Source organism: Salvia hispanica, chromosome 5, assembly GCF_029641045.1.
Source record: "Salvia hispanica isolate PSC_SH4W2 chromosome 5, Shi_PSC_v1, whole genome shotgun sequence".
Lineage (NCBI taxonomy): Eukaryota > Viridiplantae > Streptophyta > Magnoliopsida > Lamiales > Lamiaceae > Salvia > Salvia hispanica.
This window is the reverse complement of record NC_142696.1, coordinates 28,561,581-28,704,473: the sequence shown is the minus strand read 5'-3', so window position 1 is coordinate 28,704,473 and position 142,893 is coordinate 28,561,581. Positions and strand designations below refer to the sequence as shown.

Here is a 142,893-nt window from a genome sequence, read left to right as displayed (position 1 = left end):
TATATATATATATATATATATATATAACATTGATATTAGTTATTAGGTATTACTGTAAATTAGTTAGTATTTGATCACATATATGTATATATATATATATATGATTGTGATCAAATGAGATTTTTTATGCTAATTGAGAAATGAGATGCAGTATCAGCCACTCATTTTCATTAAATGAGTGGTCCAGATTTTTCCACATGGAAAATATCTTTAGATTAATTAATTATGAAAGGAAAGAATGGTAATATCATGGTAAATTTTATTCAATAAATATTTTTTTTAATTTTAAATTTTAATTTTTTATTAATTTTTTTTAATATTTTTTAAAAAAAATTTTATTTTTTTTTAAAAAAATTATTTTTATTTTTCAACTACATATACAATTCATGTCAACTACACACATATAATGTCAACTATGTGTACAATCCATGTCAACATATAATGTCAACTATGTGTACAATCCATGTCAACCACACACACAATTCATGTCAACTACACACATATAATGTCAACTATGTGTACAATCCATGTCAACTACATATACAATTCATGTTAACTACACAATATAATGTCAACTACATGTGCAATTCATATCAAATAGTATTTATTGAATAAAGTTGTTGACATTTGATGTGTAGTTGACATGAATTGTATATGTAGTTGAAAAAAAAATTTTAAAAATAAAAAAAAAAAGAAAAAAAGAAAAAAAAAATTAAAAAAATTTTAAAAGCTAAAAAAAAATTAAAAAAATTTTAAAAAAAATAAATAAAAATAATTAATAAATTTACAATTATGCCCCTCTGTTGACATAAACTACATGTTGACATTTCACAAATATTCTGGATGAGTGGCTGAGATTGCATCTCAATTCTCAATTAGGTTGATAAATCTCAACCTAACAAGACCCTATATATATATATATATATATGGGTGCGTTAAAATGACAACACTCTTAAAATGACACTGTGACACTACGCTAGACTGCAATATTATAAACGCTAGACTGCAATATCCAATACGCTGGACTGCAATCTATAGATTGCAGTCCAGCGTATTGGATATTGCAGGCGGGAAAAATTGCAGTCTAGCGTTTATAATATTGCAGTCCGCGAAAATTTACCCTTGAACAATTTTTATGATTGCCACATGGCAGCTGCTTATTCGTCCATGTGTACAAATGATTGGCTAGGATTGGTGGTATGGTGTTACCTTAAGAGGTCTTGTCATTTTAACACAATCCTATATTTATATATATATATATATATAGGGGTGCACTAGGGTGCCACCATAGATAGGATAACACCATACCACCAATATAGTCCGTTAGATCTCGTTTATGGACGCCTAGGATTAAGTTTCGTGAAAAAACACAGGTTTGCAGTGTACTGTATTAGATATTGCAGTCGTGGTAAACTGCAATATTGTTTTGGTAAGACTGCAATATTCAATGAACAGCACTGCAATCTGGTAACGTAAAATTAGAAATTTCCTATTTTACCCCTCCGTATTTTTACACGTGGCAGCATGACAAGCACACGATTTTCAGATCCAATGGCCTAAAATGGTGGTATGGTGTTACAATAAAGAGGGTTGTCATCTTAATACATCCTATATACATATATATATATATATATATATATATATATATATATATATATATAGATCAATTGCTAACTCATCATTTAATTGCTAACTATAACTAATTTAAGGCCACATGATTTTAAAAAACGTGTGGTCTACAATTTGACACGTGTAATTTCCGTTTATATTAATTAAATCGAAAAAAATTAAAAAAAAAACGTCAAATTAGGGTTTTGGATGAAAATGTCAATATAGTGTTTCGAAAATATCAACACAATGCTTTGAGAATGTCAACACAAATTTAGGATTGACATTGTATATGCTTTATATTGACATATTATCTTAGCTGTATTGACATTAGCCTGTGTACGAAAAATACGAAAATTCTAGATTTTTTTTTTCAAATTTTGACGTTGGAACATATGCATGTAGTATATCGTTGGAATCCTTATAAAACTATCTTTAATTTGATATATGTTATATGAATTTAAAGTTTTGGGATTTCTTTTAAAAGTTAGTTATAACTAACTTGACATTAATACCCCTATTGATTTTTATTGGAATTAATCCTATAGCCTTATTGACGTTTTTTGTTAATCGTATTGATATTTTGTGGTTAATGATCTAGGCCTTTAATTTGAATATCTAATGGCTATTATTGAGTTGTAGTTAGCAATTAAGCATTGAGTTAACAATATAACACTCCCCTATATATATATATATATATATATATATATATATATATAGATAGAATTGTGATCAATGTCGAACCAATTTTAAAGACCGAACTAGAGACCAAATCTGGGCCATTAGATCTAGTTCTTTTGATGAGATGTGTTGCTGTGAAAAAATTTTCGGCTTCATTACAAGCCCATTTTACTTCATTATATAGGTTTATTACTTCATTCTGTACGTAATACCTTGAAACTACAACATGTTTTTACTTGCTTCCAATAGGTTTTGAAATGATTCAACATATGATTCATTCAAATTCATTGACGTGGGTTTTTGCTTGATTAACATTTAAAAATGCAATTTATTCAAGTGAGTTTATTACTTCATTCAGAAACGTTATTACTTCATTGGATAAGATTTTTACTTCATTCCCGTAGGACTTCAAATGTTTCTACACATACTTCATTCCAATAATTTATTACATTATTCCATGTGTTTATTAAACCATATTAGCGTCATGGCGTTGGTGATAGATATTGTAGAGAGAAAGAACGGCACGCGACGGCGAAACCACATTTACGTACTGGAATGAAGTAAAAACCTACTAGAATGAAGTAATATATTCTGGAACGAAGTTAAATCTTCGTAACATGTTAGTATGACTTATTTACCTTCAGATGAATTAAAATAGGCTCGTGATGAAGGCAAAAATAATTTATAAATTTCTGTATCTTATCCATAAAAAACTAGATCTAAAAGCCCTAATTTGGTAGGGTTCGGTGATTCGGTCTTTAAGAGTGGATTTGTGGATAATGAGACTCTCTATATATATATATATATATACATGATTTAGAAGCTTAGCTTCTAAGATACTTTAACATCAATAATTTTAACTTCGTACCAGATGTTGTTTCATCAAGAAGATGCCCCAAACAATTATTCAACCGCCAAAATCAATTACAAACTGCTTGCGTTCAAAACTTGTTGGAAGCTATGAAATCTGAATATGACAACCATATAATTACATCATTAAATTAGTTGATTTAATGTAAATGAACCAGGCCTAAATGCATATGTTTGGCAGAATAATACCTGAACGCCTTTCACTTGCATCTGCTGTATAAGTTCATGAAAACACATGCAGTGCAAGAAAAAAAAATTAATTTTATGTATCATTCTAACAAGGCAAAAGAAACTCAAGAACATGAAAGAAATCTACTAACCATTTCCGTGCATAGTTAAAGGAGCACTCCTATTTTTTTTGAATTACAATCATAAAAAATATACAAGTACATAAATACCTCATAGTACATTAAACTAATACATATATCTAACCTAAAGAATGAAATAAATAATAAGCATGGTTATAATTTAAAGGTTTTTTAACTTCAAGAACGAATGAATTGTGACATCCCTATATAATTCTACATAATCTTTATATGTGTGCATTATGTGTATCAGACTATTAAAAAAATGGTAATTTAAGTGTGTAATGCTGCACTGTCTAAATATTGTAAAGCATATAAGTACATGAAAATATTTTAATGTGTACGCATGGAATAAGGATACAAATAGAATTCTTGTTATTAATTAATAAATACTACAGTGACTTATTGACTATGTAAATATGTTATGCAATTATTAAAAAGAAAATAAAATGAAGGAAACCTGTCAACTATTTAGGCTAACAACGTGTAATTTTTAAATAAAATAAATGACAAGTGTTCTTCTTATATCATTTGTGGTTGCATATATATCACATAGCTGACCGACTATAAAAGAGTAGAGGAAAAATATGTGTAGCGTTTTTTTTAGGAGAAGCAAATAAATGAGTTATATTAGTAGATTTCGCCGAGAGCATAGAGAAAGAAAAAAAAGAACAAAGATTGAGAATTATAGAGCAGGAGATGAAATTAGGAGCATGATTGAACTATCAGTCGTAATCAGGTGTGTATAAATCACACTTTTAATTTTACATATTTTACGTGATTGATTGCTATGTGTTAAATTGAAGTGAATATTTGAATTATATGATGTGAGCTTGAAATGGTTATGTGTTATTTGATATTGATGGTGTACTAAATGTGATTTGTGCAATGGATATGTTTATCTATAGTATTGGAGTTAATTGATTTAATATATGGATATGAAATTGGTGCAATGGATATGTTTGATGTATGGTATTGGGATCATTCGAATCATGGGATTAAAGAGGATATGTGACTGTCTTGCTCTGGATCTGATATACAATGGCAATGGACCTACGGGTCATATACAATGGCAATGGACCTACGGGTCATATACAATGATAATAGACCTACGGGTCAATACAAAGAGCAAAGAGGGGCCTTCGTGGAAAGGTCAAAATGCAAAGAGGGGCATTCGTGGAAAGGTCAAATCAAATAGGGGCCTTCGTGGAAAGGCCAAATAATTAAAAGGGACCTGCAGGTCGTATACAATGGAAATCCCGGACAGATGCCAGGCTTGATTAGTCATATAATATTAAAAAGGATCATAAAGCATATGCATATGAATATGAAAGTGTTTATGATATTTATTGTTTCTAGTTATATATATTTATAGTTAAAAGAATATGCTTGATATTTCTATGACGTGAAATTAAAGGTGAAATTTATATACACCGAGTTGTGGCTCATATAAACCACTAATATTTTTCAGGAAAAGATATCGCTGATGTTTTGGTTGATATGAGTTTTAGAAACTCCACGTGTTATCAGGGTTGGCGGCTGACGCATTATAGCAACCTTCTCCTCCTTATCATTTTGCATGTAGACCAATGTATAATATATAGAGTGGAGAGAGAGTCTCAATACAATTCAAAATGTTTTGAAATATGAAACAGATTTATGTTGATGTTTGAGTTTATATTGTATGGATGTTTTATGAATTTTACATGTAGGTTAATTGCTTAAAAATTTCATATTTATATAATTAGAATATACGATAAAGGGGTTGGTTGGGGTGTGACATGAATTTAATTTAAAAGTCTTGTAGTTACTTCAACTTAATAAAAAGGAGTAAGTATTTTCAAAAGATACTATTATTCTAAAAAGGAGTAAGTATTTTAAAAAGATACTATTATTCCTTATAAATTGTTTGAAGCAATAAAGCATTTCATGTCTAGCCTGTCACATAATTCCACTCCTACAAATTATTTTTAAAACATAAAAGTACAAGTAGAATGGTTTCACGATTGAGAAGCCCTTTATGCCATAACTACGAAGATGGTATCCTTTATGCCACAACTACGAAGATGGTATCTGCTACTACCACGAAACTCTTAGTTCATTATGCCATGAAAAAGTCATATAACTTTGCTTACCTGGTGGTAACGGCGGTGGTTATTGATCGCGAGCGGACGACGGCAACGGCTGGACTAGCGAACGGCGGCGGCTGGAGCGGCGAACGACGGCACAGGGAGAATTCGCACAAGAGTAATAGAATGAAATGTGTAAGTTGTGCCCTAATTAATTTAATTTTAATTGAGTCCTAAAACTGTGGCGGAACATAAACCGCCACTATAGCAGTGGCGGAAAATCCGCAACTAAATTTAATTTTTATAATATATTGTATATTTTATTGAATAAATTATTCATAGTGGCGGAATTAATCCGCCACAACTGTGGACAAATTAAAATCCGCCACTGATCCATGGGAATTCCGCCACTAACATTTCCTGCGGAAAATCCGCCATTATTCCGCCAGTATTACTGGCGGAATATTTCCGCCACGAATTGGCATTTTTTTGTAGCGAGTTCGATTATATGTTCTATTAGCCAAACCTTCATGTTCTCGAAAAACAACAAGAGTTTTATTTTCATGTTTTACACCCAGTACTCACAAATACGTCATCTCCAAATCAACTGGCATTAATAGGTCTAAAAAAGTAACATAAAAAATCGTATCTTTCTCAACACTATACTCCAACTACACATGTCTTTTAAATCATTTTAATTGAAAACTTTTCTTAAAGACATGACCATTTCGTTGGCAAGGTACCATAGATAGATAGATAGATATATATATATATATATATATATAGGGAGATGATCAAAACAAGTATGAGTTTAAATCCAGAAATGCAGCCCAAATCTTGGCCCTAGGATTAGATGATCTAATGGTCAATAATTAACCCAAAACACGGAAGGTCATAATTAAGTAGTTTTAGGTCATATTATAAGATTTGGGTTTATGTCATGTTAAGATCATTTTAGGTCATGCTTTGTTAGCATGACCTAAAAATAAACTAACTATGACCTAAAAATGTCTTACGTATGACCGTGTTCTGCATTTCTGTATTTAAATCTGGTGTTCATAGATCAAAACCCTATATATATATATATATATATATATATATATAGAGAGAGAGAGAGAGAGAGAGAGGGATGTACTAATATACTAATTAATTTTAAAGTGCTAACGTACATCCAATCACGTGCTGCCACGTGGCACGAAAAATGCAATATTATATACAGAAAAATGCAATATGAATTTCGACAGATTGCATTTTTTATTGTTGAGTTTTGCATTTTCGATATTGACTGTTTAATTTGCATTTTATATCTATACGGATTGCATTTATATATATATATATATATTATATATATATATATAGGGGAGCACTAGGGCGCATCCTTAATTAGAGTGCTAACGTACATCCAACCACGTGTTGCCATGTGGCACAAAAAATGCAATAATGTATATATAAAAATGCAATACACATTTGTGAAGTTGTTCATGCATTTCTGCAGATTGCATTTTAGTTATAGGAAAATTGCATTTTTTATTGTTAAGTTTTGCATTTTCACATAAATTGCATTTTATACTGTTAAGTTTTGCGTTTGCACATATATAAATGCAATCCGTATAGATATAAAATGCAAATTAAACAGTCAATATCGAAAATGCAAAACTCAACAATAAAAAATGCAATCTTCATATAACAAAAATGCAATCTGTCGAAATTCATATTGCATTTTTCTGTATATAATATTGCATTTTCGTGCCACATCTAATTAAGGATGCGCCCTAGTGCTCCCCTACATATATATATATATATATATATATATATATATATATATATATATATATATATGTAGGGGAGCACTAGGGCGCATCCTTAATTAAAGTGCTAACGTACATCCAATCACGTGTTGCCACGTGGCACGAAAAATGCAATAATGTATATATAAAAATGCAATACACATTTGTGAAGTTGTTCATGCATTTCCGCATATTGCATTTTAGTTATAGGAAAATTGCATTTTTTTATTGTTAAGTTTTGCATTTTCACATAAATTGCATTTTATACTGTTAAGTTTTGCATTTGCACATATATAAATGCAATCCGTATAGATATAAAATGCAAATTAAACAGTCAATATCGAAAATGCAAAACTCAACAATAAAAAATGCAATCTTCATATAACAAAAATGCAATCTGTCGAAATTCATATTGCATTTTTCTGTATATAATATATATATAGGGGTGCGTTAGGCTCCTTTTCACCCTAAGTGTCCTATTTCCTTCTTAATCTCAGCCCTTGGATCCTTGAATTGGATGGTTGTGATCAATGCATTATTAGTCTATAATATTGCATTATTAGAATGAAAATGTGCATTATTAGTCTATAATGTTGCATTATTAGCCGCTGTGCATTATTAGAATGAAAATATGCATTATTAAATGACACGTGGCATTAATCTAACCGTCAGATGACAAAATCGTGGGGCTAGGATTAAGAAGGAAAAATGACAAAAGATATGAAAAGGAATACATCCCTATATATATATATATATATAGGGAGATGATCAAAACAAGTATGTGTTTAAATGCAGCCCAAATCTTGGCCCTAGGATTAGATGATCTAATGGTCAATAATTAACCCAAAACACGGAAGGTCATAATTAAGTAGTTTTAGGTCATATTATAAGATTTGGGTTTATGTCATGTTAAGATCATTTTAGGTCATGCTTTGTTAGCATGACCTAAAAATAAACTAACTATGACCTAAAAATGTCTTACGTATGACCGTGTTCTGATTTCTGTATTTAAATCTGGTCTTCATAGATCAAAACCCTATATATATATATATATATATATATATATATATATATATATATATAGGGGAGCATTAAGCTCCTTTTAACCTTTAAGATACTATTTCCTTCTTAATCACTTCCATTAGATTAGAGTAGTGGACTGTCAAGATTAGATTTATGAATTTAATCCCGTATTGCATTATGAGTAGTATTCTGTGCATTATGAGGTTATAATAGTAAAAATGTAATGTCTGGAAAAGTTTCAAAACAGAAGGTCCGATAATTAAGCGGGCTTTTCATAGACCTTCCAACTTCTTACTCTCTCTCATTCTATCACGTCAAACCACGATCAAAACAACTTCTCTCCCTTTTCAAACCCATTCAAACCCTAGCCGCCGCCGACAACTAGTCTCTCATTCGATTCTCACTGTGAAAATCGACCATGGGTGGACGATTGCGAGTCTCAAAGTTCCGATTTTAGTTCGCGGGCGTCGTCGGACAACAATTCATCTCCGATTTTCATAAAGGGTAAGCTTATAAAGTCGCGATTTTTAGTTTGATTTCTTTGAAAAAATGTGGAACTGTGAGCATTAGAAGATGGGTTATGAATATTTGGATGTTTATTGTTGGTTTCTGAATTGTATTTGGTTTGATGTTAGTTTTTTGGGTTGAATTCGTCCTGAATTTGTCGATTTTGCTTTAGGTTTGGGTATAGGTTGTATGTTTGTTGGTTCCGTAGATGAATGAGCTATCGTTCTGTGTAAAATATAAAATGGTTTCTGTTGTTGTTGTGTTTGTTAGCGTTGGGATGTCGAAAAGAGGTCGCCCATACAAAAGTCAGCCGACGCAGTCCGAAGGTGAGAATGCTGCGCCATTTTAACACTCTGCAAGTTTCTTGTCTTCCATTTTGGTGCATTATTCAGTTTTTTTTGTGCATTTGTATCATTATTATTAGCATTATAAGTTTATTATATCTCTGTTCAATTGTTGCTTGAAGTGTTGTCCTTTGTTGTCACATTATTATGCACATATGCTACATTATTTGGTTGAAAATGAACATTATTTGTTCATTGTGTTTACGGATAATAATATGTACATTGGTTACATTGAAACAGTTTCAATTATGTACATTATTTGGTTAATAATATGCATTATTTAGTTGAAAATGTACATTATTAAGTAATGGTGTGTACGTTTTTAAGTATAAGCTAAACTGTACTATTTCTAAGTTTGAATCTTTGTATTAGTTACCCAATTTGTAACAGTAAATATTTGCATTATTAAGTTCATATTATGCATTATTATGCTGATATTATGCATTACATACTAGACATTTTACATTATTGAGAAAAGGTGTCTATCTATGCATCGGATAAATTGATTTTTATGCATTATTTACTCATTTGTTAACATTAATGTGCAAAATTTTGTGCATTACAGAAAACTCATGGAATACATGTCTCTTTCTTTTTTTTGGTCAGCAAGTAAGCAGCGTCGCGTTGATTTTGATGAAGCAGTAGATGATGTAATTCTAATTGTATTAGCCCAGAAGCTTCGGCATAGATTATCGGAGGACAAAGCAGAGACCAGTACATCCCGTAAAGAGTGGATAGGATGTATGGGGTGGAGAAGTATGGGGAGTGATCGTATGGATACTTTATGGATATGATGTTTTTTTGGGATTGGAACACTGTTTTTTTTTTGTTTTTTTTTTTTTTTGTTTTGATAGCTTAATGTTGGAAGTGATAATATCAAACTTGTTGGTTAGCTAGTTGTGAACAATTTCAAGTTTTATGAACTTGTGCAAATTAAGCTTCAATTGTGGAGAACATTCTGATATAACGAACACTACACATAAAAATAAAACAACATGCATATCAGAATTTATAGTCATTATATGCCATAAATCATACATTACGGAAAAGAATGAATGCATTATACACTGATATTCGTACATTACATAAATCGTGAAATACAATACAGCAGGCCCTATTAGAAAATAAAGTCTGAAATCTTTTGATGGAGAAAATCAAGCTACTTACCATAGCTAAATTAAATGTGAAAGACAATAAAACCCTTTTCGATTATTTTAATGAATATAATTTAATTAATCAGGCCCTATTTTGGGCCATTAGATCTTGCAAATGGATGGACAAGATTAAAAAGGAAAAAGAACAAAATATGGGAAAAGTATATGAATACATCCCTATATATATATATATATATGGGAGCATTAGGGTCCTTTTGCCCCCTAAGTGTCTATTTCCTTCTTAATCTCATCCACTAGATTGAGGGAATGGATGGACTAGATTAAATTGGGTAAACTGATCCCGTGTTGCATTATTTGTACTAATATGTGCATTATAAGGGTATAAGAGTAAAAGCATATTGGCTGTAACACGTTTCAAAACGGAAGGTCCTATAATTAAGCGTGATTTTCTGAAACCTTTCATCTACCCCCTCTCTCTCTCTCATTATATCCCATCAACCCCATTCTCCACCGTTTCTAAACTGGCGAAAACCCAAGCCGCCGCTCTAACCCCCGATTTTCACCCTTTCTCGCCGCAAAAAGCATCGTAGGTCGCCGATTCAGAGGTTTGAAGTACCGATTTCTAGTTTCGTGCACGGTAATTGATTGTCTGACCGATTTTTGTTTCTAAAGGTGGGTTTTTAAAGTTCCGATTTTTGGGTAAAAACACTTGTTAGCGTCGGTTTTTAACAATTTCTGGACCGTAGTCATCGATTGACTTCGTTCTTCGAATAATGCACGAATTTTATGGATCAATTTTTCTGAAAAAAAAATGAAATCGTATGCGTGTGAACTAGGGTTCGTTCAATTAGTTAATTTTATAGTTTATTGCTGAGTTGTTTGTGGTAAATGCCCGATTGGTTTCTGGATATTGTCGAGTTTTTTCGGGTTTTTTTTGTTTCTGGCAATTTTTGAATTTTTGTTCAGTGTGTGGTTGATTCTTTCCATTATTGACGATTGGTTGATTATTGTGTAATATCTTAGATTTTGGTCTAACTGGATGTAGGAATTCAACTGATTTCGTTGCTGTGCACTACAAAATATCGATATTAATGCAAGGCTATTAGTCGATAATGCACATTAACAAAGTAATAGAATAATGGTATACATAAATGGATTAATGCACAGAATATCATTATTAATGCAAGGCTATTAATCGATAATGCACATTAACAAAGTAATGGAATAATGGTATAAATAAAGGGAGTAATGCACAAAATATCATTATTAATGCAATGCTATTATTCAAAAATGCACATTAACAAAGTAATGGATTAATGGAGTAAATAAATGGAGTAATGCACAGAATATCAGTATTACTGCAATGCTATAATTCGATAATGCACATTAACAAAGTAATGAAATAATGGTATAAATAAAGGGAGTAATGCACAAAATATCACTATTAATGCAATGCTATTATTCGAAAATGCACATTAACAAAGTAATGGATTAATGGAGTAAATAAATGGAGTAATGCACAGAATATCAGTATTACTGCAATGCTATAATTCGATAATGCACATTAACAAAGTAATGGAATAATGGTATAAATAAAGGGAATAATGCACAGATCCGTCGAATTAATCTACAGACAGTTAAGTCATGCTGTGGAGTAATGTACATATTCATTCCATATAATGTACGTTTACAGATTAGTAGTGCAAGGATATTATTCGATAATGCACATTAACTATCGAAAAATGCAAATTTATTATGCATAAAATGTTCACGGAACTAGAAATAATAAAACTAGGACAACGAAACATATAATAAGACTGAATACAAGACGAAAACTAATTTTTTAGGTACAAAACATTTTATGCATAATAAATTTATCGTGCATTCACATCGTCTTCCTCGTTCGACCTCTTGCTGCCCTCCCTATTGCATACGACAGAATACCAAGTAGTAACACCGTCCGCCGCCTTTCTTATTCCTTGTTTGCGCGTATCAAAACCAACATCGCGGGCATACACATCATAAAACGCAAAAGCAAAATCTAGGGATTGGAACTTCTGACCAACCACAGGCTTCAATTGTGGAGAACATTCAGGTATAACAAACACTATAAACAAAACAAAAGAAAAAAACATATCAAAATTTATTTCCATTATATGATATCAACCATACATTAAATATAAGAAAGAATACATTATACATTACTACGTAATCATTATTTACATCCAGAAATACAACACAACAGCCTAAGCAAAAAACGTGTATTAGGGTTGTCCACCAATGATTGCTAAAACCTAGAGGATTAAAATAAACTAATACGTATTCAAACACAAGTATACGAACTAATTGAATAGTATCATTTGGTTTATACCGAGAACGAACACTACACATAAAACCAAAACAAAAAGTATATCAGAATTTATTTTCATTATATGATATCAACCATACATTACATATAAGAAAGAATGCAGTACACATTATTATTCGTACATTATATAAGTCCAGAATTACAACACAGCAGCCGAGAAAACAAAATAAACACTAAACCCTAATACATGAGACTTGTCGCCTAAGCAACATACTAAACCACATCCACCACTTACTGCGAAAGCCTACTCGATTTCTACATTACTAACTGCAAATCACAAAATAGGTAGTTCATGAAATTAAGTGAAACAACTAAACAATGCATATTGCCAAATTCTTCAACGATCAATTACTCCAACAAATCGGTATTTCAATTAACAACTCGGATTAGTAATCAATGACATGCAAGAATTTAATTACCTTCTTCTATTGATGAGAAAAAACGAAATCAATGATCTAGTGCTCGGAAATTTTTCGCTGTTTAACAACTCGGAATAATCGGTATTTTTCGGTAAGAAATAAAAACGTGTGTTCTTCGATTCATAAAAACAGACAAGAATTGAGGAATGAGAATTTCTTCAATGGAGAAGTGGCGCTGAAATTTTCGAGAAAGAAGAAAGATGGAAGAGTATAAGCGTGGAAAATAAACGCTGATATCTTTGATGGAGATAATCAAGGTAATTACCATAACAAACTACTTTGTGTATACCCATTTTGACCTTTTTGAATTATTAAAATATTTTAATTAAACACATGTGGCATGATTTAGGGCCATCAGATCTTAATAATGTAGGGCTAAGATTAAGAAGGAAAAAGAAAAATTAATATGAAAAGGATATAAATACATCCCTATATATATATATATATATATAGAGTTGTGATCAATGTCGAACCCTTTTTAAAGACCGAACTAGAGACCAAATTTGGGCCACTCATTTTTCTTTATCTTATGATTATGATTAATTTAGAATTAATTTAATATTTTATTAAATAAAAACGTTTTTAATATATTTTTTTAAAAAAAAATTAAATTTTTTTTTTTAAATTTTTTTTTTTAGAATTTTTTTTATTCGATAAAAACTTGCTGGAGTAAATAATGAACTATATTCACTACATAATGAACTAAATGAATGTATGTTATGAAGTAATTTTTCGCATTCATTATATACTGAATTTACTTCAACTGAAAGATAATTATGTCATAACACATTATGAAGTAATAAAATAATAAAATGAAGTAATAAACTAATGAAATGAAGTAGTAAACTAATGAAATGAAGTAATAACATAACTGAATGAAGTAATAAACTAACGGAATGAAGTAATGGCATGACTGAATGAAGTAATAAACTAACGGAATGAAGTACTAAATTAATAGAATGAAGTAATAACATGATTGAATGAAGTGATAAACTAACAGAATGAAGTAATAACCATAAACCCAACTGAAAGATAATTACGTCATAACACATTATGAAGTAATAAACTAATAAAATGAAGTAATAACATGACTGAATGAAGTAATAAACTAACGGAATGAAGTACTCCCTCCGTCCCATAAAAGATGTCACACTTTCCTTTTTAGTTTGTCCCACAAAAGATGTCCTATTTCCCTTTTTAGTAAAAGTTCTCTCTCACATGAATATAAAAATTATATTTTCTCTCTCCATTTAACACACAAAACAAAACCTCCTAAAATCCTGTGCCGTCCCACAAGTGTGACATCTTTTGTGGGACGGAGGGAGTAATAAACTAACAGAATGAAGTAATAGCATAAATAAATGAAGTAATAAACTAACGGAATGAAGTAATAGCACGACTGAATGAAGTAATAAGCTCATAACAATAACATGACTGAATGAAGTAATAAACTAACGGAATGAAGTAATAACATGACTGAATGAAGTAATAAACTAACGGAATGAAGTAATAACCCTAAACCCAACTGAAAGATAATTATGCCATAACACATTATGAAGTAATAAACTAATGGAATAAAGTAATAGCATGACTGAATGAAGTAATAAACTAACGGAATGAAGTAATAAACTAATAGAATGAAGTAATAGCATGAATAAATGAAGTAATAGCATGACTGAATGAAGTAATAAGTTCATTACATTCATTTAGTTCATTATGTAGTGAATATAGTTCATTATTTACTCCAGCAAGTTTTTATCGAATAAAAAAAATAAAAAAAAACTAAAAAAAATTTAAAAAATTTAAAAAATTTTAAAAAAAATTAAAAAAAAATTAAAAAAAAAACGTTTTCATTTAATAAAATATTAAATTAATTGTAAATTAATCATAACCATAAGATTAAGAAAAATGAGTGGCCCTAATTTGGTCTCTAGTTCGGTCTTTAAGGGTGGATTTGTGGTTAATAGGACTATATATATATATATATATATATATATATATATAGGGATGTATTCAAATCCTTTTCGTTTCTTTTGTCCTTTTTCCTTCTTAATCCCAACCTCACTATTTTGTCATCTGACGGTTAGATTAATGTCACGTGTCATTTAATAATGCACATTTTCATTCTAATAATGCACAGCGGCTAATAATGCAACATTATAGACTAATAATGCACATTTTCATTCTAATAATGCACATCGGCTAATAATGCAACATTATAGACTAATAATGCATTGATCACAACCATCCAATTCAAGGATCCAAGGACTGAGATTAAGAAGGAAATAAGACACTTAGGGTGCAAAGGAGCCTAACGCAACCCTATATATATATATATATATATATATATATATAGGGGAGCACTAGGGTGCCCCCTTATTTAGATTGCTAATATACATCTTATTTCAACCCTTGGATCATATTTTAAATGGCTCTGATTGATTTCCAGAAGCAGAGGACGGATTGCATTTTCGGGTTGTAAATATTGCTTGTCAGGGGTAGTTTTGTCACTGCGCATCAATTAAATTTAGAGAAGATTTGAATATCCTTTAATTTAGCGCGGAAACGGTTTGTGACTCTCTCTCTCCCTACTCCCACCATTACTCTCCCCACCAACGCAAATCACATCCAAATCCATAGCAGATTTCATCTGTGGAAACCCTAGGCGGCGATTTCATCAGTGGAAAACCCTAGACAGACGGCGAGTTCATCCTAGTATTTTGGCGCTTTCACGACTATAGGTGAGTCGTGTTGAAGGTCAGTTTTCTGCGACTGGAGTAGTTTTTTTAGGCATCCCGATTTTGTAGTTGTTTTGAAGGAATTTCTCAATTTCTCATAGAGATAATTTCATTTTTTTATGGAGATACTTGCTTGTTTTGTGTTCGATTTTTGTTTTATTCTGGAGAGTTTCTAGCCTAATTTTCTACTCGATTGTTGAAGTTTGTCTTGAGAAGCATTCACGCTCATTTTAATCAACTTGTTGAACTTGTTGAGTCGTGTTTTGGTAAGGATTTCTGATTGACTTTAATTGATTATTCATGAGGTTACGCAGTGTATGTTTTAATTAGATTCTCATATGATTTTTGCACTAAATGGAATTAGATTCATGGAATTGATGATATTTTAGTAGATTCCAATATAGTTTGTGATTTTATGATTCTTCTATTTGCATTTTAGGTAATGATAGTATTGCTTGTTAAGTAAATGGTTTTTGTAGTGTATGTTTTATTTAGAATCTGATATGGTATGAGTTTCTAGTTTTGATTCTTCCTCAAAACTATTAAATTATTAATAGTGCTATAGAATGCATTTTTTGTTTCGCTTAATTGCTTGTGTTTGAATTAGTTTCTGCAGTGTATTATTATTGTCTCGTATGAGGTTCCGAGACGGATTAATGTGTAAGGGGTTTCATCTATGTGCTACTATTATTGTTGTGTGAAATCTGAAATTGATTAATGTTAATATGTAACTAGATATAATGTTCACAAGTTTGTGCAGCAAATTGAATTTTGTGATTGAATTACTTTGTTATTAATAGACAGAAATGCAATTTTGTGATTGAATTACTCTGTAATTAATAGACAGAAATGCTGTAGATGAAATTTTGTGATTGAAGTAATGCACGACGATTTGCTTGATTCAATTTTGCCTGTGCAATTTATGTAGTTATTGATTTGTCTCTAATGAGTGGACTAGTGTTTTTCCTTTAATGATATATAGTTGTAATGGGAAGCAAAAGGAAGGCAACTAGAGATCTAGAGGAGGTTAATAAAGATCGAACTGGATCTGATAGCGAAGAAACACCTGAGGGTAATGGTGAAGAAGGTATCTGCATAATAGACGATTTCTGTTTTCTCTTTTTAAATTTGCGGGATCTGCATTTCGAAAGTGCATGTTATTCCTATATGAATTGCATTTCTTTGATGTTGCTTCATATTGTGTAATTTGTTTATCATTCATACAAGAAGGAGCTATATTGCATATTATGCATAATAAAATTGCATGTCTGACAGCTTGATGTTGCATATGTAGTTTGTCAAAATAATATTTGCAACTTATGTGTAATGAAGCTGCATGTTTTCCTGATATGTAGTGCACTTCTGTTCTGGCACTATATATTATGAAATTTGGTTGCCATTTGTATAGGAGGTTGCTATATTGCATACTAATGATAATTAAATTGCATGTTTGTCAGTTGGAGGTGTACATCCTTTATTATTGCGTTTTACTTAACTTCAATTTGCATTTGTTATTTTTTAACGAACATTGATGATGTTTATATCAGGCGTATTGTCCGAAATTGGAGAGAGAGATACTATGCTTTTTAGAGGACATCCCAAATCTATGTACAAGATTGTAAGGGCATTAAATGCCAAGCAAAAGAAGGCCGTTGTTGAGATGGGGTTCAGTGCCCTACTTAATTTTAACCTGAATTACCTTCCTGGAAAACTGTGTTACTGGCTGGCAACCAATTTCAAGCCCCTACCTAGTAAGCTACCAACGTTTGAGGGGAGTGGAGTACATGTTGATGAAAATGACGTGCATCTTACTTTAGGATTTCCTAAAGGGAGTGTGAAGATTGCTAGGGAGAAAATGCAGAACAATGCTACTCTAATGATTTACATTGCTACAAAATTGAAGAGGAGTAGGTTTAGAGTGAAGCTTGAGCACATTGAGGCACTCGTGCTGGCTGAGGTTGAAGGTGGAGTTTTTTTTAAGAAGTTGTTTCTTCTGCTCGTAGAGTATTGTTTCATTGAAGCACCAGCGGATGGGTTCTTTAGGCCAAAAATATTGAATTTCATAGATGATGTCTCAAATGTACACAACTACGACTGGTGTGGATACGTTTTGTCTGTTCTATTTCAAGCGAATGACAAGTGGCTGAATTCAACAGGACGGTACTACACAGGACCCATTCTGTTTCTCTTGGTAAGGTCAAACAATTGATATCTCCACAGACATTTCTTATTCAATAGTTCATGATAGTTTAATTGTGTTTTTCTTAATCAGGGTTGTTATGTTGATCGGATGATCATCGGCAGGAGGATTGTGGAACGTCGTTTCCCAACTATCAGCACTTGGACAATGGAGTTGATGAAGAAAAGGCAGGACGTTGAACAAAATGCTGGGGGCTTTGGACGTGGGTTTTACGTTGACCGTATGGTAAAAGAAGATGTAGACAGAGACAAAGCTTTGTTGAGAAACATAGAGCAGACAATTCTATGTGAAGAAGAATGCAATAACATACCAGAAGTATCACTGGATGGAACGGACAACATGAGCGACGTTATATCGCTAAGTAAAGCCATTGAAGATGTATACAACGCTGGATGTGTGATGGCACTAGGTATTACAGTCTTTGTTGATAAGCTTAAGGTTGTACCATCAAGCATACGTGCTTTGCAATGCTTTAAGGTGGCTGCAAGAACAGGTTGTTCACTCGTGGGATTAACTAGGACAGATCAGCCGTTGGAAAGAGAGGAGGCAGTTGCCACGCTCACTCAAGCTATGACTGATGAGCCATTTCACAATCCTGAGTGGCTGCAAGCTTTGGAGACAATGATGAAAGCGATTGATAAAAAAATAGAGTTTGATAACTATCAGCCAAATTGGGATCTATTTGGAGACTACGAGAACAATGAGGTAAAAAGAATTATGAAATATGCAATAATGTCTTCTACAAAATGCAATATATGGTTCACTAATATGCGTTTTTACTGATGTTGATATGCTTTTTGTATCGAAGGGTACAAGCAACAAAGGGGGTACTTTTAATATGAGTGAGGCAGTAGATGAAACAAACAATGACACAACTGGAAATGCAAATGACACTCAGATTGTCTCTTCTCATCAGGTTACAGGGGTTGAAATTGAGTTCCATTGTTATTACCTCTATGTAACATTGTTGCCAACATTGAAATATTTTTTTTGGAGAACTTGTAGAATGCCCGGCCTGAAGAATCAAACACCAAATCCAAAGAAAAAGATAATGGTGGAAACACAGCTGCTTCAAAGAGTAAGACAGCTTCAGACATCCTACTAAATGCAGGCATTGTGTCTACGGGTATCCCTACATCAAAGGTAGGATATGCAGACACATAGTTTCTGACAGTTAATATTTATAAGGTTAAAATGCAATGTCATTAGAATATGATGCAAGGTCTTTTGAATATTGTAGACCGTACCTGATGCATCCAAAACAAAAGCATCTTCTGTTGAAATAGATTTGGATAGGGGAAAGCACAAAGCAAGTAAACTGAGTCTTAGTAGAAGAGATAGAGAAGGGGGAGCATCCAATATTTCAAAAGGAAAGGGTCATGCACAGGATACTAATGCCACTGAAAAGGGAAATAATACTGCGAGTGCTTCTGAACATATTCTCATTTCAGAAAGAAAACAGGTTAGACATGCGGTTCATGGATAGAATAAATGCAATTATTAGAAGTACTTATATGCTTTCTTCTCCCTATACAAATGCTAGGCTGCAGTGAATACTGTCTACATGAGGAACCGATCGAAGCAAAAGATGAGTGCAGCATTGTGCTCTCCTTTTAATGTGCGTGCTATTAAAATGTCGTACAGGCTATCAAATGACGAGAAGGAGGTTAACTATTGGTTGTTGACTACGAAAGAAACTGCATCGTAACTTTCTGCATCTTGGTATTTGTTTATTAAATTTATGTAATAAATTATAATTATTTTTGAACAACATGCTTGTTATGCACAGGGATATGGTTGTTTACAACTATAACGGTATGTCACTAACGCACACTCAACTCCTATCGATGCTGCCATACTCCAGAGTTGATGAAGGTGTTGTGAATGGGTGGAGTGCGTGCTTAAATTACAATGAAAAGTACAAGTCTCCCGAATCTCCTTATCGGCTGTTCCTGAGTACATTCCCAAGTGTAAGTATAGGTTATTTATACATACTTGGTTTTTGCATTTCTGGGCCTTTATATATTGTTCTTATTGGCAGAGTCATATCGTTCTTGCTCAGCATTCGGAATGGAATGAGGATGAAGCAATGAGTGTATTTGAGGAGAGGGTGTTGGACGAGGTTAAATACATAGACAAGTTCAAATGGGAAAACTACAATCTGGTAATAGTTGTATAAAATGCAATGTTTACATGTTTAAAATGCAATTTGTTACATGTTAACAATGCAATTTATGAGTCGAAGTAATGCAGTAACAAATACTTGACTTTTCTGCCAGGTTTTTTTCCCAATTCGTGCAGGGTACCTCTATTACGTTGTATGTTTTGATTTTTTGAAAAAATCTGTGAAGATTTTAGACAACATAATTTCTGGAGAGGATATTAGAACGAGATATGGCATCGTGGTTGAAAAGCTGGTATGTTTATGACACAATTTGCTATAGGTTTAAAGTGAAATATCATATTATGATGCAAGCACTAATTCAATTCTTATAGAGGGTAAATGTTTTGTTTCTGGTTGGCAGATTTTGTGTTTTATACATTTATGGAGAAGTGTCATTGTGTAAGCTATGGACGTATGCTTGGACGAGCTAAAACAGAGCTGCTTCCCGTGAAGTGGATGATAAAAGGCATCACCTCTGACTGTGGTGTGTTTGCTATGCGACACATGGAGACATATATGGGGAATAAGGCCAATGAATGGAAGTGTGACCTCACTAGTAAGCCGTCGAAGTCATTCCAGTTGCTTCGTGCCAAATTCTGTCAAGCATTGGTTTACAGCAATGAAAACACTGCCCACAGCAACATTATGAGGACAGCCACAAGTCACTTTGAGCAGGCGCGAAATAAGGGACACATTGATGTTGAGAAGATGGTTTGGGAATATCCGAAACCATCTTGAATATAGAATGGCATGGTTTTTGGAGAATGAAAAATACATTCTTTTATTTTGACGAATATTACATGAGTGATTGTTTCTGAAATGTTGAATGAAACTATGATGATGGTTTGAGACAGTCATTGACGTTGAGTTCATAGTTGTTGTGGTTTTTATTTTGCATATGTTGTCATTTGGTATAATTCAAAAATGCAGGCGTTGCGCTGCAAAGGAACATTCGTTGCCCAGACTATATTAAAAATATATATACTCCAGTCATGGTGCATTCTCAAGCGTTGTAGATTGTCTCAATAAGCAATCCACGATGAATAGCCAAAATACTACCATATTAATAAACAAGACAATCGTACGAATCATAGTGCGTTGTAATGGGTAAGACAATGCTTATAAAAGCATAATACTTGCAATTAACTACGGTCAAATGAACAGGCATGCTTCAGGAGGGGTTTTTTCAGTAGAGATATTTTTTAATTGCACCCAAAAATACGTTGGAATATTGAGCTGGGAAATGCAATATGTTTAATACAAAAATGCAATATACAAAACAATAAAATGCAAAAAAACGAGCATAAAAAATCAGTCACTGAAATAGTAAATGAATGGAACACAGTATCCAAAAATGAACACATATCTCTTAGCAGTACAAGAAATGTTGAAATATAGAAATAGTGGAAGAAATGACTAATGCCTAGGTTGTTTCCATGTTTTTACGGCAATTCCTAGAGTCATGGTGACCCAATTCACGACATTTCCCGCACCTACGCTTGGGTTTGCTTGCAAGCACCACTGCCTTCTCTTTTGCAGACACCAAACGACTTGCCGAGTCGCTGCATGAACCTTTGGTCTGCACCACATTTGGTGGCTGAACTTCAACTAAAGCCGGTCTTTCAATGGAATAAAAATCTTCAACCGTGTTCCCATTCTCACCAACTGACATATTAGGGGAGTCACTTTCCTTCTTTCGATCATACTCAAGCATTCCAGCTGAAAATGAAGTAATCTTGTCAATGTCACCTTCATATTTCTGAATCAAACCATAGAAAATGCGATAAGCTTTATTCTTTGCAAGCTGCTTCACATTTACTGGAGCGTCTAACTCTTTTCCCAAATTTCCATGGACAGCCTTACCTAAAGCAAACTTCAACCACCTCCCATTGTAGTACTTCTCTGGGATAACATTAACAAACCTATTCTTGAAAACGAGAAATACATGACTGCATAGAAAACCCTCCCTCACATATAATTTGCATGAACAAGAATACGATTCGTCACTTCTCAGGTATGTTACGACCCATGATTTTCCATAAATATCCTTTATAGTGTAGATCTCTGAGAAATCATCTTTTAATACTCCATCTGTACTGCTCTCGAAAAATGCAGCCACCATCTCTCTTTGTACTGTTTTGAACATATGGTCAGTATACATAGTGGAGGCGTGTTTCTCCATCGCCATTTTTGTGGAAAAGGGGGGAGTAATGGTTGAATCAACATAATCCAACTTGGAGCTAGCATTTCTTTGTGCAGCCAATGCATGATCAAAACTCATTATGAATTCAACGAGATTCGAACGGGGCCTTGTGAAAGTTTTGTAGAAACTGTTCTCACTCTCAGAAACAGATGTAGTCTGAATCAACGAGCCCATTGGAAAATCTCTGAAATATGCAGGGACCCACATCTTCCGATTCTCGAACATATTGATAAACCAGTCTACATCAACCAGCCCATAACGTTCCATTATCCCCATCCAAGTCTCTTCAAATTCAACAGGCTCGATTAACTCAGACCAGACACAAGCCCTGATCTCTTTCTTAAGATCTTCATTTTCAAGTGTTTTCTTTGGAACTTTGTCCGTGAGCTTTAGCATGATATGCCACATGCACCATCTATGCTTCGTATCAACCAACACGGTCCGAATTGCTGCTCTCATACCTCGATCTTGATCCGTCACAATCATCTTTGGTGCTGGACCCATAGCTTCAACAAAATTTTTGAACAACCATGAATATGATTCAGTACTCTCATCGGATAGCAAAGCAGCTGTAAACGTGACTGGTTTCCCATGGTTATCCTTACCGGTGAAAGGAGAAAAGATCATGCAATACCTGGATCCAAAATAAAAAATGCAAACAAGTATCAAGAAACATGCGATAACCAATGCACAAAACTGCAATCTGACTGTTGTAAAATTGTTATAAAGCAATATCTAAGAAGCCAATGTGTAGTATGGGAATTATAAACTGTAAGAAATTAAAAAAGGAATGAACATTTTAAAGCAGAAACAATGCAACTTCTGTTCATGTACAGAAACAATGCAACTTCTGTTCATGTACAATGCAATAACTATGGTATAAAATAACAAAAGATTACCTATTAGTATTGTATGTGGAGTCGAACGAGACAACATCACCGTACATGTGATAGTTTCGTTTAGATTCTGCATCACACCAGAAAAGTGATTTTAACTCGTTTTCAGAACCTAGCTGATATTGATAACTGAACCCCTCACACGCCTCCTTCCTCCTACGCATTTCATCTAGCAACATCTGTGCATCAGAACCTTCCACATATGATTTGAGACCATGAACATAATTCCTAAGCTCTGTTAATGTGATTCCAACAGTGTCATAACCTCCCAAAAACTCATTGAGAAATTTGAAGGTCATTGTGGGACTGATATTAGCTTTCGTGCAATCCCATATGAATTTCCTATGCACCTCGTCCAGTTTACGATTTAAATGCATCCATCGTCGAAGAGGAAGCTCAATCAGACTGTGGTTGTGTACATCCACAAACTCATGCACAACATACCCAACAAAACTACCCTCAAAAACGTACTTGAGAGACACTCTAGCCTTGCAACCGCACCTCTTAGATGTACGTCTACGCTTGGTAATGAATCCTTCACGAGCGTGAATCTGATCTATTTCAATTCCCTTCTTCACCCCTTGCCTATTGCACACTAGATATTGCCAAGTAACCAATTCACGTGAAGCTTTGTTTCCATGTTTTCGTGTGTCAAAACCTGTTGCGCGTGCATACGCATCATAGAATGAAATGCCTTCATCTAAGGTATTGAAGTTCTTACCAACAATGGGTATAAGTTCAGCGGAACATAGTGGCACACATGAAACTGATTCAAACAAAAAAAGCAAAGCCTAAGCATGTGACAAATATTAAGCTGAAATGCAATATATAATTCACAAAATTGCAATATGTATTTATAAAAAATGCAATCTGGTACTGTTAATTGGTAACATATAATATAATGTGGCAATACAAATACATTGAATAAATGGTGAAAAATGCACGGAAAAGCAAAGCAAATTAAGAATTGTACACCTTGTAGTCCTGCATCCGGATAATTATAAACGAGTTATTTCCAATTTCAGAGACTAAATCAGCAACATCAATAAAAGTGCAGCTACATCTCACCATCATGATAGACTAATTGAAATTCAAATGGAAAACAACATCAATACCAATACATGATCGACAACAGGAGAAAAATTGGATGCTCAATACTCAATAGAAAACAAATTCATCATTGACTAATTGAAATCAAACACTACCGATTGCATTCTTAAAAGAGAAAATCAGCAACTCAACATTAAAGGGGAAGTAATATGTCACCTTCTGGGAAATTACTCCACTCCAAATCAGGATTTACATTCTCCATTGAAATATGATGTCAAACACTCCAAAATCGGCAGAATTTGGGAAGGAGAAGACAACGCTGGGACTGGAAGATTTCATGAAATCGGACGTCATATTAGCTTGAAATAGAATAGGAATTTAGCATGATCTCAGCAATGGAGTAACCGCTGCAATTCATACTCCCCAATTTGCCCTTTCACGCTATTTTTACTTTTATTTTCTTCAATCCCAGCTGCCATGTGGCAGAATAGGATCCATCAGATTCTCATATCTAATGGTTGATAATAGAAGTACATTGTAACTTAATATTTAGTTAGCATATTAGCACTCCCCTATATATATATATATATATATATATATATATATATGATGATCAAAATAAGAATGCATTTAAATTCAGAAATGCAGCCCAAATCTTGGCCCTAGGATTAGATGATCTAATGGTCAATAATTAACTCAAAACACGGAAGGTCATAATTAAGTAGTTTTAGGTCATATTATAAGATTTGGGTTTATGTCATATTAAGATCATTTTAGGTCATGCTTTGTTAGCATGACCTAAAAATAAACTAACTATGACCTAAACATGCCCTACGTATGACTTTGTTCTACGTTTTTGTATTTAAATCTGGTCTTTATAGATCAAAACCTTATATATATATTCTCTTCGAATGTGAATATGTGATCCCTAACTTGGATATCATAATTAGGAATAGGTTCTTGTAACCCTGGTAATTACTTATGTTTTTTGCATTATATTCAACACTTGAAACATAAATCCTTTCTTGGTTCACAATAAAAATCAGAATAGAAAAACTACTATACTTCCTCTCTCCGTTCCATTAGAAATAAAACATTTATTTTTTAGCACGAGATTGTATTTAGTGTTGTTTTATGAGTTAATGAGAAGATAATAAAGTAAGAGAAATAAAGAAAAACGATATTGTTTCAATCGTAGGAAGCGCTTCATTTTTAATGAGACAATTCAAAAAGGAAAACTTTTTATTTTTAATGAGTCAGATTAAATATTTAAAGTAAGGAGAATAATGTAAGATAAAATAAACTAAAAAAAATACTCCATCGTCCACGAAAAATAGACAAGTTTTGCCATTTTGATCGGTCCATAAAAAATAGATTAAATTCAAAAATAAAAATTTCCAACCAATACTAACCCTACGTATCATTCTAAATATGGTCACCACAATCCCACTGACACTCATTTAACTATAGTTTTCCACCCTCTCTTTTAATTCTCCTATCTCTCTTTTATTTAACCAACTCGTGTCATTCATAATTTTATTTATATTTTCTGTATCATATCTCTTGCATAAAGCAAATAAAAAATGTTCAATATAAACATAAGTGGGTTGTTGATGGAGTAGTATCTTCATTGTCCCCTACCTACCCTTCTCTTCCCGGCGGCCATTGACCCCAACTCTGAATCATAGTAGCCATCTCACTCCCTCAAATCTCCTCAATAATCTCTCACCTTTCTTAATTCCACACCAATGGCTTCCCCTCAAGAATCCTCTGCCCTCCTTTCCACCTCCAGCCCCAGGAAAACCGCCGCTTCCACACTCGTATTCATCTCCCTCGCCGTCACCACCGCCGTCGCCCTCTCCGCCGCCGCCGCATTCTCCTTCCTCTTCTTCTCCTCCTCTTCATCTCTCACCCCCCATTCCACCGCCGCCCTCTCCTCCCGGCCCCTCTCCAAGCTCAAACACCCCGTCGTCCTAATCATCTCCTCCGATGGCTTCCGCTTCGGCTACCAATTCAAAACCGATCTCCCCAACATCAATCGCCTCATCCGCAACGGCACCGAAGCCGAGCTCGGCCTAATTCCGGTCTTCCCAACCCTAACTTTCCCCAATCACTACTCCATCGTCACCGGATTGTACCCTCCCTACCACGGCATCATCAACAATTACTTCACCGATCCAATCGACGGCGCCAATTTCAACATGGGCAGCCACCAGCCCAAGTGGTGGCTGGGCGAGCCCCTCTGGGAGACCGTCTCCAATCACGGATTGAAAGCCTCCACCTATTTCTGGCCCGGCTCTGAGGTACACAAGGGATCCTGGAATTGCCCCATCAATTACTGTATGCCTTACAATGAATCTGTTCCATTTGAAGAAAGAGTTGATACAGTTCTTAGCTACTTCGATTTGCCTAGTGAACAAATTCCCTCGTTTATGACCTTATATTTCGAGGATCCGGACCATCAGGGCCACCAGTACGGCCCTGATGATGTCCGGATTACTAATGCTGTTGTTGAGATTGATGCATTGATGGGTAGATTGATTCGTGGAATGGAGGAAAGAGGAGTTTTTCAGGATGTGAATATAATCTTGCTAGGTGATCATGGTATGGCTGGCACTTGTGACAAAAGAGTCATAGCTCTAGATGATCTTGCTGAATGGGTTAAAATCCCGAAAGAATGGGTGCAGTCTTACACTCCGCTGCTGTCAATCCGCCCGCCTCCTGGCTACTCCACGAGCGATATTGTTGCTAAAATGAACGAGGGGTTGGAGTCGGGTAAAGTGGGGAATGGTGAGTTCTTGAGAGTTTATCTCAAGGAGGATTTGCCTAGCAGGCTGCATTACTCGGATAGTTATAGGATTCCGCCTATAGTGGGATTGGTCGGGGAGGGGTTCACAGTGAAGCAGACAAGATCAAATGGGCAGGAGTGCGGTGGAGCTCATGGATACGACAATGCATTCTTCTCGATGAGGACGATTTTCATTGCTCATGGGCCGCGATTTGCGAGGGGGAGGAAAGTGCCATCTTTTGAGAATGTGCAGATATATAACATGGTTACTAGAATCTTGAAAATTGATGGAGCTTCCAATAATGGGTCAGTGTCATTTGCAGACACTGTTGTTTTGCCTAATCACTCAAACTAGCCATCAAATTTGGAGTGGTGAGTGCAATTGACAAGGTAACTACACTGGTATTTGCAAGTTCATGTAGTTATCAAGTGTTTGTTGTATGATTAAGTGGATAATGGTGTTGGTTTTTATCATATTTATGTGCTTCTTCTGCACTGTCTCTTGAATATTCGACTGATCCTTGTGGCCGTTTTTCATTAGAGGCTAGCTGCAAAGCTAACATCCAGTATTAATTTTATGGAAATTAGTAGTGTTTTTTACGTTGTGCATTAACTTTTCTTTTCCAATACTAATTAAGTTGAAGTGGCGATATAATAAGCCTTGTACTTGTTGATTTTAGTGGATAACAACTAAGTACCTAATATGGATGAAACTACAGAGTGGACTACGAAAATAGAGTGGACTACCAAAATTAAAATATACTTCCTACGTCACTCCAGTTAAAAATGAAACGTTTTCCTTTTTAGATTGTTCCAATAAAAATGAAATGTTTCCTAAAATAGAAACAATTCTATCTCTACTTTTTCTTTTCTCTGACTTTACTCTCTTTTCATTAACTCACAAAGCAATACTGCATAAAATCTCATGCCGAAAACCAAATGTTGCATATTTATTGGGACATGGGAGTACTAATGAAAGCTTTTTTATTATAAAAAATGTCAAATAGGATTATAATATACTAAGCCACCATTTCTTGGTTTGCCCAACAAACTTGGCTCTGCCCATGAAAACTTGGCCACCACAATGGTGGCCCTCCGGGTCACCAACTAAAATTATTTTCTTAACATTTTTTGTTATATTTTAATTTTAGCTAGAATTAAAATTATTGGAGTATAATAAATAATACTCCCTCCGTCTCAAGATATTAGAGCCCTTTTTTTTTGGTACAGGAATTTAGGAGATAGTGTAAAGTGGTGTAAATGGAGTTGATAGTAAAGTAAATTTTTACTATAAATAGAAATGTCTCAAATATGTTGGGACACCCCAAAAAGGAATAAGGGTCTAATATCTTGGGACGGAGGGAGTAATAATCTAAATTAATTTTAAAAATTTTGACAATTACAAGTAATATATTAATTGAAAATTCGAATTTTAATTATTTCCATAATTAGGGTGTGAATTGAAATCACAATCTTTAATTAAAAAGTTGACTAATTTAATAGGGATTTAGTTTTAAGAGATGATTTGTTTCCTAATTAATGCTAAATTAATTTTTTGAAAATTGCTCTCTCTTTCTCCACTTCATCTTCTCCAAAATGCTAAAATTAACACAAACTGAAGGAAAAAAAAATTGAAATAATGGCCTGGGCCGCGGCTCTCGGCCCGTGCAGTGGCGAGCTGCGCCTCGCGCCCAAGGGCCTCGGCCTGGCTGAGCTCGGCTCTCTCTCGTCCACCCCCCTGGGCCGACTCCATCTCTCGCCTCGGTAGTGGGGGCCGCACCTGGACCGACTCCGGGCCAAGGGCCGCGGCCCTCCCACTGTGGACACTCTAAGGAAATAACTACTTAAATGCATAACTAAAGAACAAAACACGAAGATCTCTATAAGAGAGTTTTAGTTCACTATAAATGTGTTTTAATTCATAACATGGATTTGAAAACACGAAGGAAGCCAAAACGTTATTATAATGAGGAATTAGGATTTAGTTCACTAAAATGACGTTTAGTTCATAACACAGATTTGAAAACACGGAGTGAACCAAAAGATGTAATTATAGTGAATTCTGTGTTTTCAAAATCCATCCAATCCCATCTTTCTATATTTTGAAGTAATTGTTGAGATTTAGTCTTTAGTTATGCATTTATTATCTCATTATATGGATATATATTGGGTCCTACTAAAATATTATCACTAACTAAATGCTAGGAGTGGCAAATCATTCGTGTTGGATCGTTATCGTGTCGACACGACTCAATAAGGATAAATACGAACAAGACCCGCTAAGAAAATCTCAAATACGAACACGAACACGAACACGACCTGCTACCCTCAAACCCGAACCCTACACAAAACCATTAAGGACACGAACCATCTTGGGTTAACACGACACGATAATGACACTATAACTATACAACTTGAAAACACGGTAAAAAAATAATAACAACAAGATAACAACTACTCATTATTTAAAAATTATAAAACCTTGAATCTGATAAGGAACTTAGAGTGTCCACTATAGGAGAGTCGCGGCTCGTGGCTCGCTCGTGGCTCGGCTGCGGCTCCCTATAGTGAGAGCCACAGAAGGCCGCGGCGGGTGGGCGCGCCGCGCGCCCATGGGAGAGCCACGACGGCGGCTCTTGGGCGAGAGCCGAGGCTCCCTATAGTGGCGGCCGAGAGCCGCGGCTCAAGCCAATTTTGAATTTTTTTTAATAATTTCAAAAATTATTTATAAATACCTCATTCCACATATTTTCACCTCACACACATTTTTAATATTTTTAAAAGTTGTTTATAAATTTTTATTTTTTTTATTAAATTATACATTTTTTTATAATTATTATAGTCCGATAATTTTTATTCTACTTAAATTAAAATACCTCAAAAAATGAAAAAAATTAATATTTGGTGGCTTGGGCTTGTCCACTATAGTGTAAAAAGTTTTTTGGTGGCCCGACCAAGTTTTGTGACTTGGCTCGGCCAACTATAGTGGACACCCTTAAAATCTAATTACACAATCTAGTTTGATGAATAATAAGATTAATAGATTTCATACTTCATAGCAACAAAATCCAACACGAACACGACACGAAATTTAGGTATTTAAAATAATATTAAAAATCAATAATATTATAATATAATTTCTTAACGGGTAACACGAACACGACACGAAATTTTTGTGTTCTTAACGTGTTGACCGATAAAGACACGAACTCAATAAGCTTTGACTCAAACCCATTAATTCCGTGCGGTTATTGTGTCGTGCCAAAAATTGTCAGCCCTATTTAATGGATAAAGACACTTTCTCTCTTTTAATTTATTCTCTTCTCCATTTAACACAATAAATATTTTTTTAATTTTTGAACTGAAAAGAAGATGGAATGAGTGGAGCAGTTGATATTAGCAAAGATTTAGTTATCATTTTATGGATCCCTATGTATAGCTATAAAATCATATGATAACCGACATCAATAATACTCTAGTGGCTACAATTAATCCCTCGTTTTATGTGGAGACCTGACCTTTGAAAACTTTTATAGACTCAGAAGACATATGTTATGAGTTGAATACATGAATTTTATGTTATAATCTTCGAGATATCGTAAGATGTTAAAGAAAGATTAAGTTGTGATCATGTGAAAATCAAGACAAGCTATGTAAGAAACATGGTTGTGTTCTTTTGTTTTGAGAAACATATTAGAATACAAATTGTTTTGAATATCCATTTGTGAAAGAATAATCCCAAAATGAGGATTGTAATGTTCGGTTCACAGATATGAAAGTCTGATCGATATAAAACAATCAAATGATAATCTATTATAAGTAAAGATGAGATACATCATACTATCTCCGTTCCTGAAAATTTGTCTCATTTCACTTTTTATTATTTTTGGTAGTGGACCTCATATTCTATTAACTCATTCATACTCACATTTTATTATAAAACTAATACATAAAAGTAGGATCCATAATCCACTAACTTTTTCAACTCACTTTCTATTACATTTTTTAAAACCCGTGTCAGGATTTTGGGGGACGGAGGTAGTACATGCAAGACTTCATGCATTGCCAATGTCTTCCAAATGGTCTTCCTCCAATGAAAGAGAAATAGAGAAATTTATTCAAAGAATATAAGTATTTAGAAAATATCATATAAATTAATTCAAAGAATATAAATATTTAGAAAATATCATATCCAGATTTGAAGAATCCAATCAAATCCTAAAAGGGACTTTTATTAAGATTTACTTGAGAAAGTAATAAATGCATGGATTTAAAAATATCCGTAGAGTGTCAACAAATCTTTAAGGCATTAAATATTATCCAAATTGAGAGGTTAATTAAATGCTACTAATGATTCCCAGGAAAAATCAAATCTCTCAAAATATTTTCTTACATAATACTCCCTCCGTCCCACATTTGGAGTCACTTATTGTTATGGGTCGGGTTTTAAGAAAAAGTTGAAGTATATAATAAATGAAGTGAGATGGTGAAATGTGTAATAAATGAAGTGAGAAGGTGGAGTGTGTAATAAATGAAGTGAGATGGTAGAGTTGGTTGAACGTGGGTCCCTTTTGACTTTTGATTTTTGTTTTGGTTTATTTTAATGTAGATAATGACATTTTGATGTATTTTGATGAAGAATGGGGTAAAATTGTATGACCAAATATGGAAAATTCTAAAAGTGACTCTTAAATTGGGACGGACTTTTATGGCAAAAAGTGACTCTTAATCTGGGACGGAGGGAGTACTACAAAGAAGCAAAAGGAGAAACATGTGTATTTAATGCATACTATCATTTTACAGATTTGGAAATCCTAAATGATTTAGGTTAGCAGAGCATATCAAAGAAAAGATTTTGCCAGGCATCAAGCTAAGCTATTTGACAAAAGGGTCAGCAATTTTGTTATAATATTATATATTTCTTCTATAAAAATAGTCTTTCTTTTTTGTTTTGAAATGTCCCAAAAGATTAGTCACATTCTACTTTTGGCGAAATTTTTCTCTTTAATAAGGTTGGTCTCATTTTTCACTAACAATATCTCAATTACTTTTTCTTTCCGTCTTTCTCATACTTTACTAATTTTGCTTTAAAATTCATGTTGTCCCTATATTATGGGACAGATGGAGTAGATAATAGTATTTACAAACACCAACACTTTCATTAGCCCACCACCAAAACATTAAACCTTTCAAGCATTTCAAATTATCAACTGAATGAGAAGAGGTGCAAACAATTGGAGAATTAGGCCAACAATCTTTTCTCCACTTTTGATGTGAATTCTCCAATTATTTTTTTTAAAATTACATGCATCATTTACAAAAAATAAAAAAAAAAACTTTGAGCCTGGTCCAAAGCACCTATTGGTGCAAGATACAATCAAATGATAACTACTAAACATAGAGATATACAATAATAGAAATGTGATCAAATGAAAACTCTAAATATTGTACAAACTCAAAATTATGATCTGGACCATTGAAAAATGTCAATAGATCACAAAAGAGCATCAACAAGAAAATGTCAATAGAATTTCAACGTAGTCAATGATTGATGTTATGTTGATATTGTGTTGATACTGTGTTGACATTAAAATCTTGAAATTTTACACTGTGTTAATATTGTATTGAAACTGTGTTGAAATTGTGTTGAGGAGTTTTGAGTTTATACAATATATAAGTTTGCATTTTATCACTACCCTACAATAATAATACCAAAGCATGTCCAATTTCACCAAATTAATGAAATACTAGTCATATAATTTCAAAATGTACATGTTAAGCAACAAAGTGGTGGAGTAAATGCTATTAAGAAAAGACATTGGATTCAGTCAAATTAAGACTCTTGGTTCATGTTTCCATTCATGGAATTGCGTTCAATTGCTTCCATTGTGCATCTTAAAAGTTTCAAGTCTACTGTTTCAAGACTCATATATTGAAATTTGTACGAACAACTACTCGAGTCTTCATGATCGGTATTTCTTGTTCTAATTAAGTACCACCAATTGATGGCCATGAGTTGCTACCAATGTTTGATCTTAATTTACCTATTTATTTTCTCCACTTCTTATACCTTTACTCATACTCCCTCCGTCCCAGTATAGGAGTGCAATTTAGGTAGGGCACGGATTTTATGAAATTGTTGGAGTGTGTAATAAATGAAGTGAGGTAATGGTTGTTGGAATGTGTAATAGTTGAAGTGAGGTAGTAGAAAGTGGGACCCTTTTGACTTTTTGAATATTTATGATTTTGTTTTGTTTTATTTTTATGAAAGTAATGACATTTGAGTGTAAATTTGATCAACAATGAGGTTAAATTTTATGTCCAAATATGGTAAATTCTAAATGAGACTCTTAAACTAGGACGAACGGAAATGACAAAACAGGACTCTTAAACTGGGATGGAGGGAGTAGTTCCCTATATTATGCTATCCTTAGCAAATGCGATAGTCACAATGTGGTTTCAGAGAGCTTCTTTTCTGCTCTGAACGTGAGAGTCTCCTTTTACCTACCAGTGTAGGTTTGTTCCACTAGACTATTTAATTAGCCAACTTAACACTCCACTTATCTCGCTCAACGAGGAAAAAGTTAACTTGTTCTTTTGTAAAATACAAATAAGAAGTTTTTTAAAGTTTGTAAGGTAAAGATAACTCGTTCAATTGTTTTAAGTAAACAATTGAATGTATGAAGCTTTAAATAAAGAGTTGATATGTCTTTAGTGACTAAAAATATGGGCATTCTATTTATGGAAAATTAGCCCAATATAGTCCCCTATACATTAAGTTATTTATAACTTATACCACCATCAAATTATTAATAATAATGTAGATAACACTATCCACTAGCACTACTTTAACTATCATTCTCATCTCTCTTACTTTGCCAATTTTTTCTTAATTCTCGTGATATATCATCCGCCCATATTTTTGTGCGACGGAGGAAGTACGATATAAGATACGTGTAACATATGAAAATTATGACAATATAAGTTTGATACCTGATAGGGCTCATTTCAAGCATGGTTTAATGGTGGTTAACATACTAAATGGGGTGTTGATGTTAGAAATAGTGGAAGATTAACCGTGCAGGAATTGGAAAACAACGAAGTGGTAGTGTGCAGTGATCGAGTGGCGCAAGAAGCAAAAAAAATGACCAAGAATTGAGGCAAACTGATCAAGGGAGCAAGATGACCATACCAAGTAGTTGTGCGAACTGATCAGGAGAGCGGAGCATGCTGAGTAGCTGTGCAAACTAATCAAGGCGAAAGGATGAGTCAGATGAGAGAGAAAGAAAGAATGCCCTTTTCAGCAAGGGACTTTAATGCCAAATCAGGAGGATCTTTCCCTAGGGATTGGTGCCCAAGCCGTCCTATAAATAGAAGAAGAAATGTAGAAGAAATCATCATCTCTCGCCTACACACTTTCACACACCACAGAGTTAGCATGGAGCAAGGAGGTTAACAGCATCTGGAATCGGAGTTCTAACACAGCAACACTATCTTCTTCCTCGTCTTGGAAGAAGAGAGCCTAGTTTAGAAAGAAACCTTTGTTCGTTCGTGTTTTCTTAAGTTCTGAAGGGGTTGATACATTTGTTCGCTTTGTTTTTAGTTTGTTTTTTGTGATGGAATCCATTGTTAGTTTTAAGTTTTTCTCAGTTAGATCGCAATTTCAAGTTTGTTAACGTTCTATCTTTAAATTTGAAGTTCGATTGTTGTGTGAGTTTGAATTGTTGGAGTTTTGTTCAATGAAATGGAGTTTGTGATGGATGCTGGTTTAGATCTGGAATTTCCAGAGTTGGATTTGTTCTGATCATGTCCGTTCTTGTTTGATTGTCGCTGATTGTTTAGATATGGTTTCGTAATGTTCTGATCATTGTTAGTTGTTTTGGATTTAGTCGTTCTTAGTTAGATTTACGTCGATCTGAGTTTTACATACGCCAATTTGCATGAAATTAGAATAGGTACTGTTGATCTGTTTTTTTTTTAACTCCGTTCAATTTGCATGCATCTAATTCTGATTTGATTGATTTCCTATTTTATGTTTGACGCTCTGTTCAGATCTGCAGTAGTTGCTTAGCTAGTCTATTTTGGTTGTTTGGAGAAGAAGAAGATTGTAGTTAGTTAGTATAGCAGTCTCTGTCACCTTTTCATTTGTTTCAGCTTTATTTGAATGTCATTGGTCCCGTTTTACTTTATGCAGTGTACCTTCAAGTTGCCGAGTTTAGTTGATCAATTGGAAGCGGAAATGGAATCGTCAATCTAAGCCGAGTTTAATTTAAGTTGATCAGTCCAATAAAGTAAACTTAACTCACTTTCAAAGCCTGGCAACAGCCAATTCCCAAATATCACAAACACAAGTCAAGACATCTTCCTTTTTGTGGGATTCGTACTTCCATTTACTAGGTCTTGAAAGCAGTTTTCATTCTGATTTAGCGCACTCGACGAAAGATAGATTGTCTAGAAATTGTCATGACCTGTTGGTCAGTATCTTCTTGATCAGTTTGCATTACTTTCTATTGCTAAATTGCGTGAACACACAAACAAAACAAAGTCATTCAATACCTATATACTATTACTATAATTTAAAAAGTAAATAAGCTAAAGTGATCAATTGATATTATTATTATGGTGGCATGTGAGACGCATAACTAAAAATAAACATATTATAGGAGTAGTACTTAGAAGAAATGTGTTGGATTGAACTGAAGACTTTTATCAATTAATTTCATTATTAATAAATATGAAAATAGAAAAACTGATGTGATGTTTTGGAGTATAATTCGTAATAGGGAGTATATTTTCATTTTTATAAAATATTTTTTTAATTGTTTATAAAATTGAAAGGTTGCTAAATTCATCAATTATATTCAACTAATTTAACTAATACGTAGTATATATATTTTTAAAGTGTATTTTGATAGGATGAAATACATTATTTAATCATCTATTTGAGGTTAAAGATCTTGATATTCACCACGCCGCATATAAAACTATATTTTATTCATTTTTGGAGAAAATGACAAAAATTCTAAATTTGTATAGTTAGAAAATTTATACCTCCAAGTATAACATGCTCTATAAAAATTACTCCTCAGTTCATAAAAAATAGTCTTAATTATGGACGATATTAGTTTTAATGAAAAATTGATAATAAGATAAAAAAAGAAATAAGTAGGTAAAATAAGATAGATGATAGAAAATGTGGATAAAATATGAGAGCGAAACTTTCTATTTTTAGAAGTGATACTACTTTTTTGTGGACATCTCAAAATGAAACTATTTTTCGTGGACGGAAGGAATATGTAGAAATGAAACAAAACATGATTCTTTTAAACTCATAATGAGACGCACTGTAAATTTAAAATTGCATATAATTTATATCAAATATGTATTTTGGTTGGTAAAATACTATTCCCTCCATCCCATAAGAGTATGCATTTTTGGTCGTGCATGAGTTTTAACTTTTAATGCACAAATGATAAAGTAAGAGGGAAGTAGAAAGAAAAAGTAATTAAAGTATTGTTAGTAGATAATAGAAAGAGTTTTCAAAATTGGAAAGTGCATACGCTTATGGGTAAGAAAAAAAGGAAAGAGTGCATACTCTTGTAAGACTGAGGGAGTACTATTTTGTAACTCACACCACTTAATTATTACTCTCTCCCTCCCATTTAAGATGACACTTTCTTTTTAGTTTCTCATCGAGATGACATTTTTATATTTGGTAAATTTTTCTCTGTCAAATAAATATATCCAATCACTTTTTTTATACGTTCAATTAAATATTCAACTCTCTTTTTCACTCTTCCTTTTAATACTTAAACAATTCAACTCACTATTTCTCTCTGTAATCAATCGTAATAATTAATCTCCTAAAATCTCGTGTGAACCAAAAATTATGAATATTCGGCGGGATGGATTACGCCGCTACTTGAAATTTGAGAAGAAAAAAGAAAGAAGTTTCATAGTTTGGGCTACCTCCCCATATCTGTGAACTTAAATGGGCCGCTTATTCAGTTCTGAATAGTAGTTCGATTAACCCTAACTCATTGTAAACCCTAAACCCTATTCCCAAATAAATACAACCAATCCATAGTTTAATCCAATTTCCAGCAGGTGCGGCGGAAGTAGCCATGGTACGCCGCCGATCTTCGTTCACCCGTGATTCCGCTAAATCAGTATTCTCATTATGTTTGATTGTCTTGTGTGTAGGGTATTGATTTGGAAGCCGGAGGCAAGTGCAAGAAGACCAAGCGCACCGCGCCTAAATCCAATGACATTTACCTTAAACTGCTCGTCAAGGTTTATCTCTCTTCCCTCTCTCCTCATAATCACCGAATTATCGATCTCACTTGTGAATTTTGAATGTGATTAGCTGTACCGGTTTCTCGTGAGGAGGACTGCGAGCCGGTTTAATGCCGTGATATTGAAGCGTTTGATCATGAGCAGGGTCAACAAAGCCCCGCTTTCGCTCTCCCGGCTCACGCAGCTTATGAAGACCAAGGTACTAGCTTTTTTTATTATGTTGATAAGCCTTCTAGTTTGTTTACTTATTCATGTTAGCTTAATATTTTCTGTAATCAGGAAAATGAATTGGTTGGAAATTTGCATTTTTATCTATGTTAGCTTATATGATGTTCGGTTTCTTAGATAAACTAGTACTAAAATATAATTTAGGATTAAGTTCAGAGATTAGTTTAGTTGAAGGAGATCACATGATTATGTAGCTAGTTGAGTTGTGAGATTCAATCTCATTAACCAAACACACTCTCTATTTAATCTGGAGATACAATCTTACAAATCGAAGCCCTTTAATAGACAGTTTAGTCTTACGTATTGAATTAATTGTGTTGTTATTGTTCAAAAGACCTATTGCCTTATAGGTTGTAAGATGGAAACTGAATCATTGTTCAATAAGGGGAGATTAATGTTGATGACATTGCTTAATATTTGAACTTCAGTTGATTTATGTGTTGGCACTAGGTGTTATTAATTTATTCATTTGCGGGATGATGTATTGGTATTTGGTACTGCTTATATATGTTCGGTAATTTTAGACATAGGGGATCATATTAACAATTTCATTCATATGCTGTATGGTATCCTATGTTGGTTGTTTAATTGTAGGGGGCTGGCCATAATAACAATTTCAATCATGGATCTTATCCTTTGTACTTTGTGTGTAAATGTGGTGTTTTTGAAATTTTTGTTATTGGTAGGAGGACAAGATTGCTGTAATTGTTGGGCCTGTCACAGATGATATCCGGGTGCATGACATCCCTACCATGAAGGTAACTGCCCTGAGGTTCACCGAAAGAGCAAGGGCTAGGATTGAGAAGGCTGGTGGAGAATGCTTGACTTTTGACCAGCTCGCTCTAAGAGCTCCTCTTGGGCAAAACACGGTAATTTATTCTTTTCTTTTGAATAGCTGTTGAATATGTTGAAGGAAGTTAACTCAATGACTTGGGAAATGGATAGGATTATGTTAATAGGGAGATGATTAAAAGATAACTAATCTTAAATGCATAACTAGAGAACACGAATTTAGTTCACTATAGGAGCGATTTTAGCTCACTCGATTTAGTTCACTATTATTTATAGTGAAGTGTTTACTTGTAAAGGATGTAATCCACTATAATGGCATTTTGGTTCACTACGTGTTTTCGAATTCGTGTTGTGAACTAAAATGCCCTAATTGTGAACTAAATTCGTGTTCTCTAGTTGGGCATTTAAGTAGTGGTTGCCCTATAGATGTTACTGTCTTGTTACTTCTTTTTTAAGGGATCGGGGAGTTTGAATTCAGTTTTATTTATCTATTGTAACAAAAAATTTCTAAATGTCGTGTTGAAAGGTATTGTGATTTCCTCTTGGCTTTTGATTTCACAATTTTTTGAGTTGAACTCCTAGTATGAAAGGACTACTTCAGTTCTAATAATGAAACAGTAACCTAATATGTTACATATATCTTGAGTTTCCTTGACGGGAAAAGGCAGGTCTCGTGCTCTTTTTAGATTTATTCGTATTTCAAATGTTGATATAGTGTCTTTTTTCCTAGTGTGGCTCTGTGTAAATAAAATCGACTATACCATGCTTGTGCATTACAGGTTCTACTGAGAGGTTCTCCTAAAGCTCGTGAAGCTGTGAAGCACTTCGGTCCAGCTCCTGGTGTGCCACACAGCCACACTAAGCCTTATGTGAGAGCCAAGGGAAGGAAGTTTGAGAGGGCAAGAGGAAAAAGGAACAGCAGGGGATTCAGGGTTTGAGTAAATTATTTTATCAGTCATAAAAAGTTGATTTGCAAAAAAATTTCTTTGGTTGAAAGTGAGAAAGTGAGATTTTGGCCTCGCCCTTTTAGTTTCTTTGGTTCAATGTTTGATGGATACAATTAACAATTACCTTTGATTATACTCTATATTTACTAGTGACATGACATCTGATTTTGCTTGCTTAGTTTTATTTTTTTAATTAAAGTTTGTCAGTCTTTTTTGTTCATTTCAGTCTATCAGTTAAAGCACATAACAAGTATAAATGACACCAACACATTCTGAAACATTTGTCAAAACGGATAGGCACAGTTTGAATGATATGTGGTCACAGAGTGATTTTAATCACACCACCATAATCAAATAGACATGGTCTACTTAGTGGACAATCGGATGGAGTCGTTTAATGTGTTATTCCAACAACATACATAAAGTTTATGACATGGTTAGATTGATCAGGAGAGCATCATGACCAAGTTAGTAGGAATAGAATTCAAAACACCAAGTTGCGCCCATCAAAATTCAAATTCAAATTCAACTCCAAAGATAACCTAGAATGAAAGAAAAGAATATATACCAGTAAATTGATAATTAAAAACATAATAAAAGAAATCAAGCCCATCCCTGCTTGTATCTGGCGAAGAGTTCTTCCGTTTGAGCGTTCTTGTAAGCGCTGCAAGCGATGAGATACACCCAGATCAGAACCACCACCGTGACAATGAGTATGACGTTCACCTTCCTCCACTCGTGCCTTAGGTTCCCCAGCAGCCCGGCCTTGCACGAATCGCAGTTATAGCACAACTGGCTTGGGTCGTTGCTCCACTTACCACAGTCCGCATCTGCTGCCACGTTGCCTGCCCCATTCCACGTCGTAGCTCCTCCGTACTCAAACCCGCATATCATCGGCGGCTTGCAGCATCCGGCCTTGGAATTTAGAACATGAATGTTTGTTGGTTTCATGGAAACGAGAATAGAGCACAACATCTACATTCTCTATAGCAGATTTGTATCATCACAACTACTTTTTGGTATAATTAGAGATATGATTAGTGATCCCCATATATCAAATACTTCCTCCGTCCCATCCCAACTAAGTTGAGTCGTATTTATTTTTGGGATGTTCCAACTAAGTTGAGTCATTTCATTTTTTGACAAAACATTTTTTGACAAAAGAACATCCAATCACTTTTGCTTCTTTATCCATTTCTCCTATTTTTCAATAGGATTTAGTGCGCGCCCAAAAGTTTTAACTCAACTTAATTGGGATGGAGGGGTACGATGAGTAGGAATCACACCATAAGGATGGGAAAATGTTCAAGGGACCTACACCAACTACCATTAGGTAAAAGATTGATGGGGTGATTTTAAGTTATAATGAAGTCTCTTGACAAATTTCAATCAACACATGACATTGTATCAAGATAAGGGTCCACAAAATTATTTAATTTGAGGGTCTATAAAATATCATGCTTGCACCTCTCAACTAATTACAGAGTGTCTCCGCAATAATGAAATGCGATCCAGAAGATCAAACCATAACAAAGACAATAATGCACCCATAAATCAACTTGTTGATGGTTGAATAATACTAATTCCATAAAAAAAAAAAGACAAAGTTGTAAATGTCACATATTTTAATGCACAATTGGTAAAGTGAGAAAGAAGAAAAAAGTGGTGGAAGTAGCGTTAGTAGATTATGGGATCCATATTTAGAATTATGTGTAGGGTTAGGACTCCTACCATCGCTGAAAATTTGTCACTTATTTCCATTTTTGTTCATTCATAAAAATTTGTCACTTAATTCTATTTTCATTCGTCCCTAAAAATTTATCACAATTCACTTTTACCATTTTTTTGTGGTGAACCTCATATTCCACAAAGTCATCTCTACTCACATTATATTATAAAACTAATATATAAAAGTAAGACTCACGTCTCACTAACTTTTTCAACTTACTTTCTATTACATTTTCTAAAACTAGTACCGGATCAAATAGTCACAAATTATTAGGGACAGAGCGAGTACTATTTTTATTTTTGGCAGTGGGTCTCACACTCTATTAACTCATTCTCATTCACATTTTATTTATAAAACTAATATATAAAAGTAGGACTCGCGTATCACCAACATTTTCAAACCACATTTTCAACTCAATTTCTATAACATTTCTTAAATCATGTGTGAAGTTAAATAGTGATAAATTATTAAGGACGGAAAAGTACTTGTTTAAACTTCAACATTTAGGACTCATTTGATAACAAAGATGGGATATAAGGAGATTTACAAAGTGAGATAAGAAATGCGGGCTTTGTGACAAGATAGGCTCAAATAAGGATTTTTTTGTTGTTGTTTGGTAGACAAGAAATGAGGCAGAAATGCTATCCGACCAATTTTGTGAGATACATATCCTTGTATTTTAAGGAAAATCCTGCGGGCTTGGATGGGCCATAGAGAGATAACACAGGCTTACATGATAAATTAACTATGATACCTAACACTTGGAAATAGTCATATAAGTATCTATATCTAGACATTACCAATTTATCAAACAAGCCCTTAGAATTCGTCTAATTTTAATTTTGATAGATATGGTAAAATGAAATAATTAGTGAGGTAGAGATGGGAATAAAATAAGAAATTAAACAGTGGAAAAGCAAAAGGCAGTAAAATATTCTGTGAAAAAGAGAAAGGGGTTTGATTGACCTGAATAGGAGAGAGATGAGCAGCGAAGAAATCAGCGGCGGAGATGTAATTTTGGGAGCAGATTTGCGAGTCAGCCAAACAGGCCCTAATCTTGGGCCAATTATCATCGCTGGTGACGTGGTCGCGGAGCCAGGCCGAGAAGCCTCCAAGGCGGTACTCGCGGAAGGCCACGCCCGGGACGGAGTAGGCCCCGCCCGGGCGAGTGACTACAAAGGCGAGGACGAGGAGGACGAGGAGGAGGAGGATGAGGATGAACATACAGACGAGGTAGAGGCCGAGGAGGCCTTCCTTCTTCCAATAGGCGCCGACGAAGCCAGTGAGGGCGACGAGGAGGAATGCTATTCCGATGAAGACGAGAGGCCAGCGGAGCCACCTGATGCACTCGTTGTCGGGCTTCGAGGCCAGCCAGATGCCCGCGGCGATGATGGGGATGGAGCACATCAGGGCGATGAAATTCAGCAACGCGGTGATGTTGTTGCTCATACCCATTTTTCACTTTTTGAGAGACAGAGTTAGATGGAGATTGGAGAGAGTGAGAAATGGTAGAAATTTGTTGGAAGTTGGTCAAAGGTTAGTTGAAAAGAATTGATGATGTGGTTAGTGAATGTCATACGTGTCAGTCTCAAAGGATCCAATTCAATAAGTGTCGTAAATAATCATGGAAAATAAACATATCCAGTCCAGTGTGCTTATATAGTTTGGGAGAAAATAGGATTAAATCTTTAAAATAAAACTTATACTATTACTAAGAATAATAAAATTCATAGTTATAATTTATAAACAAAATGTAACAACTACTCCAAGTGAATTCGTAATAAGTAGGCGATGGTCACGATATTACACCTCATCAAGTTTGGAAATTATATCTTTTCGTATGCGAATAAGAGTCTCATTTTTTTTTTATTCCGTTTGCGAATAGAATCCACAGTTTATTTTACTATCGTAAATAGTAAAGAAGTCTTATATTCCACTAACTCATTCCACTCACATATCATTTAAAACTATTATAAGAAGTGAGATCCATTTTTCACTAATTTTATTACACTCACTTTTCTTAATATTTCTTAAAACTTTGTTAGAAAAAAAATGAGACTTTTGTTCATAAACAAAGGGAGAAATAAAGTGTGATGGATGGACGATTTTACAAATATTACGAATTGTTTAATTTTGTTCAAGTGTCGATAAGAAACGTCTCCACTACCTTAGAACAGAGGGAGTTATTAAGGACGTAGGGAGTGTTATATTCCACTAACTCATTTCACTCACATATCATTTAAAACTATTATAAGAAGTGAGATTCATCTTTCACTAACTTACACTCACTTTTCTTAATATTTTTTAAAACTTGTATTAGAAAAAAATGAGACTCATATTCATAGACAAAGAGAGATAAAGTGTGATAGATGATTAACTGATACTCCATCTGTCCCAAGATAAGCGACTCACATTCCTTCTTGGGACGTCCTAAGATAAGTGAGTCATTTCCTTTTTTAGTATTTTTTCTCTTACTTTTTTCTTCTACTTTATTAACTCTCTTATTTTATTCTCTTTCCACTTTACTAACAAAACATCATTTCCTTAAATCCCGTGCCGAAAAATTTATGCTCACTTATCGTGGGACGGAGGGTATTACGAATTGTTTAAATTTGCTCCTGTGGATGTACAAAATTTTTTTCCATGTAAAATAATATCAAACTCAAATTAACTTATTCGTAAATTTGTTTAATTTTTCAATATAATACTGAAATACATAAAAGTAATATGTAAAGATATATTTTACATTTTGTTAACTTTTTCAATTTATTTTTATCTATATTTCTTGAAATCTGTTGCTGATCAATGTGACACACATACTCCCCTCGATCCATAGTAGTTGAGTCATTTTATCATTTTAATACGTTCTATTGTAGTGAAGTTATTTTACAATTTTTAGTAAAAATTAACAGATTTCTTTTTACTTACTTTATTCATCTCTTTACTTTTTTCATTTTCTACTTTATTTTTCCTTTATTTAACTCACTTAATACAATTTTTTCTTAAATCACGTGTCAAAAATAAACATCTCTGCGTGGAACAACAGTAGGAGTAACGAAGGACGCAGGGAGTATTATCTTTTCCCATAGGAAGTAGTGTAATTAATTAGTTGTGTAATTGTTTTAACTTTCAAAAGCACATACCATTTGCCGATACATTGTATACTCTAATCCCCTTCTCTGTTCTAATCTTTAATGCATGTGCACAAAAATACGGCACTTGAGAGGAAATACATAACAATGATAACATGAATACAATATATTGAAAAGGGATACGATTTGTCGATTGTCAAAATTTGTTTCCGTTTGCTAACCCAGTGTTCTATCTTAGAATGGATAAAGCAAGAAATAACTTCAAAGTTTATTTTTTCTATTGAATTATCATATTTTCAAGGGTAACTAAGCTGTTGATATGCTAGAATATGAGGTGGAGAAAACATCGTGATTGTATTCATTGGATAAACGATGTCAAATTATGAACTTACTAGTTTAATTTGGTGAAAAAAGTGAATCATGCATGCACAGAGCAAGTCTTATTTAATTGCTTGAAGCAGGAATTCTCTAATTAGAGCTATGAGTAAATATCAAAATAAGAAGGATTAGAGAGCCATTATGTCTCCAAAACTTAAGCCGTAAAACACTCTTAATGATGTCACAATCATAATTCAATCCAGGACTAAACTTTTTGCTGCCTTTAATTTTGGTTGTTCCCTCTCTTTTGACTTGGTACATTGTAAATCAATATCTAGAAGGAAAAGAATTTAGGAAAAAGTAGACTGCAGAATTCTTAAATAGAAATTAAGTTTAACAGTTGAAGCATCGCAAAACCCCAGACTTTATGCATACTCAAAGATGCATTTCTTTAATGAAGGTAAAAATGAAGGAGAGCAACAAAAACATAGAAAGCCATTGGGTTCGGTTATGAGCCTAGTTGTTAGTAGCCATGGCTTTAAGGGACTGAAAGCGGATGGCTTTGTCCCCAAATTTGGTCTGAGTGTAGAGGCTCAGATAATCCTTAAACCTAATATCCTTGGGGAGCAGGAGGTCGGCGGCCGGAGAAATCACAGCGTCGCCAGCCGGGTTGTAGAACGTAGCGATGGAGAGGCGGTTCCCCTCCTTCATCGCCATCACTCTGTGCACCGCGCTCTTGTACACCCCGTTGCTCAAGATCTCCACTTGGTCCCCGATGTTGACAAATATCCTGTTGTTCTTGGAAGGCGGGATTTTGACCCATTCCCCGCCTTTCAAGAACTCCAACCCTGGGACCTGGTCGTCCTGGAGGAGGAGTATGATCCCTCCAGCGTCCGTGTGCTCCCTGAGGCCCCTCATGAGGTCGGGCCGCGGGCACTTTGGGTACATTGCCACTTTGGTCCCGACCGAGGGGCCTCTGCACCCGGAAAAGGCCTCCATCATATGGGTCCTTTTGATCCCAAGATTCTGGCACATGTGCTCTGACAGCTTCTCAGCCAGCCTCATCAGCTGGCTGATGTACTCCTCCACCGACTGCCTGAGGCAGTCGGGGAGGACAGTGGTAGTGCTGTCAGGGTGGTGCCAGACGAAGAAGCTGCTCTCCCAGTCGCGGTCGTGGATGTACTCATTGTTGGTGGTGGAGAGGGTCTTGGCGGTCTCTGAGGCCAGGAAGGCGGGCTTCATGGCCTGCTCGTAGTGGGCCTTGGTCAGCGCCTTCACCTTCTCCATCACCTCCGTGTCCACGCTGTGATTCTCGATCTGCAACACAACCAAACAAACTCCATCACTTTCAATGCAATACATAATGGTCCTGTATAAGAAGTTGGTTAATTTGTCACTTTCGTTACCATGAAGAAGCCCCATTTCTCGCAGGCCTCGTGGAGGAGAGCCATGGTTTCGCCTGTCTCGAGCTTGCTGAAGTCGATCACCGGTATCTCCATCTTGATCTCCATCTCTCAAAAATATTCACTTCTTCTTTGCTCTCTTTGATGTGTGTGTGTGTGTGGGTGATGATAATTTGCTAACTTGGTTGGATATATATAGGCGTGGCGTGGACACGTGATGTGAGAGAGGGAAAGTAGAATTAGAGTTTGCATGATTCCCCGTACACTCTCGTCACTTAAAAATATGAACTTTTTTTATTTTAGCCTGTCCATTGAAATTATTAATTTTTCATTTTGAAAAAATCTCTCCTTTCTAATGAGATAAGACTTATTCTTATTTTTTTTGTCTTACTTGCTCTACCAATTATGCATTAAAATGTGTATATGGTAAAAAGTTCATATTTTAAGGAATTGAGAGAGTATAAAAATGAAAACAGTTAGATTGCAGTTACAGTTAATAAAAATGGACAAGTCAGATCGTTAGATTACAGGATGCATGTGATCTCTCCTTTTTTTTTTTAACTCGTCAACGCCCCTGCACTCTATTGTATGGTATTGCCCTTTTCTTCTGCTCTAAGTTGCTGTCTTGTAGCTTTAGATCATTGTTTTCCAAAACTAGGTGCACTTATGGTAATGGAGTTTTCTTCAACAATTTTTCTAAAGAATTTTATATGAACAATCATAAATTTCAAAATTTCGTACGTTCTAGACTTCTAGCAATAGGTTTTCTGATGAATTTTGATACGTATCGTTTAGATTAACTAATGAGGGGCTTCGTGGAAATGGATAGTTTATATGTGAAGAAATTTATATTATTAAAATTTATTCTAGTTAAAGGATAAATTGTTAAGAAATAACATAATATTGTCAAATTCTGGTTCTATCTCACACTTTTGAAAAATCTAAAACATAAATTATGAAAAATGAAATTTTCTCAATTATCACCTTTTCTCATTTTTTGTGACTTAATTACACGCTGATGTACAGATGGTTTAAAATATGTGCTTAAAACTTCATTGAAAAAATGATATTTAATTTTTTAAAATCGAAAGAGACTAAAGTAATACATTTCTCTTACTTTAACTATCTCTTTAATTTAACTGTTAAATATTATTTTCTTAAAATAAATGCTTAAAAGAAACGCATAGCTTATCATGTGCAGGAGGATTAATTTATTTGAGAATTTTACCCCACTATAATAAGATGCAGAGTGGAAGATTATATTTCATTCGTCTCATAAGAATATTTAATTTTTATTGGACATGAATTTTATTGCACAATGAATAAAATTAGAGAAAAGTTAAAATATTATTAATAAAAAATATGACACTATCTTGTTAGAAAAAAAAATATGAAAATAATACTCCCTCCGTTCCAAGATATTAGACTCTTATTTCTGTTTGGAGTGTCTCAACATATTTGAATCATTTCTATTTATGATAAAAATTTACTTTACTACCAACTCTACCTGCACCATTAAACAACATCTCCTAAATTTCTGTGCTTAAAAAAAAAGACTTTAATATCAATAAGTCTATGCAACCAAATTTTGTACAACCAAAAATTGGTTTATTTGAGAGAAAAAGTAATTTATATATACATTTAATTAAAAAGTATAGACATACATATAGTATAGGGAACGTGCATAATATTATGGTATTTGTGTATAATTTTTAAATTTTTTTTGAACCATAAAATGTAATTAATGCATACTTTAATTCAAATTTGAAAAATAATAAAGAAGTAATTCAAATATAAAATAAAAAATTAAAAATGAGGCCAAAGACTAATAAATTATTTTTAATTTGTTAACTAACTATATTTATTATTTTAATATTTAATTAACATATCAAAATAACTAATATAATCTTATTTTGGTTGTACAAAATTTAGTTGTTTATCATTACTCCTTTAATATATCAGGATAGAAGGAGTAATAGTATTATTGTTGGACAAGAGAATAAGTTATTAAAACCGCATGGGGAAAGGGAAGGGGTTCCAAATTCCAATGGGCAGTAAGATCTGTGGGCGCAATTATTAAAATTTGACGGAACATGTTTCTATGACACAAACAGCCCTACTCCTGGTCTAATATGAGTATTTGGTATTTTGTGGATCGCTAATTTCTTCTAACCAATTATTACAGAGGTATCATTTCATGAGCTTTTTGAATACTAAATGCTCTTTCTTGCTCTATAAAAATTCAATATTCAATGAGCGGACTTGAATCCATCATCGAACAACTAAGACATTTCAAACTTTTATCATTCACTCCCACAAAAATATGCATCCATCATCGAATAAGTAAGTTATTGCAAGCTTTTATTACTCCCTGCCATAAAAGTGAAGTGGATCGTGAATTTTGGTTGAACACAAATTTTAATATATAATTGATAAAGTAAGAAAGATTGAAAGATAAAATAAATTATATTTTCTCTGTTCATCATTAAGAGTCTCATTTCTTAGCGGCACGAGTTTTAAGAAATATTAAGAAAAATGGATGGAAAAAAGTTAGTCAAATTGGGGTCCCACTTTATATATTAGTTTTAAATCAAATGTGAGTAGAATGAGTTAGTGGAAGGTGGGACCCTATTACCATTTATGGTAAAAGTGAATCGGGATTCCAATTCGCGAACGGACTAAAATGGCAAAACGGGATTCCTATTCGCGGACGGAGGGAGTATATAATTAATGGAAAATGAGTTTCACCTTATTAGAAGGAAAAAATTTCTAAAATTAAAACGTGCATACTTTTGTGGGACAGACTGAAAAGAAAATAGCGCATACTTTTATGAGACATATGGAATAGTATTATTTGACCAAGGAAATCATTATTTAATAGGGAAATCCTTTTGATTTTTCAAGCTAATATTTGAATATCAAAAGTGATATACTCCATCTGTCCCACTCTAAGTGGAATATTTCTAGTTCGGCATTTTATGTATTACTCTCCCATCTCGCTTAAGATGATACGTTTTCCTTTTTAGTTTGTCTCAAGACACAGTTCCTTTTTTGAAAATTTTCTCTCTCCAATTAATAAACCAACAACTTTTTCTGACTCCAATTAAAATATTCATATTTCTTTATCTCTCTATTTTAATACTTTCACCCACCTTTTCTCTCTCCAATTAAACACTTTAACCAATACTACCTCCGTCCCCCTAATTTTGACACGGTTTACTATTTCGGTCCGTCCCTGAAAATTTGACACACTTCATTGTTAACCAATTTTGGTAGTAGACCTCATATTACACCAACTCATTTATACTCACGTTTTATTATAAAACTAACTTTAAAAGTAGGACACACATCCCACCAATTTTTTCAACTCACTTTCCATTACATTTCTTAAGACCCGGACCGCGTCAAAGTATGTCAAAATTTGGGGACGGAGATAGTAACTCCTAAAATCCCGTGCCGGCCAAGAAATGTGTCATCTTAGCTGGGATGGAGGTAGTACTATTTTGTGAGTAAATTAGAAAAATAAAGTAAAAGATCGGAAAAATATATAGAGTCATGTGATGTTTTTATATTTAAAAATGCACACCCTCCGTCCCAAAGTAGATGTCACACTTGGAAATTGGCACGAGATTTTAGGAGGTGTTATTTTATGTGTTAGATGAAGAGAGAAAATAGTATATTTATATTAATTAAGGAAATGTGACATCTTTTGTGAGATAAACTAAAAAAGAAAGTGTAGTATCATTATTAAATATATCACCTATAATGAGACACATTTAATGAGATAAAATAGAACGGAGAGAGGGAGTAGTTAGCTCATAAAACAGTTTGTATGATCCATTGTCGTCTATTATTGTCCAAACCTAACATTGTGCCTTATATGTCTTTTTCATATGTATATATATTTTGGGAGGGCATTGAGTTTTAGTTTGCTAGTACTACTGTAGATTGATTTTCCTTCTTATTTTAACCATAGTTCCCTAATTCTACTATTAATTAAATACTTGCGTTTCATTTTTTTCAAACATGATTATTTAGTTTATCCATGATATACAGTTACAACTTACAGGTACATGCCATTAATCATTTTCAGTGAAAACATAGTATATTGTAAGATTGGCTAGTATAGGAAAAATGTCAAATATGTGTTCATTAATATGTGACCATTAACAATTACACATGTGAACTATGGATAGAATCACGCAAAAATATAGTCAAGTCAAAAATAATAATTGGATAAAATCAATAATCGAAGGCAATGTGGTTCTTGTAAATTTAGAGCGTCTTATGTTATTATCTTATGTCTAACACTATAGGGCACGTGGGCATGATAAATAATCAAAGAGGATCACTCGGATCTTGTATTCTTCCAAACACAAATTTATTTCGAAAAACATCTCACATATCACGTAAAAAAATCATCGTGCCCACACGACTCCTACAACAACGCCAGCCCACCTAAAATTCATTTGAAAGAAACAAAAGAAAAAAATAGTTGATCATTGCAAGAGATTTTGTGCAATCCTGAGAAAAATGGCGTCGGCTAAGAACAAGCAGAAATTAGTAATGCGGAAAATATGCCCGAATTTCGAGCGCGAGGACACGCTGGAGACCGTGCTGGAGGTGCCGATCCCGGAGGAGATGTTCGCCCCATTGGGCAGCAACGGGGCTCAGCGGTGGCAGGCGATGTCGGCGTGGATGAAGGCTCAGACGGCTGACAAGTGGTCGTCACCGCTGGTTGTGGGAAGGTACAATGAGATGAGCTTCATTCTTAGCATCGTGGGGTGCCCCATCCTCCCCTTCCAGATCAAGGTGGACCGTTCCGTTGAGCGCGCCGTCAAGCACGCCTCCATCGTTAGTAGTAGTAGTAATAGTAGTAGTAGTAGTAGTAGTAGTAGTACTGTGTGTGAGTTGGTCAAGCAATAGAGAGGATAATGTGCGATCTTTAAATTTATATTTAGTTACTCAAAAAACAGAATTTAAATTTAAAGGCCGCACTAACTTGAACCTGAGATATTTGGCTCAGGCATTAACCTTTGTAGTCAGTAGTACTAATAGTAGTAGTAGTCCTGCCTTTTCGGTGACTGAGCGTGTGTGCATGCAATACAGGAGGCGTCGACGGCCAAGTACATCGTGCAGCAGTACATAGCGGCGATGGGTGGGCAGGCGGCGCTGAATGCCCTAAGCAGCATGTGTGTGGTCGGACAAGTGAAGATCAGCGCCTCCGAGTTCTACCAGGGGGACGAGTCCGTCAAGTCCAAGAGCAACGAGCAGGCTGGCGGCTTCGTCCTCTGGCAGAAGAATCCCGACAAGTGGTGCCTAGAGATGATCATTTCCGGTTCCAAAATCATCTCCGGTAGCAACGGCAACCTCTCCTGGAGACAGTCATCCAACCAACTCAGGCCCATCTCCAAGGGCCCACCCCGATTACTACGCCGATTCTTACAGGTATCTTATCTGATAATCCCTTTCTTGGGCGGCATAGGATTTTATGCTAATTAATTTTAAAATAAGAGAGATGAAATAAAGTAGAGACAAAGATGTTTCTATTTTTAGGAATGAGTCATCTTAGTTGGGACAAACTAAAAAGGAAAGTGTGTACTTTAATCAATTGCTTGTTTCGCCACACTCTGAATCCTACTACTAGCAGGGACTGGATCCACGAGCCGCGGCCAATTTGTTCATAGACGCTGTCTGCATTGGCGAGAAGATCATAAACGACGAGGATTGCTTCATTCTCAAGATCGACACCAACCAGTCCACGCTGGAGGCGCAGAGCAGCCCGAAGCACGAGATCATCCATCACACCATATGGGGCTACTTCAGCCAGAGATCGGGACTCCTCGTTAAGCTCGAGGATTCAAGGCTGCTCTCTGTTAAGACCTGCAAGGAAGATGGAGACGTTTTCTGGGAGACCAGCACCGAGTCTGTCATCGAAGATTACAAGCTCGTCGAGGGCGTCAACATCGCCCACAGTGGCAAGACCTTCTTCACCGTTTTTCGATACGGTGAACAGTCTGCAAACCACAAAAGGGAGTTGCAGGAGACATGGAAGCTTGAAGAGGTTGATTTCAACGTCTACGGATTGAAACCCGAATTCTTTATGCCTCCAACTGAATTTAAGCTGAAATGAATGTACAATCTGATTCTTGTTAGGATCACTAGCAATAAAATTAATTGGTATACTAATGTGTTCATACATGACTTGCTCTTTTTATCATTGTTACAAGTTTACAACAAATTTGTTCCAATTAAATACAACATTCTGGAATTTGCTCATCATACATGACAACACCTTCATCCTCCATCCTCATCAGCGTGCAATTTCGCACAAAATGAAGCCGATCTAAGTGTGATTTCTGCAGCTTTGATCAAATACTAACTATGCAAATACAGCTTGTATGATCATCTTCAGTAAATACACAGGCAATCGCACGTAACCTTCCTTCAACTTCACGTCTTTCGTTCTCATTATGAACCTTTCCATCCCTGCATCGATTTCATATCCAGCTGTAGTCAATCTTGCCAACAATCGGCTGTCTACCAGAGCTTAGAAGTTGAAGAATTACGTTGGTTAGCTCAGTCAACTGATAACTAAGCAACGTTTCCATAATTCTTCGTCTACGAGCTTAGTTTGGATCTGCGGATCCGCCTTCCTTTATGCTCCAAACACCTTTTATTGCCTTGAACAGGGCATCTTTTACAAGGAGAGTCATCTTCCAAAATAAATCCACAAGTGAGGTTAAACTTTTTGCTAGTGGCTTTCTCATCGTTAAACTCTTGATCTGTGTGTACACCAGATTTCAGGCTGGCTGCATTAGGAGGGACTCTTACTTTTGTATCCAACTTTAAACTATAGCCGTTGATTCTCAGCCCTTTGTGCACAGCACATCGTTTTCTTCCTGCAACTGGTGATGAAGTGCAAACAGATCCGTGACCAGTGGCAACTCCACAAATATTGTCGCCACAATCAGATTGTACTGGTCTTGCCTGCAACCTCCTAACCCCAAGTATTCTCGAGAATATTGTACTATTACCCGTTCCACTTAAATTAGAGCTGTTTCCGATTTTAATGCCCACTTCCCTCTGATTGGAGAAGAGAAACTTTTTAGCAAGAAGAGAAAACCTGGATGCTTTTTCAAGGCGTTCAAGTTTTTTGTAGATATCATCTTGGCGGCGTGAAACATTGCTGCCCTTGTTCCATGCATAATCAAATCTGTCAAGCAGCTGTTTCTCAGTTATCTCGGCGTCCTTCTTACTTTTCATCTGAAAACAAAATTCGAGAAATGAGACCAAGTCCTATACTAAGACAAATTAGCAACATCAAACATTGATATGTTATCCAAGGATTCAATTTGAGTTTAGACTTTCGATTCACACACAACAGACTACCTTAATTGTCCATGCTTTACTGGAGAAGCACCAAGTATCATTACAATTTACAAGTATACATAGTTTCGACAATTTCATGCACAACTATAATTTTGAGCCAAATAGTCGAGTTTCAGGTACCATAGATTCAAATAATTAGTTAAATATCTCCTTTTTTTTTCTTTACAGTAACGAGATAGAGCCATATTGGCGATATTTTGGGGAATGGGTCACAATTTTCTTTATCCGCGTCCCAAATAAGCAAACCTATGAGAGATTAAGATGAAGAGCAGATCCAAACATAATCATAATACAGTCGGTGCAATGCAAGTTTCTCAATTTTCTGCAAATGGACAATTATGTTGAGGAAACGCAGATATAGTACTTACAGGAGCACATCTATAAACGATTGGCAGCCCTCTTGAGAATATATCTGTAAACAATCCGAGTCCCTTATGAGCAGAAACACTTTGGCAATCAACAGTCTTGCTAGTTGAACATCCATTTTCCAAATGGGCACCATCACGGCCATACTGCTGCAGTCTGTTCCTAAGTTTATCAGCCTGTCCGAGATAAACGGGAATGACAGAAGCTGAGTCCAGTTTTCTGGTTTCTTTTCCAGATTGTGCAACCCCGAGCTCATAAACTCCCGGACATGAAGTCCAGTTCGGGAGGTTTTGCGTCCTGTACCTTTCTACTCCTTCTTTTCCCATCGAATGGTCTTCCCAATCGAAAGCTCCAATTAGAATCTGATCATAACAATGATATACATCAGCATCTAGCTAATGCATCTCGTTCAACATTTGCTTTCAAAACTATAGACTTTGTTTGCAAACAATTGTCAGTCTCATTCCTTTGGCAATTAATATTCCATTCACATCTCGCTAATGCTAAATTGTGATTATAACTTATAAGCATCTATTTTGAAATTTTGAATAATAAATAACTTCCTTGCGTGATTAATCCAGAAATCAAAGGAGGAGATACGCCTATGAGTATTTTGAATTTTTATCTAAATAGATCTACGCCCTAAAATCAAACTCTCAAAGCCCCAATAAGAGAATTCCCCGCATTTTCTCTTTCTGTTGGAGAGTTAAAGTCAATCAGAGAAGCAAGATCAATTAATTCATCAAGAGCACAATTGAAAAGCATGGATAAAAGAGGTTATGCAGCTAGAAATAGAATAAGTGTTAAATTGAGGAATGATGACCTTCCAATGGGAGAAAGCAGAGTCATGTTTGGTACGACGGAAATCTTCTCTCTTCAGCCGTGTGGTGGTGTCGGAAGCGGAGCTGCGCGGTCGAACTCCCATTGAGCTGAGCTGAGCTGACCGTTGAGAATGGTATCACTATGGGATTCTCTGTTCATCCTAATTAAAAAACATGGAATCTGCAGATTTGGGCCTTTTGTTCTTAGTGGGCCGAGTCCAAATCATCCATATGTATGTACTAATAAAATTAAGATCCACTCCAGGGCAAGAATGATTTTAAACATACGACGATTTTATGATTATGATTCAGAATATTATTTTTTGAATTATTTCATCCTATACAATTGAAAATGAGCTAGATATAGTCCTTTTTGGACGGCGCCGTGAAAAAGTGACTTTGATAGGTCGCTTTAAGGAGGAATTAGCGGAAATTGAATCGGAGAAGCAATCGAGCTCGTCGGAGCTATCATTGCTATTGTCGTTGAAGCAATTGCAGTGGTTACAAACCCATTTCACGGCGGAGGACGTCTCGTTGTTATCCTCCATGAAATTCTGAATCATTTTATCCAAATAGGCTGAGCTCGAACGAAATCCGGAGGACGCCGGTGAATGGACGGTCAACAACTGCTTAAGCTGAGACTTACACACCGACGACTTCACGACATCGCTCGGGATCCAGACGATCGACTAAATTCTTGTCGGAAAAGGTGATTTTCCACCACGTTGGAATCGCTCATCATGTGGGTGCGGCACCTCGTCGTCCTCGAGGTGGAAGCGCTTGTAGGCGGCGTTGGCAAAAGACAACGCATTTCTTTTTTCTTACTTTACTTTCTCTTACTTTATTATCTCTTCATTTCTCTACTATTTTCCTTTTCTACTTTATTCTTACTTCGCTTAACTAATTTTGAACACAATTTCTTAATTCTTGTACCGAAAAGAAAAGGTTTATACTACAGAGGCATGGACGAATTATTCATTTCACACTCACCCAGAAGAAGCATCCGAAGTTAAATAAGTACTCCATCCGTCCCATAAAAATATGGATATTTTTCATTTTGAGATTTTCAATAAAAATAACTCTTCTACTTTTGGTAACTTTTTTCTATCTAATAAGGCGCGCTTCGTTCTCCACTAACAATACTATAATTACTTTTTATTTTTATCTCTTTCTTACTTTAACAATTTTGCATTAATTAATTTCTTTATCGTTTCAAATGTCCATATTTTTATGAGAAGGCGGGAATAAATTAAACAAGCCTTTAACTATGATAATATATCTATCTCAGATAGATTCACCTGACAAAAAATAAAAAAAGTAAAAATATAAGTCGGAGATATTACTCTAAAATGAACAACAATCTACCGCCTGAGAATTGATATCATTCATCAGTTTCATAGCATCAATCAATTATATAAGGTAACAATCTAAGGTTTGCAGCGATCAAACGTTATGACGAAGCAGGGGAGCACAGCCCTCGGATTAAAAACCAGAATCTCATCCTCCTCGTTATTTCCCAACACCGAATCGAACCCGGGATCTTCCTTATCCACCTCCCACGGGTCGCACGCAACCCGACCCGCCACAACCCGGCACACGAGCACAGCCCGCCTGACGTTCATGAACTCGAAATCCTCCTCGATCTCCGCCGGCATTGACACGTGTGCTGTATAGCCAGTCGGCAGAGTGGAGATTCCGTCCATCTTGGGCGAGAATCCGCTCCGGATGATCCCACACAGGCTGCAGTAGACCCGCCCGCATACGCCGGACTCGAGCTCGTCACACGCGAAGGTGGTGCAGTGGAACCTCAGCAGCTCGTTGCCGTCGGCCGCGCACCGCCCCGCCGCGGCCGCGCGTGACTTGACGCGCTCCCGGTGCTCCTCGAAGCGGGAGGTGATCGTCGGGCTGTTGTGGATTTTGAGGACCCGGTGGATGCCTGGGATTCGGGCTGGGTCGGGCCAGCCCGTTTTGAATATGATCCGCACGACGTTCTCGTCGCCGTCGGCCAGCTCTGAGATGAGGTGGGTGGTGGAGAGGTGACGCTCGAGGAGGGGCGGCGATTGGAATACCTCGCCGCAGGCAGAGCACGGATGCGCGTCGACAGTGAGGTGCAAGGAGCGCGTTGAGGAGGATGGAGAGCGGGTCGGGGGTGGTGGTGGTACTGGGGTGAAATTAGAGGATGCGGATGAGGGTGAGGAGAAGAGGCGTTTGAAGAAGGAGATGATATAGCTTTTTGGGGCGGAGGAGGAGTTGCGGCGGCGGGGGCGCGGGGAGGCGGAGAAGCAAGGGATGTGGAGGTGGAGGAGGAGGAGGAAGACGATGGGGAGAATGCTAACCATAGTTTTGTGAAGAGAATAATTGAGGTTTGAAACATGGAAATAATGGAGTAAAATTTATTGGAGGGGGGACGAGTGCTGGCTGAATAAAGCTAAAATATGGTGGGTCGAAGCTATCTTGGATTCTAGAGAAAAGAATTTTACATTTCATTAGCTTATTGGTTTTTGGTATTTGATGTTATTGGTAACTTATATGTTTCAAATAATTATTTTTCTTTGTATTAACTAAAATATACAATGTAGATCATACATTGATCTTTGTACGATTTTAAGATTTTTGTCGAACAAGCAAGTAACATATTCTCTCTGTCCCCAAATATTGTCCCATTTCGATTCGGCAGGAGTTTTAAGAAATGTAATGAAAAATGAGTTGAAAAAGTTAGTGGAATGTAGGTTCTATTTTTTATTATTATATATTAGTTTTATAATAAAATGTGAGTAGGAATGAGTTAGTGAAATATGAGATCCACTACCAAAAATGGTAAAAAGTGAAATGAACCAAATTTTGTGGACAGACGAAAATAGAAAAATGAAACAAACTTTCAGGGAAGGAGGAAGTAATACATACATAAACAATTAACATAAAAACATTATAGGGAATATCAAAACCTTAAATTATACTATCATGGACACCACTGAATAAAATCTCGTGTCGGAAACTATATGTTTCATATTTATTCAGACTGGAAGTATAATAATAACTAGTAATATAATTCAATTTCCAATAAGATCCATGTTGACATTTTTTACACACGGAGTTGACATCTTGTAAGATTTGATCTTGTCAGAGCCCGCATTTCCTAATGATAGAAAACATAGGTGATTGCTACTAGGTGGGGTTGGGGGGAGGGATTAAGAAGACGGGGAAGAAAGGGGAAAAAATTGAGGAGATGGGAATACATGGACATTCAAAACGAAAGATCACTTATTATATATCATACTACTATTTGGGAAGACAACTAATAGTAGGAATGGATCCAATGGAAAGTACTTATAACTCAAAAACATGGTACGAGACTCGTAAGACTCTATATATCAAAGTTTGTGTATCAAAACTTGGTGTATCAGAATATAGTGTACCAAAACTTAGTATATCAGCGGAAGCAATTTGAGAGAAATAATGTCGTCATGTGTGAAGACACAACGCATTCGACATCAAAATTACTAAGGACTTCTGTGACTTGGCCTCAACGCCCACCACGGTTCTATACCAGCTCAACCTGCACATAGGCAAAACACATGCAAGGCTGAGTACACAAGTTTACTCAGTGGACACATGCCAAAATAATTTACGGTAAAAGTTTGTCAAGCCAACTAGTGAGTGAAGTCGAGATTTTGCTTTAAAATGCTCACAACACTAAACATTTTCCATTTTCGTAAAAGTAGGTTGCAACCATTGACCTAAACCTGGTCTATTGTCAACCGAACTTTATTTCAATTCAACTCAAATCTATCATAAATCCTAGCCAATTTTATAAAATAACACTAGTCATAAATGTAATTACACTTGTAACTTATAACCGTGATTATTATTATGAAATAAAAATAATTATTGTGCTAAATAAAAATGTATTGTTATTATAAGTAAAAGCGATTATGTTCATGATCTTGATTACATACAATCTGAGTTGTTTATGTGAAGCAGTTATTTCATACTAATACATGAAATATCTCATTAACCACGTATACAAACCCCTTAAAATAGAATAAGATTAAAATGATACACGTAAACTAAGAAACAGAGGAGGAGATGAGGAATGTAAGAACTAAATAATGTTGACTACCTGATTTCTAATGTACAGAAACACAAAAGTACAGATATTATGTACAGAAACACAAAAGTATACATATTATGCACAGAAGCATAAAAGTATAAGAAGTCAATTACACATTCATGTGCTCAGACTATCAATTGCCGAAGTTGGTATGACAACTCTTGGTTTTAGACTGTTTATTGCATCTCTAATTATTCAGACATTATTCGAACTAACTGAACGTGGAAGTATTACAAGATAGTTTCAGCTTAAAGGCAACTATTTTACTCAATTGGGAATTATGATCATAAATCAGAATTAGTTGATAGGATGAACTTACTCTCCACAAATGCAAACCGAATATAGGAAATAGAGATTAAGATCTAGAATCACCACTGTAAATGTAAACCTAAGATCAATACTCCAAATTTTATTTCACAACATAGACCATTACAACTAACCAATTGCATGCTTACATCACATTGTTAATTAATTCGACTATTACATTCCCTCCAGTAGTATGAGCACCTGATGCACTTTTTATTAGCACTATAAATACCTGCAAGTATACAGAGTATGAATAGCATAGCTAAAGGTCAATACCGGATATCGATCACGGGGAAAACAATCACAGACTGGCTACCCTCTACTAAAACTCAATTACTATTTGAAAAAACCGAAAGATTTGAAGATTTTTGAAAGCAAAACAATTTAAAAGCAAATAAACAACTAATTGCAAATAAATCACGGGGATAAAAGTATAGAGATAAGGGAATTCCAGGTATGTGCGTTCACAGTTATGGTTATACAAATTCCAACTACAATACCCTAGCACAGTTCTTACTTTGATAGAACGAGTCACCTAGTTTATGCTCATGCGACGCAAACGTTGGTTACAAACATTAGGGTTGTCAATCCTAAATACGTAAATCCTAAAAGCTCCTAAAACCCTTGAAAAGTCATCACTCTCAATTAACAGTGTCGTTTTAAAGGAAGCTAATTGTAGTGTCTATTAATAGGATCTAACTCGCCAACCTCCTCTCATGATTATGTAGCAAGTTATATTAATTCATCACATTCAAACGTGAAGCATTATCCAACAACTTAAGGAAGAAACAAAGTAAGAACAAAACGGATATTAAATTGTATAACCAAAGTCGTTACTAACACATCCCTATAAATCCTATGAATTTAGTTACACATGATAGAATAATCTAAAAACATAGATAGAATGGAAAACAATTGGAACATAAAACTAAAACAAATAAAACCCAAAGGTTGAATCCTTGTAGCTTTGATGTTCTTGAATCCTTCTCCAACTCCTTGCACAATGAAACACTCTAACTTTTAATCTCTAGAAAATATGTTGCAAAAAGAGGATCCTAATGACGAAGCTTGAGGGGCTATATGTAGGGGAAAAACCGTCTCCTTCAAATAAGACAAAGGGTTGCAAAATATGGTAAATCTTGGAGAGAAAATTAGGGCAAATCTGCTCACCGCATTTTTGTGGTGGACCGCTGCACCTTGGCCAGCGGTCGCCATGTATTGATATGAGGCTTCTGACTCTAGGCGTGTCTTCATTCCATGCACAATATTCCCGGAACGGGCCGCTACAGATGTGGCAGCCGCTGAGCGCCGACGGTCACCAGCAATGTTGCAGCGGTCGCGGGACGCTACCAGAAACTCCAGATTTCCTACTTCGCGTTTTGACTTCCTTTTTATAATAGAAACTCCAGAAACTCCAAATATGCACATTTCTCACAAAACATGTCAAAATACCAACTTTGACATTCAAAACGGACCAAATAATGGCCTTAAATGTTAGGTTTGGTATACTGAAAAGCATGTTTCGAGCAAGTTTCGCTCGAATAGAATCTTGCTTGTATACGAAATACTCTACAATCCACTTTTAACCCGATTCAGTATTATTCGAGCAGTTTCACACGAATAGAATCAGTATATTATTACATTGTGTTTGCTTGTGCATTTATAAGATGTTTTATAAACATTTAAATGTATAAGAAGCAAACAAAGTCTAAGTCTTTTGCTTAGTAGACCGGTTGTGGGCGACGTCCACTTTAAGGTAACACTGTCAGTTCTATGCAATGCTTTGAAAAAGAGAAAGAAGAATTTCACAACCTAGATAGACTTTGGCTACCTATCGTGAAAGGTTGCAATGCCAGTCGATTATTTCTTAGCCTTTCTGAAATAAGATGACGTTGGTGTGGTATAGCACTGAATGGATCTAACAGCAAGACGTGTCTTTATGCTATCTACTGAAAGACTAGGTCTTGATAAAATACTATTTCTTAATCTACATACGTTAACATTTAGCATACTGTATTGATTATGCACTACTTTGACTTATCAAATGGTGCGGGTTTTTCACAACCCAATAATCCTGATATATTGGGTAGTGGTGATTAATATCTAGCGGTGCTAGGATTGCTATTATGTTGAATCATGCGCGAGGTGAGTCTCGTTTGATAATGTCCTCAAGAAGAGCTCGAAAAAATTTTTATTATTCAGATGACTGGCCAGTTGGAGTTTTATCACTCTATGAATAATAAATAAGTGTTTCTTGCTAAGTCCACTCTTGGAATTAATAAGATGTTAATTAATTAAGTCCATAGCAGACATTAGTTAATTAATGGACATTTATATCCTAAGCGCAGGAAATAAATAAATAACAAACAATGGAAACCCAGATTACTTGTAATTTCGGATTTGGATGGGGAGTGCAATATTACTTCTGTAGTGGCTGCTCGTAATATTCCAATTAAAAACTTATATTAAATTGGGGTTCAATTTAATTAGTAAAAAGCTAATTGGAGGAGCCCCTATCCAAAACCTTCCATAGATCCCTGACTGGGCCCAATATGAACTTAATATAAATAGGAGAATAAATGAGACAGAAATCACCTTTTCCATTGAAAAATAGCGTCTACTCCAAATAAGAGAGAGAGATGATTTTTTTCTTGATTATTCTCCTTCGTGAGGAATTTTCTGTCTTCTTTATTCGAGTCCTATTATTTTGATAAGATCAGTCCACCCTGATATCGAGATATAGTTCGGGAACCAGTCAGAAGATCCGTGGTCTAGTATTGAAGATCATCATCGTGGAGAAGACGCAAGCAATCGTCGATTCTTTGGGGAATCAAATCGGTAACTCTAAACCGTAGTATTCATGTTTTATGATTTATATTCTTTGAGCATGAACTATTTGCGTTCTAGCATGCAATTATATGTTTAATATGTGAATTGATTAATCGCATAATCGGTCAACTAGATCCATGTCTGATTTATTTGTTTTGTACAAGTCTTCCGCTGTGCAAGGGGCACTAAACCCCATCATTAAAACCGTGCAAAATTCAAACGTATCAGCACCATGTTCTCAGAGTTGTGACAAATGGACTTTGTATCTCAATTATATCTCTGACGATTAACAAATAGCTTTAAGATCAGTTGCACAAAGTTCAAGTTGTGACAACAGCCTTGCATCACAAATTAATGCAAAAAAGAAATTTTTATTTATTAATATAAAAACAATTACGTTGCACTCTGTTCTCAAGTTGACAACAGACTTTGTAGCTCAATTATATGTCTAAAGATGAACAATTAGCTTCAAGATTAGTTGCACAAGGTTCATATACAATCCCATCGAATCGAACCCTACCCTTCTTTCTTTCTCTCTCCATCTCCACTTCTTTAGAAACCCTTAAGCTCTCCACCTCCTCTACCTAGCGCCAGCCTTTAATGGCGGTGAAAGCTAGAAATTGAGCTCGATTATCTCAAATCGAACCTTATCCCTATCTCTCTCACTTACTCTCTCCACTTCTTCAGAAACCCTAAAGATTCCATCGAATTGAACCCTATACCTCTTACTCTCCCTCTTTCCACTTCTTTAGAAACCCTAACTCCCCAACAGTGCCAAGTCCTCACGGGCCTTCAATGGAAGATGAGTTCTCTATCCAAAGTGTTGATTTGGGTCTCAATTTAATTTGCAGATGCCAGAATTTGAACATCAACCAATGTCAAACTCAAGGTCAATCGTTAGCGATTCTCCAAACATCCTCGTCTAATGCAATGGTTGCAGGTCAATCGTGAGCCATTTTCCAGCAAATTCTCGTCCAATACAATAGTTGCAGCCACTTGAGGAGTCCACCACTTCTACACAAGTGTGCTTGGTTTTGAGCGAGTGGCTAGGCCCTCCTCCTTCACTCTCCCGGGAGTTTGGCTCCACGGGCATGGGATAGGTATCCACCTTATCCTGACCGAAGATGTGGACAAGCTGCTGAAGAAGACGCCCCTCGACCCCAGAAAGAACCATGTGTCATTCCAGTGAGAGGACTTGGAGGCAGCCGGTCAGAGGTTGGTCAAACTAGGTATTGATGTCGTGCGACAGACCATTGTCGAAGCCGGAGTGGTGGTGCATCAGATCTTCTTCCATGAACCAGATGGGTACATGGTAGAGATCTGTAGCTACACCAACCTATGGGTGGTGCCGATCTAGCCGTTCCTGTTTCCCAGTGGTGCCGATTCTAGCTGTCCCTGATAGATCGCTTTCTTAATATCTTTAATTACACTATCATGATTTGTGGCCTTTCTGTAATCGCCCCTATTATATTTTAAGGATCTAATTGATATGAAAGGTTTGGGTTAAAAAAAACCCAGAAGTTTAGATGTTTCTATACATGAAGATTCTCGGTTTTCTCATTAGCCGATAAAGTTTATTGCAATTCTATGGACTTCGTCAGCATAGACAAATCGCATACCTTTATAATCTTTGAAGAAGCTTTCAAGTTGAAATTTTCTTTTGAGCTCTTCCTCATTAGTAAGGAGGTGGAGGATGAGTTCACATTATTATCAGGATTGGGTTCGAGTAGGATAACTCTATATTGATAATAGTGGTGTACAGAAAATGTATTAAATTTTGAAGTAGAAAATAAGTAGAAAGTGTGGTGAATGATTTATGGTGTAGGGAGAATATAGAGAGTGACTTATATTTAGATTTTTATGAAATAGTGTACAAGGAGTCGTATTTATAAGGAAAAATTGCCTAAAAAGTCATAAATTTTGGGGAAAGTTTGATTTTTCCCACAAACTATAAAAGTTGCACCTAAAGTCACGAACTTTATCGGATCGTGCAAATTTCCAAAACTATAAATTTGCACGATCCGATAAAGTTCGTGACTTTAGGCGCAACTTTTATAGTTTGTGGAAAAAACCAAACTTTCCCAAAAGTTTGTGACTTTTTAGGCAAATTTCCATATTTATAATTACTAAGAAACAATCTAGTATGAAAAACTTAAAATACTTAAGAACCATCTAAATAATTGCATCACACTTATATTCTAGATGATTGAATTTCTCTTTAATATAGTGAGAATAATTAAGAATTATCTAGAAATTTGCACCACTCTTAATACACTTCTATTTTCGCATGTAAGAGTTATTATTCATTTTGACAATATTTCATTTCAATGTATCTGAATGGAATCTTAGAAAATGGTATCAAAGCCAAGATGGTTTAGGTCAGGCTCTAAAAGGACTTGCTTAGGGTCGGGCGCTCATGTTAGACTCAGGCCCTGGATGATCTAAGGGTTAGGCTTAGGAAAACTCAGTTTAGAAGCGAGCCCAGAATGACTCAATGTATCGACTACGTTCCCAACTTTTTAGAAAAGTATTCAAATTAGCCTAGTACATTGATTGAATGGAGCTGTAAAACATGATTAATTGTAACCAATTTTCAAAAATATAATGTCTCATTAATAAATAAAAACATTGTCAATTAGTTATGATAGTCAAAATAAACAGTATTAAGTGGAGTGGATGATCTCTCGTTGTTGGAACAATGTTATGAGTAGTACAAAGGATAGCTTGAAAAGGCGTACAATGGTAATCTTGATTGTAATAAGCAAAATCTCATATTTAAAGACTTCTATTGTTGGTGTCGTACCAATATCATCTACACAACCATTGTATTAAGAAACTATTTACACATTCTTTATTCCATATAAATTTTCTCTAATAATTATTAGCACTCTCTATCTCTAAATAGTTCATAAAATATGAAATGGTCTGTATGTAAATTTATTTAAGCATATATTTAATACATATATAGTGCTAATAGATTTACATAAAGAAAAGATGGATTTATGCCATTTTAGAACCAAATTCTATTTAGTACTTATACGTCATTATAAAAGTGTGTCAGTTTTAAAAGATACTCCCTCTATCCCATATTTATATTCTCATTTTGACTTGGCACATATATATTTTAAGAAATTATTTGACTTTATGCAGAAAAATAGGAAAATGAGTTAGTGGAAAGTGGACCCCACTTTTATATACTCCATCCGTTCCGCCTTAATAGAGGTGTTTCATTTTCTGAACTCGTTTTGGAAAAATATAATAATAAATAGTTGAAGTGGGGAAAAATTAAAGTAAGAGAGAGAATAATGTAAAGAAGACTATTCTCTAAGTTATTATTTTCTTACTTTACTCTTTCACCACTTTAACTATTTATTATTATTTTTTCAAAACGAGTATAGAAAATGAAACGTCTCTATTAACATGGAACGAAGGGAAGTTTTATAATAGAATGTGATTGTAATGAGTTGGGTGAATAGTGGGTCCCCTTACCTAAAATGGAAAAAAGCAAATAATCACAGATATCCCAAAATGGTAAAATTTGACATTATTTCACACACGGAGGGAGTAGTACTTTTATCTTGAGTTAAACTAAAACTTTTAAAATTGCAACTGTAGGAATCATATCGACATGATTCACTAATTACCGATACCTCTTTTATTACACCGTAATAGTGAGATAGTCAATCTCGTAACTGAACTGACCGTAACATAAAAAGATTCAGGAGCCATTTGGTCACTTTGTTTCATAAAGATAAGGTTTTGTAACTTGGTGAAACCACTCGACTGGTTGTCCATTTGGACTTTTACGGAGCCCGTGTTTGTATCCACAAGCCCGCATTGTTCATATGTTTCTGCCGACCCACCCCATGTTTGAGTTAACTAACCTCGATGCTAATACGCTCGGATTTTGCACTATTTTAAGGCCGTTATTTGATCTATTTTTAATGTCAAAGTCACTCTACACGTCCATTATTTGCATATTTTGTCTATTTTGGTATTTTGACGTGTTTTGTGAGAAACGTGCATAATTGAGCCAAAAAAGGGAGCCAAAACGCAAAGTCTAAAAATTTGGAGTCAGACGGCGACCGACGACCGCCGCGGATGTGTGCGGCGACCGCCGGCGCCTCGGAAAAATACGCTTGGAAGAGAAGTCTCGCCCGGCAACCGCCGGAAGTCGTGCGGCGGTCCACCGCCGAGGGAACAGATACTGTTAATTGAGAGCGATGACTTTTCAAGGGTTTTAGGAGCTTTTTGGAGTTACGTGTTAGGATTGACAACCCTAATGTTGTAATCAACGTTTGTATTGCATGGGCATAAGCTCGGTGACTCGTCTTTTCAAAGTATAAACTGTGCTAGGGTATTGTAGTTTGGAACTTGTATAACCATAACTGTGAACGCACATCCCTGGGATTCCCTTATCTCTATCGATTATCTCCATGTTTTATTTGCATTTAGTTGTTATATGCTTTTTATTGTTTTTAGTTTTCAAAAGTTTTCCAAAACCTACTATTTTTTCAGATAGTAATCGAGTCTTAGTAGAGGATAGACACTTTGTGTTTGCCTTCCCCGTGTTCGATATCTGGTACTGACCTTTGGCTATACTATATATACTCTGTATACTTGCAGGTTTATTTTGTGCTAAAAAATAGTGCATCAGATGCTCATGTCCGATAAATCATTTACGTCAATTTTGCCCTTCGCCCTTATTATATTATGAAATTGTAAAACAGATTTTCCCAAAATCCTCCCAAGATCGACTGGTACAAAGAAAACCCGAGACAAAATCTTCAGTGTTTATCATCTTTCCCGCATTCAATAAAGTTGAGTTCTATCATTTATTTCTCTCGCTTTTTGCACGTGTTATTTATCTCAATCATTGGAGTTTATTTCTCCTTCAAAAGTCGTAAGCGAGCACCTCTCGTGCGTAACCTTGGCATATCACCTTCACTCCTAACAGAAAACCCTTATTTGTAGAGAGAAAGCGAAGAAACGTTCGAAAGAGAGAGATTGAGTGAGAAATGAGAGAAAAGTGGAAGTGAGGAATCACCGAAATAGTAAAAATGAGTCGGTGAGCTCAAACCACCTAGTAGGTGATACGTGGCTAGGGTTATACAAATTGGGCCAACAATTAGGAAGTGGATAATGTGCTTGAGACATAATGTGATTGGGCTTCCTGAAAAGGGCCACAAATTCCACAGAACTCATCTAAAATATACTCTCTCTATCCTTAAAAAAAGACTAGTTTTACCATTTTTTATCGTCCCTCAAAATTAGACCAGGTCTAAATATGAAAAGTTTTCAAATAAATAAAAATCATACACATCATTAAAGTGGACCCGGCAATCCACTACCTCTTCCCTGTATCTATCTTTCTTTTTCTCATCTCTCTTATTTTACCAATCACAAATTAAAACCCATGCAATTTACAAATTTGTCTATGTTTTGAGGACGAAGAAAATATAAAAATAAATAAATATATAGATACGCAGTCTTGAAAGAAATGGGTTTTCATGAAACTTAAACAAAATGCTAAAAAAATTTAAAATGAGGCTAACAAATGAGAATGAAAGGCATCAATGGAAATTCCTCCTGCTATTTTGATTTAATCTCAAAAAAGAGGTATTCTAACCCACCAAAATGGTGGATTAATTTTTCATGGTAAAACATAGGTTTCTTAGCCGCTAGATACATGATATGGGTCTTTAAAATAACTAAATTACTTATCGAACGCATGATAAACCCATAAAACACATATGACATACCTACTAAACGACCCCTTATAATTATTTTAGAAATTTTTATGTGATTTGATTTTATTGTTAGAGACTGGGCTAATCGCAGGTGTCGTATGCACGTTACCAAATTGGCCCGAATAAAACCAAGCTGAAGCCCAAAGCATGATTTCTTTTCCAACAAATTGAATGAGAAATTTGTAGAGATGTTTAATGCTTCACTTAAACAGTAAAACTGCGAGGTGACTACTTTTCTCTTGACCTCACTTCCCATCTCTCTCTACAAGAGCTAAACGGCGAGTTTGTGAAACCGGAGCTCTCCTTTGATCAATCTCATCAGAAGGTAAATCATCTGATTTGTTGTTCTATCTTAATCGTAAATCGACTTGTTAATCGTCTTTATTTTCGTACCAATTCTTCTTCTCTAGGGTTTTAGGCGCACTTTAGATCTGCGATTTTTAACTTTTGGTTTAGGGTTTAACACTATGTAAATTTGCAACGATGATATTTTGCTATGATCCATGGTTAGATGTCGCGATTTTGTTTTTTATTTATTTATTTAGGAAGTCTGTGGAATGTGTCCAATGTAGAAACGTAATTCTATCTGCCAATCGGTAACTGGAATTGCAGCGCGAGTGGGAACTATCATGATCCTTTCGTTTCCCCTAGAAACCTTTTTTCAACTTGAAAATTAGTCTATGCTCAATAGTAGTATTACGTATTTTCTCTTGTTGAACAGAAGTTCTAGTTTTGAATCCTTTTAATTTCATCTTCACTGTCGTGAAGGATATATTATTTTAGGTGGTTTGAGTTATAGGTGGTTTTATTCGAAAGTTGCCTTCATTTTGCAAATTTCCAATTTGTGCTGGAAAAAAATGGTGCAAATGATGTAATATGTTTATCAAATTTAGTGGGGAATTAATGGCCTTGTTATGGATAAGTTGTCCATAACATGCAGCCCGTGGAAAAGAGCAATCATGTGCTACTTGCTGAATTGGTGCTTTGGTTGGTTGTGTTTAATATAATGCGTCATTTGCGTTTTTGGTACTTGCATTTCGCGGAGTAGTTTGGCTAGGAAGTGGTCGGCGACTTTTTTGTATCTATTTTCTTCTGTCAATTTTCACCTTATGCTGGGCATTCTCAAACAAATTATTGGAGAGCTATGTTTTGTTTTTTTGGTTGGATAGTCGTCCACCTTATATTATTAGCTGAATAAGGATGAACAGTAGTGGCAGTGTTACGCTATTTGAGGAACTTTGGATTCTAATTAGCTAGAAAACAGATAAGAATAAGTGCTACAGTGCTAGTTAAACATCTTTGTACATGTTGATATGCTTGCTTTGTGCGTCTGTTATCTTTTATCTCTGGAAGAACCTCTTATGAAACTTTTATTGTTCCCGGCAACACTTTAAAACATGAACATTGGGAATGGCAGCACAAAAATCTTGCATAAAAGGATGAAAATGGTTAGTTAACTGCTATGTTTTTGTTGTACAAGATTCACTTAAGAGTTTAATGGCAGCGAGATTACAGCAATTGCAAAGCAAGGCTTGCCAAGCCAAGCAATATGTGACCAAGCATGGAACCACCTACTATAAGCAGTTATTGGAGCAGAACAAACAATATGTAAAAGAACCAGCAACTGTGGAAACATGTAGTGAATTATCCAAGCAGCTGTTTTACACTCATCTTGCCAGGTTACATTTTTTCTTCCTTTGTTTCTCATAAGCTCCTTTTCAGCATTTTATACAGAATGATTTTATATTGATAGCTAGCCATCAATACAATTGTTAATATCAGTAATATGAAGCTCTACCCATTGTCGAGCTAAATACTTGAGACAGATCACAAAGCTAAATGATGATGCTCACTGTGTAATGGTTTCACTGGATTGCTTCTATGATTGATTGGCACTCTTGACTCTTATCACGCAACTCATTTGCTTGATTCTTCTTCTATTCCTGGTGAAATTCGTTGAATCTTGTGATGTGTTTAGAGTTGTTAGAGGAATTTGAAATGCATTTTTGTTCTCCTTGGTTTCCTTGGTGTAGTTTTGAAGGTTTATTTGTTTTTGTGCTGCCTTAACTGTTAGTCAGTGAGTTGGATAATGTCAAGCGGCGTCTTTTCATTATGTAATGTCTCCTTGTTACGGCAATTGCAGCATTCCCCGTCGCACTGAGACCTTCTGGAAGGAGATTGACTATGTGAAGAATATGTGGAGGCAGAGGCAGGATGTGAAGGTTGAGGATGTTGGAATCGCTGCTCTGTTTGGGCTTGAATGCTTTGCCTGGTTTTGTGCTGGTGAAATTGTGGGAAGGGGATTTACGTTTACCGGCTACTATCCCTGAAAACACAACGGGAAATAATTGTGGGAATGATTTGACGTACTCATGGTCGGGCAGGTTCATCACGCAACTTTTTTGATTTAAAAGAGAGTTTCAGAAGCTGATAAATCAGTATTAAAATTGAAGTCTTCAATAATCAGTACATCGGTCTTTGAATTTTCTCTGTTTTGAACTTCCATTGTTTCCATTTTACGTTTGATGATACTACTACTGAGTTGGATGTAGCTTAGCTCCTTATAACAGTTTTGGTGTTGCCATGAGAATTGCCTCTGTTTGCATCCATAATGGTTTAATTATTACTCCCTCCGTCTCATGTTGCTCGCAGTATTCATTTTGACAGTGACATAAGTAATTAGTGTAATTAAATTAGAATTTGAAGTGTAATAAGTTAACACCTAACCAGGGAACACTAAATTAACTCTAATATCTTAATTAAATAGCATAATTTTTACTTAAATTAGAAATAGTGTAAATTGTTTGGGACAATCTGAGAATGAAATGTGCAAGTAGCACGGGACAGAGGAAGTATGATTAATATATTTGCGATGTGATTAAAAAATTGCACTCCATGATTCATTCATTTAATCTAATTTCGAATTTAAATTTTATTAGTATCAGTTGAAGTAGTTGAAGTAAGTAATAGTAATAATATTTTTAAATAAACAAATAAAATTACACAAGAAAAAAAATTGTCAAGAAAATAAGTTTATAAAACCAAACAAGACTTAAAATAAATCAAACAAGACTTAACCGAACAAGGATATAGTACTTCTACTAAGCTTCTATTTCTTAAAAAGGCATCCAATATCATGAACCTTTCCAAAAGTTGAGTTTTTTCTACGAACTTTAAAATTGGCAAATAATAACACGAACTTTACTCCGGGTTTATTTTTTTCTCACGAATGAAAAAATTCATGTTATTTTAATAGTTTGAAGAACAATTTTGTAGGATGTGCTTCAAGAAAAACTATCTTCTAATATTGAAAAACTTGAAGCTCTCAAAATTGTTGTCGAGAAATTACGAAAAAAAAATCCGTATCATAATATTACTTGTGGGAATTTTTTCATCCGTGGGAAAAAACAAATACAGGGTAAAGTTCGTGATATTATTTATCAATTTTAAAGTTCAAAGGAAAAACTCAACTTTTTGAAAGTTTCATGATATTAGATGTCAATATCCCTTCTTAAAATGAAAACAAACACCAAAACATTGAAAAAAATTCTATTTTACTTTAGTTCTAACCTATCATACCCATACTTTAAGGATATCAATGTAGCCCGTAATCCGTGGGCTGACTCGAATAGCCCGTCAAATTTATAGGGTTAGACTATCTCCAAGGGTATACTAAAACCTAAAATGAGATAAGTATTTAGTTTCAATAATACTCAAAAACCAATCTCATTTTTGGTTTTTGAGAAAAAAACACCTATCTTTAGGTTTACACTAAACCAAAAGTTAAAAGTTTTTCAAATTTTATGAGTAAAAAAGGCATAATACATAAAACATTCTTTTAAGTTTGTGTTTAGTGTAAATGATTGGAGTAAATGGTTGGAGATGCTCTTAGGGCTGGAAATTTCTAGCCCGATAAAATCAAAACCCTATTAGCCCACACCTGATTAACCCGCAACACGTCAGGGCCAGACCCGAAAACCCGATAAAATTTTTATTATTCTATTCTTTTTACTGCTAATCGACACTCCATTCATTAATTTCTACTAAAAAAATAGCTTTCAATTTTATAATAAATATACAAATTATATATTAAATTTTTATTAATATAATAATTGATAAATAAATTAAAAATTTCAAATTCACTAAAAAAATATTTAAATTTCTAAAACATGCATTAAAATTCCACGAAATATCTCAAATATTAGTATTTGATCATGTTTATGATTGAGTTTAAGCACATATTTCAAATATATCACATAATTAAATATTTTACACTGTTTAAATATTAGTAAATTATGATCATTATTTATTGGATTGATCGCATGTTAATATTATCGGTAGCCACCCGATTAACTTGTTGGGCTAGTCTAAACCCGAGTTTTTAGAGTTAGGATTAAACTTTTATAACATGAAAGAAATCACAACCCGATTAGCCCACACTCGATTGACCCGCAACCTGGGTAGGGTTAACCGAAACCTGACAGGCCGGCTCGCCTGACATCCCTACCCATTCTGTATTTCAAAACTTATAGAGAATCTCTCTGTCGTGTAGCTTCAATCAAAAACCCAAACTCATTGGATCTTGAGAAACTTTACAATATGAGATTAAATTCGTTTGACCTCTTTAATTTTTGTCATTTTCTTTTTTTTTTTTCTAATGAAAATATGAATTAACCAAGTTACCCCATATACTATTTCTTTCTTAATCATTTTTTTCTATCTTTTCTTGTTTACAAACGCTAATAAGATAATTTGAAACACCAATTCTGAAACCCTCGTCACTTGCATATTTTCATCGGACATATCTCCTTCGACAATGAACCGAAGCCAAGCGGACTTCTATCCCTGCTGTACCCACCAACTCGCCAGACTTATGTCGTTGCTGCAATCAAAGCCACAGACACCCGAAGCCTTGTACTCCCTCCGTTTCTTCATAGTTGAGGCGGAACTTTTCGACACGGAGTTTAAATGAATGTTAGGTGTGTTAAATAAATTGATAAAAAAGTAAGAAAGAGGAAAAGGTAGAAAGAATAAAGTATAAAGTGAATAAAGTAGATAGAATAAAGTAAGAGAGAGTAAAATGAAAGAGAGGAAAAAGTTACCATATAAGAAAACGACTCAACTATGAAGAAACTTTCTGAAATGGTAAAATGATTCAACTATGAAAAAATGAGAGTAGTATTTAGTGAATTGAAATATAATTAATTAAATATGAGAGAGAATAAAGTAATAAAAAAAAATCAAATACACTAATTTTAATATTTTTTACGAGGCAAGTGCGATATTTTGTTATTTTTCCCCACTCCTAGTCAATGGTTGAGAGAAACAGGCACTTGTCACTTGTTGGGCTCCTCCTTGGCCGTTGTCTCTACTATTAACAAATTTCATAGTCTCGCGTCCCAAAACCCTCTCCATTCTCTTCTTCTCTCAGTCTCGCGCACACAAATCGGCCATCCCCTCACAAGTATGTACAGAACGGCTTCTTCTCGACTCAGGGCTCTCAAGGTCTGCATTTTCTTATTTTCTCCCCTTTTAACCCTAGCACCCATTCACCCCCCGCATTCACCCGTTGTTTTTTTCTTCGTATCTGTTATTTACTGCCTCCTTATTTTCATCACTGCGTGAATGATTCTATTATTTAGATCTGAAGGCTGCTCAGTGATGAATTGAAGATTTTAATTTGTCGCCTGCCCTTCTTTGCAAGCGTTCTCTAATTTTGAAACAAAATTAGATCTTTTGATAGACAAAATTGGATCTTTTAATTAGATTCCTGTTTTTTCGTGCTGATTTTGGATTTTGTGAAAAAAGGATGTTGCTTCTAATAGACATGTTACAGTATATCAGTTGATTTTGTTATTGGGTAGTGTTTAAAAGGTTATGCGATGGACAGTAGAATTTATCGAACTTTTGCCAATTCCTCAGATATTGTTCAATTCTTCAATTGATCTGGAAATTTGTAGTTCTGGGCTTCATGGATGGTTGACTTTGACTGATATATACATTTTTATGTGACCAAAATACTGTTATCAAACAATAATACTCCTCCTTTTCCTAAAAATAGGAACTTTGGAAACGGCACCATTTAATGCAAAATTGTTAAAGTAAGAGAAAAAATGGGTATAGTAAGAGAGAGGAAGAGAAAAAGTAGTGTTAGTGGATTGTGGGGTCCATTTCTAAAATGGAGAGTTTCTATATTCAGGAAACGGACTTAAAAGGAAAGAATTTCCATTTTTAGGAAACGGAGGGAGTATAATGTTATGCACAGAGATGATATCCTGCTTGAAGTAATAACAATTAATTAACATTTGCTACTTCACTTTCTTTGTCTTAAATATTATTTAGAGGGGATTGGTTCTACTTTCTAGTGATCTGTTAAGAAAATAAATAAATTCGGTTTCTTTTTCAATTGACAGGCCAGAACAGGGTCTAGAGGCTTCGCTAGATATGCAAGTACAAGTGCTGTTGCAACTAAGTCATCTGGAGGTATCTTCAGTTGGTTAACCGGTGAAAAGTCTTCTTCACTTCCACCACTAGACTTTCCGCTTGAGGGTATTGTACTTCCCCCTCCGTTGCCAGACTATGTTGAACCTGGGAAGACCAAGATAACTACCCTTCCCAATGGCGTCAGAATAGCTTCAGAAACATCTGCGGTAGGTGTCAATACTACTTTTATTATATCCGTGGGATTTTATTCATCCTCCCCCTCCCCCCTTCCATTTTCCTCTTTTTTAACTATTGGTGATCAGTATATTTCTTCGTCAGAACCCTGCAGCCTCAATTGGACTTTTCGTTGATTCTGGCTCAATCTATGAAAACCCAGATTCATATGGAGCCACACACCTCCTGGAGCGTATGGCCTTTAAAAGTTCCACTAACCGGAGCCACTTGCGCATTGTGCGAGAAGTTGAGGCAATTGGTGGCAATGTAACTGCATCAGCCTCCCGGGAGCATATGAGTTACACCTATGATGCACTTAAAACATATGTACCTCAAATGGTTGAGCTTCTTGTTGACTGTGTTAGAAACCCAGCCTTTTTGGATTGGGAAGTTTGTGAACAGGTACATTTGTGTTTGTTTTCTTAGGCTCACTCCTCACTCTGTTTGGATATTGTACTGGGATCCTGATATGCCCTCTACAGATCCTCAAGGTGAGTGCTGAGATTAGTGAATACTCCAAAAACCCTCACCACCTGCTTCTGGAGGCTATTCATTCAACTGGTTACTCTGGTGCTTATGCAAATGGTCTTTTGGCTTCAGAAGCTGCAGTTAACAGGTTGAATGGCACTGTTTTGGAGAAATTTGTGTCCGTAAGTATAAGTTCTGAACATCATTTTTCTTCATCTTCTTTAATTATAGGAGAATAAGTAAGTTTTTCTGTTATGAACCTTTGATGTTGACTATGATTTGTTTCTAATTGGAGTATTTACCATCATTCCCTCTAACTGATTTTATATGGTTCAGGAACACTACACCGCCCCTAGGATCGTCCTTGCTGCATCAGGTGTTGAGCATGATAAACTGTTAGAATATGCAGAGCCACTTTTATCCGATCTTCCTAAAGGTTCTAGCCCAGCAGTGGCAAAGCCAATATACACAGGAGGAGATTTTCGCCGTAAAGGTGATTCAGGGGTGTGTATCAACAATATCCTGGATAGCCTATATATTTTGCATTTTTATTTCTAGTCTTATACTTTGGATGTTGATTTTGGAAATTAGGCTTTAATATATCATTCTGAATGCATGTGCAGATGACTCATTTTGCTATGGCCTTTGAAGTTCCTGGTGGCTGGATTAAGGAGAAGGATGCTATGACATTGACCGTTCTTCAGGTTTGTTTGCTCATTTGGACCATCCTTAATTCAACCCCAGATGCACTTTCCTTAAGAAGAAATGATCAATAGGAGAGGATGCTTAAACTAGCTTGAAATTTCAGAGCTACTTTTCGTTCATGATTCGGTTTCCATTTTTAAGACACTTCTGATTTTCATCTTATAAGAAGACACTTTCTTTATCAATCATGTAGATGCTCATGGGAGGAGGAGGATCTTTCTCAGCTGGTGGTCCTGGAAAGGGGATGTACTCAAGATTATGTACGCTCCAGTGATAGTATTTTAATTTTGAAACTGAATTTAGAAACTCTCGTTCAACACAAATCATGACTTGAGCTGTCTTAGATGCCTGTCTTGTTTAATTCAAATTATGTGGCTTAAAAAGACTTTTCTGCCTACATGGTTTAATTTTATGCCTCTATGTCATAAGAAATGCCAGTTTAACGATGTTAGGTGTCTGCACTTTTTCTGTGATTACTTTTGTATCAAATGGAGTTTCACATCTCGTTATCTTAATTATAAGCAGATCTTCGTGTCCTGAACGAGCATCCTCAGATCCAATCTTTTTCTGCTTTCAACAGTATCTACAATCACACCGGACTATTTGGAATTCAAGCTAGTACTGTAAGAAAGCATTTTAGATTTCTGCGTCTTTTTAAGCTTTTAAGGAATATTTGTGTTGTCCATGTTTTTTTATGGGTGGTACCGTGGTAGATATCTTGCTTCTACATCTGTTAAACTTTTTGCTTGGTAGCATGGTAGAACTGGGTGAAGAATTATCTCATTGGCAATCTGCCTATTTTTATTTTATGTACACGTAATGTAACTTTTAAGCAAGTTTGTGATCATATTCAGTATCCCAAATGAGCATATGATTCTTCAGATATTTTGGATGATATTTTCAGATTCTGAAAATTGTTTGTGCTCCTGTCACTCCATCACCGTGAAAAGTGTAAACATCCAACAGAATGACTTAAATTATATGTTTTGATGATTTGATCTCAAAGATGTCAATGTATAAATATTATGAACCTGTTTTTGAGGTGACCAAAAACTAATGGATAACTTGCTCTCTGCAGATGATGTTAGACATGGAATATCAGCTTCATGCCTCTATTTTGTGCATATTTAGTTTTGAATCTAGACTGATGAAACTACTTCTTGAATGCAGGGATCTGATTTCGCACCACATGCTATGGAAATTGCCTGCAGAGAACTAACTGCTGTGGCATCTCCTGGAGATGGTTCTATTCTGACCTTTCTTAACTATCTTTTATTCGGTTGAATCTCACAGTTTATCAGTGTCCTTGTTTTATGACGACTGTCGATCAAGATAGTCTTTCAGTCCATATACTTTCTTGTACATCATGTATGCACATCTTGCCCCGCAGACAGAATTACTGAGCTTTTGTGGCTTTGATTCTTGTAGTTGATGAAGTACAGCTAAACCGTGCAAAACAATCAACAAAAGCTGCCATTTTGATGAACTTGGAATCCAGAGTATGCAATTTTGTGTTGCATCATGGTTTTTAATCTCATGAATTTTTCCTTCCATATGGATTTGTGCCAAATATTCTACTTATTGTTTGGGTTATCATTGCAGATGGTTGCATCTGAAGACATCGGTAAACAAATTTTGACGTATGGAGAGAGGTGCGTCTAGTAATAATAAGTATTACTTTCAGATTTGCACATTAGTGATTACTGATTGAGTGATATTGATTGGGGCCGATGTTTGATAGTTGATGCTTGGTGTTTCCTTTTTTTAAACTTCCACAGTAGTGTCCACTAAGCCAATCTAATTCTCTTAATTGTAAAGTGTTAAAGGCTTAATATGTAGGTTGTTACAATCGTGTGTTTGTTTAGTCCTTGACGTAATGAAAACATTAGGATGTGGAAATCTAGACTTTGAGCCATAAACTATATCCAAATGGTGGTGGTAGTAATAGATTATACTCCCTCCGTCCCACTAAATGTGAAACATTTGCTTTTCGGCATGAGATTTTATGAAGTGTTGTTTTGTGAGTTAAGTGGAAAGAGAATAAAGTAGAGATTATGTTGTTTCCATTTTAAGATATGTGTCACTTTAAGTGGGACAGCCCCTAAAGCAAAGTGCTTCACATTTATCGGGACGGAGGGAGTACTAAAAGTAACAAGATTTACTTTGGTTTGGAAATATTTGTTTTGAGATGCATCGATGAGGTCAGGATTTATTTCTCATCTTATGAATACATTCACACTCTACTTAGTCTGGCCTGCCAAAATTTCAATTCCAAGACTCTGAAATTGTCTCTCTCAGTTGATGACTCTTCTTCCCTTACTGACAAATTAACTTGTGCTAGAGCCTACTGTTTCTGTTCTTATGAATACTTAATAAAAAAAGTGTGCATCAGTTGATTTAAAAGAATTCTTATCTATGCTTAGGAAACCGGTGGAGCATTTCTTGAAGGCGGTTGATGAGGTCACAGCGAAAGATATTGCTACAATTGCACAAAGGCTTTTCGAATCTCCCCTTACACTGGCATGTTACGGCGATGGTAACCTTCTTCTCAACATTTCTTTCTTTCTTTCTTGTATGGTAAGATTTGATTACCCTCCCGTGCATCTCACACCCCTCCCCTGTATATTATGCAGTGCATCATCTTCCAAGCTATGACCACATTAAACGCAGGTTCAAGTAAAAGTTACCCTTGTTACTGTTGAGATCAGATAACTGATCGGAGAAGTTCCCCATGTCCCCTGTTTTGGGTGGCGTTTTTGAAACGATGAACAGAACAACCTTTCTCTATGATGATATAAGAGAAAATAAGGATCTCTACTGAAACAATAATTGACGCATATGTTTGCAAAAATCACTTATGCCTGATTCTTTGTATGTTTTGTTTGGGTTCCGAGTTTATGCCAAAGTATTGATCTGTTTTTGTCATTTTCTGCGTGGAGTGGACTTTGACTGGTCCCACATCTTGATCAATGGGTAATGTTTATTTTCCTACTTTTCATCTGAATTTGATAATTTAATAACCGTAATCAGGATGTTCCTTTTTGTACAAAAGGAATTGCCTCTCTTTCAAGGAAGATGACCTCTTTCTTTCTTGGGCGGTACGAGAATTTATAAATTATTTTGTGTGTTAAGTGGAGAAAATAAAGTGAGAGAGAGAATAAAGTAAAGATAAAGATTTTTTCTTTTTAGTAACGAGTCATCTTGGCAGGGATAAATTTTATATTTTATAATTTTGGCATACACCATCTGTTTATACTTTATCCATCCTTAGAAAACTGACTAGCTTTACAATTTCTGGTTCTTTCAAAATTAGACTAGCTTTACACGCCACTAATAATGTGAACCCACAATTCACTTACACTACTTCCGTTATCTTTTTCTTTTGGTTTTTTTATCTCTTTCTTATTTTTTTTTATTTTTCTTTTACTTTATCAATTGTACATTAAAGCTTATGTTATATACAAGTTTGTCTAATTTTTTGGGACGGAGGCAGTATAAATCAAATTTGTTTTCTAAATGTGTATAGTAGTATAACTGATAATATTTTGCCTTCGATATATATTTGATTTGAATATAAATATGAATATTTGATTTGATAATATTCTACAGTCGACATATATTTGATTTGAATATAAATACGAATATTCGATTTGATAATATTCTACACCCCTGGCTCCTATTTATTGCCCATTTTTGTCCATCCCTCAATTGTCCACTTATTTTTTTTTCACCATAAATGGTAAATATGCCCCACACTCCACTAACTAATCCACTTACATTTCATTACTATTTCCGTTCCACATATAGTCACCATTTATATTTGTTATATTTCTTGGTTATGTTTAGTTGTATTTTATTGAGTTAATTAGAAATACTACCACAAGCAATTTATGCTCGTGTACATTATATTGGCCTCACCTTTTGGTCAGCAATGTGAAAATGCTTTTTATCACACTTCTCCGGCCTCCCTCCCCTCTCTCAAATTCACACATAAATTTTGATCCTGTTGTCCTAAAAGTGGCCCATAATTAAAATATAATTAAACATGATTTCCAAAATGATATTCATCGTTTGTATGTTTGGTTAAAAACAAGGATTCCAGTGAAGCCTTACATATAAGGAATGGTAAAATGGAATATAGGCAATAAATTAGACAGAGACAGTCACGGGCAACAAGAACCAAAAAGGGCGATGTTTGTAATCTGAATAAAGTGCATTTCATCATCAGAAAGCAACTTGTGGCTCAGATCCCTCGTCTCTCCATAAATGTCAGTGGAATCACCCGTGATCTTTCGTCACATTCCATTTCCCATTCTAACTAAACTAAACCAATAACTTTCATTATCATCATTATACTATTATTCATTCCCTCTCTATATATTATTCTTACTTGTTGATCGCAAATCAAAATCAAAATCAAAATCAAAATCCATGTCTGGTTATTGCAGGCTGTTGTTGCTGTTGTTGTTGTTGAGCGCGATTTCGGGGGCGCATTCGCACAGCAAGGGCGTGAGGCGATCAAAGCCGCGGTGGCACGTGGGCGTGAACATGAGCGCGGTAGAGTATTCGGAGCAGCAGTTCATGAAGTGGGTGAATTTTATGGGCAGCTTGAAGCACTCGGTGTTCAAGGCCGCGAAGAACAAGATATTCCCTTCATACACTCTCACGGTCGACAAGAATCCGCTGAGAGGAGATTTCACGACCATTCAAGACGCCATCGATTCTCTCCCTCCCGTCAATCTTGTCCGAGTAGTCATCACGGTTCATGCAGGCCTCTACTCGTCAGTCTTTCCCCTTTTCATTTTTATTACTCATATTAGTAGCAATAGATTGAATGTTTTATTGATCAGGGAGAAGGTGACGATACCTCAGTTGAAATCGTTCATAACGATAGAAGGGGCGGGAGCCGACAAAACAATAGTTGAATGGGGCGACACGGCGCAAACACTCGGCCCCAACGGCCGACCCCTCGGCACATACGGCTCCGCTACTTTTGCAGTTAATTCCCCTTATTTTATAGCCAAGAACATCACTTTCAAGGTATGGATCGGAATCGGATCCCTCTTTTATTTGTATTCATACATGTCATACTCCCTCTATCCAATGTTACTTTCATTTTTCTATCCCGGCTCGCTCGTCTCAAACTAATTACATTATTTGTGTTTAATTAAGTATTCTATTATTATATGATATTAATACTAATTTAATTACACTAAAAATCAATCTCAAATTAATGACCTGAAATAAAAAGTGCAAGTAATATCAGATAGAGGGAGTATCATATGATAATGAGGCATGCAATGCAGAACACGACGCCGGTGCCAGCGCCGGGAGCGGTGGGGAAGCAGGCAGTGGCATTCCGGATATCGGCGGACACGGCGTCGTTCGTGGGGTGCAAGTTCCTGGGGGCGCAGGATACGCTGTACGACCATGTGGGGCGGCATTACTACAAGGACTGCTACATCGAGGGATCGGTCGACTTCATCTTCGGCAACGGACTTTCCTTGTTCGAGGTCGGTCTCTCTGTTTAATTTGTCTCTCCCTCTCTTTAATAAAGTTTTGTTGTTAACACTCGTAGCTAAGAGTACTACAGAACTGCGACGTGCACGCGATAGCGCCGGTGACGGGGGCGGTGACGGCGCAAGGGAGAAGTAGCATTCTGGACGACACGGGCTTCTCGTTCGTGAACTGCAGAGTGACGGGGTCGGGTGCACTCTATCTCGGGAGGGCGTGGGGCCCTTTCTCCACCGTTGTCTTCGCCAACACTTACATGGACAACATTATCATTCCGAAAGGCTGGTACAATTGGGGCGATCCTTCTAGAGAAATGTACGTTCCATCCCTAATTTATCTATTCTAACTTTTCAATCTCAATCATTTTTATCAACCACTTACTCCTTTTATCTTCCAACATGTGTCCCACTTTGATCACATTAAAAAAATATAATAAAAAATGGTTTGAAAAATTAGTGGAGAGTGGATATTATTTTTATATTCAGCTTTATATTAAAATATGAGTGAAAATGAATTAGTAGATCCACTACCAAAAATGATATAAATAAAATGGAACAATTAATATGAGATAGACTAAAATGGAAAACTAGGGCACATAATAGAGAGATGAGGAAGTACCAAGCATCTCTTATCTTTCTCTTTTTAAACAACGAGTTTGTATTCCATCCGTCCGCGAATAAGAATCTCATTTTTTTCGGCACGGTTCTAAGAAATATTAAGAAAAATGGGGGAAAAAAGTTAGTGGTATATGTATCCTATTTGTATTTATTGGTTTTAAATGAAATGTGAGTGAAATGAGTTTGTAGAATGTGGAGCCTATTACCATTTATAGTCTAAATAAATTGAGACTTATATTCATGGACGAACTGAAATGGAAAAATGGACTCCTATTCTCGCAGACATATGGAGTATATATAATGATACTCCCTTTCGTCCGTCCTAATGAAATAATCCATATCCATTTATAAAAATCTTTTTCTCCTATTTTATTTTATTATTTATGAGCTCATTATCCACTATATTATTTCAATCACTTTTTCTCGATCTTTCTTACTTTATACGAATTAAAACTGTGTCAACTCTTATCAGCTTATTTCTTTTAAAGAAAAAGTTAGTTATGGATAGGATGTAGCATGGCACAAAATGCAACAGAATTACCAAGGGATAGAGCATTAACAAATTATGTGAGAGCGTGGGACGGTGCCAATCATTTTAAACACGGATAAATATATATTCTGAGCTAATAGATATGGCTGCACCTTAATCTATCCTCAAAGAAACCTCCATCTTCTCTTTTTTAATCATATATATATGTATCTTCTTAAATTACATTAGCACTATTTTTTTTCTTTATACAAAAAAAATGTTGTTTAGTAGTTGTGATCACATCATCTTGACCACTGAATTTGTCTCTTTATATATGGATGGATGGTATTTGCCTTTGTCGTATACTTGTAGTGGCATTTCACTTTTTCGTCATTGTGTACATATTTATCTTACCCACTTTCAAAAATCATTGGATTTTATGTTTAGTTTTTCATTTACATTATGGCCTAACTATTTGAACCGCCTCATCTGTTGATTAGAATCAAAATAATTGACTGATTCACTTGGCTGTATCTGATTTTTTCACATGTTCCTCTCTCCTCCACTTTTTCCCATCTTCTGATTTCAGCTTTCAAACAAAATGAAATGAGTAGGAACTTATTGATGTTGCTTGTAGTTAATTAGGAGTATATATTATGCATTTAAAAACTGCGTGTAACGGTGTCAAACACATTGTAAAATTTTTAACTTCTTAACATAGTGTCAACACATTATAAAATTTTAAGATTTTGATGTCAATACAACGTCAACCATCGACACCGTATTGACATTTTTTATTTCTGTTATTTTGTCACCTTGTCACCTGTTGACATTTTTTAACAGTACAGATCATAGTTTAGAATTTGCATTTGATTACATCTTTTATAGGAGTATATGTTATTGATAAATGTGTAAATGGTTATGTAGGACTGTATTTTATGGACAATACAAGTGCACAGGGCCAGGGGCTAATTTTGCAGGAAGAGTTTCATGGTCAAGAGAGCTTACTGATGCAGAAGCACGACCTTTTATTTCCCTCACTTTCATTGATGGGTCTGAGTGGATCAATATGTAAATCATCACCTCCTTTTACATAATTATATTTTCACATACACTTCTTTTATTTTCTTGTTTAATACTCCTATCGGAGGGTGCTCAAACAAAAATAATAATCCATAATCTGTTTAAATATGAGAGTGGGGAGCTTAAAATAAATAACTTGCTGGCAGAGCTTTTGTATTAAATGAATTTAGAATAAATAACAAGTAGTGTAAGATTTTAGTTGTCTCGTGATATACGGCGTCGTACTTGTTAACTCTATTGGCCCATGTAGCCTTTCATATTTGTAGGTGGGAATGTCAATTGGGCTTACTCAGTGGATTTGGGGTCAATTTTATGTGGATAGTGGGTTAACTGAGTGTGGATTAATCAGATTAAAATTTTATCGAGCTACAGATTTTTAACTATAATCTTGAATGTTCATTGAACTAATTGAATTACTAATGATAAAATTAATAAGATCAGTTCAATGCACAATGATGAAAATTGTCATATTTAGAGAATATAAAACAGTTAATTATGAGAATTTTGTGATATAGCTTAAACTCAAACTTAAATAAATAGGATACTTCATTTATCTCATTAAAAATGGACTATTTTCCTTTTTGGTTATCCCATTAATAATGACATGAAAATAACATTATCTTTACTTTTTCTTGCTTACTTTATTCCCTTTCCATTTAATTCACTAAATAAAACTATATAAAATTTGATATCAAAAACTAAATATTTTTATATTTAGTGGTACGAAAGGAGTATAAAAATAGAATGACATTTAATAAATTTTAAATTGTTGAAAGATAATGTATAAACATATATTAATATGGATCATTGAACATCTAATTTAATATTTCTAAAATTACAATGAAACATAAACTCGTTTTTAGTAATTAAAACACATATAGAGGTCTTCCATCTGGCTTCACATAATTGGAGAGTCAAAAGTCGATGGAGGCGACACGAAAAGAAAATTCTTGGGCTTTAGGTCCTGGTGAACCATGGGAGATGACAATATCAAAATATGTATCTACATTTAAGAGCATCCACCTATATTGGATGCTTTTTGGTGGAAAACTTTTTTTTTTCATAGCCCCATTTTATTTGTCCACAGTCACGAAAAAAAGTGTCCGCAGCAATAGTGGACACTTTTTAGTGGACAAATTTCACTTTATTTTATTTGTTGTATATTTTAATTCAATTACAATTAAAATTATCGGACTATAAATAATTAGAGAAACACGGCTAGTGCAATAAAATTAAAATTGAAAACTAAATTTTCGTCGGATTAAAGTGAGGGGAACATTACAACGAAAATTTGATCTACGGAAAATCACACATGTTCTTCACGCTACGCCGCCTCCCCTACGTGCCCAGACCTCTTCAATCAAATCGACCTGGAGTCATGTGCTGTGCTCCTGCGTATATCAGCGAAACGTTGGATCAGATATTCATTACTACGTGGTACACCCATCTGCATCGGCGCGGAGACAACGCCGTGACTTGAACTTGCACCATCTTCCGGCGCCCAACGTTCTGCAGCAAATCCTTCATCTTCTATTATCATATTGTGCAATATGATACATGCTACCATAATATTCGCGACATCATCTTCGTGCCAAACTCGTGCCGGGCAGCGTAGAATGACCCATCGCGCTTGGAGCACACCAAAAGCTCGCTCAACATCTTTCCTAGCGGCCTCTTGTTTTCGCGCAAAATATTGTCTCTTAGCTCCAGCCGGTTGGCGAAGTGTCTTGACGAATACGGGCCAACAAGGGTATATTCCATCTGCCAAATAGTATCCCCTGCGATACTGCGTGCCATTTGCTACAAAACTGATCTCTGGACCCTCTCCCCGGCACTCATCATTGAAGATAGGCGACGACTGCAGGACGTTGATGTCGTTGTTCGAACCTGCAACACCGAAATACGCATGCCAGATCCGCAAACGGTAGTCAGCAACGGCTTCGAGGATCATCAACGGATGTTTCTGCTTGAAACCGGTAGTGAACTAGCCTTTCCACGCCACCGGCAGTTTTTCCACTCCCAATGCATGCAATCAGTGCTGTCCATCATCCCGGGGAAACTGTGCACCGCACCGTGCATATCTAGCAGTCTCTGGCACTCATCAGGGGTTGGCTTTCGTAGGAACTCCGGACCAAAGACTTCCCGAATGCCCTTATAAAACTGTCGGAGCACATTTAGACTAGTCGTCTCACCCATCTGTAGGTATTCGTCGAACATATCAGCCGGGCCGGCATAGGCAAGCTGCCTAATTGCAGAGGTGCGTTTCTGCAAAGTAGACAGTCCGATCCGGCCAGTGCAATCACTCCGGAGCGTGAAGCACTCGAACCGGTCCGCCAATGTCGTCGCTATATGGGTAAAGAGCGGTCGCGACATTCTGAAATGCCGACGAAAAATCTCAGCCGGGTAACGAGGGTCAGCGCTGAAGTAGTCGGCCATAAGCCGATCAGCCGCTCCGACATGGTCTCGTGGGATTGTCCGACGATGACGAATCGCACGAGGGATCGCCGCCGCCGCCGCCACCGCCGCCGCCGCCGCCGCTTCCTCGTCAGCCTCCCTCTGCACCTCTTGAATCAAAGAATCCCATGCTTGATTCCACAAATCATCCATAATTGAAAAGCTTTTAGAGATAGAAAATTTGGATAGAAAGTGAAATAGGTGTGAAGATGTGTGTGGAGAGAAGATGAAAATGGGAGGAATATTTATAAAAAAACCAACAAATTCGAAATTTAAAAAAAAAAAAAATAAAAATTTCGGTGACCGCCGCGGCGGTTTCGCCGCGCAATAGATAGGCGCGGCGGCCGCCGCGCTTCTCTCTCATGCGGCCCGTCCTCGCCGCAAAGCCGGCGATGCCCCTTCCGCCCCAAGATTTTCGTCCGCCCGCGAGGCGGACGCCTTCCCCCCTATAGATCGCCACGGCTAATCCGCCTCCGGGGCGGCCGGCGCGCCGCCCCTATAGTGGTTGCTCTAAAATCCGTACTATCACAACTTTTACATTTTCTTCCGCATATTTTCGGCCCCTAGAAAGTATCCGATCTAGTAGCTCTCCTCCGTTGCAAAACTCCCAGCATTGGCATCGAGTGAGGTTGGCTGATGACTAATAATAGCATGTTCCCATACGACGAAGTCTTGACCCACAACACGAAATAAAATCTCTTGTTTTGGAATAGACTCCCTAGACAACATCTGCTAGGGGCTCCTTTTTTCCCTTGCCCATAACATTAAATCCTTCTACTTTTTGCATTTCTATTTATCTTGCAATCGATCTTCCATGAAGCTTAGACGTTCAAGCTCGTTTGTATTATAAGCTTTACCTTCTGATGGTGGAGCCAGTATTTCCTCTTCGACTGCCCTTTCCGCTTCATCGACATACTCGAAATGGGCTACCCCATAACCTTGTGCAAATCCAACCTCCTCTTCAACTACTAACAATACCTCTTCGGCTCTTCCTCTCCAATTCAATCTCGATTAAGTAATTTATCAATTGCAGTATCATCATAATGAATTTCACGAGATTGTACTGATTCCTCGATATCATCGGAAAATAACTCGACTAAGCTATACCTTATATCGGGCCTGCACGGTGGAGAGATCGCGGCTGATGGTGTTGTCGCCGAGTGGGGGCTCGGTGGATGCCAGCGATGCGGTGGTGCTGGGCTCCTGGTAATGATGGTGTTTCTACCAGTAGGCGTCCGCTTGTTGCACTGGCTGCTGGTATTGATGGTGATCCTTCCCGCAGGTGTGGTGCTGTTGCAGATCCTTAGGCTGGTCGCGGCAATAGACAGCCTGATGGCGGTGATTCGTTGAACTCTGCTGTGGTGGCGACGGCTAGCCGGTTGGGGTAAATTGTCGGTAGACGTGCTGGTCTTGCTGCCATAGCAACGCATTCGTATTGGGCAAGCGTGCCTACGTATATGGATCGGTGTAGGGCTGGGACTGTAGTGGTCGGTGTAGGGTGGATATAGCGGTTGTCCGTATGGTTTGGTGTAGAGTGGGTGTGGTGGCTGTTTGTAGGTGTGCTATTGTGGCATCTCCAGCCGAGAAGGCGATACCCGGAGTTGTGGCGGCTGTAGGACAACAACGGGTTGTTCATGGAACAATGAGAGAAACTCGTCTTACTCGTCCAACCTCTTGTCTATTTTGTTGAAGATCGACAACCATTATTCGATCAAATAGGTAAGACAAAATGATTTCCTCATAGTAAGTCATGGATGGAGGATGAGAACGAGATGAAAGCACCAGATGTTAAGGGTGTTTCCCTTATTGGGGTGATCGGCTTTTGTACATCGTTGATCAAGGGTTATCGTGCGGGAACTTTGTCCGTCGATCAAGCGAGAGAGTTTTTCTAGCTACTTTTTGCGTGAATAGTAAAAAGACGTGAAAATAGAAGATAATTGTATTTCTTAGTTAATTGTACACAATAACAATATCTCTAATGCCATTACCCTAACTTAATGAATAAGAAAACAAATATTAAGCATATATGAGAAATATAGAGTAAATCAGTAATAGACTAAATAATAAGATATTGGAGATATGAAAGATTATGGTGTCATATTAAACTTATACTCTCTCCGTCCCACTCTAAGTGACACATTTCCAAAATAGAAATATCACTTTCTCTACTTTTTCCTTCTCTCTTATTTTATTTTGTACACTCAACTCACAAAATTACACTACATAAAAACTCGTGTTGGAAAAGAAATGTGCTCCACTTAGAGTGGGACAGAGGGAGTATAACAATACATTTTCTATATCTTTCACTGAACTTAAAATTTTTATATTAATTTATTGATAAATGTTGACTACTCATAAAACAATGTTTGCAAAACGGTAGATAAACCCTAGACTGTCTATGTATATAAAAACTAGAAATACAATGTACCGTGCATTGCACAGGTGTGATATTAGTTCTTTTACAACATTAACCATGTATTTATGGTAGCTGCAATTTCAATTTTTCTTAACGACCTAAGAAACCGCTATTTCAAGTGTCCTTACGAGATAACTTATTCATTTTGTTTATAAACTGTGTTAATCATATACTCCCCCTGTCCCTAATAATTTGTCACTATTTGACCTGACACGGGTTTTAAGAAATGTAATAGAAAATGGGTTGAAAAAGTTGGTGGCAAATGGGTCCTACTTTATACTCCCTCCGTCCCCGATTAAGAGTCACACTTTGACCGGGCACGAGTTTTAAGAAATGTAAAGGAAAGTTGGTTGGAAAAGTTAGTGGAATGTGGACCCATTTTTTTTTATTGGTTTTATAATAAAATGTGAGTGAATTGAGTTAGTGGAATGTGAGACCTACTTACTATTTATGGTAAAAATGAAGTGTGACTCTTAATTGGGGACAGATCGAAATGGAAATGTATGACTCTTAATCGGGGACGGGGGGAGTATATTAGTTTTATAATAAAATGTGAGTGTGAATGAGTTAGTGGAATGTAGGGCCCACTACCAAAAATGATAAAAGTGAAAGGTGATAAATTTTAAGGGACAGACGTAAGTGGAAATAAATGACAAATTTTCAGGACGGAGGGAGTAACTTTTTTTTTTTTCTCTTTCTTTCTTTCTGGGAACCATCACACATAAAAATAAATAATTAAAAGTGAACTACAAAAACAGTCCCTGAACTATGAATTTATTTCACCAGTAGTCCCTGGATTTTAAAAATCATGAAATAAAGCTTATTTCATCGGCGATCCTTTTGCAATATTTTCCCCGAAAATACACCCAGAAGTGAGATGAGCATATTTGTCCATTCACAATTTCACCTTTTCAATCTGATATTATTTCAATGATGAACTAAATCTTATATTATTTCAAAATTATATTCTTCTTACCTTTGCTATCCTTCACTTTGTTTTTCGAAGTTTTGTGCGAGCTGGCTACATAGTTTTATTTCTTTGTATATAGTTGTGAGTCGAGAAAGAATACATAAATTAATAATTTTAATTAAATATAATTTTTTACTCCCTCCGTCCCGCTTAAGTGACACGTTTTTCTTTTTAGTTTGTCCCAACTAAGAAAACATATTTCCTTTTTTGGAAACTTTCTCTCTCCAATTAATACACCCAACAACTTTTTTTCACTCCTGTTAAAATATTCATCTCTCTTTCTCTTTCTATTTTAATACTTTCATCCACATTTCCTCTATCCAATTAAACACTTTAATCAATAACTCTTAAAATCCCGTGCCGACTAAGAAATGTGTCATCTAAGTCGGGACAGAGGGAGTAATATTTAACAATCTAAATTTTAAATTTAATTTTATAAAAATAAAATATTTTAAATAATAAACAAAGTGAAAGATGACAAAAGGAAGAAGAAGATAATTTTGAAATAATATCAGATTTAGTACATGTTTGAAATAATATTAATAATGCAAAAGGACCTCCAATAAAAAAATCTCAGCTCAAGGTCTATTGGGAACATTTTTAAAATCCAGGGAGTGCTGGTGAAATAAACCCTTAGTTCAAGGATTGTTTTTGGTGTTCACTCTAAAAGTAAATAAACGTCATTTATGTGTAACATTGTCTTTCTATGACGTCACTTATAAGTTATATTCTCTCCATCCATAAAAAATAAGCACATTTTAAGACGACACGTATTTTAATGAAAAATTGGTAAAATAAGAGAGATATGTAGAAAAAGTGGGGAAAATGAGAAAGAGGAGAAAAAGTAGGTAAAGTATAAGAACAAAACTTTCCATTCTTAGATATAAGACTATTTTTTGTGAACGGAGAAGTACTATAAAATAGGTAAACCATGAATTCATAGAAGTCTTCGGAAAACTAAGACCCAATATTTGTTTGTCCTTAGGATTGCCATTTTACTACTAGACCATCAAGGGATTGAAATCTGTCTTCTAATATAAACAAATACTCCCACTTTATCAGTTTCAAACAATTTATTTTGTCCCGTATTAGAAGTCTTAATTAGAAACTCTCATAAATTGTAATTGTACCACATTCAACTAACATTTTATTATAAAATTAATAGTAGCATATAAAATGAGATTCACATTTCACTATATTTTTTTACCAACTTTTTCTTTACATTTCTTAGAATATTTATAACTCAATTAGGACCGCTAAAGTGAAATGGAGGGGATACTGGATAATTCTAAAATAAATAAAATGGGTAGATCTAATAATATATAAAATCTAAAAACGACTGGTAAAAGATAAGTATATGGAGTACTAGTATATATAGGTATCAAACAAAATATGGAAGGATAAAAGAAAGTATGGGCCAGTGTTGATGGATAAATACAAAAGTAAAGCAGCAAGTATCATTGAGGTCCAATAAACCTTTACTTTCAGTACAAACATGATACCATCTCAGAATTTCAATTTTCACCGATTTGGGAATCGACTATCTCACTGCCTCCAAAATTCCCATAAAACACAAAATGAAAGTAGCAGTATTATTTTTATCTGTCAATAAGTACCACGGTGAAAATATTTTTCTACGTAAGTTGGTGGCCAATTATTGGAGGAGATTATTTTACTGTCTTGGGATTCGTCACCTCTGTTTTTAAAGGTACATTATATTATTTTTCTTTGCCTAGCAGCAATATAGTAGAGGTACTATTACCTAAATGTACATTATTCTATTTTCAGAATACTGCAAATCATAGTGTTATCGATTTTCTTAGTGCTAAAATTGACAAATTATGAGAGAAATTAGAATTGAAATATGAGGACAAAAAAGATTAGCTAATAAAAATTAAAAATTCCTGCAAATCTAATATGTTGGCTGCACTAAAATTGTTTGTCAATTGGAATAAAAATCTGATGACTTACCAAAGTTGGACATGACAGCATTTTTGAAACTAATGGCTTCCTGAGCTTGAGAGCATGACCTCTGCATCCTCACACCACTCAGGCTACTCCTCGACTCCATCATTTCTAGCAGCGACATCCTCCTCTTCGGGCCGGGCTCGGGCCTCTGCTTCGGCGCGCTCTGCGACCTCACCTTCGCCTTGAACGACTGCGTCTTCGCCATGTAGCTCGGGTTTTCGCCCCTCTCGCTCTTCGCCGGCGTCACGCTCCCGCTGAATCTCGGCGTACTCTGCGCCGTCGACGACACCTGCTCCCCCCATTCCGGGATCCGACACTGGAACGGGGACGCCTCCGCCGCCATCCACGAGCTGGCCCGCCGGGTTCTCAACTTGGCCCGACAGCCCGTGTCGACCTCCACGATTTTCGGGCTCTCGTCGAACGAATTGGCCGCCGTGTCGAATGACGCGGACAGCCTCCTGCTGTGGAACGACCACGGATGCTCGCTCCCTTCATCCTGAAACTTATAGTTACCCGTTCACATTTTGCGGTAAAAATGTTAATGTCTGAAGCTAAAGGTCTCAGGTTCGAGTCCTCTCATTTACTCATAAAAAAAAAAAAAAAAAAAACTAACCAGGGCATGGTAGGGAGGGGGGAATTCGTCATTGTTGATAAGGCGTCTCATTTTCTGCGCTCGAACGCTAGCCTGGGCTCTTATGAGGGCTTGCATGCTATGAAGAGTTGCGGCGGCTTGTTTACGGACCAGAAATCCCCGCACGAGGGCCTGGATTTTCACTAGGCCCTTCAGGGCCCGAAGAGCCTTTCGGGCCTTGATAAAACAAAAATTTAAAATAATGAATCGGAATCGGAATTGGAATCGAAAAATTAAATAAATAAATCTTACCAAGAATCCACGAAAAAGTGATTGAATCTTGACAGCGGCGCACTTCTCCGCGGTGGCGCTGCCGCCGCGGGTGGTGAGGCGGACGACGGCGGCGGCGGCCTGGGCGGCGGCGACGGCGGCGTCGGCAGCGGCGGCGGTGGCGGCGGCGACGGCTATAGCGTGCTTGTTCTGCTCCTTGTCGTTGTCGGTGTAGAAGGATCTGAGCCAGGCGGCTTCGGCGGGGGTGATGTTGGGGGGAATGGTGGTGGGGTTGTGGCAGAGGTGGCCGGAGCTCCAGCGGGTCAAGTCGGGGCGCTCCTTAATTTTGAAACCAAACAGGGCCTTGAGCCAGCGCGCTGCTTTTCCCATTTAGAGGTTCAAGAATGGAGAATCTAGTTCTAGCTAGCTAAGTTCCTGCGTTTCGTAGAAAAGCTGCTTTAAAAGCACACTGTGAGGAAAAAGCAATATTTTTATTTTTTTTATATTTGGGTAGGGAGAGATTAAAATGATAAAGTGAAATAATACAGCTAGCAATGTAATTTTGCTGTGTAAGGTAGGGTGCTGTAAACTGTGAAGTACGAAACTACGTCAATAAAGTGAAAGGGGAGGCATTGTTTATTTTGGTATTGAAATTTGGAAAATACCAAACACCCAAAATAAGTACTAGTACTAATCTTAACTATTTTGCTTTCAACTCATACTAGTATTAGTTTAGTTTAAGTTGTAGATATTTGTGAAACGGGCTCATAAAATGTATTATTGGTTCTATTCTAGAACGGGAACAGACTACATGTTTGGACACTTTCTTTATTTTTTCAATATTAATGGATCAAAAGATAACCTTGGTTGTACATGTAATTTTTGGTTTTTTTCGTTATTTGGGAGAATCTGGAATATAGGTTCTCTTACGTGGAACCTTTTTTTGTTATACAGCTTTAGGAAAAACGCAAAATGAATCAGTGTGTTTGGAAACGCGATAAGGAAATGCGTTTTTGGTCACGCAAATGATCACACAATATCTGAAGTGGCCTCGACGTTCTCCGGCATTGCAATGAAATGATATACTACAAAAGTAGGCAATAGACACGCGCTTGTTGTATCAGATATTCAAAAAAGTATATCATTTTTATTAAATTATTATCATGCTCACGCTCTTCTAAATTAGTAGTCAATGACGATGCAAGTAATCCGCCATTTTAAAACTCCCTCGCACTAGGTACAATACAAAACAATTGGTAACCCAATATAGTCCAATATTAGTCCCCCATATTCATCATATTCCACGTGACAGGTTTGCCATCGAATTTCTGCACATCCTCTAAAGTCACAATAGCCTTACCAATTGATAGATGAAAGAATGTCACCGCTCCACCAATCTAATAATAAGAAAATGATCTAATTCACGAGGTTTTTTACAATCGAACATCCTAATATATTGAATAACGACAGGGTGAACATTATCCATGCCCCACGCTTCTTCCACTCATACCTTTGGCAATTTAACTTTGTCTCTTGTTCCCAGCCCAAACACTTAGACAAATATGAACACTCTGCATATATAATATTGATGGGTCATTCGGACTACACAATAGCGGATTTCTTGAAGAAGACACCATTCAGTAATATCTACAAAATTAGTAAATTTATTTACAACAAAATTCCATCAAAGTCAACAACATATTTACAATACACACACCTCAAAATTACTTACACAACACAACCCCATAATATACTTTACAAAACTCTCAATCCACACCATACATAATCTACTTCACACATTTCACAACACAAAAACAAACACTAAATTCAAATAACCTACAAAACTTCACAACTAATGAATAATAATAACGCAATTAGTATAAGATACATACATGAACATGAAAAATAAGGAAAAGAACAAAACTTACCAAATTTCTAGCCGGAAATAGCCTCTACCGCTGGTAAAAAGTAAGTAGATGTCGTTGTCCACAATGGAGGAGGTATTGGCTAATTTGGTATGTAAAGGCAAACACGCAAATTTCAAAACTCAATTTAAATTCGCATGACTAAACCCTAAGACGCATATTTGAATTGCATGACCAAAAACGCATTTCCGGTTCGCGGTTTTAAGCACACTGATCCGTTTTGCATTTTTCCCGAAGCTAAATAACAAAAGAGAAAAGTTTTCCCCAATAGGGAACCTATTTCAGGATTCGCCCCAAATAAGAAAACACCGTAATTTTATTTGTTTTCAAGATGTGTGGGAACATTGATTTGTGTTAAATTTTGATACCAATGCAGCACAAATTTTGTGATTTAGATCCAAATTTTATGTTAATTTTAAAGGATTAAGAATGAAAATTTATAATTCATTTTTCAGTCTAATTAGCTCACAAACCGAAGAGGATTGGTTCGATGAATTGACTTAAGCCATGCTACTACTGTCTATTCTTTTGTGTTGATTTTGATTAAATGAAAATCTACGTAATATTTTTAACTGATTTATATAATTTTATATTATACATATAGCATCCTTATAAATACAAAAAAAATGCATATCTAAATTTCTATAGCGTTTAGCATTATTATTCTGATGTACTAACCCGAATCCTAAATGTTTAAGGTTAAAATTGAGAATTTCTTACCTAATACAATGAGGGTATGAATAGCTCTCACCTAATTAACCCACAGTTCGAAAAGGACTGATCTAAATTTGAATCAGATTAACATTGTACATAAAATAAGATATTAATTCAAAGAAAATGACTGACAAATTACAGCATACATTTTGCTTCAGTTTGAATGGAATATTGACCTGGCCCAAAACTCAAATAGTAGTAACTAGTAAGTTGGTGCCACACATAATTTAAAATATAATACTAAAATATTGCATTCCAAGAAAAAATGGTTAATGTAGACCTCGTGAGTACCTTTGTATTACAAGACAAAACTGAGCGGCTAAGTTCAGCGATAGCAACGTTAGGATAAGAAATCCAACATCTCTTTTTCTATATATACACGTCCTAACAGTAACACTTCTTATTTTCCCTTTTCTTTTATATGTTATCAAAAATATTTTATTTAATTTTTACTATCTTTAGTAAATGTATTTTATATTCCACTAATTCATTCTACTCACAATTTAATTACTTCCTTCGCCTTTGAAAAATATAAATATTTGATTCAACACAAATTTTAAAAGTGATTGAGATAAATTATAATTAACTCAGTTTAATTCAACGCTTACAAGTTAACTTTGAAACTCCTTCTCATGGATTTAATTAAGAGTTACATCATTGTACTCAATTATTAAAACACGAGATCCGCTAAACCTATATGGTTGTGCACAAAACAAGCCGCAAATTCCTTAACAGGGAATATTCTTGTCTTGAAATCAGAATAGCTTTTGTGATTAGACATTATTAAAGCTAAGGTAAGGTCATATTTCATTTCATCCAATTAAGGTAGTATCATTGATTTAATCACATCAGATTAAGAGAATATGTTCTGGCTATTTACAGGAACTAGAATAGTATGGAGATGGTGGGTGGGGCCCACGAGGACACATACACATCTCTCTCTACCTTTACTTTTCCCGCGTCTTGTACAAAACAAAAACATTTTACTACAGTATATAGGATGGTCCCATCAATGCCGGGGGACTTGAATTGAAGATATATGTATGTATTAACATATTCGAAATTTGTCCATACACAATAGTAATTTCAATTATTAATCCATCACGAGACAAGATATATAACAATATAACTACGATCCAAATGAATCTAGAAATATTTTTATAGGTAGACGAAAGCAAAAATAACTACTCTCTCCGTCTGTCATTAGGAGTCTCATTTCATGGTGGCACAAGTTTTAAAAAATGTTAAGAAAAGTGGTTTGAAAAAATTTAGTGGAATATATGTCCCACTTATATATATTAGTTTTAAATGAAATGTGAGTGAAATGAGTTAGTGGAATGTAAGAGCCTATTACCATTTATAATAAAAACGAACTGGAACTCTTATTCATGTACGAACTAAAATGAAAAAAACGAAACTTCTATTCGCGGACGAAGGAAATATTATATATGGGAGATAAGTTTGTCCACCGCGGGACTTCCCATCTAGAAAGACTAGGGTTTTCGTGTTTTGTATTTTGCATGAAAGGATAAAAACAAGAAACTATGAAAGATTCTTTATATTTCTTTATGATTAAAGATTATGGAGGACTCCACACATTTATAATATGTGTGGATACAAAAATATCCTACGAAAAAGGTAAATTAAATCTAGCTAATACTAATATCCTAAGCATACATGAGAGAGATATGTGTGACGCCCCAACTTTCTAAGTATAGAAAGCTTGGTTTATTGTGCAATTGGTGGGAGATTGAAGAAGCGGGAAGAAGAGGAAAACAATTGTATAAATGGACTTGGCTCGAAACCATATAAATAACTTGAATAAAATCAGAGTATCATCTCGATAATTACATGAACTCGAAAGAAATACTCCCTCCGTTCCATAGTAATGGAGGTAAAACTTTTCGGCACGGAGATTAAGAAAAATTGTGTTAGGTGAGTTAAGTAAAGAGAGAATAAAGTGAAAAATGAAAAAGGTAGAGAGATGAAGATAGAAAAAAGTAAGAGAGAGTAAAGTAGGTGTGGAAAAATGTGTTGATTTTTACTAAAAAGGGAAATGACTTTATTACTATGGAATGGACGGAAATGGAAAAACACCCCTATTACTATGGAACGGAGGGAGTACTATTTTAGCACAAGCAATCAAAGAGCGAATGATATCATGTGTGGAGACATGATGCATCCAAATTCCAATCACTGTTCTACCAAAGAACATACGTAATCTCTACTCAACCAACACCGTCCATCGTTGTCACTGCTCAACCTGCACATTTTTAAAACATATGCAGGGCTGAGTACTTGATATACTCAGTGAACACATGCCAAAATACATTTTCATAAAAATATCATGTCAAGCCCTCATTCAATGACATCATGGTTTTAACTTTGAAAGAGCCCGAGTACACTAAAACATTTTCTCGTAAAAATGTGACTGTGCAGTCAAACTCCCTTTTCCTCATTCACCATATCCGAACTATACATGACATAGAATACGGCCGCATTCAAAGTCACTAGATCGGCCAACTCGAAGGATGGCGTCGGATCTACATGTTGTGTACACTAGTCCGAGTAGGGTTTGCAGCCCTACTGAGATCCGAATTCGATTAGCTATACATGGTAAAAGCCACTTCAGATAGACACTCCATAAAACAAAACATGGCATGACATAACATACGTAACATTTATTTTCTCATAGAACGTGCTTGAAACATAAAGCCCACCTCGTTCGTTTAAAATCCTTAACTTGCGTTTCTCGCTCCAACCTTAACTCGTTGAGAAAGCCTTTTCTCAATTTTCGCAGCCGCCCGAGGCATCGCGGGCAACGCCGGTCGGCCGTTCACGTCTCCAAAATCCTTACTCCTTCGTAAAATTTTCTTAAATTAATTCCAGCCCAAGAATTACATAAAAAGCAGCCCAACTATTTAAATCTTTTGGTCCAAAGCATTAAGTAATTTGGCCCAAACTTTAACAAGCCCTAAACATATAAAAATAAAGTTAGTCCAACCATTCCGGCCCATCCCTTTTATTTGATTTAGAGGAGAGGCCCAATCATCCCTTTCCATCCTTCACGCCTCCAATTTGATCAAAACATAGCCCACTCTCTTCTCTCACGTGAGTTGTTTAGCAGAGATGGAATAGAGTAACTATATATGTGTCGTTGAACCATTATTGGAAATCAATTTGAGAATAAAATTGTGGTAAATGGTGGATTAAAATCTAAATTGATTTGGTTTAACTGTCCAACATCAATTCCAGATAGTGGAGGAGAAAACGTCTGTAATTGAAAGAGGAATTGGCGGATTGTAGTGAAAGTTGGAAGAGTGTGAGTACCATATTGTAGAATATGGTTAATCTGTGTCTTTGATTGTGAGAATTCAATCCCAATTATGTGGGTAATAAATTTGGGTTAATGGCTAATAATTTGGTGTAAAACATGATTTAATGTGTTTAATTTTCTGCAATGTGGCGCTAGGAGAGAAATAATTCACGGCGGAAGAGGAGGAAATACAATTGGCTCAAGAAGATATAGGAAGGGTTAAATAAACTTGAAGCCCAACTCTATGTATTTTATTTTGAAACGATTAGGCCCACAAATAAAAACTAGAGAAATTCTCCGACCTCCGTTGTTTATTCCATGTAATATACATAATTTGAACAACTCTTGATTGACAGTACCGTCCAATACTCCTTAAATCAAGAGTAGGAATTAAAGAAAAATTCAGTTACAAACTCGACCTCAACTCTATGTCTAGGTTTTGCCACTACTCGCGTTCGTGTTGATGCAGGCGCTGCCGATTTAAATAAACTCGTATCACTGCTACTTCCGTGGAAATTTATAGATTCTCTTCATGACCAATGACTCACTGCCTTATTCCATATATATATAAAAGACATTGTTGGAGTATCAAACATGTGATCTTTTATAGCATGGAGCACTAGTCGTTCAAGTTGGTTGACAAAATGAAGGCAATGATTGACGTCCTCTATGATCTGTCCGAATATGATTTTATCGGCCACTTGAGTAGAAAGATATTTCATTATTTGAGGCTAATGTTAATACAAACAGTGCGATCTTCAACAAAGAGGATATTAAAAAAGATGCACCCGCAGATTTTGTGTAAAATCAAAATAACTAATTCAAGTACGAGAAGGTGTGGGGAATTGCTTAGTTCCACTTCAATATTTACGGATTTATAGAATGTGCTAATAAAGTTGCAAAGATGAAGGTGAAGTGGAAGGTTAGGAGCATTGGAACGAGTGTTCGACTCAATTTTATGAGGTGACCGAAAAATGGGTTGAACTTGCATATACTATAAAGGGTTGTACAAAGACACATTGAGGACGATTGAGACCCGGTGGCAAAAGAACGAAAATTTTGTCGACCAACTTGGATTCAAATCAGGATTTGTGTTATTATTTTTTTTTAACTTTGTCTACGTTGTTTATTTATTTAATTTATTTATTTTACTATATAATTTTCAAAATTATGAAAGTGTATTTAATTTTGAAAATATTGCAATCAAAATATTTATTCCATATGAAATTGAAAGTATGGTATGATTGTAATTTGTCATAGCTTGATCTGTGTGGTGAGGTTTGAAAAGTTGATACGTGCACGTGAATAGTAATAAGTCTTATAATGATTTTGTAGTATGTATTGAGACAATACTATTGACTATAGATGGCGATGACCTAATCATTACGTATTCTTAGGCGATGAAATTAGGGTAGGCAGCCAAGTCGTAGATGGGTTTAATAAATGAGCAAATTACAATAATTTAAAATGGATCTCACACCAATTAGTTGGGTAGTGTATTAATGGTGTGGATACAATTGTACTATAAAATGGTTACAATTTTGAATTTTTATTAACTAAACAGTTTCCAACTCAAATTCATATCGCGTAAAGGTTTTACACCTAGCTAATTTTCCTAAGTGTTTTGAGGTTATTGTGTAATCTACATCAAGCAATTACGTGTTGGGTACTATCTTTATCATTTAAAAAGAAAAGGAAGACTAACAAACTTAATGATTGTTTGTACATATTCTAGAAATTATTTTAGCTAGAATAAACTTGTAAGACATGGATGGGTAATACCATTTTGGTATGTTCGATCTCTTCTTTATTTTAATTTGATTAGAAAAAGTTTTGTGTATGCCGGTTAAATATTTGGATTCAGTTCTTATTAATCTCCTTTACTAAAAAACTCTGGGCCTTAGCTGTCTATATTTATATAGTAATAAATGATAAATCTAAACTTTACAAGTCTTTAATTAGTAATGTGATAAGGAGCGGTGTATTTAATTGACATTAAGGGGATAGAATCGAAGTCAAACTTTTCTTGTTACTTTCATTTTGACATTAAAACAGGCTGCATACGAACATTATAAATAGAGATATAAATTAAATACGGTATATACAAAAGTCGAGATTGAGAGAATTAAACTCAAATCTAGATCGATGGCACAATCATCTACAATGATCGGTGGCGACGGAATCTACAGCTACCAAAAGAATTCTACCTTACAGGTTAATATCTCATATATTTTCTTATTTAAACTACGGCAAAATACATTTTTAGGTCCTTATACTTTAGTCAAAATGTTCATTAGATCCTTGTCCAATTTTTTCGTTTTAATAGGTTCTTATACTTTTCACAATATTTTTATCAGGTCATCGTACAATTTTTCGTTTTAGTAGGTCCTTATACTTTTATCATAACTTTCATTAGGTCCTTATACAATCTTTTATTTTAGGAACTTTTTTACATTTATCTTAGATAATAATCTAAATTTAATTAAACTTAATGAACTTTTTAATATTCCATTATTTAACTTAGCATAATCTATAAAGATAATACCATCTTGTTATCCAATAATCTAAATAAGTTGTAGAGAATAATAAAAAGATTAACCGTGATGATTGAAGATTAAAATGGAAGTTTTTTTTAGAATAACTATCTGAATTTTCAATTGATTATTTATATTTATATTGAAAGATACGTTTCCCAGAATAATCATAAGATAAGATAAGTTAAATAATAAAATTAAAAGGTTCATTAAATTTAATTAAATATAAATTATTATCTAAGATAAAAGTAAAAGAATATCTTAAATTAAAAAATTGTATAAGGACCTAATAAAAGTTATAATCAAAGTATAAGGACCTACTAAAACGAAAAAATTGTACGAGGATGTGTTGAAATTTATGAGAAAGATATAAGGACCTATTAAAACGAAAAAATTGTACAAGCACCTAATGAACATTTTGATTAAAGTATAAGGACCTAAGAATGTGTTTTGCCTTTAAACTACCTCCAATAAATATCTTATTTCACTTTTACTATTACTTTTAAAAAATGGACCTTACATTTCACTAACTCATTATATTTACAATTATAATAAAACTAATACTCTCTTTGTTCCAATATGTACTCTTTTCTTTAAATTCTGTCCCACAAAAATATACTCGCACACTTTTTAAATTTTGACACTCTTTTCTCTCTATTAAGGTGAGACCCATTACTAACAATACTTTAAATTTTCTCTTATTTTACCAATTGTGCATTAAAATTCGTGCCAAACAAAAACTGCATATTTTTGTGGGACAGAGGAGTATCTAAAACTGAGGTTTATATTCCACTAATTTTTTTCATCCACTTTTTTCACAGAGTCAAACAATTTCTTAAAACTTTCACTGACCAACTATGAGATATTTAAGGGGACCAGGGGGATTAATAATACTCCCGTCGTCTTAACTAAGTTGAGTCGTATTCCTTTTTTTAATGTTTCAACAAGGTTGAGTCATTTCCTTTTCTCGACAAAAAACAAAATATCCAACCACTCTTACTTTATTAAATCAACTAATTTTTTTTTTCTTTCTTACTTTATTATTATCTCCATACTCATTTTTCAACACAATTTAGCTCAAAAGTTTTGGTACAATTATGTTGGCACGAAGGGAATATATCCCTTCTTCCATTCCAACATTCTTTTTTCTCTCCCAACTCATTAATTTGTTACCATTACAGAGGGATGGGTTCGAAGCAGCGAAGAAGGTGATAATCTCAGCAATCACTAACAACCTCGACATAGAAAAGATACTCATCCAACCCTCAAAAACAATCGCCATCGCCGACTTAGGATGCTCAGTGGGCCCCAACACCTTCTTCGCCATGCAAACCATAATCCAAACCCTCCAACACAAACACCACCATTTCCAATTCCAAGTGTTTTTCAACGACCAGACTTCCAACGATTTCAACACCCTCTTCGCCTCCCTCCCTCACCCCCGACCCTACTTCGCCGCCGCCGTGCCGGGCTCCTTCTACGGCAGACTCTTCCCATCTTCCTCTCTCCACATCGCCTTCTCCTCGTCCTCGCTCCATTGGCTCTCGAGGGTGCCGCCGCCGCTGCAGCTGAGGGACTCCCCCGCGTGGAATCCCGAGAGGATTCACTACACGGGGGCGTCCGACGCGGTGGTGGAGGCCTATGCGGATCAGTTTGAGGAGGACATGGGTGTTTTCTTGAGGTCGAGGGCTGAGGAAATTGTTGAGGGTGGGATTGTTATTATCATTATGCCAGGTGTTGATGATGGAGTTGTTACACATGATGTTGGGATAGCCATTACTTTTCTTGGATGCATTCTCATGGATATGGTCAAAGAGGTAATATTACTCCCGTCCTTTAAATTCTGTCACATTTTGATCGTCCTTTAAATTCTGTCACATTTTGATTGAGCATGGATTTAGAAAATATAATAAAAAATTGATTGAAAAAATTAGTGGAATGTGAGTCCTACTTTTTAAATACTCTTTCCGTCTCATATTTTATGGCACGAAAATTAAAACAAAATTGGTAAAATAAGAGAGATTGAAGAGAATGGTAGTTAAAGTAGTGTTAGTGGTTAGTGAGACTCACATTACTAATAGTGTTTAACGGTGGTATAAGTTGTAAATAAGTTGATGTATATAGTTAATAAATTGGGATAACATTTTAAAAATGGAATGCACATACTTTAGTTGGAGACCGAAAATGAAAAGTGCATATATTTTTATGAAACAGAGAGAATATTAGTTTTATAATAAAATGTGAGTGAAAATGAGTTTGCGGAATGTGAGGTCCGCTACCAAAAATAGTTAAAATGAAATATGATAAATTATGTGAGAGACGGAAACGAAAATACGTGACAAATTTTAGGGGCGGAGCAAGTAAATTTATTTGAACTTTTTCTATTTTCGACTGTAGGTAGATCATAATTTTGCTTGATTAGTTACATAAGGAACATCATACTAAATGACAAAGATTATGAGATAAAATATTAAATATGGCCGGTGTAAATTATATTCGGAAGTGGTTAATTGCTTTGTTAGCAAGAATAATTGGTTAATCTCTATTTCACATTTAAGCTACTGGAGTCGGTCATATAATTAATGGCTTGTGTTGTGTAGTTAGATATGGAGATCGTGATTATTTCAAACTTCGTTCACACTGAGGCGATGAACACTGATTTTTTCGATAGTCTCAAAAGTCATAAGTCGCCGAACTATTTGACCATATTAATTAGAGTCATAAGTAGCCGAACTATTTTTACGATAGATAGTTGTCATGCATACTTTATTTTTGAGTTGAATATCAATTGTTAACTGATGATATTTCGTTTTAGATTTCACTTACTCTTTTCACTAATATTTTATTATTAAAATAATATTACCTACTTAAAAGACAAACTTTTTAAACAATACAAAATTAAACGCATAATTGGTCAATTAAGAAAGAAGAGATAAAATTAAAAAGAGGGAGATAAAATGAACAAAGTAAAATAAATGAAAAGAAGAAGTAAGAGATGGAGATAAGAATTGGTAAATGTTATCGACTAAAATGAAAATAATTTCTATTTTTAAGGATGTAGTATATAAAGACTTATATTCTACTAGCTTGTTTAATCCAATTTCTTTTATATTGCTTAAAACTTATATCTAGTTAAAAGTGGACACTTGATCAGGGAAGAAGGAGTACATTGTTTATCAAATAAGCCACTTTCAAGAATTGAAAAGTCAAGTAAAAATCTACTTATATCTATAAGTTGTGTCAATGGATACTCAAACGACGAGATACTTTTGCTAATAATGCTTAGGCTATGTTTAGATAGAAAATTAGTATAAGCATGCCTTGAAATTGATAATACTATATACATATATATTTGGAAAACAGGGTATGTTAAGCCAAGACAAAGTGGACACATTGAACGTTCCTCATGTATATCCAAGTGTGAAGCAAATGAGAAGAGCTACGGAGAAGAATGGATGCTTCGAAATCGTGGAAATGGAAATAAGGAATGCAAGGTCAAACCAGGAAGCCCCAATTGACATAGAGAGTGCAGTAATGCATCTTAGAGCTTTGGCAGAATCAACAATGGCAAATCACTTGGGATCTCACATTGTGGAAGAGCTTTTCAATCGAGCAGTTGAGAAAAAAACCTTGTTTTCTCAGATGTTGTATTCTGCTGGGATTCAAATCGGTTCTCAGCTTTTCGCTCTTCTTAAACGCAATGATGTCTCTTGCTGATGTAGTGATTTGAGGCACAACAGCCAACTATGTTTGTCATAATAAATGTTAACATATGAACACTACATGTATGGAAATAATATGATTTCTCTTTGAATCGCTTTGTTGATAATCAAGATTTTTTAGAATTTCTAGGCTCACAGAGTTGCAGATATCACAATTCTGAATTATATTGTAAAATTTAGTTTTAGGTGCCTTTAAATGATTGATAGGAACTTTTACTTATCAGTTTATACAATAGTACTTTATTAGTTCCTTTATAGATGAGTTTTCTTTTTGGCCTATTCCAATAGTTAAATTAGTTTTCTTATCGTCTGTTGCTACTTACCAGTGAATATCAATCCGTTGCAATATTGTTTATAATTTATTGCCAACGACATTTGTTTGTTGCTACTTAGCGGTGCAAATTAGTCCGTTATAATTCCGTTGGTAATTTATTACCAACAACATTTGTATGTTGCTACATACTAGTGAATATCAATCCACTGTAATATTGTTGGTAATTTATTGCCAATGAAATTTGTTTGTTGCTACTTAGCAGTGCAATTGAGTCCGTTGTAATTCTGTTGGTAATTGTTTACCAACAACATTTGTCTGTTGCTACTTACTACAGAATATCAATCCATTGCAATATTGTTAGTAATGTATTACTAGCAACATTTGTTCGTTGCTACTTACTAGTGGCTATCAATCTGTTGCTATATACGCTGCTAATTATCACCCGTGATTGAAGAATCAAAATTCATCATAAGTTTGCTACTAATTTCGCTAGTACAATTACTAGCAGATATTCCGCCCCCAATCTGCTACTAATAGCGACATACTATATCTGCTACTAATTTTCGCTGGTAAATGACAGTTTTTTGTAGTGCTCTTTTCTCATATTTTACATTCTCTTACTTAATTCTTTTTTTTTATCTCTCTACTTTTTCTCCTTTCCTACTGTATTATTTATTTACTTAACTCACTTAATATTCCCTCCGTCCAATCTAAGTTGACTCAACTTTTGGCCGCGTAGATTAAGATATTATTTTGAATAATAGGAAAGATAAAGATGAGTAAAGTAGTTGACAGAATAAAGTAACAATGATTAAATATTTTATTTTTTGTCAGAAAAGGAAATGACTTAACTTAGTTGGGACATCCCAAAAATGAATATGACTCAACTTAGTTGGGACAAAAGAAGTACTATAATTTTTCATAAATCATGTGCCGAAAAAAATATCCCTACTACGATTGGACGGAGAGAGTATTTGCATAAATCTGAAAATTCATAAAAGAAAATAAGAAAGTTGGTAGAGGCTTAAGAGCAATCACAATAGGTGTGCCGTCACGCCGCCGTGCGGACGACTCCCCCGTCGGCGCCTATTGGAGCCGAAGGCAGCGGGACGGCGGTCGACGGGCACCACAATGAAGGGAAGGGGCGAGCGGCGCTTGCTCGGCGCCTATTACGCGTCGTCCGACCGCCACGCGGGCACCGTCCGCTAATTTTGATTTTTTTTATTATTTCAACTCTATATATACAACTTATTGCAATTCATTTATTCACACCTCTCATTCTCTCGAGTATAAATTTTCTCTCTACATATAATTGTTAGGACTACTGCAGCGGAATACACGGAAAACAAACAGGTCCTTAACGGATCTATTTAGGTGATTATGCATTCGATTCCAATTTTATGCAATAAACATAGATCTATAGATCACACATCAAATATTCACATAAACATGCATATTCGACGTGAATTAAATGTTACCTCATAATCCGACATCGGATTGACGTTGCTTGCTGCACCTCCGGGCGATCCCTGGTTTACCGACCATGTATCTTCCGATCTATTCCATTGTCCTTGACAATTCATCCGTGTGGGCGGATCTTGAATAATCAACAATAGCTTTGGTGAGATTTAGGAAGAACACCACACAAAACAATCTATCTCGATTTAATTCTATGGATTAGAATGAACAAGACAAGGCTAAACCAAAACCCTAGATCTCCTTGTTCTATGGCTCGAAAATCGAGGCAAGAAGGAGAGAGAGGCCGAGTGATCGGCGGCTAGGGTTAGGGTTTGAGTTGTGAATTGTGTCAATTGTATATTAGGGTTTCCACATCTCACCACTATTTATAAAAGACTTATTGGGTTAGAATGGGGATCCATGGAGTGAAATAGATGTTGGGCTCACCCATTAGATAAATATCTAATTAAATCAAATGACCCATGATTTAATATATTATCAATGGAATATTATTTTATTCCACTAAAGAATAATATTGCACTCCCATCTAAATCACCAAATTACAAGTAACTTGGGTCCATTTTATTTTATAATATTTCCCGCGTTTAGGATTATCTTGATCCGTCAATTTAATTCTTTTGTCTGCTATGTGACTAGAATTAAATTAATTTTCCAAAGAGCTTTTCTAGTTTGAAACTTTATTTATTATTCGTGGAATAAATTCCAACTGTGCAGTTTTCTGAATAATAAATTCCTTTTTCAAATGGGGATCACCCCTTAGGGATTTAATCATACCACACTGGGCACGCGAATTCTATGAAATAATATTCCAATACCTTCATGTATTCAATTACTACCACCCAAGATATCATGAACTTGAGTTACATACAAACTCTCACATATTGATAAGTCAAAGTGGCGTATGACTGAATAAACAATATTGATATTAATTACATAGACTAGAAAATACTAAAATTTATGAAATATATTCTTACAGTAGATAGCAATAAAGAATATATTTCATATTAGATCCTTTCAGTGCTTTACCACACCGGTGTTACTAATCTCGTCTTAGGTAAGAGAAAATTATCACAAACACCGCAACCGTACCAATAGGTAGCCAAAGCCTATCTAGGTTGTGAATACGTTTTTCTTCTTACTAGATCTGGCCAAGTCCCCTACTGGAAAACTCATGAGGAGATTCATCGAATTTCCCTACTTGACCTTCTTAGTAAAAAGCTTTAGACTTGTTTATCATATTTCAATAATAAAACATTATATTATATTATTTATTCTCATAATTAGGTAAACAAGTGGACGTGACGTTTCTCGTATACATGCACAAGCTGATTGTACAAAGGCATGTACGCTCGAAGCATCTTTTAGTATACAAATGTAACAGCCCGGATTTCTAGGGTACAATAAATACGGCGACTGCTACCAAGGCGGACTTAAAAGCACTAAGAACATAGACTAGGGTTTCATTTAAAGAGATTTGACCAAGGTATTAAACGAACTATCAAAGCAATAAGTCAACGGTTTACTCAAGAAAATCAATGAAGAATAGATACCATAAACCATGATCAAAAGTCAAGGGTTTGACATAAATTCAACAAAACACAATATGTCTCGATCTTCTAATTCAAAAGGAATACGTTCAAAACAACCAAATGATAATAATAAGTTTCATAATTCAGCGGAAGCAGCCAAGAGAAAGTGAAGCCATGTATGAAGACACGACCACACTCGAAGTTCAAAATATCCATCTTATTTAATTAAATTTGCTCAACACCCGCCAACGCTCGTCGCCATTCAACCTGCACATAAGAAAAACACATGCAGGGCTGAGTATTTTGAAATACCCAGTGGACTCATGCCAAAACATTTTATTAATTATGCCACCCTTACCATTAGGCCTGTCCGATCAGGTATCCGCGGATACCCGATCCGAAAATTTCGTGTATCCGATCCCGAATTTCCCAAAATCTAATATCCGATACCCGATCCGAAAATAATTTCGGGTACCCAAATACCCGACTCGGGTATCCAGTCCCTATAAATCGGGTATCCAATCCCGATTTTATATTTTATTTTCATTATTTTTTAAGAAAATTAAAAATTCATAAGTTATAACATCCATTATTCATCCATAATAAACATCACAATTCAAATATTAATCCTAAATTTGACTTAAAAGTGAAGGATTTTGAGAGTATATTTAATTATTTAATTTTTTAAAATAAAAGAATGAATATTTAATTTATTAAATTAATTAAAAATTAAAAAAATCGAGTAATTTGGGTATACCCGATCGGATATCGGGTAACCCGATACCCGATAATCCAAAAATCTTATACCCGAACCCGATCCCAAAATCCAAAAAATCGGATATCGGATATCCAATTATCCGATATTTCGGGTTTGGATATCGGGTATCCAATATCCGATATCCATTTTGACACCCCTACTTACCATAGTGAACTCGAGTTTTGCAATTATCAAAATAAATATCATCGAGTATCACAAAAATATTTTCATAGACTGGCCAATCAAACAATCTCCCCACTTTCTCATCGATTTCCACAATCACAACATTTCCATAGTGCGACGAAAGTGTGGCCACACTTTTCGCCCACGAGACCGGCCGACTAGCAAGGACGACTCCCGATCCCACCGTGTACACTAGCCTGGTAGGGTTTGCAGCCCTACTCAGACCCGAATTCGTTTATACATATCCATAGCCCTATAGCCCAATGGAGCGAACTCTTAAACTAGGCATCAGGCGCGCAACATCATCAAAACAATCACAGGCATGTCATAACAGTTCAAACCACCCTTATCTCTCCACATTCATAAATTTGCAACATAAAAGAGTTTAAGCCCACCTTGACTGCTTAGATTTCAAGTATGTTTCTCTCATTTGTTATCCTGCTTCGCAACCGAGGTTTCACCTTTTAATCACATATGCACATATCATGTATCAGTTTCAACATCAACTCCTAAATCATGCATGTATCAACGTTTCCCCTTTTTCCCACCGATCCGGTTTACATTTATCATTCAAAACCAAGACACGTTCATCATATACTTTGTACACTCAACAATCTTGGATCTAACATCAACTTATGTCACACATGAGTGTTATTCACACGTCACATATACACACGCGCACACACGCACGCATACACACACACACACACGCACATGCACCTCCTATATACCATTTATCCCACTTTCACTCAATCTAGATGCATGAGGGTTCAAGAATACCGATTAATCGGTTAGATGAAGAAGATTAATATATAGGTACCTTTTCTTGCTAAAACAAACGGTAGAAACAAAGTAGGGACTTGATTCTTCAACGATTCTTGAGGCTCAAACTCTACTTTTTCTCAAAAGATGAAGAATTATTGGAGAAAAGTAGAAGAAAATTGAGAGAGAGTGGAGAGAGAGGAGTGGCATGTGATATGGGGTGGGGGGCGATTTTTGGGGGTCTAGGGTTTGGTTTTGCTCCTATTTATAGGGTTCAATAAAATCTCTAGGTAATTAAATAGAATTTTTGGGAAGATTTGATTCTCCTCAATTAAATAAATAAATAAAGATTTGGAGAGATATGGTGGGAGAGATTGGCGTTAATATTGATGAGGAATAAGGGGATTTCGAAATCTTAGGCTATTTAATTAGCCTATGATTTAATTTAGATATTTCATGGAGTAGAATAAAATATCACGGAGCAGAATAAAAATAATAATTCTCCCACTAAGAATAAGGAATAGGCGTTAATATTGATTCCTCCATAAGGAATCAATTCCAAATATTAATTCAAATAAGATATGGCAAGATCTCCTTGAGATATGGTAAGATTTGCTAGAATATTTATATTTATTCATGGAAGAGAATAAATAAGAGATCAAATAATATAATTAAATATTCTCCTCTCCCATAAATAAGAGATTTTTGAAAATCTACTTATAATAGGCATGGGGGTCGAAATTTCATGAAGGAAAATAAGGAAAAATCGGACTTTGGATTTAATTTAGGTAATTATCTCAAGCAATAATTAAATCCAAGAAAAATAGAATTCCTTCTCCAATAGTAGTCGGGATCGAAAATTTCAAATAAATAAATAATGATCCTATTAAATCTCACTCATCCCTTAGGTAAATAATTCACCACAATATTATCAACAATATTGACTATTTAATTAAAACTCAACTCCAATTCGCAATTAGGTCACAAGGAATCATGCAATAAATCACTCATCATTTAATTCACGTCTCCCACGTCATCAATAGTATTAAATAAAAATTTTACGGCTCTAAAATTAGGGTTCGAAATTTCGGGATGTTATAACAAACCCCAACAATAATGAATCACGATAGCTATTCCCTCGAACAATGACGAATTGCAGATGTTTTTTTTTTTTTATTTTGACGAAGTATGTTTGAGTTTTTCAAGGTTTTTTGGTGCAATTAATTTCATTTTTATAGTTTTAATATTTGATAAACACCAACAATTAAAATGAATTAATTTGAGGGCTGTGAGGTTGGTTGATGTGGCAGGAGGTATTTTTGGTAAGGCTCTCCCTATAGTGGGGTTGGCAGAATCAATCCTCCGCTCATTCTCTCGCTACACATGCTTGCAGCTCCTCAATCTGCAATCTTGTTCCAAAATTAATCCAATCTGCAATTGGGTTTAATGCATAATTGATAAAGTAAGAGAGAGGAGAAAAATGATTAGTTAAAGTAGTGTTAGTGGATAGTAGGATCCATATTATTATTAGTGTATAATGAGTTGTAATGGTGTGTCATAGTGATATACGTTGTAAATAAATTGATGTATATAGGTAATGAGTTGTGGACAACTTTTCATAAATGGAAATGCCCGTATCTTTATGTGACAGACTAAAATAGAAATTGTGCACATATTTTTATGGGATGAACGAAAATGGATATTTCACATATTTTTATAGACAAAGAGAGTATGTTTTATCCATTATTTGCATGATTTGGTTATTGTTTGATCTCGCTAAGGATTCGGTAGGACAAGTTGAAAATAGGCATGTATGATCATCTTGAGTGAAATTTCCATGCAATGCTCCATAATTGACCCGTAGTTTATTATATTTGCATATGTGATTACTGATGGATGTAATCACGAAAAATATGGTGACTACCTCTTTAGTCCTATGCCTATATGGTTAATGATAAGATTGATCAGGAATACACTGTGTGACCGCATATTTGAGCACTCATTTGGTTTGAACAAATTTATTTGGTGTTGTGTGTTGCTCAAGTGGGAAATTGTTGGAAATTTGGGCTTCATTGGGTTTTTGGCTTCAGAAACCAAAAACTTTCCCGAATTCCGATTTTTCCCACAAACAATGAGATTGGATTTTAAAACCACGAACTTTCACTTCGTTCGCTTTTTCCCCCGGCGGGTCAACAGCCAGACACGGTTTGTCTCTGTGTCAATTTTAATCGTATTTGTCATTAAAGTGATTACTTGGATCCTATTTGGCAAAATACTACATATAGTCACAAATTTCTTTCTTAATAGATAATTACTTTTACACATAAAACACAACTTAAACAAATACTTAAACAAAATACTTAAACAAAATACTTAAACATCTCCACATATCTTCCCCATTTCTCTCTGCACACTGCACAGCCGCGCGCTGCCGTCTCCACTCGAAATCACGGCGGCTTCAGCGCCATCGCCGGCGTCCCTGTCCCCGCTGCTTATAGCTCTGTTCCCATCTCTCTTTCATTTCTCTTTCTCAGCTCGCCCTCACGATCAGATGCAGCCACCGGGGAAGCTCACGTCCAGCCTCCGCCCTCGTCTAGATCTCGTTCCATTCACGTGGTCACATCTCGCAACGATCTTCCGTCGCCGTCACTGCTGCTAGCCTTGTGCAGCCTCCACCGCGGCAGTGCATTGCTACCCATCCCCGTCACCGGCGTGGCTTCGATTCTTCTGTACTTCGATCACCCCAAACAACTCATTTACGAAAGGAATCGACCTACGGTTTGTGAGGACGGTCACGAAGATGGAATGTAAACTCACAAAATTGATTTGCCTACCTGAGATGGAATGAAGATGGCTGAATTCGAAGTGAGGATGAACAAAATCAGACCTCCAATTCGGATTTTAGGGTTTAGGAGAGTTGTGTAGTGTTTTAAATGTGATTGAGTGTAAACCGACGTCGTTTAAAGGTAAAAAAAAAAACCGATGTTAAAGTCATTTTTGCGGCTGTCCACGTTGAACAATTGTGCACCGGAAATGTGTTATTCGGGTCGGGTTTGGAAATAGCGAACGAAGTGAAAGTTCGTGGTTTTAAAATCCAATCTCATAGTTCGTGGGAAAAACTGGAATTCGGGGAAAGTTTTTGGTTTTTAAGGCCAAAAACCTATTAATTTAATGTGTATGACCATCCTTCAGTTATCCGAATAAAGTGATCCAATAAAGATTAAAATTTGGCTAAAGTGTATTTACTTAATTGTGGAAATAAGTATTGATATCATATGATATTTTCTATTTGTTGAGGGACCAAATATAAAATAAAATGGTCTTATATTTTAAATTAAATATAAATAGGGTTATAGTCTTTGATCGTTTGGAATAGAGGTGCCCACGGTTCAGGAACCGGCGGTTACGGTTCGGAACCGCCGGTTCCGGTTTTGGAAATTGTTGAACCGGAACCGAACCGCGAGGGTGTTTCGTGGTTATGGTTTCGGTTCCAAAACCGCCGGTTTCAGTTTCGGTTCCGAACCGACGGTTTTTCGGTGGATTTTTACGGTTTTTCACGTTTTCGAACCGCCGGTTTTTACTGATCCGGCTTGATTTCACGATTTTCCGACGGTTTTTCGCGGTTCCAGTTTGGAACCGCCCGGAACCGGTGGTTCCGACACGGTTTCAGTTCGAAAATTTTTGAACGTGAACCAAACCACGGTTCAAAAATCGACGGTTTCGGTTTGGGTAAATTCTTATTGTTTCGGTTCGGAACCGTAACCGGCGGTAAACATTGGGCACGTCCGTGCCGCTGAGCAGCCATACGTGGCAGCTCCTGATTGGCCAACGGCAGCTGAAAGGAAGAGGATTTTTGCACGCGTGTCGTAGGCACGTGTCCCTTAATATTCAACAAGATTTATATGTTCCCACTTTCCAAAATACTATTAATTATTATGTGGTAAGTTAGGGTGTCGAACCCACGAGGAACGGTAGCATCCGTTATGCATTTCCACACTTAGAAAGATTATGGCGATGCTGCCACGCTCTAAATTGGGGGTGAGAACTGAACTACGAAATGTAAATAGCACTTAAGCTAAGGTGGAAACTAAAAGTGCAAATAAAATGCAATTAGAAGAAAGCATTTAAACTGGAATGCAGACTGGGCAATCTGATAAACTGGGCAACTTAGCAGAGAAATAAAAGCAGTGGCGAGAAAATTACAAAACAACGAAAATAAAAACAGAGCACAACATGCATCAACATTCCTAAGATTAGAAATCAAAAGAGACTAAGTTAAAAGCTAAGGGCAATATATACTACTCCCTCCGTCCCGGTTAAGATGACACATTGCTTAGCCGGCACAGTATTTTAGAAGTTATTGGTTAGAGTGTTTAATTGGAGAGAGAGAAGGTGAGTAGAAGTATTAAAGTAGAGAGATAAAGAAAGATGAATATTTTAATAGGAGTGGGAAAAAATGGTTGAGTGTATTAATTGAAGAGAGAATGTTACCAAAAAAGGAAATGTGTCATCTTAGTTGGGACAAACTTAAAAGGAAAACATGCCATCTTAAGCAGGACGGAGGGAGTAAGTGTTAGCTACTACACAAAGTCTAGAAACTAGGATTGTGACCCTTAAAAATAGCTAAACTAATTTAATCCTAAAAGCTAAACTAAATCACATGTAAATTGAAGGTAGAGTGCAGAAATTAACTAAGCTAAAGTGTTGCCAAAAGTGAAAAGAAAGCATGTACTTGTTGTCTCCTAAACCCTATTACCCAAGGTGTAAAACCAATGGATAAAGGCCTACAACTAATGGACAAAGGGCTTGACTTTCAAAAGCTAATTTTATCTACTAATCCTACACTAAAGGCACGAAAATTAAGTGAGAGGAATGACTAAATGGCTGCTACACAACTAACTAAGCAAGAGAAACACAAAATCAACACTTAAACTACCTAATCATGCATTGAAAACAAAAATTAAAAGCTGAAAGTTAAAACACTTAAACAAGATGAAATAAGCTTAAAAAAAGAACAACAATGGAGGATGAAATACAAGACAAGAAATTAAGCAACAAACATTAAACTTAAAACATGCAAACTAATTTATCTAGGTGATTTAAACTCTAAACAAGAACACAACTTTTTTTCTTCTTTTCTTCTTCAAACTTTCGAAACTAGCAATTAACTAAAACAATTAAAACTGAACTAAAGACATTGGGAAAGATTTTTACTAAGCAAGAATGGTTTAACAAACACTAGAACAACAACAAGATAAAAACCGGAAACGAACAAGAGCTAAACTTCAAAGCACATTAAATACACAAACACTTAGAGAAATTACTACTTGAAATAAGATTTTAAAACAAGAACAACAACAATAACTAAGAGTGAGAAAGGTGCAAAAGTACTACAAAGTTAAGAACAAGCAAACTAGAGAAAGCAAACACTACTACTAAATTACTACTATTTCAACCCATGGTGAACAATGATCTTGGCAGGCTTGAAGTGGAAATCTCGCTTCTTAAGGAAGAGAGAAAAAGTTTCTTAGAGAGAGAATAAACTAAAACTAAGCTAACTAAAGTGATGAGTGACTCCGTGGTTGGTGACTAAGTCTTTTTAATACATATATCCAATAAAAGATATTTCCCTTCATTTTTTACCCTCCAAGGGCTGACATGGGCGTGTGTAGCAAGTGAGAATTGTCCTTGACAAGTGTGTGGAAGTGGTTTTAGTCATTTTCCCGCCAGGTTCAAACTGGCCAGTCCAACAGCTTGGCCAGTTTGGGTCTTCTTTGCCTTCTTCCTTCACTTTCTTCCATTCTTCTTCATTTTGCCCTCTTTCTTGCATGTTTTTCTCTTCGTGCCTTAATCAAGCAGCTTCCAAACTTAATAATCCATTCCCTGCCACAAAACATCCTTTTCATGCAAATATTCAACTAATAAGTGCGAAAAGTGATCAAATCCGAGTGACGAAAACTAGCCTATCAGCAGCCATTACATGAAACACAACTTTTACGCGCTAAAAGATACGGAAGAATTATTATAAAAATGTGAATTCAATATAGTACTTCCTCCGTCCACGAAAAATAAAGCACATTTGCCATTTTTAGTTGTCCACGAAAAGTAGAGCATATTTAAAAAAGAAAAGTTTTTCAACAACTTCTCTCTTACGTTTTTTCCTTCCCTCTTACTAATAATATGGACCTCACATTCCACTAACACTACTTCTCTCTTACTTTATCAATTTCACATTAAAACACATGTCATTCACAATGTGTCCTACTTTTCGTGGACGGATGGAGTAATAAATAGCATTAAATTTTTTTCAAAGTGGTAATGCACTTGACACGATTTTTACTTGTTTGCAATAATGATTTAGTGATTAATTTGATATTCGTAGTCGTAGGTGACAATCTCTTTCAGGGCAGTGATAATCGTACATAATTGTACGTACATAATCAAACTTTTTTTTTTTAACATTTTACATTGAAAATCGATTTATAAACATTAATCGATTTAAAATAAATTTCATACTAATCATATTGCAACATTTCGAAAAAAATTGAAATTTTAACTTAAATATTTGTATATCTAAGAAAAACTTATTTTTTACTAAATATTTATAAATTAATTGAAATTAAGCTCGAAATCATGAATATTTTAATAGGAGTGGGAAAATGTGGTTAAGTGTATTAATTATTGAGAGAAAGTTTCCCAAAAAATAAAATGTTTCATCTTAGTTGGGACAAACTAAAAAGGAAAACGTGTCATCTTAAGTGGGACGGAGGGAGTAATAACTTTCAATTTTGTGTATTAAAATTATCAACACAAAGACATAATTATATCAATACAACATGTAAAATTTAAATATCAACGGAAAGACATAAGTTTATCAACACAAGAAGATTGATAAATCCATGTCTTTGTATTGATCACACACCATAACAGGCAAACTGATACGCTCGGATTTTGCACTATTTTAAGGCCGTTATTTGGTCCGTTTTTTATGTCAAAGTCACTCTACACGTCCATTATCTGCATATTTTATCTATTTTGGTATTTTGACGTGTTTTGTGAGAAATGTGCATAATTGAGCCGAAAAAGGGAGCCAAAACGCAAAGTCTGGAAATCTGGAGTCAGACGGCGACCGGCGACCGCAGGCGTCCGGCGGGCAGATCAATGCAGCGGTCCGTCTCTGAAAAATACGATTGGAAGAGAAGTCTCGTTCGGCGACCGCCGGAAGTCGTGCGGTGGTCCGCCGCCGAAGAGACAGACTCTCTGGACTCTAACGCGGCGACTGCCGGCCAAGGTGCGGCGTACCGCTGGAGAAAGGCGGCGAATCCGAGATGCCCTAGATTTGCTCCAAGATTTACCATATTTTGAAGATCTTTTCCTTCTACAACAAGGATTGGCTTTCCCCTATAAATAAGACCTCAAGTTTCATAAAAAAGAGAGAGCTTCTACTAAGAACCTTTCGTACGCTGGGCGAGCCGAACTTATTAGATCAGTTATGCAAGGTGTGGAGTGTTACTGGCTCCAAGTGTTCCCTTTGCCTGGGACTGTCATCGATAGGATCACCCGCTTGGCGCGTATTTTCCTATGGAGCACTAAACAAGCACCAGTAGCTTGGCGCGACCTTTGACTTCCGAAGGAAGAAGGAGGTCTTGGTTTCCGAAGCCTTATATCATGGAATACGGCGCTTATCTCGCGTGTGCTTTGGAATATCTTCTCCAAAAAGGATTTTCTTTGGATTAAATGGGTGCACAATGTGTACATTGGAAATAGGGACTTTTGGGACTGGACCGCGAGGAAGAGGGACCCGCCACTTATCAAAGCGTTACTAGCCAACCGGGATTGTCTACTCCAAAATTTGCCTCGAGACCAAGTAGTAAGCTTGCTGGGGACTTGGTACCAATCTAGAGGGTCAACAGAAGCATATGAATGGTTTAGACTGAAGGGTGAACGTAGATTTTGGCCCAAATATGTGTGGAAGGGGTATATTCCACCCAAATACTCCTTTACCACCTGGCAGGCCATCAAGGGAAGACTCCCAACCCGAGACAGACTCACATACCTTGACATTGATTTGGTTTGTCCACTCTGTAACGAGGAACCAGAAACAGCCGCCCACATTTTCTTCTCATGCAATAAAACTCGTAGAACTTGGCATGAGATCAAGATGTGGCTCGGTATCAGAAGACCCCTCACAACAATACCAAGTGCCATTAAATGGATGGCGCGAGAGAATGTTGGCTCAACAGTCAAGAAGAAAGATAAATGGATAGCCCTCGCGGCAATGGTAAGTCTCACTTGGAGAGCGAGGAACGCGCTGATCTTTGATACCAAACCGTTCGATCCTTTCCGTTTACTTTTTGAGATTAAAAAAGGGTTACGTACGTCACTCTTTATTCATTGTTTCCAGAAGACCTTGTTGTATCATCCCTTGGGCACTAATTGTTTATAATGAGATGGGTCGCAAGGCTTTTGCCTTGGGTGTGTGTGTATGCCACTGCCATTGGAGTTTCCCCCATGGTAGGATGGCTTTCGCTTTGCGTCTGTGATGTTATGCGTACAACACGCGCATAAACCTTTTGCCAAATCGTCCGAGGGTCTCCCGATGCGACTCGGTGTTGCGGTCTCAAGACACCAGCAAATCGGCCGCACCATCGCGGGCCCATGCGCACAAACCTTTTGCCAAACCGTCCGAGGATCTACCGATGCGACTCGGTAGGATGGCCACATGAGTCTCGTCGTTTTTCTCTCGAAACAATCTGTGGGACGACGGCTATAATTTAAGGTGCCGACTTTGCCTAACAAAGCATTCGAGTGTTACCATGGTGGTGTCCGAGGGTCTGCGAAAGGGACTTGGTGGTGCGGACTTGTGTTCCCACCTGCCGACTCTTCGTCCCGCACCACCGCCTGGCCACTCCCACCCGAGTGGTCCTCCTACATAGAGAAATGATCCCAGTTTTCCGAACTCACCAGTATGGCATATATGGTTAAGAACGATAAACTTCAAGCAGAGGTCAGGGCATCGAATGCACAAAATCCTAACAACGGCCACACCTCCCCTTTCCCCTGCTCCTTAGGGTACTCTTTTTCCTCTTGGGGATTTTATCCCAATGGGTTTTGCCCCAAGAGGTTTTAACGAGGCCCGCCCTCTACCGCTGGAGGGTTCATGTTTGTGGTTTCGGGGGTAGACCCGGACTACCCCCACATAGGTATGCCTATGTTCCCCTTGTAAACCTCTACTTGGCAAGGACGATTGTCTAAGCCCTAGGCTCTCTAGGTTTTCGACAATAGTTTGGTTCTTCATGTACACCGGCTTGATAAAAGCCCTTGGGTATGTCCAAGTTTCAGTTGTATTGTGTTCATCCCACCCCGGCCCGCTAGCTTGACTAGTTGGCTGTATCCCTCGGGTATACCCGAGTTATAATTGTATTTCGTTTTTATTTTAGTGAATTTATTTAAACACCAAAAAAAAAAGAGAGAGCTTCTACTTGCAAAATAAATCATAGAGATCAAGAGGTAGAGTACTTCACTTGTGCAAGGAGTTGGAGAAGGATTTCAAGAACGACAAGGATTCAACCTACGGGTTTTATTTGCTTTAGTTTTATGTTCAAATTGTCTTCCCTTCAATCTATGTGTTTAGCTTATTTCATTATGTGTAATTAAACTCATAGGATTCTAGGGATGTGTTAGTAACGATTTTGGTTATACAATTCCTTTTTCTATTTAATATCCGTTTTGTTTTTACTTTTTTTAATATAGCTTGCTTCATAACTGTGAGAGAGTTCTATCGAGTTAGATTCACTTAGTAGACGCTACAGTTTGCTTCCCTTAAAACGACACTGTTAATTGAGAGTGAAGACTTTTCAAGAGTCTTAGGAGCTATTCGGAGTTACGTCTTAGGATTGACAACCCTAATTTTGTAATCAACATTTGCATTGCATGAGCATAAGCTAGGTGACTCGTCCTATCAAAGTAATAACTGTGCTAGAGTATTGTAGTTTGGAATTTGTATAACCATAACTGTGAATGCACATCCCTGGGATTCCCTTATCTCTATCGATTGTCTCTGTGTTTTACTCGTATTTAGTTGTGAATTGCCTTCTATTGTTTTCTGTTTTCAAAGTTTTCCTAAACCTTCTGTTCTTCCAAATAGTAATTGAGTGGTAGTAGAGGATAGACACTTTGTGTTTGCCTTCCCCGTGTTCGATATTCCGGTACTGATCTTTGGCTATACTATATATACTCTGTATACTTGCAGATTTATTTAGTGCTAAAAAATAGTACATCACAAACCCATATATATCAAACATCTACCAACATGTACCTGGAACCTATTATACCATAACAAAGTAGATACATATGTTGAATAAAAGAGATTATATATCAACATACAACAATGGTTAGAAAGCTAAAACATCAAACAATTAAACTATATACATAAAAGTACACAGGATAAATAGTTTAAAAATAATTTAAAAATAGTTTCATACTTGCATTAGTCATCAATTTCTCGAGCACGAGATATCCAAGATTCTGCAAAACCATCACCATAAAGCCAAATTTATAGAATATTAGAAGCCCTTGGAATTCTGCTCGTTGGCTTTCCTCTGTATCATTTCATAAATTAAATTGATGATAAATGTCTTGACCATTCAAATTATTGTCTATTAAAAAATTTAATTTTATTTAATAAATATTTTTTAATGGCATTCTTCTAAATTTCTTCAAAACTCTCCTTTTATATATATATAGATATAGATATAGATATAGATATACATTTCTTATCTGTTATTTTGGTTAATCATAAGAGAATTTTATATAATTATTCATTTATATATTTAACCATAATGCACTACTTCAACACTCCAGTTTATTAAAATCAACATCCTCCCTTAAAAAACGCATTTGGTCAAATATCATGTATAATATCGCAAGTGCTTTTAGTTTAATATGGATAGCATGGTCAACCAAAATAATGGATAGTATTTTATCTGTAACGGTTACCTACCCAAATTAAAAAACAATGCCCGACGGTTTCAAACAACAATAAGAAGCATTTTCAAATGATGAGTCAGCCTTAAACATGTAGAATAAGATTTGATTAATTGGTGCACGCATCCCAAAAATAGATCAATAAATAAATAACACCTAGATTAATCTTCATCAGAAGATAACGATTTGAAGAAATGAGAGAGTCATCTCCGATGAATGCAGGGGATGGGGCGTATAGCTACACCAAGAATTCAACTGTGCAGGTCTTCTATTTTCTATATCTCTCTAGCTATATTTATACTCATTTTATTCGTATTTTCATTAAGCATATAATTTGTAAATTAGAATCGGTGACTGTATGGTCCTGTTCAGTTGATAACTTTCTTAAATAGATAACTGACGACTATATCAACAATCTACTATATGGTCCTGTCCAGTTGATAACTATTTTAAATTGATAACACGAAGACATTTACACATCAACTAATATAGTTGACATATATACGTATGTCTTCTATTGACATGTAAATATAGATGTCAACACGAACACACTTGTATGTCAACTAAATCCTTAACGTATATTATTGATATAATTGTCAGTTATTAATTTAAGATAGTCATCAGCTGATCATGTCCCGGTGACTGTATATGATCAACAGAGAGATGCGGCAAGTGGCGTAAAAGATGCAATAAAGGAGGCAATAATGGAGAATTTTGACATAGAAAAGGTATTAGGTGGTTTGACCACTTTCACCATAGCCGACTTAGGGTGTTCGGTGGGACCCAACACTGTCTTTGCCATGGAAAGCCTACTCGAAACAGTGGAACACAAGTGCCGCCAGCAAGGCTTAGAAGATCGGGAGTTCCAATTGTTGTTCAACGACCAAATCGGCAATGACTTCAACACCCTCTTCGCCGCCCTCCCTCAGCCAAGAAGCTACTTCGCCGCCGCCGTGCCAGGCTCTTTCTACGGCCGCCTCTTCCCTTGTTCCTCCGTCCACATAGCGTATTCGTCATTCGCGATCCACTGGCTGTCTAAGGTGCCGGATGAGCTGCAGCGGAAAGGCTCCGCGGCGTGGAATGCCGGTAGGATTCACTACTCGGATGACTCATCCGAGGCGGTTCTCGAAGCCTATGCGGATCAGTTCCAACGAGACATGGAGGCTTTCTTTAGAGCTAGAGCTCAGGAGATTGTGCCAGGTGGGGTGATGGTCATCGTCGTGCCCGCCGTCCCCGATGGAGCTATCACGTTCAGCGGAGGCGTAGCCTTTCGTTTCCTTGAGTCCATACTCTCGGACATGGTCAAAGAGGTACGTTGAATGACAGTCCTACTTTGATATATTCTATCCGTCCCATAAAAATTGATACTTTGGGAACGACACGAGTTTTAATGCAAAAAATTGGTTACACATAAGAAAATAGAAAGAAAAAGTGATTGAAGTATTGTTAGTGGAAAATGAGGCCTACTTTATAAGAAAGAAAAAACTTGCCAAAAGTAGAAGGTAACTAATTTTGTGGGACACCCCAAAATCTAAATGGAAGACTATTTTTATGTGATGGATGTGATATTAGTTAAATGATAAATATGAGTAAAATTCGTTAAATGGAATGTGTGTTGCACTTGCCAAAAAATAATAAAATTGAAATGAGATATTTATTGGGGGTGGAATGTTATGCTAATGTATATCCATGCGTGTAGGGAGTTATAGAGCAAGATCAAGTGGACTCGTTCAATGTTCCTAATGTATATCCATGCGTGAAGGATCTAAGGAGGGTTGTCGAAAGAAATGGGTGTTTTGAAATTGTGAAAATGGAATTTGGGGAGGTATCCATCGGCAAGGTGGAGCCTGAGAATTCAATAATGATTATTAGAGCAATATTTGAAGGATGCATGGCCAATCATTTTGGAGCTATGGTTGTTAACCAACTTTTCGTGAGGGCAATGCAAAACAAACTCCAATTTGCTGAGATTCTAAATTCAGCTGGGATTCAAGGGACTATTAGTCAAATCATGGTTGTGCTCAAGCGCATTTGATATTATACATCCTACATTTATGACCCTTAAATTTCCCTTCTGTATGTTATTAATATTATTGCAATGTAAAATGTTCAAGTCATCGAAATTTTACAAGTGGTAGGACGATTTCTTCAGGTATAAAGCATGTTCATAAGTGCACTTCACAAAACCATTCTTGAGAAAATATTCATTGATTCTCCATATTTCACATATCCTTCACGTTGCACCACATGAATTTATTCTTTAGGAAAACCATTTAAAAAGGCCGACTTAACATCAAGCAGATAGATCTTTCAATTGTGTTTGCGGCTAGTGAGATAAATTTCTTACACCAGTTGTTTTTTGGTGTACTGGTAGTGTTGTCAACGATCAAATATCATTTTTTTTTTATTGCATTAATTTCTTCATCAAATTGCAATCTTCCATTTCCTGTCTTGTACAACATCTACATAAGCCACATGATCAACATCCATATAGAAACAAATAAGATTCACATTGTCAGCTCCAGTTTCATCAACTTCTTTCGTAGCTCCTTAAATATCACTTAGTTGTGCATTGTTCATGTCCTTTCACTTGGACCTGGAGATGAAGTAGGTGGTTCAAGTTCTTCGATTTTACGTGCATCTTCTAGCTTTCAACTTTCTTATCCTCTCAGCTTCATCTTTGATCTTTTTCAAGCACCACATCACGACTTATTATCACAATCTTCGTGAGTGGTTTATACAAATTATAACCCATAACTCGATCACCACATTGCACAAAGGTTCATTTTTTCATTTGTCATCAAGATTGATTCTTCTAGCTTCATGATTTTTCGTAAAAGCAATGCAGCCAAAAACTCTCAGGTGTGCTAGATTGGGCTTAAACGAACTCCATGCTTCTTTAGGCGTCATGTTACGACCACTTTTGGTGGGACATCGATTCTGGAGGTACACTGTTGCTATAGCTTCAGCCCATAATTCTCGAGGTAAGTCTTTCCATTTGATTATACTTCTCGTCATATCAAGAACTGTTTGATTATTTCTTTCCCAACAACATCAGTTGAGGTATATATGGAGGTGTAAAATGATGAATGATCCCATTCCCTTTACCAAACTTTTCGAACAAATCAGGAGTAAACTAGCCAACTTGGTTGGATTTGAGAAGTTTTATATAGTGCCCACTCAATCTATCAACAAGAACTTTGAACTCTTTGAAAATTTCAAACAACTTGGATTTCTTCTTCAGAAGTACACCCAAGAGTTTCTAGAATAATCATCAATTAATGTTAAAAAGTATTGATTACCTGTAGTAGAAATAGGTTTCAGATGACCACAAATGTCTGTATGAACAAAACTCAATGGGCGTGATGCTCTCCATATAATTTTTTTAGAGGATCTTGGCCTATAATGCTTGCCATGTATGCATCGTTCACAAACTTCATCAGCATTACCGATATGTAGCATGTCTTTCGCCATATTTTTTGTGGATAGAAGCTTTAAACCACCAAATTTCATATGTCCAAGATGCAAATGCCATAATGATATAATCATGCCATCACACGAAGTGGTTGAACCGTCAAAGCCAGCCAACGACCGAGAGGATACGTTTCTGACTGAAGAAATAACCAAGAAAAAGGAGATGTCACCGAAAAAAGGAGAAGCAACGTGATAAGCCGAAAGGCAAGCAAGTGCATAAAGGCTCTGGAAAGAAGCACACCGAGTTGGGAAGGAAAGTCCGGAAACCGGACCGGTATGAGAGCTAGTTAATTTATTTGTATTCATTATTTAAAGTTTTTGCTTTGGTTATTTTTTGAGAATTATTTTACTGCTTTTAGTTTTATTTTTTAAAAGACATTATTGAGTCGGACGGTTTATAAGCCCCATTCGGGTTTTGTTTGTTGGTTCTTTCCCGAATGACTAGGAGATCGAACCAACCCTAGGGCCCTTAGTCTTATAAATGGGAAAATATCAATGTTTGTTGGTTCTTTTTGTGTTCATCGTGATTTTGGCTGTTTGACGGGAATTTCCCGCAAGCAGAGAATTTGTGAAGCCGACAATCGAGCCTTACTAGCCACCGGAAGTGTTTGTTAATCGCGGGGAAACCCCCTTGCGGTCGCTGTTAGGATTGAGTCCTAACACATGTTTCATATTCATCTTTAACAATAGCTTTCATTCAATTCAACATATCATGTTTCGTATTCAAAGCAAATAATCTATTTTTGGACATATTTACACATGCAACCAAATTACTGCAAACATCATTGATAATAAGATAAGAATTCGAGCATCCACAATGGTCGCTCATAACTAAGGTATTCCATACGCTATTCCATACGCTATTCATGGGCCTCATACCACTTTTATTCATTTTTTATTTCATTCCTTAACTAAGAACAACACCTCCAACATTCCATTCCTTCCTTAACTTTTCATGGATCCACTATTTCATAACTTATTATTTTAATTTTTTCTCAAACAATTTAATTTCAATTAAATATTAAAAAAATTATAAAAAGTGCATTTATATTAAAAATACCATTATATCAAACATAAATTATAATAACAATCGAAATTACATAATTTAAATGCAAAAATTAAAATTTAAGAATGTGGTATTTATAGATGATTTATGGATGAATTGGGAGTTAAAAAAATGAAAACAACGGTATTATTTTTAAAAAAATTAGTTTCCAATAGATAAAACGACGCCTACTTGCTGCGGGGGAGGGGGAGTGGTAGGGTGTTCACTTGGGTTGGGCGCCACGTGGGTTGGGCGGTGAGATTGGAGTTTCTGACCACTGAGTTTGATGACGCTCACTTGTGACTATTGGTTGAAGCGTGTGGGAAGGTTCTTGGCCCGGTGTAGTCGTTATTGCGACCTGAGCCATATCTTGACATACTTGACTTTGTCTCTTCTTGTGTATTTCTGATTCGATAGGATCTTTCCCTTAGGTTAGTAATTCGATTACTTAGTGTGTAGGTGTTCTCGGAGTGAGTTGGATGTCTAAGTCTAGGGCTCAGATAGTTATACCCTGCACTAATAATAATTGTAATCTTGTGTTTCCTTTTGTATTCGGTTTGTTCCTTCTGAGATTAGCTATCTAAGTACGCGGTGTAACAAAAGAGGTCCCGGTAATTAGTGAATCCATGGTAGTATGATCCTTACAGTTGTCATATATAAAACCATGATCTCCATTCTTTAACTTAATCAATATATAACATATTCCTTGTACTCCAACTTTTGAAGAATTTCCAGAAGTAACATCCCCAAAAATGCCTTATTTTGCTCAATGAAGAGTTTCTTATTTTCGCACATATGGTTACTAGCTCCAGTTTTCAAGTACCATGTACTACATTGATCACCTTCAAGTCCTTTATGAGTAAAAAAAAAGAGGTTGAAATTACCTGCTCGTTACTGAAAAGTCGCATTCTAGGCCTTGGTTATTGGTTTGTATGATGAGTTTTAACATGCATTATCTGCAGGAAAGTTGCTTAAGTGTGCAGAAAAAGGGGTACAAGTCAGCAAGGAAAGAGCCGGAAGATTCAAGTTAAAAGGACGCTAGAAGGGTGCAATACTGGTCAGGATGCATTCCATAAGGCTCGAGATGGAGAAGGGAGGATTGCAAGAAAATACCGACTATTCAAAAGGGCAAAAGCAACATTTCCACATCAGAAGGCAACCCTAAGAATGAGAGCAAGCCACCCTATAAATAGAAGGTCACATGAAGGAAGAGAGAGACGCTCACTTAGATAGACAACATACTACACTCTCGGATACCCTATGTTCCTACCGTGGAGACTAGCTTTGCCACTTCTTGTTCCTCGCCTAGTCATGACCACTTGAAAACTCCGGTACTCTGCCAGAGGGAGTTCACCACCGTTCCATCCGGCCGTAGTAGTCGCCAGAATCACTGTTTTATCGTCCGAGGGGCCAAACAATCTTTACTCGCTTTCCGTATTTTAACTCTAGTTTACTTTTTTTGCTTGGATCCCTTGTTGATCGTCGTTATTATTTGGATTTTACGTACTTTGTTTTGGATCTGATCGTTATGAAGTTAAAATTTACCTTTTGTTTATCCTTCGGTTGCAAATGTTTTCTTCCTGCCTGGATTAGTTAGATCTAGTAGTTTAGCGTAAATTTCCAACTGTTTGAGTATGGATTATCTTGGATAGGATAGATCTGGTTTTGTTGAGTAAATGTTCCAAGTGTTTTCTCGTTTATTTCGAAGTGGAATGCATGAAATCTATAATCGCGTAGTTTTGTCACCTTGCATGTTAGGCAGTCTGCATGATCTAGGATTATTGGTTTTAATCTTCTCGATTTAGCTTTTACTTTCATATCTAAATTCCTAGAATGTGTTGATTCAGGATGTTGTTCATGGAGTTTTAGTTTATCTACAATTGTAGCATACTTGTTGGAGAAGATAACATCCAGATCTGATTTGTGGACCGCTTTTCATTTTTCAGCTAAATTCCCTTTTGTCCTCCAATTTCGCCAACTTTTCTGTGGATCTGGCAGTTCGTCAGCCAGTTGGTCGAATATTTGTTACAGTCGTTGTTTGTCCATTTTTAGTAAACTTTCAATTTTAGCATGCACTCCAGTCTTATACACCCGCTTTTCACGTACTCGACTTCATTCCGATATGAGATCGTCTTACTTGTCAGGATAGTATAGGTCCCTTTTTAAGTTTTGTGTCTAGATAGATCTCAACCCAAAGCATGGTAGCTAACCAATCCCTTCCAAATTATCATCTCAATCACATTTCGCACTCATCCATCTCTATGGGATTCGACCCTTGCTCCACTATACTAGCCAGTAGAAGTGGGTTGAGGAATATTGTTGTTAACAGGTTTTTAGGTCCTCGTGCCAGCGACACGCTCAGGTTTAGGATCTCCCCTATTAGTTGATTACACGAGCCTGCACTAAACCTGCTCTTTCAGTTACTCTCTTCACCTTCGACATAGTTTACTTTTGATTTGACGTAGTATTTCTAGTTGTTAGACATTAATAACTATAATGCACGAATTCATAACGAATATATCACTCAACATTTACTTTATCAAACCCTTGTTGATTGTGGGCTTGAGAATAACCGCCTCTATGTCATCCTCGGTAGGTGAACATTTAACGCCCTCCCTCATTTTGACAATTATGGCCTCGTTGAAGCTTCCTGTTGGTTGTGACAGTACAAGTGTGGTGTGTGTGCAGTGTTGTGATATTCAAATAAGGCAGGTTCCCCAGATCCAGCAAGTCCACTAGATCACTTGGTCTAGGAACTCGTAGGTTGCGTGGAATCCCGGTCGTCGGACACACAAGTACTTCCCCGCTTCAAAAACCCTCAACCACTTTACTAAACCCAATATAGGGAAGTAGGGATCGATCCCACAGAGAAGGATGCGTAAGAATCGAATCTATGCATAAATAACAAAGAACTTACAGATCTGCATACCTAGACGAAGGGAAATAGAAAACAAAGGAAATAAAACAAGTCTATCCACTACTGTTTCTTTCACACGCCAAAACCAACTTCAAACGCTAAATCCACTCCGGATCCAAGCGTCCGACACAGACTCCAAACAGTAGAAATTCTCCATCACGTCAGATTTACAAATTTAAGCTCCAAACACTCAATCAACCACAGATCTGTCATCCAATTCCACATCAAACACCTCAATAACGAAATAAACAGAGATCGACATAGCAATTTAAGAATTACGCTAACAGTAGAGAGATCTAAGCAAAAGTAACTTGAAATTAAACAGCTAAACTCAGATCCATGAGCGATAAACAGTAAAACATCATCAACATCAAAGTCGACTCCCAAAAGTGAAGTTCGACGGTGGAAACTAGCAAAAACAGCTGAAATTAAAACAAATGTATCTTCGCCCTCACTGGGACGGTGTTACCAAACTCGAGATATTAGAAAGTACCCCCTATTACGATTATCCCCCAGAATGTTTCCCAAGTGTGTGTAAAATGTATGAGCTAAGAAGAGTGAAAAAACTCTTCATTACGCTGCATGCTCCTCTCTATTTATAGGCGCTTTAGTGGGTCCAGCGAGGTATTGATAATGACTTTGTTGCCCTCAGCTGTAGACTCCCCCGTCACGCCAATTTTCCTTGTAAATCCTGCTCATTTCGTCCTTTTTCTTTCGCTAGACCATCACCTTCCTTACTTCCTTGATCTAGCGATTTTCTTCACACACCTGGCTTAGGAAACGTGTTAGACCCAGCAATTTATAACATTTTTTTACACATTACCGATGCATGAAATTAGCCTTATCACTCGTCCTCCTTCATTTTGATAATTTTTTTACATGTCATCCTCGACCATGATAACTTTAGCCTCGATCTCGACTTCAGTTATATCCACCACGGGATGTCCCAGGCTCAAAATTCTTCTCTTTTTTCATTATATGTTAATCGGTAACTTCCAAGCTGCTCTGCAACTGATCAATAGACATGATATTTAGAACATGGGCTGCCGACACAACTTGGCTAGCTTGCCGATGATCGTACTACCGTGCTGTTGCAGCAACAACTCCGCCTTAAACTCACGCTAAACTCTTGCCCGAAGGCGAAGGGGAACCGCCGCAAAACATGTCGCGAACGTAGCCATGTTCGCCATGTTCAAAATTCACAAAACATTGATCACATAAAATATTCTTGTATGCAATCATTAATGATCACAAACATATATATGTCAATCAAACATGTCATCATTACACATGTTTATATAATTCACACGAAATTAATTAAACGATCTCATATGTAATTGACATCTTGCATCCAAACAATTCACATAACATGAAATTAATCCACATAATCAGAGCCAAAAACCTGGCTCTGATACCAATTGTTAGAGTTTGGTGCCCCTTGCACAACAGAAGACTTTGTACAAAACAAATAAATAAGATACAGATCTATTTGACCGATTATGCGATTAATCAATTCACATGTTAAACAGATAATTGCATGCTAGAACGCAAATAATTCATGCTTAAAGAATATTAATCCTAAAACATGATTTCTACGGTTTAGAGTTACCGATTTAATTCTCCAAAGAATCGTCGATTGCTCGCGCCTTCTCCTCGATAATCTTCAATACTAGACCACATATCTTCTGGCTGGTTCCTAACTGTATCTCGATATCATGGTGGGCTGATCTTATCAAAATACCAGGGCTCGAATAAAGAAGACAGAAAATTCCTCACGGAGGAGGAAATGAAAATCTCACTGAGGAGAAAATCAAAGGAAAAATAGTCTCCTACTAAAGAGAAGAAAGAGACGCTATTTTCTATAAAATAAGTGTGTTTCTGTCTCCTTTATTCTCCTATTTATATTAAGTTTATATTGAGCCCAGTCAGGTATTTATGGAAGGTTTTGGATATGGGCTCCTCCAATTAGCTTTTTACTAATTAAATTGAACCCCAATTTAATATAAGCTTTTAGTTGGAATATTACGAGTAGCCACTATAGAAGTAATATTGCACCCCCCATCCAAATCCGAAATTATAAGTAATCCGAGTTTCCATTGCTTGTAAATTATTTATTTCTCGCGCTTAAGATATAAATGTCCATTAATTAATTAATGTCTGCTATGGACTTAATTAATTAACATCTTATTAATTCCAAGAATGGACTAAGCAAGAAAAAGTTATTTATTATTCATTGAGTGATAAAACTCCAACTGGCCAGTTTTCTGAATAATAAAACCTTGTTCAAGCTCCTCTTGAGGACATTATCAAACGAGACTCACCTCGCACGCGATTCAACATAATAGCAATCCTAGCACCGCTAGATATTAATCACCACTACCCAATATATCAGGATTATTGGGTTGCGAAAACCCCCCACCATTTGATAAGTCAAAGTAGTGCATAATCAATACCGTATGCTCAATGCTAACGTATGTAGATTAAGAAATACTATTTTATCAAGACCTAGTCTTTCAGTAGATAGCATAAAGACACGTGTTGCTGTTAGACTCATTCAGTGCTATACCACACCAACGTCATCTTATTTCAGAAAGGCTTAGAAATAATCAGACTGACGTTGCAACCTTTCACGATAGGTAGCCAAAGCCTATCTAGGTTGTGAAATTCTTCTTTTTCTTTTGCAAAGCATTGCATAGAACTGACCGTGTTACCTTAAAGTAAACGTCGCCCACAACCGGTCTACTAAGCAAAAGATTTAGGCTTTGTTTACTTTTTATGCATTTAAATGTTTGTGAAACATCTTATAAATGCACAAGCAAACACAATGTAATAATATACTGATTCTATTCGTGCGAAACTACTTGAATAATACTGAATCGGGTTAAAAGTGGATTATAGAGTTTTACGTATACAAGCAAGATTCTATTCGAGCGAAACTTGCTCGAAACATGCTTTTCAGTACACCAAACCTAACATCTTCAGCTTCCTGTCCGGACACTGGTTCAACATAACCATCTTGAACAATATCCTACATGTCTTGTGAGTGCAACACAACTTTAATTTGAATACTCTGACTTCCATAATTGTGTTTCTAATTTGGGAATATGGGTATGAACCATGTTTAACGTTGGCGGCATAGGTAGGATCGAATGGCTCTAGATACCAGATTTGTTGGATATTTGATATAAATAAAATATAGAAACTCTTAGGGATGAAATATGGATGACAAGTTAAAATTACACATTTGAGAAAGGCTTATACAAAATACAAACAAAAAAATGTGCTTCAACACTACAAAGTTTCCCTCTTTCTATCTTAGAGCTTGAGCTCTTTCTAACACTCTCCATTCTAATCTTTCTAATATTCTCAATTCTAATTTTTGATGTTTCACAATGAACAACAACGACCCCTATTTATAGTTTTTCATACATGAAAAGTGATCGATTATTGCTAGCGATAGCTTATATCTTCACTATTGACATATACAGATTTTGCATGTTTTTAAAGGCTAGATTTGACTCATTTTAAAAGTCAACCATATAAATTATGTTCTTAATTGCATATGTTATACATGTTGGTATTTGAAGGTTACAGGTTCTTTCCCTAGTTTTACGTATGTAATTTGGAGTGTATCCAACTGATCAGGAAGAGATTCCCGACCCAGCTGAGTCGTTGGTACGACAACCGGGACCTGGCTTCAAGCAAGTTTCCTCAACCCACTTCTACTGATTAGTATAGTGGAGGTAAGGGTCGAATCCCACAAGGATGGACACGTTTGGATAACTGCGGTGACTTTCCTGGGTGTTTTTGGTTAGCTACCACGCTTGGGTTGAGATTTTACCTAGGCAAGAAATAAAGGTGGCACTCTACTGACTAGTGGGTGTGAAAATAACAGGCATGTGGTGGTGTTCGTGGGAATAGGGGACAAGGTGTCTCAGAGGCATATGAAAAGTAGGCAGTTACTAAAAGAGGAAATTTAGACTACAAGGCATATCTGGTGGCTGGGTGGCTCTCTGACAGGTCTGGATAGTACAACTGAAAAGTAGGGAACAAAAGCAAAAGTAACTTAAAAGTAAAGTGGTCCAAACTAAAGTTGATTTTGGCGTTTTCTTCTTCACCAAGTATTAACAAAAATCATATGAACACAAACACCATAACTAAACTCAGATTCGCAACCTCAAACTCAAGATCCATTGAATTAAAACGCTCGAACTTAAAATAAACGGTGGAACTGCAATTTACTTTAACTGACTAACATGCAAGGCGGTGATCACAGCGCAGACCAGAAACTCATGCACGAAAATTAGACTGAAACATAACTACAACCTCAGATCGACAACTCCAGGTAAGAAAACACTTAGAAATTAAAAGCAACAACTAGATCTAATTTTCCTAGGCAGAATGAAGCAAACTAGAACCAAAGCGACATACGAAATAGAAACTTCATAATTTAAGCGTTGGAACTTCACAAAGTACTTCAAAAGGCAACAACGATGAGTGTTTGCAACAAAACCAACGACGAAAACAAGTAAAGATTAAATTAGAAAGCAAAATAACGATTGTTTTGCCACTCCGGGCGATGATACTGCTATACTACTACGGCAACTGGCTGGAACGGTGGATCGATGACTTCTCCGGTAGACTCTGGACGTCAAGTGACCATAGCTGTGGCGAGGAACGAGAGGTTGGACAATGCTGAAGGACTGATCTTCTCGAGAGAATTCTACTAAGTGTGTTTTTTGAACTGAGAACTTAGAGCTCCTAACCGAACTCTAAGGAACCAACTCTAAAGGCGAACTCTTTCTCTCTTTCCAAGTGGCTTCTTTTATAGGGAGGCTTGCCCTTGCTTTTAGGGTAGACTTCCTTCAAGTTTTGACTTTTCTGCCCTTGTTAATGATCATCCCAGCTATCCTTCTTCTCCATCTCGAGCCTTTTCTCTGGCATGCATCTTGGTCAGTATTGCACCCTTCTAGCGCCCTTTTCACTTTGGCATGGATCCTTTAATCCTGCACACTTGAGCAACTGTTTTGCAGATAATACATGCATTTCACGACATATTGACCAGTAACCAAGGCTTAGAATACGACTTATCAGTATTTTTGACGTGTTTGTTGATAAATGATATATAATGACAGAAAAAGGTGCAAAAGGGTCAAGTTACAACAGCCTCAATTAAAGCGATTTTCCCAGCATTGTTGAAGTCCAACCAATGATTCTTTCATACTATTCTCTTTGAATTCAAAAGAACTTCGCGTGGATACCTTGCACGTCTCAATCAAAGTTATGTGGAGAAAGTTATGACCATTCTACGAACATCGCGCAGTGAAGTCAAAACTGACGGATATTCAGGTGGAAATTCAAGAAATAAAATAAATTAGTGCTCAAATATCTCCCATTTCTTGTAGGGCACGAAAATTATAAAAGAATAAGCCTTTGTCTAGCCTATAAATACCTCTTAAACCTAATTCATAATCTTGATTTCAGAGTCTACAATCCTTCCCCTCTCTACACATTCTTCCATCCCATATTCCACACATATTTCATCTATCTTCCATTGCAGCGGAGCTCTGCAATCCAGGCAAGAGAAGACTAAATATTGAAGATTCAACCTTGGATTTTATCAATTTCTTTCATTTCTAGTACTTTTATTATTATTATTATTATTATTATTATTATTATTATTATTATTATTATTATTGTTATTATTATTGTTTTTACTACTTGTCTTTGAGTAGTTAAACATCATCTGTAGATTTTTCGGTGAAGACTATTATGAACATATTTGGCTTTATTGAATTGAACCTTTTACTAGTTCTTGTGATTGTTTTGCTTGTTCTTGTGCTTTTATTGTTCTTTTGTATGTGATAGGTTAGTTTTCGTCACTCGGAATTGATCACTATTTGCACTATATGTTGAATATTTGCGTGAAAAATATGCTTTTTGGCAGGGAATGGATCAATAAGTTCGGAAGCTGCTTAATGAAGGCACGAAGAAGAAAACATGCAAAAAGGTGGAAAAATGTGCAAGAATTAGAAATAAAATGAAAGAATGACAAACTGCCCAAGCTGTCATCTTGGCCAGTCTGGACCCAACGGAAAAACTGCATGAAGCCACTTGAGCATAATTACAAGACAGCTCTATTGTTGCTACACGTGTCCACATCCATCCCTTGGGCATGAGGAAGGGGAATTATCCTTTTTTTTTTCTTATGAACCAACGAGTCACTGATCACTTTCTTTAGTTTAGTTTAGTTAACTTTGTCTCTCTAGGAAACATTCATCTCTTCCTTAAGAAGAGAGATCTCAAACTCAAGGCTGCTAAGATCATTGTTCATCATGGGTTGAAGTAGTAGTAATTTAGTAGTAGTGTTTATTTTCTCTAGTTGCTTGTTATTAGCTTTCAGAGTTCTTTTGCATCAATCTCACTCTTAGTTATGATTGTTGTTCTTGTTTTAAAAGCTTATTTCTAGTAGTAATTTCTTTAAGTGTTTGTGTATTTAATGTACTTTAAAGTTTAGCTCTTGTTTATTTCTGGTTTTAGCTTGTTGTTTAGCTCTAGTGTTGCTTATGTTCTTGTTTAGTTAAAAATCCTTTCAAGCTTTTAAAATGAGTTTCTTAAGCATTTTCTTAGTTAGTTTGTAGTTAAAAACGTGGAGAAAGAGTTGGAAAAGTTAAAAAAAAAAAAAAAAATCAGCCATGTTATTGTGAATTTTCGGTGCCTCATAGAGTGTCATTTTCGTATGATTTGGCATGAGTTTGATGAGCTCGGTTCTTGAGTGTTCTTCCACCATGTTTAAGTGTTCTTAAGCTTTCTTTATCTTCTTCAATAAGTCTTTATGTTTCAGCTTTTAGTTTGGTGTTTTCAATGCATGTTTAGGTGGTTTAATTGTTGATCTTGTGTTTCTCTAGCATTTTTAATTATGTAGCAGCCATCTACTCTCTTTCTCCTCCTTAATTTATGTGCCTTTAGTGTAGGATTAGTAGTTAAAATCAGCTTTTAGAAGTAAATGTAAGAACCATTAGTTGTAATCTTTTATCCAATGGTTTTACACCTTGGATATTAAGGTTTAGGAGACAACAAGTACATGATTCCTTTTCACTTTTGGCAGCCCTTTTAACTTAGTTAAGTTCTGCACTCCACCTTCCATTTACATCTAATTTAGTTTAGCTTGCTTTAGACAACCTTTTGCATGTCACTTTCCTAGTTTCTAGCTTTCTTTAAGAGTTAACACTTAGTAGTTTATTTTCCTTAGCTTTTAACTTAGTTCCTTTGCTTCTGAACTTAGTAAAATTCGTGCTAGTTGTTGCTTTGTTCTTATTTCCAAAATAGTTCTAATTTTTGCCCCTGCTAAGTTGCCCAGTTTATCAGAGTGCCCAGTCTGCGTTCTAGTTTAATTGCTTTCTTCTTATTGTATTTTATTTGCATGTTTAGTTCTCAATCTTAGCTTAAGTATTATTTATATTTCGTAGTTCAGTTCTCACCCCCAATTTAAAGTGTGGCGGCAACGCCAAAACCTTTCTAAGTGTGGAAATACATAACGGATGCTACCGTTCCTCGTGGGTTCGACACCCGAACTTACCATAAGCTAACTAATAGTATTTTGGAAAGTGGGAACTTATAAATCTTGTTGAATAGGAATGGACACGTTCCTACGACACGCGTGCAAAACCTCGTTCCTTTCAATATGACCAACTTTAGAACTATATCCATTTAACTACATTGATCGAGAGATAGCTAGTTTTACGTGGTAAAAGGAACGAGTATAACACATAGGTTTATCTGCAATCAAGAGAGGGGACCCTTTGTGAGGGCTTGAGTCTTAAGAACTTAAGGAGTTAGAATCTAATCTATTAGAATGAGACTTCGATAGTTAGAGTCTAATATAATGGATAGTGATGTGAATCAAATTATAGTCTTTTATTGTATTGTTTTAACACACATTTTTAGGTGAACAATAGACTCATTTTGATATATTGTAGGACAAAAGACCAATCCATAAGAGAGAGAGGAGGAAGAAAACAAAGGTACGAATCTGATCAGTAATCATCCCTGCAAGATTAACTTAAAATGCTTCTAGAAGTCCACCATTCCATTCCCCTTCGAAAGAGCTTTGCGTGGATACCTCACACGCTTCAATCGGAGTCCGGATGAAGAAGATACGGCTGTTTTACGAAGACTGCGCAATGCAGTGCAAAACGCGCGACCTGCGAAACGCGCGACCAGGCGTCAAAACGCGCGACCTGATCGAGAGTATGACAAAATTCCCGATCGGGAATTTTTCAATTTTTCAAGGTGCAGATCGCCCGACCGGGCAAATGGTACTAGGCCTATTTTTCGAGCCCTAGCTATTTAAATAGCTAGGGCACGATTTCCAATGCATCTTTTGGCGGCTGGAGGTGATTTTTAGAGAGAGAAAGAGGCTTGGAGTCCATTTTTTGGAGGAAGAAGCTTGAGGCTAATTCTTCCCTAATCTTGCCCATATGGTAGCATTTACTTGTTTTCTTACATTGTTGCCCACTATGAGTGGCTAGATTTTAGGGATTACTCCTAGTTAGTTAGGGAAGCTTCTAAATATGAATCCATGATTGTGTTTTGATTCATTTCCATATTTTGGTTATTGTCTATGTGTTTATTTTAATCCGTGTTGGGTTTTTGAGTAGAGCCTAGGAGACGTGATCATATCCTAGGTGTAAAATTCCACGATCAGTGATCTGCGTGAGAGCGTAAAATCAACACGATCCCGATAAATATTGGAAAGTAATTAGACATTAGGATTCATGTGAATAAGTAACCCTAAACAAGGTAGGAGTAGTCTTCCCTCTTTATCGTGATTCTCTTATTTTTTTTCCTTCTCGTTTCGTCCTTCACCCGCCTCTAGATCAAAAACCCAAAATTAAACTATTTTACTGTTTTTTAGTTAGATTTACTAGTTTTAGCAATGATCTCCTCCATGTGGGTTCGACACCTTTTACACTGCATTGCACGTCTGTATACTTGCAGAGGTAGTATTTTTAGGGATTTATTACTTGTTTTGTGCACTTAAATTGCACCCTAAAAATCACAACAGATAGCTGCACTCGAGAGAATGCTTATCCTAGAATCATGACTTTCCTAATAATCCTAGAGACACATAAAGGTAAAGGTTCTCTAAATAGTATATGATGCTTAGTACATGATAGCCGGTTGCAATCTTATTCCATGTGTTCGATATCTCGATAAAACCTTTAGCTATAATAGATCTACCGTGTAAACTTGAAGGTATATTTAGTGCTAATAAATAGTGCATCAACTATGTCACTCTCTGTTATCATTTATGAAACCATTTCCTTAGTCATGAAGACGAAAAATGTTAACCATACACTCCACCTTCTAATGATGTAGTGTAACAGCTTTCTTTTAGCTCTGAAGACATTAATACTAACCTAACCTATCACTAATTTTAAAATAAAGCACGTACTTTGTTGGCAAGAACGCCCGGAATCGACTGAGCAACAAGTGTAAAACAAGAACAAGAATTGAAATTGAACGGAAGAGGAAACTTGAATATATCTGTGAATCAAATCTTGTGTACCAGTAAAAAATGAATGAGAGAATTAGTGATTAAAAACCCTTGCTCTTCGACTAAGTAAGAAAGGGAAAAACAAAAAGGAAAAACATCAAACGGTCCAGATCTAATCCATCTCACTTAAACTGATCCGACGGCTGACATTTAATATTCACAGCTGAACTAAAAACGTGCTCCGGCTTAAGCAACTTTACCTTAACAGAGTCTGTTACTCTCCAGCTCATGACTGAGCTCAAGTCAGCAAACAACCATCTTCACAAATCTCCACATTGGTTGCCTGACTTTGAGTTCACTAACTCCTCTTCCTCATGCCGACCAGCTCCCTGCACAACTCAAACTTTTCTCGGTTTAGTGGCTTAGTTAGCATGTCGGCCGGATTATCCTCTGTGTCCACCTTGAACACAAGTATGCTCCCCTTCCCAATCTCTTCCCTCACAGAATGATAACGCACGTCTATGTGCTTGCTGTGTTCGTGAAAAACCTGGTGTTTCGCCAAACTTATAGCACCGCTGTTGTGACAACCTATAGGAATCGTCCTCTGCACCACTCCAAACTCTCCAGCAATAACCCTAAGCCAAAAACTTTCCTTCACCGCAGCTGTGATAGCCATATACACCGGCCTCAGTGGTGGACAAGGCCACCACACTCTGCAATGTCGATTTCCAGTTATCAATGTTACCAGCAAACGGTCAACATCGAACGGTCCAGATCTAATCCATCTCACTTAAACTGATCCGACGGCTGACATTTAATATTCACATGTGAACTAAAAACGTGCTCCAGCTTAAGCAACTTTCCCTCAACTGAGTTTGTTACTCTCCAGCTCATGACTGAGCTCAAGTCAGCAGCCAACCATCTTCACATACTTCATCACTTACACAAAAGTATTCCTTAACATTAAAATAATTGAGATTATCAAAGTCAACATCCACCCTTAATAAATGCATTTAGTTAAATATCACGTATAATATCGCAAGAGATTGTAGTTAATATAGAGAACATGGTCAATCAAAATAATAGAGTAGTATTTTATGTGTAGTGGTGACCTTCCCAAATTAAAAAATAATGTTGACTGTTTCAAACAATGATAGGAACCATTTTCAAATGATGAGTGACAGCGTTTAGCCTCTATAATAAGATTTGATTAAGTGGTGCACCCGTCCCAAAAAGAGATCAATATAAATAAATAGCACCTAGATTAAGCTTCATCAAGAGATAACGATTTGAAGAAATGAGAGAGTCATCTCCGATGAATGCAGGGGATGGGACGTATAGCTACACCAAGAATTCAACCGTACAGGTCTTCTATTCTTCTTAACCACTCTACCTATAGTTAAACTCATTTTATTTGTATTCTCTTTAAGCATATAGTTCATAAATTAGAATTGGTGACTGTGGGTTGAACTATCTTAAATTGATAACTGATAACTATGTCGACGACCTTATAGATGTCAACATGAATACATTTGTATGTCAACTAAATGTAGTTGATATATATACGTATGTCTTCTATTGACATGTAAATATCTCATTCTTCTGTATTGTAATAGTATAAGTATACCACTTAAGCAAACTTCGTTTCATTTAGTTCAGTTTGAGTTTAGATTTATTTTGTAAAATAAAAAAAATAAGTATGAATGAATTCTAAATAAGAACATACACAGAAGACATACATATATATGTCCACTATATTCAGGGGTGGATCTACATAAGCTTTAAGTGGGGCATTTTCCCCTCCTCATATTTTATACTACATGTATATTTTTGTCATTATAAATTGTACTTTTAATCTCTCACTAAATGTCCCTCCTCAAGTTCTTAAAATTCCTCCGTAGATAAATTTGCCCCCTTCCTTACAAATTCCTAGTTCCACCCTTGACTATATTTAGTTGACATACAATTGTCTTCGTGTTGACATCTATAACGTAGGTTGTTGACATAGTTGTATGTAATCAACTAATCATATCCCAGTGACTGTGTATGATCAACAGAGAGATGGGGCAAGTGGCGTGAAAGATGCAATAAAGGAGGCATTAATGGAGAATTTTGATATAGAAAAGATGTTAGGTGGTTCGACCATTTTCACCATAGCCGACTTAGGGTGTTCAGTGGGACCCAACACTGTCTCCGCCATGGAAAGCCTACTCGAAACAGTGGAACACAAGTGTCGTCAGCAAGGCTTAGAAGATCTCGAGTTCCAAGTGTTGTTCAACGACCAAATTGGCAACGACTTCAACACCCTCTTCGCCGCCCTCCCTCAACCAAGAAGCTACTTCTCCGCCGCTGTGCCGGGCTCTTTCTATAGCCGCCTCTTCCCTTGTTCCTCGGTCCACATGGCGTATTCGTCATTCGCGATCCACTGGCTGTCTAAGGTGCCGGAGGAGCTGCAGAGAAAGGACTCCCCGGCGTGGAACGCCGGTAGGATTCACTACTCGGACGACTCCCCCGAGGCAGTTCTCGAAGCCTATACGAATCAGTTCCAGCGAGACATGGAGGCCTTCTTTGGAGCTAGAGCTCAAGAGATTGCGCCAGGCGGAGTGATGGTCATGGTTGTGCCCGGCGTCCCCGATGGAGTTGTCACATACAGCGGAGGTGTAGCCTTTCGTTTCCTTGAGTTCATCCTCTCGGACATGGTCAAAGAGGTACGTTAGTTGAATGTGAGTCCTACTTTAATATATTAGTTTAATAATAAATGTGAAAAAAAAGTAGTTAGTGGAATGTGTTGCACTTGCTAAAAATAATAAAATTAAAATGAAATATTTATTGAGAGGAGGAATGATATGCAACATACCTTATGTGAGCACCATTCTCGGTTGACGCACGTTTAATGTTGTTGGTTTTTATTTTGATTCTAATACATTAAAAAATGTTATTAAAATTTTTAATTTCACAACATTCATTTCAAAGCTTGATTTGTTATTGTATATTAATTTATTTGAATATATAGAGAAAACGAGGAAATCGAGTATTGATTTTTATGAATTTTGTGAAAATATAAATTTCAATAACATTTTTTAACGTATTACAATTATACTAAATATATAAATCGAAACGAAAAATACTAAACTTGCGTCAAACGAAATTGGTGCTCACGTAAGATATGTAGCATATCATTCCTTTTTATTGGGGATCATCTAAATAAGGAAATATGAGACGTTTAGGTTGGATCGGTGAGAAAACTACATCACTAACACTTGATAAACTATTTTGCGTGCAGGGAGTTATAGAGCAAGAGCAAGTGGACCTGTTCAATATACCTAATGTATATCCATGCGTGAAGGATCTGAGGAGGTTAGTCGAAAGAAATGGGTGTTTTGAAATTGTGAAAATGGAATTTGGGGAGGTCGTCGTGGGCAAGGTGGAGCCTGAGAATGGAATAATGCTTATTAGAGCAGTATTTGAAGGATGCATGGCCAATCATTTTGGAGCTGTGGTTATTAACCAACTTTTCGTGAGGGCAATGCAACACAAACTCCAATTTGCAGCGATTCTAAACTCAGCTGGGATTCAAGGGACTGCAATTAGTCAGATTATGGTTGTGCTCAAGCGCATTTGATATTATAAATCCTACAATTATCAACTTCAAATTTCCCTTTTTCGTATGTTATTCATATTATTGCAATGTAAAATGGTCATCGAAATTTTACAAGTGGTACTGGTAGGACGATTTTTGTTATGGATATTTTTCTCATTACGAAATGCTTAAATTTATTATTGAAATGAGAATAAGAAGTATAGAGGGGAGCACCAGTGTCCATCCACCATTATAGTAATAATACATTTCCAACCGCATGTTGTCACGTGACATATATACAAAATAACAATGCTATGGTGCAAAAAGACATTGATGGATACTCTCTACGTTCCATGTTAATAGAGTTATTTTTCTATTTTGGGATGTTCCAAGTTAGTTGAGTCATTTCTATTTTTAACAAAAAGTAATTCATCTATCTTACTTTATTCTCTCTTCATCTCTCTTACTTTATTCACCTTCCATTTAACACACTATTTTTATAGTACATGTAAAAAAAAATGCCTATTAACTAGGAACGAAGGGAGTACTGTAATGAATTTACGCATGTTGCATTATAAACTCTCTATGTTGCATAATAGATGGTTTATGTTGCATTTTAGACTAGGAGTATCGAAACGGGTAGCGGGTAATCCCTAACCCGACCCGATACCCGGCGGGTATCAGGTATCCGTTACCTGACGGAATCGGGAAACGGGGCGGGGTTGGGTATAATATTTTAGATTTTGCGGGTATCGGGTATCCCGATATCCGACCGGGTAATCCCGATAGTCCCAAAATACCCGATATGTATATTAATATTTTATAATTTTTTATTTTTATTTTAATACTTGCTGACTGGGCTAGCTTAAGAATCATAATGTAATTTTTTATTAATAATATATTATAAAACGTGTTTAAAAGTTTTTAATTTTTGTTTAGTTTGATGATTATTGGATTAATTGTTATTCCAAGTTGGCTTCGCTGAAATCTCAAGCATATACGATACTGCAGCAAAATGAAAAAAGCAAGGATTTTTGCAGTATACTGTGTGAAGTATACTGTGTGACAGTAGCAATGATTTTATCTTCTTAACTTATTTAATCTTCTACTTTCTTATTTAATCTTGAATTTAGATGTATAACTGTAACAATATACTCCCTCCGTTCTATAGTAATGGAGATGTTTCTTTTCAGCATGGAGATTAAAAAAAATTGTGTTAGGTGAGTTAAGTAAAGGGAGAATAAAGTGGAAAATAAAAAAGGTAGAGACATGAAGAGAGTAAAAAGTAAGAGAAAGTAAAGTAGGCGTGGAAAAATGTGTTGACTTTTACTAAAAAAGAAATGACTCTATTACTATGAAACGTACCAAAATGACAAAATGATTCTATTACTATGGAACAGATGGAGTAAAAGATTAAGAATTTTAACTTAAAAATTAGAAATAGTCGAAGACAAATAATCAAAGATTACATGGCTTGATCTCAATTCTCAGCAAAATTAAATAATAAAAATAAGTTTCAAGTGACACTATTACATTCAGCAAGTAGTATTTTAAAAAAATCATCTAAAATATACAAATAATATTTTAAAAAAGAAGATTTAAAAAAAAAAGTTAATGTTTTGGGTAGGGTACCCGCGGTGTTGGGTGCGGGATACCCGACTCGGGTATCGGGTAATACCCGACTAACTGCGGGACGGGTATCAGGACCAACTTTTGGGCCAAAATCGAGTGCGAGTACCGCGGGTACATGTTTCGACACCCTTATGTTAAGACATTGACTTCAATAATGCTAAATAAACTATCTTTAATGCAATATGGGATTGTAATCAATGTTGAAATAATTTGAAGGATCAAACTAAAGACTAAATTTCAGCCATCTAATTTTTAATCTTGTGGAAAAAATAAATTAAGGAAATCTTCATTATTTAATCAAATAAATCGGCTGCAAGGGTTTAATAAGAATTGAAGATTTGCATCAGTTAATAATGCTTCAGTTATCGAAGGATGAGATTTTCAGAATCTACGTCCATCTCATGTGAACTACCGGCGCTATCTCCATTTTTATACACTGCACACATCGTCTCTTTCTATCACTCAACCAATATCAATGGATTCAACCACCCCCACGCCTACACCTGACGATTCTTGACGAACATCAATGGATGATTTTAACTATCCCCACGAGAATCGTCCAGATTGATCCCGAGACTCGATCGCACGAACGAAAACAATCAAGCATCAAGAATCAATCGCTCCACATTGTAGGCTCAATCACGAGATCGAGAATTGACAGATGACGATTGGATTCACAATGCTCTCCTAATGGTATATCCATATGGAGGATTTAATATTGGATCTATATTGCCAAATTAATCCGGAGAATCGTTCAATATTGAACCACTCCACCTTTGACGATTCTCGTAGAACATCAATAAAGTTAACTATGTTACACGTCAAGCAGTATTAATGAACTATATTTACTAAATAATGAACCAAATGAAATTATGACATTTTAATGAA

The 142,893-nt window shown here is 35.9% G+C and overlaps 15 protein-coding genes, 1 long non-coding RNA gene and 2 pseudogenes across 17 annotated transcripts; 11 read left to right on the top strand and 7 right to left on the bottom strand.

Moving 5' to 3' along the window:
• Positions 1-3,562, bottom strand: part of LOC148926589 (uncharacterized) — a 5,019-nt pseudogene extending 1,457 nt beyond the window's left edge.
• A 481-nt stretch (positions 3,563-4,043) lies between these two features.
• On the top strand, positions 4,044-5,130 carry LOC125217050 (uncharacterized). Its single transcript, XR_007175552.2, has 2 exons — positions 4,044-4,203; positions 4,936-5,130. It is a non-coding gene; the product is annotated as an uncharacterized LOC125217050 (long non-coding RNA).
• A 16,491-nt stretch (positions 5,131-21,621) lies between these two features.
• LOC125189561 (protein FAR1-RELATED SEQUENCE 5-like) lies at positions 21,622-24,850 on the bottom strand. The gene is made up of 3 exons (XM_089059182.1): positions 24,564-24,850; positions 23,301-24,063; positions 21,622-23,035 (listed from the first exon to the last, which is right to left on the bottom strand). The coding sequence occupies exons 1-3, from the start codon at positions 24,607-24,609 to the stop codon at positions 21,622-21,624; spliced, it is 2,223 nt and encodes a 740-aa protein (XP_088915308.1). The 5' UTR covers positions 24,610-24,850.
• Positions 24,851-25,931: 1,081 nt separating this feature from the next.
• LOC125190153 (nucleotide pyrophosphatase/phosphodiesterase 1-like) lies at positions 25,932-27,735 on the top strand. Its single transcript, XM_048087363.2, has one exon. It carries the CDS (start codon positions 26,096-26,098, stop codon positions 27,488-27,490), a length of 1,395 nt encoding a protein of 464 aa, XP_047943320.1. The 5' UTR covers positions 25,932-26,095; the 3' UTR covers positions 27,491-27,735.
• Positions 27,736-37,120: 9,385 nt separating this feature from the next.
• Positions 37,121-39,576, top strand: LOC125187826 (large ribosomal subunit protein eL18y-like). The gene is made up of 5 exons (XM_048084471.2): positions 37,121-37,262; positions 37,339-37,428; positions 37,502-37,630; positions 38,346-38,528; positions 39,231-39,576. The coding sequence occupies exons 1-5, from the start codon at positions 37,260-37,262 to the stop codon at positions 39,387-39,389; spliced, it is 564 nt and encodes a 187-aa protein (XP_047940428.1). The 5' UTR covers positions 37,121-37,259; the 3' UTR covers positions 39,390-39,576.
• Positions 39,577-39,858: 282 nt separating this feature from the next.
• Positions 39,859-42,654, bottom strand: LOC125187825 (tetraspanin-2-like). Its single transcript, XM_048084470.2, has 2 exons — positions 42,094-42,654; positions 39,859-40,313 (listed from the first exon to the last, which is right to left on the bottom strand). The coding sequence occupies exons 1-2, from the start codon at positions 42,580-42,582 to the stop codon at positions 40,002-40,004; spliced, it is 801 nt and encodes a 266-aa protein (XP_047940427.1). The 5' UTR covers positions 42,583-42,654; the 3' UTR covers positions 39,859-40,001.
• Positions 42,655-44,886: 2,232 nt separating this feature from the next.
• Positions 44,887-46,093, bottom strand: ACO1 (ACC oxidase 1). Its single transcript, XM_048088013.2, has 2 exons — positions 45,944-46,093; positions 44,887-45,854 (listed from the first exon to the last, which is right to left on the bottom strand). The coding sequence occupies exons 1-2, from the start codon at positions 46,046-46,048 to the stop codon at positions 45,054-45,056; spliced, it is 906 nt and encodes a 301-aa protein (XP_047943970.1). The 5' UTR covers positions 46,049-46,093; the 3' UTR covers positions 44,887-45,053.
• A 4,333-nt stretch (positions 46,094-50,426) lies between these two features.
• Positions 50,427-52,073, top strand: LOC125187547 (spindle assembly abnormal protein (DUF620)). Its single transcript, XM_048084158.2, has 3 exons — positions 50,427-50,794; positions 51,050-51,388; positions 51,591-52,073. The coding sequence occupies exons 1-3, from the start codon at positions 50,474-50,476 to the stop codon at positions 52,071-52,073; spliced, it is 1,143 nt and encodes a 380-aa protein (XP_047940115.1). The 5' UTR covers positions 50,427-50,473.
• Positions 52,074-52,108: 35 nt separating this feature from the next.
• On the bottom strand, positions 52,109-54,651 carry LOC125187548 (protein EFFECTOR OF TRANSCRIPTION 2-like). The gene is made up of 3 exons (XM_048084159.2): positions 54,522-54,651; positions 53,701-54,060; positions 52,109-53,206 (listed from the first exon to the last, which is right to left on the bottom strand). Exons 1-3 carry the CDS (start codon positions 54,621-54,623, stop codon positions 52,562-52,564), a joined length of 1,107 nt encoding a protein of 368 aa, XP_047940116.1. The 5' UTR covers positions 54,624-54,651; the 3' UTR covers positions 52,109-52,561.
• Positions 54,652-55,764: 1,113 nt separating this feature from the next.
• Positions 55,765-56,896, bottom strand: LOC125186004 (uncharacterized). The gene has a single exon (XM_048082303.2). It carries the CDS (start codon positions 56,856-56,858, stop codon positions 55,947-55,949), a length of 912 nt encoding a protein of 303 aa, XP_047938260.2. The 5' UTR covers positions 56,859-56,896; the 3' UTR covers positions 55,765-55,946.
• A 10,788-nt stretch (positions 56,897-67,684) lies between these two features.
• On the top strand, positions 67,685-70,105 carry LOC125186003 (uncharacterized). Of its 2 annotated transcripts, XM_048082302.2 has the most exons (4): positions 67,713-67,840; positions 68,933-68,963; positions 69,031-69,194; positions 69,659-70,105. In XM_048082302.2, the coding sequence occupies exons 2-4, from the start codon at positions 68,955-68,957 to the stop codon at positions 69,843-69,845; spliced, it is 360 nt and encodes a 119-aa protein (XP_047938259.1). In that variant the 5' UTR covers positions 67,713-67,840; positions 68,933-68,954; the 3' UTR covers positions 69,846-70,105. The 2 variants fall into 2 exon arrangements, with proteins under 2 accessions (XP_047938258.1, XP_047938259.1); XM_048082301.2 differs by lacking the exon at positions 68,933-68,963 and having other exon boundaries at positions 67,685-67,840; positions 68,996-69,194.
• Positions 70,106-72,843: 2,738 nt separating this feature from the next.
• Positions 72,844-78,270, top strand: LOC125188962 (mitochondrial-processing peptidase subunit alpha-like). The gene is made up of 13 exons (XM_048086093.2): positions 72,844-73,020; positions 73,929-74,165; positions 74,278-74,574; positions 74,655-74,822; positions 74,977-75,144; positions 75,264-75,344; positions 75,539-75,605; positions 75,871-75,968; positions 76,516-76,588; positions 76,774-76,844; positions 76,948-76,997; positions 77,769-77,881; positions 77,979-78,270. Exons 1-13 carry the CDS (start codon positions 72,982-72,984, stop codon positions 78,023-78,025), a joined length of 1,509 nt encoding a protein of 502 aa, XP_047942050.2. The 5' UTR covers positions 72,844-72,981; the 3' UTR covers positions 78,026-78,270.
• Positions 78,271-79,776: 1,506 nt separating this feature from the next.
• Positions 79,777-83,068, top strand: LOC125187013 (putative pectinesterase 53). The gene is made up of 5 exons (XM_048083520.2): positions 79,777-80,126; positions 80,196-80,385; positions 80,652-80,858; positions 80,939-81,174; positions 82,873-83,068. Exons 1-5 carry the CDS (start codon positions 79,777-79,779, stop codon positions 83,018-83,020), a joined length of 1,131 nt encoding a protein of 376 aa, XP_047939477.1. The 3' UTR covers positions 83,021-83,068.
• A 7,663-nt stretch (positions 83,069-90,731) lies between these two features.
• Positions 90,732-92,316, bottom strand: LOC125187327 (protein IQ-domain 26-like). The gene is made up of 3 exons (XM_048083892.2): positions 91,720-92,316; positions 91,450-91,644; positions 90,732-91,332 (listed from the first exon to the last, which is right to left on the bottom strand). The coding sequence occupies exons 1-3, from the start codon at positions 92,065-92,067 to the stop codon at positions 90,811-90,813; spliced, it is 1,065 nt and encodes a 354-aa protein (XP_047939849.1). The 5' UTR covers positions 92,068-92,316; the 3' UTR covers positions 90,732-90,810.
• A 7,414-nt stretch (positions 92,317-99,730) lies between these two features.
• LOC125187735 (loganic acid O-methyltransferase-like) lies at positions 99,731-103,980 on the top strand. Its single transcript, XM_048084364.2, has 3 exons — positions 99,731-99,846; positions 101,348-101,983; positions 103,530-103,980. The coding sequence occupies exons 1-3, from the start codon at positions 99,778-99,780 to the stop codon at positions 103,881-103,883; spliced, it is 1,059 nt and encodes a 352-aa protein (XP_047940321.2). The 5' UTR covers positions 99,731-99,777; the 3' UTR covers positions 103,884-103,980.
• Positions 103,981-116,364: 12,384 nt separating this feature from the next.
• LOC148926588 (uncharacterized) lies at positions 116,365-117,308 on the top strand (annotated as a pseudogene).
• Positions 117,309-120,002: 2,694 nt separating this feature from the next.
• Positions 120,003-121,975, top strand: LOC125187892 (loganic acid O-methyltransferase-like). The gene is made up of 3 exons (XM_048084541.1): positions 120,003-120,121; positions 120,518-121,168; positions 121,558-121,975. The coding sequence occupies exons 1-3, from the start codon at positions 120,053-120,055 to the stop codon at positions 121,891-121,893; spliced, it is 1,056 nt and encodes a 351-aa protein (XP_047940498.1). The 5' UTR covers positions 120,003-120,052; the 3' UTR covers positions 121,894-121,975.
• A 16,065-nt stretch (positions 121,976-138,040) lies between these two features.
• Positions 138,041-140,609, top strand: LOC125190908 (loganic acid O-methyltransferase-like). The gene is made up of 3 exons (XM_048088330.1): positions 138,041-138,159; positions 138,851-139,501; positions 140,077-140,609. Exons 1-3 carry the CDS (start codon positions 138,091-138,093, stop codon positions 140,413-140,415), a joined length of 1,059 nt encoding a protein of 352 aa, XP_047944287.1. The 5' UTR covers positions 138,041-138,090; the 3' UTR covers positions 140,416-140,609.
• Positions 140,610-142,893: the final 2,284 nt, after the last annotated feature.

Bases quoted from the DNA above. Each gene is read 5' to 3' on its own strand.
- LOC125187548 (XM_048084159.2), bottom strand. From the start codon at position 54,623: ATGGGAGTTCGACCGCGCAGCTCCGCTTCCGACACCACCACACGGCTG. The intron at 54,061-54,521 runs GTCATCATTCCT...TGTTATGATCAG, and splicing joins CTGCTTTCTCCCATTGGAAG to ATTCTAATTGGAGCTTTCGA. The intron at 53,207-53,700 runs GTAAGTACTATA...TTTTGTTTTCAG, and splicing joins TCGTTTATAGATGTGCTCCT to ATGAAAAGTAAGAAGGACGC.
- LOC125187327 (XM_048083892.2), bottom strand. From the start codon at position 92,067: ATGGGAAAAGCAGCGCGCTGGCTCAAGGCCCTGTTTGGTTTCAAAATT. The intron at 91,645-91,719 runs GTAAGATTTATT...TGTTTTATCAAG, and splicing joins CACTTTTTCGTGGATTCTTG to GCCCGAAAGGCTCTTCGGGC. The intron at 91,333-91,449 runs GTTAGTTTTTTT...TATAAGTTTCAG, and splicing joins CCCCTCCCTACCATGCCCTG to GATGAAGGGAGCGAGCATCC.
- LOC125187825 (XM_048084470.2), bottom strand. From the start codon at position 42,582: ATGGGTATGAGCAACAACATCACCGCGTTGCTGAATTTCATCGCCCTG. The intron at 40,314-42,093 runs GTCAATCAAACC...CTAAATTCCAAG, and splicing joins CTCATCTCTCTCCTATTCAG to GCCGGATGCTGCAAGCCGCC.
- LOC125187735 (XM_048084364.2), top strand. From the start codon at position 99,778: ATGGCACAATCATCTACAATGATCGGTGGCGACGGAATCTACAGCTAC. The intron at 99,847-101,347 runs GTTAATATCTCA...TTACCATTACAG, and splicing joins AAAAGAATTCTACCTTACAG to AGGGATGGGTTCGAAGCAGC. The intron at 101,984-103,529 runs GTAATATTACTC...TTTGGAAAACAG, and splicing joins TCATGGATATGGTCAAAGAG to GGTATGTTAAGCCAAGACAA.
- ACO1 (XM_048088013.2), bottom strand. From the start codon at position 46,048: ATGGAGATCAAGATGGAGATACCGGTGATCGACTTCAGCAAGCTCGAG. The intron at 45,855-45,943 runs GTAACGAAAGTG...GTTGTGTTGCAG, and splicing joins AGAAATGGGGCTTCTTCATG to ATCGAGAATCACAGCGTGGA.
- LOC125190908 (XM_048088330.1), top strand. From the start codon at position 138,091: ATGAGAGAGTCATCTCCGATGAATGCAGGGGATGGGACGTATAGCTAC. The intron at 138,160-138,850 runs GTCTTCTATTCT...TATGATCAACAG, and splicing joins CCAAGAATTCAACCGTACAG to AGAGATGGGGCAAGTGGCGT. The intron at 139,502-140,076 runs GTACGTTAGTTG...TTTTGCGTGCAG, and splicing joins TCTCGGACATGGTCAAAGAG to GGAGTTATAGAGCAAGAGCA.
- LOC125187547 (XM_048084158.2), top strand. From the start codon at position 50,474: ATGGCGTCGGCTAAGAACAAGCAGAAATTAGTAATGCGGAAAATATGC. The intron at 50,795-51,049 runs GTTAGTAGTAGT...CATGCAATACAG, and splicing joins CCGTCAAGCACGCCTCCATC to GAGGCGTCGACGGCCAAGTA. The intron at 51,389-51,590 runs GTATCTTATCTG...TACTACTAGCAG, and splicing joins TACTACGCCGATTCTTACAG to GGACTGGATCCACGAGCCGC.
- LOC125186003 (XM_048082301.2), top strand. From the start codon at position 69,013: ATGGCAGCGAGATTACAGCAATTGCAAAGCAAGGCTTGCCAAGCCAAG. The intron at 69,195-69,658 runs GTTACATTTTTT...CGGCAATTGCAG, and splicing joins TTTTACACTCATCTTGCCAG to CATTCCCCGTCGCACTGAGA.
- LOC125187892 (XM_048084541.1), top strand. From the start codon at position 120,053: ATGAGAGAGTCATCTCCGATGAATGCAGGGGATGGGGCGTATAGCTAC. The intron at 120,122-120,517 runs GTCTTCTATTTT...TATGATCAACAG, and splicing joins CCAAGAATTCAACTGTGCAG to AGAGATGCGGCAAGTGGCGT. The intron at 121,169-121,557 runs GTACGTTGAATG...CCATGCGTGTAG, and splicing joins TCTCGGACATGGTCAAAGAG to GGAGTTATAGAGCAAGATCA.
- LOC125190153 (XM_048087363.2), top strand. From the start codon at position 26,096: ATGGCTTCCCCTCAAGAATCCTCTGCCCTCCTTTCCACCTCCAGCCCC.
- LOC125186004 (XM_048082303.2), bottom strand. From the start codon at position 56,858: ATGGTTAGCATTCTCCCCATCGTCTTCCTCCTCCTCCTCCACCTCCAC.
- LOC125189561 (XM_089059182.1), bottom strand. From the start codon at position 24,609: ATGGAGAATGTAAATCCTGATTTGGAGTGGAGTAATTTCCCAGAAG. The intron at 24,064-24,563 runs GTGACATATTAC...TGTTTGAATCAG, and splicing joins GTGGAGTAATTTCCCAGAAG to TTTCATGTGTGCCACTATGT. The intron at 23,036-23,300 runs GTAATCTTTTGT...TTTTGGATCCAG, and splicing joins TCCACATACAATACTAATAG to GTATTGCATGATCTTTTCTC.
- LOC125188962 (XM_048086093.2), top strand. From the start codon at position 72,982: ATGTACAGAACGGCTTCTTCTCGACTCAGGGCTCTCAAG. The intron at 74,166-74,277 runs GTAGGTGTCAAT...TTTCTTCGTCAG, and splicing joins TAGCTTCAGAAACATCTGCG to AACCCTGCAGCCTCAATTGG. The intron at 76,845-76,947 runs GTATGCAATTTT...TTATCATTGCAG, and splicing joins TGATGAACTTGGAATCCAGA to ATGGTTGCATCTGAAGACAT.
- LOC125187013 (XM_048083520.2), top strand. From the start codon at position 79,777: ATGTCTGGTTATTGCAGGCTGTTGTTGCTGTTGTTGTTGTTGAGCGCG. The intron at 80,127-80,195 runs GTCAGTCTTTCC...TTTATTGATCAG, and splicing joins GTTCATGCAGGCCTCTACTC to GGAGAAGGTGACGATACCTC. The intron at 80,386-80,651 runs GTATGGATCGGA...CATGCAATGCAG, and splicing joins CCAAGAACATCACTTTCAAG to AACACGACGCCGGTGCCAGC.
- LOC125187826 (XM_048084471.2), top strand. The intron at 37,631-38,345 runs GTACTAGCTTTT...TGTTATTGGTAG, and splicing joins CGCAGCTTATGAAGACCAAG to GAGGACAAGATTGCTGTAAT. The intron at 38,529-39,230 runs GTAATTTATTCT...TGTGCATTACAG, and splicing joins CTCCTCTTGGGCAAAACACG to GTTCTACTGAGAGGTTCTCC.